The following is a 144,179-nucleotide window of genomic DNA, read 5'->3' on the forward strand; positions in this document are numbered from 1 at the left end:
ACCCAAAATTTTAAGTGATTTGGATTTATAGAAAAAAATTAAAATTCAAATATGACATGCAGTCGTAATCATTGGACTGGCCCAAATTGAATCTGGACCGTTGGATTCATATGTAGCTGTAGGCTCACTGGTGTATGTTTGCATTTCTCATGTGTGTGTGTGTGTGTTCTAAGAATAAGAATGGACCCTCCTCCCTAGCGAGGATTTAAGGCAGCTGACCTCTCAAAAAAATAGAGAGGTGAGAGACGGTCATATGATCCGAAGGGGGTGGTGGAGACAGAGACCTCATATTTAGGGGTCGAGTGTGAGAGAGGAAGACACTTAATCTTTAGACAATGTATATATGATTTTCGAAAATTGAAAGAGAGAAAGTAAGATATTGAGAGATGAAAAAAGAGAGATGCTGCTGAGAGAAAAATAGGATGAACATCGTCTTTTCCATATCTCTCAATATTTTAGGATTATCTTTCAACTCCAATTTAAAAAATAAAGATTTTAGGATCATCTTTTAACTCAAATTTAAAAAATAAAGATCTAAGAATATAGGTGAGAGATTTGAAGGGGGAGAGAAAGACATAGATAACAGAGGGGTAAAGCCTTTAAAAAATGACTTTAGAAGGGGAGAATACCATATAAATTTCTTCTACTTCCCTAATATTACAACCATAGAAAAATCTCTAAACTTGAAAACCATCTCTTTTGGAAAGTTCTGTGCCCCTAAAAAATAAAATGCCCGTAAGCCCCTAAAAAATTTCTTTGTTAAGGATTAAAAAATACAAAACCCTTACCAACCGTTTCCAAATGTGTCAAAAACAAATAATATCATCCTTTTGCATATTCTCTTTCTCTAATCTTTCATCTTCCTCTCTTTCTACTCTATATTTTTTCTCATCATCTCTTTTTATGCTAATTACTCTCTCCAAGATCCTCTATTCACTCTATCTCTGCAAAACCTAACGAGAACCAAGAATGTGTTAAAGAAATGGTGGAATTTCATTACTACAAAATCTATTTTCAAATCCCCAAAAAATGGTACGAGTACAAAGGCCATTAATTTTAATTTTTTTAATAAAAAGCCACTTTTCTTTTATATTTTGAAGTATTGTTTATGTTTTTCCTTTTTAGTATGATTGGGCAGTGTATTAGATTAATTTATTTGTTGCGTTTTGTACCATATGTATTAGTCTCGTTTGGCATTAAACGTAATAGCACTTTTATTCATTGAATTCTAAATTAATTCAGAAAAATATGCAAGCAAAAAGACCATTCAAGAAAGAGCAAGTGCACGCACACATATATAGAAGTCATAAGAGTATAGAAGTAATTGGACCTGGATACAATAAAACACGACCAATTGGGGTACAAATGGATCTAGATGATATGAGTATATTGCAGTCATCCGTTCACCTCGATCTATGACTATTGTGTCTGCCGCATGCGGGTTGTTGTATATCAATGACATTGCCCGTTCTCATGAAGCTGGGTTCTTAATGAGTTATTTTCATATGACTGGGTGAGTCGAAGCTTTGAGAATTCTTCAATAATTTTCCAAGCTGTGCTCCTATCTGCTTTTGGATGGCCATAATTTTACTAAAGGTTATTTTCCCCGAGGGTACTCCAACAGTCTCGTTGCAACCAAATTATACATCCCCTGGGAAAGCCATTGATCACCGCCCCATATTTCCCCTTAGGCAACATTCTTAGGCCTACTCAACAGAGAAACTCTATCCTAGAAGGGGAAGAAGTCTTCTACGGACGAAGGTCATATAAAGCAGGATAAACCCCTGACCACTTCCAATTATGATTCTTGGTGGGAGGATGCTCGTCCCCTTCCCCTTTGTCCCCAAACTTCGATGTTTCGAGGTGAACTATATGCCCATGGAGGGGGTTCTTTATCTTCTCAAAATGCTGAGGCATCGTCTTCAAGCAAGTGGGCTAAATCTTGTGAAGAATCCAGTGAAATCAGTCTGAAGGAGGCATATGCTTAGTTGGCTCGGTGGGCTACCCAGGTTGTTCCTTAAAGAAAAGGAAGGGAAGCCAAAGACTAAGAAAAATAATCCCCTTTTCTTTTTTCCTGCTTTGACGACAAATAAAATGTAGACGGTCTTTCGACCAATTTTGATTGATGATTTTTTCTTTTTTCTTTTTTTTTTCTCCTCTCTTTGGTTTATTGGGATAAAAGGAGTGACGGTCTCATGACCTAATTTAAGAGTGTTAATGTATGTAATGAATAAAGTTTTTTTTTTTTTAGTTTTATTTTTCGATACCGACTTCTTAAAAATTGGAGGGTTCGAGGGGTTTTCCTAAATTGTCCCCGAATTTCCTGGGGTCCTCATGTTAGACGACATGATTTAGGTCGTTTTTTCCTAAATCTATAGACAACACGTGTCGTGTCATTTTTAAACTATTTACCCCATTCTAACACTACAAACTAGTTAACTACAATAGGTAGAGAAGTCATGGAGGCCAGTCAAATTATGATCTAGGGGCTGATGACTCAGATGGGTAGATCTTCCCTTAGATCATAGGCAGGGCCGGCATGATCTTTAATCTAAAGTACTTCAGAGAATGCAATTGAAATTAAGATCTAACTAAACTAAGTGAAAGTAAGGAAAATAGAGACTTACTTGCCTGGGGCAGTTGGCCTAGGATGCCCAAAGCTTGAAGCGTCGCCCGTATCACGACCGCGGCTTCACTTTGCACTATTTATCCTCTTCTTTCTCTTTAGTAATGACCAAGCCTTACCTTTGGTTGAAATAAGACTCTTAGGTTTCCAAGTTAGGGTTTTCCTAGATTTAATAGTTAGAGAGAAAAATATGGGTCTTGCTAATGGGATTCATGGTTCTTCTCTCTCCTACATTTCTAAGTATCTCACTTTACTCATTTAATGCGCTTTAGTGATTTTTGTGACCAACCCTCAAGAGATTAGACTTCAATCCTTTTATAGACAGACCTCTGAGTGGTTGGGAAGAGATTTGGAATACTTATCCAGCTGGTTCAACTCCAAATTTGAAATTCTGGAGGTCAAAGATTTGGACAACACGAGACGTGTTATCTGGGTCATCGGGGTTTAGATGACATTAATTGTGTCCTCTAAGCTCAGTGTTGATTAAACACAAAAACTTAACACCAAATGGCCTAGGTGACACAAGCACGTACTGTGACCAGACACAAAAACTTGGCTCCAAATGGTGTTTGTCAAGTCTATCCAGACACAAATGGTGTTTGTCAAGTCTATCCAGACACAATACTTGTCATTTGTATCAAAGACAGCCAAATAGCGAGATTTTTTATTTTCGCTATCTGTCACACATTTTTTTAGATGATTGTTATCTCATTTAAACGTGATATTTATCCCATATTTTGATTATTCTTGGATAAGGGATCATGAAATAGGGACCATAGACCTGTTAGCGTATGGATATCTATATTTGATATACATCATTATGCATACATATTGAATACATATCAATATGGATATGTATATGTATGGGTATATATCTCTTGATAAGATTAGATGTCTAGGACTATGATAAGATTAGTTAGTAATTATCAATAATTGTTAGTGTCTATCCAAAACTGTTACTAGCAGTAGATTTATACGGGGTCTTGTATATTCTTTATTAATTAAAAAAGAGAGTTCTTTGTAATATTCTGAGTTTCTAACAGGGTATCAGAGCCGTGGGCTCCTCAACCTTAGATCTGAGGTTAGGTTGCCGGATCTGAGCTCGTCTTCAGATTCGTTCCGACTCTCTATCAAACAGTTGCACCTTCTCTGATATTGTCTCTCTCTCTTTGTGCGCAAAATAAGATTCCTCATTCGCTTTACCTGTTATTAATATGGGCTTCACACTGCATCCCATCTTTTGATCCCTTTACAACCCATCAATCCTCTCTCTAAATTACTCGGCTTCGATTTCTTGCGATTTTCCTTACCTTTGCATCCATGGTGTGCAATTCAAATTCAATCCAATCCAATTGAGGGCCTCTGTCTCCTTTTTTGATCCCTTCCCCCTATGCACAAAAACCGCAGCTCTCCTTTTCGTCCATAAACTTCAGCTCTCTCCTTCTTCCATGGTTAAATCAATCAACACTCTCAGTTTCGTGAGAGAAACTCATAGATCACAGAAGCACTTCCAAAGGCCTCCAAGTCGTGTTTCTACTATCTGTCGAGTCGTGTTTTGACTCTTTACAAAACAGCTTTTATCTTTGTTCTGGACTGCGAGTTACTGAATTTGTCTCGGACTGCGAGTTGTTGAATCTGTCTCGGATCCACACTGAGTTCTATTGGTTCTTCCAAGTGTCATTTTGCGCTTGTTATTCAAGCAATCTGAGCATGGAAACGACTGTTTCTATTGGTCCTGCCTGCATGTGAAGGCTTAAAAATCCAAATCGTTCATTTATGCAACTTATGGTTCAAACTCCAACGGCTTTATGTAAAAACATCTTCAGTTTGAGGGGGAGTGTTAGCGTATGGTTATCTATATTAATATACATCATTATGAATACATATTGAATACATATCAATATAGATATGTATATGTATGGATATATATCTTTTAATAAGATTAGGTGTCTAGGATTATAATAAGATTAGTTAGTAATTATCAATAACTGTTGGTGTATATACAAAATTGTTACTAATTGTATATTTATACGGAGCCTTATATATTCTTTATTAATTAAAAAAAGAAGTTCTCAGCAGTATTCTGAGTTTCTAACAAGACCATGGTGTCTTGTGATCTACGATGTTATTGGATAGTGTGGTCCTAAGGATATTCTAATTATTTTTAAGGTTAGGGAAAAAAAAAAAAAATTAAAAAATAGGCCAGATTCTAAATCTATTATTAGGAATTACATAGATGTATCCAAGGCCCCATAGAAGTCACATAATGAAACCTACATGTTGCTCTCTAATCAAAAGGTAAGGAAGCCAAATTTAAGCATGCGTTAAGAGAGAGTAATCACGCTAGAAATGCATTGGTGAAGGCAGCGATTTTAAGGACGTTATACTTCTCTCCCCCGATGTTGCACTATTTCCAAGGGTACTAGAAAATTGACGGTATCAGAAATCATTTTCAAAATTGACTTTTTTTTTTGTATAGTACATTTTTAGATATCAAAATGGATGCTTTTCAAAATGGATTTCGAAATCTTGATCATCGTATCAAAATTGACGTTTTCAAGGTAATTGCACTATTTCCAAGGGTATTACTTTCAAAATATTGATCATTTTCAAAATCTTAGAACATCTCTCAGGTATACTACTAAAAATCATTTTTGCACTAAAAAAAAACTTTAAAATTTTAAAAATTGTCCAAAAATAGGTGCACTATTTTCAAAATTTAATGCATCTTGATGTTAAAATGATTAAGTTATGAATTATGAGCATCAAAACAATCTCTTCTTATGAAATTTTTGAGATGAGTTCTAATTTGATTGTTTAACGCCCCTACATTATATAAACGTTTTCCTTGTTTTATTCTTGCTTTAGCTAGTACATGATACTCACTGGATCCGTCTATCTTATTAATGAAGTTGAGTAACAATAACAATAAAAAATAATAATACATCAGTCTATCTTATTAATGAAGTTGAGTACCAATATCAACAAAAAAAAAAAAGGGGGCCTTGAACTTGTGGCAAGCATGATTAAGAGGCCTAAGTATAAATTGACAAAGTCTCTAACAACCAAAATTTGAATGCATTTTGTTGGAAACTAAATTTGGTGAATCCCTACCAAGCACTATTAAAGTTTTAAAAAAGGGAAAACCATGTAAACCCCCTTACTAAAGGGAAAGGTTTCTCTACGGTATAGAAGTTCTATCTCCCCCTACCATCCAGCCGTTCAATTTTGATCAAGAGAGCCATTCATCGTTTGATCTTAGATCGGACGTCTCAAAGTATTTTATTTTTAGTCTTTTTTGTACAAATTGTATGAATATGAAATTTACTATGTGCCATCTTCTCATTGGGACATACCTATAAAAAATATTAACAAATAATTTTTCGATAAAAAATAATGACCAAACTACCTTTTAAAACTTTCTGAAATATTTTGATCATTTTATTTTTATTGAATTTTATATTTTTCGCTAGTGCAAGTTTAACAAAAGAATGGACGTCCAAAATTTGATGTCAACATATTTTACAAATAAAATAAAATAAAATAAAATAGTGTAAAACATCATATTGTGATTGGGATAATTTTAACCCTCCATTCCAAATGGATGATTGGATAAAAAAGAAGATAGAACTTATATGCTCTAGAAGAAGCATAAAAAGCTTACCCCTCTCTACGTACTCTCTTAATAATATAGTGAGAGGAACATCTCTATGTACTCTCTCTTGACGTATAGAGAGAGGTTTGTTTATAAGTACTCTTGACATATAGGGAGAGGTATAGTAGATAGATAGAGGTGTGCTTTTGGTTTTTGTTTGGACGAAAAATTGATCAGTTCGAGTAAATTGAGTCCAAGTGTTAAAAAATAATTTTTTAGAAAACCTATGCTTTTTAAAAGCATAGAACTATAAAGAAATGCTACTTTGGATCTATGAAAAATGGTACACCAAAACAGAATATACAAAGATATTTTTCCTAAAAACTAATAAAAATCTATCAAAATACCTGTGAGAGATGAATTAATTGATAATGCACCCATTTGCTATTCGATATTGTACCCATTTGCACCCGTTCCAAACTATTATTTTTTTTGGTGCAGTTTGTATGGAGCCTAGGCTCTAAACAATCAAATTAGAGCTATCTTCAAATAGTATCGAGAAATGTGGCTTCAATATTGGAAATCGCTTTGATAGCCTTAAAATATATTTTTAATTTTATTTATAAAGTTTAAAAGTTAGAAAATAATGTAGATCGAGAGAGATGAAAACTTGAAAATCTTGAAAATTGACGGTCAAAAACTGCATGACAAAATATGCTATTTTCAAAACTTGAAATCCATCTTTTTCTCATGTTAATGCATCTTGATGTCCGCATGATCAATTTGATGATATTTGGGCATCAAAACACCTTCTTCTAGTGAAATTGGCCCTAATTTGATTGTTTAAAAGGCTCGGCTCTATATAAACTTTTCCCTTATTTTTTTTCATATATACTTTGAAATTAAAAAACAAATACAGGTAAAATACTTAATTTGTTCCTATGGGTATTATGATGAATTTTCCGAACTAATATAACGGGAGAAATTAGAAATTGAATTAACCAATATTCATTTAACCAAGAAAAAATAATTTGCCCTTTAACTATGTTGATGCTTGGCTTACTAATTCATTTATACTCCAATATACCTTTGAAAGAGAGTGGGGGCATCAACTCTAGAATAGAATTCATGTGGTTAATTTGGTGGTAAGAATTGAATAACAATTCTTTGAAAACAGTCAACCACTTGCATTGGCCAAAAAAAAAAAAAAGCCAATAAAATACGGACTCCGCAAATGGCCAATACTTTTGCAGGTCACAAGTTTCACAGAAAATGAGCTCTAAGATCTTCCATGCCCTTTTCTAAGCTTCTCTTCCTTCTCTGCATTCATCAAAACAAAAAAAGGAGCCCATAATATCGGAAGTTTTCGCCCATTTTTCATTCATTGAGAAAAACATGCCCCACCAATTGAATTTTAGAGAGAGAGAGAGAGTATACCCTGTCTCCTTTTGGCTTCTGATTTAGCAAAGAACTCCATCCATTCATCGGTCATAACAAACACAGGCTCTTCCTCCTCCTCCTCTCCATCTTCCAATTCCTCTCTGCAATTCCACCAAAACAAAACCCTAATTCCTGAAAATCAAAGGAACCACAAAACCCCATTTATGAAAAACCCTAATTTCACAAAACCCGGATTCATGGGTCCAATTCTTACCGTGAAGGTTCTGCATCAGCTAGGGTCTCAGAGTGTGCAAGTGGAGTTGCAGAGGGTGGTGGGTAAGGGGTAGGCCATGGGGGAGGTAATACCCTAGGAATGGGGTAAGGAAGAGAATTAGGGCAAAACGGAGGGGCGAGATGGAAGAATGAATGGAAACGGTTTCGGTGACAGATGTGAAGGTGAAGGTGGTGGTGGTGGTGGTGGTGGTGGTGGTGAGGACAAGTGCGATGGGTTAGGGTTTGAATTGGAATTGGACGGTGATGAGAAAACTCCTCTGGCATGGAGTTACAATCAGAATTAGCCATGTTTCTATTGGCGAAGTGGAGAGGGTATGCATATATAACGTAGTGAGAAGGGTTTGAATCCCGCAAGTTAGAGAAAGAGAGAGAGAAGGGTAGGGGTGGCAATGAACCTCACCCGATGAGTATTACCCGGCCTCAGGTCCAGTAGCTGTCTAAATTTTGGACCTAAATACTATTCAGGTCCGGGTTTACGGTTTGGGTCTGGGTCTGGGTATATGATGACAATCATGTGTCTTTAGACACGTATTGGGTATTCATATTATCACAATATTAGCAATATTTCTAATATTACTGGCAAAGTAGAGGCTCATAGTTATGGGGTGGCAACAGACCAAATCCGGGACCTGACAAGTTTGGTTATGGGTCCATATTTTGGACATAAATACTATTCAAATCCGGATCAGTTACCGTTGCCATCCTACATCAGGGCATGCTTTGTTGGTGGCTCCACCTCGTCGGATCGGATTTTGGCCAGGCCACGGCTGTATAAAGTTGGTAAGGTTGTGCTTTGACCATTAGAAACGGACATGGTTTTTTTGAATGACCGGCTTCTATGTAGCGGCCAAGCCTACATATGGAGAAATGCTCGCCTCTTAATCTATTTTTGAGATGGATTTTAAGACTTAAATTTTAAAGAAATGTTATCTCTAACATGGAGATCATGAATATGAAAAAATAAATAAATTTTAAAAGCTAGAAATTCTAATTCCAGTAAGAAAACATTTGGATGGTTAGTTTTCATTGTTTTTAGATAGTCCATATTTAAGATGGATGCTTGGATGGCATGGGTAGAAATGCAAACCAGTCCGCATGAAACGATTTTCCTTCTTTAAATTGAAAATGACTCCTCTCTCCAAAATCTACTTTTGAGATAAATTTTGCGTTCTAAATTTTAGGGAATGAAAATATCTACTATGATGTTTAGAAATCACAAAAATAAAATAAAATTAACGAATACAAATTTTCAGCCTAATTTGAAACCGTTGATTTTAAAGTTTTGTGGTATGACCATTTTTAAACGTCCATTTACAAGATGGATGTTTAGTAAGTCCCAGGCAGCTATTACAGAAGTGTGTCCCCTGCTGCACGTACCACTTTTTTATTAGAAAAGTGGGTCTAGCGCTAAAAAAACATGTGCTCTAGATCTTTGAAGTGGTTTGTATAGAAAACAATTGTACGATTTGACTCTTATCTTTTTTTTTTTTTTTACGATCTTCAAATTGGAGATGATTGATTTTCAAGTTTTCATTCTTTTTTTTTAATTATTTGAAAAGAATCACATGACCTTCATTAATAAAGGTTGTTTACAAAGAGACAAAAAAAGCAAAGGTTGTTTACAAAGAGATAAAAAAAGCAAAAAGAACTGATTACAAAGCAAGTTAGAAATAATCAATTGAAAACAAACTAACTCCCGCCATAGCTAGTGCATCTACCAAATTATTAGCTTCCCAACAAATATGTGAAAATGAGGTTGATAATTGGCCACTAAGGTCCATAATTTGCAACTACATTGATCTCAAATTCTCTGAAATTATTTGGTCATTGTTTATTCAATACAACCTGATTTGCTTATAACTCATGGAGTAGTTTCAAACTTTGCAGCACGGCTGTCAATTCGGCGAAGTTTGTCGTAGCATGTTCACACATACCAGAATATGATCAAAGGACTTTACCAAAATAATCCCTTATCGTTCCACCCACCCTCGCCGGTCCAAGATTTCTGACCTAGCCTCTATCAAAGTTAACTTTTATTTATATTGGAAACAAAATTCTTAAGTCCTCAAAATAATGAATGTTGTAACAAGTTAAATGGACAATTTATTTTCAAGATTTTCAAATGATTATAGATATGTTCTATCTGCATGGTTTTTGAAATTTTAAATTCACAATTCGGATTAAACATAGATTTTCAAGCCATCCTAAGGTTTCTAACATCAGAATTACATCTTTTAGCAAAATTTAGATGCCCACCTTAAATATATAATATAAAGTGGGTACCTTATACAAACCTCACCCTTATATAAAGCATCATCTTTGTACATTACAAATAAGGCGCATCTTTAAATTTTCCTTGGATATGTAGCTCCAGTGATAGCTTGAGATTTCTTTTTCAATCCTATTTCACAAAATATGTAATTCTAAAAATGGTATAAATTGAGTAGATCTATAAATACTTGATAAAATTTGAAAATAGATAGACTATGGAACACTTTTTTAGGACTTTAATTTTTTCTTTTTGTTCATATCCATACATCTCGAGGTCGGGAATTGGGATGATCAATTTGATGCAGGGAGCAAAATAATAAATTAAAAAATAAAATTAAAATTAAAGGGTTGAGAGAAGATACCTCATTTTAATGTCTAACCCAAAGATCTCTTTCACAATATCAACAAACAAACTCTTTTCTCTTCACTATGTTTTTTCTGACCTAACAGTTACATATATTTGTAGAAGAAAGAAACTAAACATAGCTTACTCTTTAAGAAATCTTAATTAATATTAAATCTTTCAATTTTGGAAAGAAGCTGTATTGATCGCATGTTATATCTTTAATCAGACTCCCACAAAAACTAGCCTACTTACTTACGAAATATTCACCGGTCGTGCTCATTCCCTTAACCATCTAAGAGTATGGGGATGCTATGCTCAAGTCCTTATCCCATACCAAAATAGGACAAAACTTGAACCCAAAACCGTGAAAACCATAGTCATTGGTTACCGAAACCATAACAAGGGATATCGATTCTACAACCTTGAAAATGGAGCGATCATTGAAGCCACCATACTCACTTATTCGAGGAAGAGTTCATTGAAGCACGAGTGAGTCACAAACAAGCCGGCCTCTTTGAGAGGCAAGAGACAAGGTTATGTTTCTAGAGCCCAAACCTGAACCCTCAAACTGTATTGAACCCGAACCTGAATCCTCAAACCGACTTGAGCCAGAACCCAAACCAAGAAAGATCAACTGAATTAGTAGACCGCCTCAATATTTTGAACACTTTATCTACCTGGGAGAACACTATGATAGGGTTGGAGATTAACCAGATGTTGAGCCTATAACTTACCATGAAGTGTTAACCTGTCTCGAAAAAAGACTATTAGGTAGAAGCCATGAAAGATGAATATGCTACCATAAACCAAAATCATATTTGGGAATTAGTACCTCTACCTTAGAACCATAAGGCAATAAGATGTAAGTGGATCTTCAAAAAGAAGTTAAACTCAGAGGGGAAAATAAAAAAATACAAAGGCAAACTTGTAACCAAGGTATTCACCCTAAAGGAAGGGATAGACAATGATGAAACCTTTTCTCCAGTTGTCAAGTTTCCATCTGTCTGAATCCTAATAGCCATAGCTGCCAATTTTGATTTTGAGGTCCATCAAATGGATATGAAAATAGCCTTCTTAAATGGAGATTTAGAAGAAAAAATCTATATGAAACAACCCAATAGATTTTAGGAAAAAAAAAAAGAGAAACTTAATATGCAAACTTAGCAAATCCTTCTATAGCCTAAAATAAGCATCACGACAGTGGTACATTAAATTTCAAGGTACCCTAGTTCTTGCAGGGTTTTCTTCAAATAAGGAAGACCACTGTATCTATAAACGGGTCAGTGGGAGTGATGTGGTATTCTTCTCCTTGTATGTGGATTATATATTAATCGTTAGTAGCTCGATTGCCCTAGTAGTAGTAATAAAAAAAATTTCTTGCATAATACTTTGATATGAAGGATATTGGCGAAGCTTCATATGTGTTGGGCAACAAAATAAGAAGAAATAGAAAAGAGAGAACAATCAAACTTTTCCAAGCAACCTATTACAAGGAGATACTGAAAAAGTTTGAGATTGATAAATGTAAACCTATGTCTACCTCGATAGACAACAAAACGATGCTCGGCAATAAAATGTGTCCTACTGAAGATAAAGATAAGAGAGCCATGGAGAGAGTGCCATATAAAAGTGTAGTGAGATCCCTCATATATATCATAACAGGGACAAGGCCTGACTTGTCTTTAGTCATGAGCATTATTAGCCAATTTCAATACAACCCTAGAGTTGACCATTGGAAGGTGGTTAAGGGAGTCCTCAGATATTTGAATGAGATTGAAAATTTTGCACTTACATATGGAAGATGATCTGAAATTGCAATTCAATGTTACACGGATGCAAGCTATCAAGGGGATCCAGGTGATACGAAGTCCACATCTGAATATGTGTTATGTTGGTACGTGTGTACGTGGTCGTGGGGCCTTTAAACGTATCATCTTTCTCTCTCTTATAATTTAATGTTGATCACTAAAATAGGGAGGCTTTTTAGAGAGAGGGAGTGTCATTATTTAACAGGCAGAAAATAATCACCCACCTCCCAGGATTACAAGGCCACGTTTCTCAGATATTTCCGGAGGAAAGCCAAATGTTGGAGAACGACCTCATTCCATTCCTCTTTAAAAAGGGTTTCATGCCCATGGAGACGTAGACCACAAAATCAATTTTGAGTTCTCATTGTTCTGGGAAAGGGCATGATCTCTGCGATCCCAAGTCTCGCGACATCGCCAGTAATCTTGGGAGAGGTGTCAATCTCTTCCCTTAAGATTTCAACATTGGTATCAGAGCAATACTGCTGTAAATTATCTATTCTTAATTTTGGCTCTCTACTGTTGTTGCTTGAGCTGTGAGTCACAATTGCTTGAGTCATAATTTTTTCCATTGTGAGTCACAATTACTTGAGTCGTAATTTTTTCATTGTTGACAATTTTTGGTGCACGGTATTTTACTGCCCCTATCTTGACGCTCATACATATTGGATGATAATGTTATTGATAATTTAACAATATTTATGCTCTTATTGATAAAGTTATAGATTCATTGTTCTTTATTCATATATATATTATTGATAAAAATTATTGACACTCATACATATATAGCCATCGTATCTGATTCATTGTTCCCATATGTATCAAGTCGGTGACTGATAGGTAGGAGATCTCGTATATATTTGGATAGATACCTACCTATTGCAGTGAATTAATATTTACCCAAGAAGAAGTTTAGTGTTTTTTTTTGCCAAGCCTTTTTGAACATTTTTTTTTTTCCATTGAATATCACAATGAAACTCTTTGCGTTTCAGTAACTTTCAGTAAATTTCAGGGTTTTTCTTTTCTATTGTTTAACTTATTGTCCAAAATAGTTCAGTCCAATTTTTGCCTAAAAACCTCGTGCACTTACCAGGCACACACCTTAACCACTCGGCCAAAGTGAAGCGGTAATTCTCTCTCTAATTTTGACGGTCATAAATAAATAAATAAAAATTGCTACTGTAATTTTATATTGATGAAATTTTAGAGACAGAGATATAACTGCCACTGAAAATCAGTGTCTTAAATAAATAATTCTGAACTAGCAACTAGGTTCGTGCTTTTGCAATATAAACAAGGGACTCTTTGAATTTTTAGTATTACTGTAATTTGAAAGATAACTATAGAGTTATTGCTAGAAATTTTAGAAAGTCAAAACTCATGGTATTTTTAAAGGCACATGATTTTTGCTGGAATTTTAGAGAGAGAGACAAAGACACATGTAACTGCAGCCAATAATTTATTTTTATTTCTGCTACTACATTTTATTTTATTTTATATGCTTCAACTATTTAAGAATATTTCTACATATTCTATTTGCATAATAATTGTCATAGTTTAGCATAATTATCATATGCTTTGATCTCTTTTAGTGAGAAAATTTTATGATCTTGATTTAGTGAACACAAATTTTTTGTGATTATGTTATGACATATTTTTGTTGAAAAATATTAAATATTATTGTAGACTCTCTCTCTAGAGCTAACAGATATTTTATGAAAATTAGTATTATGCAAGATTTGAGATAAAGTAATTGTTGCCTTACTTTATTGATTTTTTATTGCATCACAGCAGTGCGAACATAAACTGTTCAACAAAATTTTTCTTGGAGGTTGCAGCTCACTGAGAGTCGGCAAACTTATTGATTTAGCTAGCAGACAACCCTTCCTTAAACATAATTAAATATTTAAACTTTTAGGTATTGTCTAAAAATTCAAAGTGGCATCTAGGCTAGTCATGTTAGAACTATCCAAACTTGAAAAACTCAATAGGACAAATATTTCTATGTGGAAAAGAAACATTAGATATATTCTTTTCCAAGATAGGGTAGATTATGTCCTAGAAACAGAACCACTAGTTCTAGAACCTAATGCCAATGGTTAAGCCAGAAGATGACTTGAAAAATTGTTAGAAGATGACAAAGTAGCCAGGACTACTATGTTGAGCTTTATGGAAGATGATTTGATTAGAGTCTTTGAGGATCACACCACAGCTCAAAGCATGATGGGTGCTCTATCTGAAAAATATGGGGCCACTTATGAGATTCATGTACAATTGTTGTTAAAAAATTACAATTCTTACATAATGAAAGAATCGGACTCAGTAACTGAGTATGTCAATAAAATGACAGTGCTCGCAAGCTATAGCCGGGAATCCAGTTCCCGATCACATGCAAGTGTCCATTGTCCTCAACAGTCTCCTTCTATATTGGGAGTTTGTTGTAATTACATTGAACCATTCTGCACAAGGGACAACCACGTTAAATCTTCTCATGCATCTTAGTATTGAAGTTGAGAGAAGAATGAGGAAGAAGTCAAATGGCTCCACTTTGCCCAAAGTTCACATTCTCAGATCCCCAATAAATCTTACAATAATCAGAAAAAATATTAGATATAAGGGAAATGGTAGAAATTTTAAAAATCAAAAGAAAAAGGTTGAGAATGCCTGTTTTTATTGTAAAAAAATTGAGCACATCAAATTTAATTGTTCTAAGCTAAAAAACAAAAATAAGAACCAGAATAACAACTATGCTCGAAATAATCAAAATAATAGAAATGACTTGATCTGCGTAGTCCTAGAATCAATAGTTGCCGATCATGACCTGAGAAATTGGTGGGTCGACTCAGCCTCCACCCGACATTCTTGAGGACTAAGGATGGATTCACATAATAGAAAGAGATTGCAGCCGGTAACCAGCGGATTTACATGGGAAATGACACCTACTGCGATGTACTAGATGTCGGTACTTTCAAGTTGTGTTTACCAGAAGGAACAAATCTCTTATTGACTGATACATTATATGCGCCCAATCTAAGGCGCAATTTGATTTCTATCCCTAGGCTAGACGACAAGGGTTATGAAATAAGATTCAGGTATGGTACGATTACCATTGGAAAGCATTCTAGAGCATTGATGTACGATACTAAAGTTGACAATTTGTATCGATTGAATATTAATGAAAGTTCATCTCTTTCTAGTTATTTTGATACCTCTTTTTATGCTTATGTATGTATGGATGATCCATATTTATGGTACTTAAGATTAAAACATATAAATAAAGACAAAATGAATCAAATGGTTAGAATATGCTTGCTCCCCAATTTAAGAGAAATTGTATTCAAAACATGCAAGCCATGTATTTCTGGTAAATTAACTAAGAAGTTTTTCCCTAAAGGGAAAAAGTCTAGTGAACTACTTAGTATTGTTCACTTTGATATATGTGGCCCATTAAATGTGAAAACACATAGAGGGATATAATATTTCATATCATTTATAGACGATTATTCATGTTATGGATATGTACACTTAATTAGTAAAAAATCATACGCATTATAAACATTTAAAGAATATAAAGCTGAGGTAAAAAATCAGTTAGGCAGACATATTAAAAATTTTCAAACAGATAGGGGAGGTAAATATTACTCCGCCTTATTTAACGAATTTTGTACAGAGCGTGATATAATTCACCAAACAACTATGCCATATACACCATAACAAAATGGTGTAACTAAAAAAAGAAATATAACTTTAATGGACATGGTTAGGTCTATGATGAGCCATTCAAATTTATCACCTCATTTTTGGAGTGAAGTTCTCAACACTGCAATGTATATTATTAATCGTGTTCCAACTAAATCTATAAACTTGACCCCATATGAATTATGGACAGGTAGGAAACCTGACCTTAATATCTTGAAAGTTTAGGGTTCTTGGGCACATGTGCTTATACCAATATAAAATAGAGATAAATCACAAAGTAAAACTATAAAATAATTTTTTATAGGCTATTCAGAAAATTCTAAAGGATATAGATTCTATAACCATGATACTATATCATTAGTAGAGAGTTGTAATGCTCATTTCTTAGAAAATATAGATGATGAAAATATTTTAAATAAGTCTGTTGACTTACATAAAATTGATAAAGATAAGGGTTTGAAAATCCTGTTTCTCATACTCCCTCTACATTTAGCGAGATAATGATTCAATTGAATCAAGTATACCAGGCAAACCTAAAAGAACTAGCCACCTACGACTTTAGAAGAATTTTATGTATTTATGAATGAAGATAATTATTATTCAATGAGTTAGGATACAATAGATGAACCTCGAAGCTACAGTGAAGTTATTAGCTCACATGACTCGGCTGAGTGGACTCAAGTCATGGATGATGAACTTGATTCTGTTGAAAGAAATCAAGTTTGGGAGTTGGTTGACCTCCCGAAAGATAGGAAAGTCATTGGTAGCAAATGAGTCCTAAAGAAAAAATTTAATACAAATGGATCTATTAATAAATATAAAACTAAGTTGGTAGCCAAAGGATTTACCCAAAGGGAGGGCATAGATTATGTAGAAAATTATTCTCTAGTAGCCAAATTTTCATCTATTAGGATCATCCTTGCATTAGTTGCATATTATGATCTAGAATTATTTCAGATGGATGTCAAAATAGCTTTCTTAAATGGAGAATTAAAAGAAGATATATACATAAAAAAACTAGAAAGATATGTAATTAAAGGCCAAAAAGACAAAGTATATAAATTTAAAAAATCTTTATATGATCTAAAACAGTCTTCTAGGCAATGACACTTTACTTTTCATAATGCAATAACTAAAATTGGTTATATAGTCAATAGGTTAGACCATTGTGTATAAGTTTGGAATAGTGAGAGTAATTTTATTATATTGTTACTATATGTTGATGATATTTTGATAACCGGTAATGATATTGGCATGATTAACGATACCAAGCTAAGTTCCCAATTTGAGATGAAAGATATGGGAGAAGCCTCATATGTATTGGGCATTAAGATAATAAGAGATAGAAGTTTAAAACTTTTACGTTTATTTCAAAAAATTATTTAGAAAGTATTTTAAAGAGATTTAAGATGAAAAATTGTAAGCCCATAGATACAACCGTTTGTAAAGGCTTGAAATTATCAAAGAAAATATGTCCATTAAATGATAGTGATAAAGCTGAAATGGAAAGAATTATATATGCTCAAGCTGTAGGATGCATAAATTATGTCATGTTGTGTATAATACCTGATTTGAGTTATGTATATGGTCTTATAAGTAGATTTCAAAGTAATCCTGGGATGGCTCATTGGCAAGCCGTAAAAAGGATACTCATATATATTTAAAAAAATAAAAATTACAAGTTGTGCTTCCAAGCTGACAATTTAGAGGTTACTGGGTACTCTGATGCAGATTTTGCAGAAGACTCAGATGATAGAAAATCAACCTCAGAAATTGTATTCATCTTTGGAGGTGGATGCATTTCTTGGTCTAGCAAGAAACAAGGTTGTGCAGCTCAGTATATTATGGAATCCAAGTATATTGCTTGTAGCTTTGCTACAACTTATGCCGTCTAGATTAAACGCTTCATAAATGATTTGAAGCTGGGTATAGCCGATAGACCTGTTAAATTTTTTTGTGATAATCAAACTGATATTTCATCAATTAGAAATGGAGCTTATAGTTTCAAGGGTAAGTACATTAAAATTGATTATCATTATATTTATAATATTATTGGAAAGAATGAAATAACTGTAAGTTATTTGCCATCGTTAGATATGATTGCAGACCCTTTGACAAAAGGGTTAGGTATAGAAATACTATCAAAACATGTAGCTTTGATGAGACTAGGAATATTTAACTCTAGAACTCACAAATTGGATATTTTTCTTTGATGCCTTGGTCATGTGAAGAAAAGCCGCATTAGCATGAGAAACCTCATAATATGACTTTGGATGTTTTTTGTTATGAGATGTATAACCGCACTAGAATGAAAAGCCTTATGAAAAAAATATGTTCATAAATGTTAAACTCATTAAGTGGTAAAAACTTTATGATATTTCAATATATCTAGCTCTCATGACCAAGTGAGAGATGTTGGTATGTATATGTGTGGCCAAGGGGCCTTTAAACGTGTCATATTTATCTCTCTTATAATTTAATGCGTATCACTAAAATAGGGAGGCTTCTTATATAGAGAAAGTGTCGTTATCTAACAGGTATAAAATAATCACCCACTTCCCTAGATTACAGGACCATGTTTCTCAGAGATTTCAAGAGGAAAGTCTAACGTTGGAGAATGACCCCCTTCTATCCCTCTTTAAGAAGGGTTTCATGACCATGAAGAGATAGACCACAAAATCATATTTGAATTCTCATTATTTTGGGAAAGGGCATGATCTCTGCGATCTCAAATCTCACGACACCATCAGTAATCTTAAGAGAGTGGTCCATCTCTTCCCTCAAGATTTCAACATGTTCTTGCTTAAAAGAGGGACTGTTTCTTGGAAGTCAAAGAAACAAGAAGCAGTGGCGTTGTCCACTATGGAGACTGAGTACGTAGAATGATGTTTGGCAGCCAAGGAGGTCGTATGAATTAATAAATTTTTTAATCGCCTTGATTTTGACCCCGTGCGTTATGAGGCAATGAGGATTTTCTGTGACAATACAATTGCGATTTGTATATCAAAAGAGCTATGTTTCCACAAGAACTCCAAGCACATGAATCCTTGCTTCTACCACTTGCGAAATGAGGTGAGATTATGATGGATTGAGATTAGCTATATACCTACAGAAGTAATGATAGTAGAACCTCTTACAAAGGGGCTTGCACCTAATGTATTTGTGAGACATGTGCGAGAGATAGGTATGAGAGAAAGTGAGGAAGAAATAATGTAAGGTCTTCAAAAGCCAAGTGGGAGATGTTGGGGTGTGTGTATGGTCATTAAAGGCCTTATAAGTGCTTATAATTAAACATTTTATTTAATGGAACTTGAACTCAATGGGAGTGTGGTCATGTGTGGATCATACTAAGCAAATGATATTTGTTGATACCAAATTGAGCTTGATGTACTAGTCAGTCTGTTGGAGAAAACACATGTTACTTGTGCATAGAGATTAAGTCGATAAATGTTATAATGGGTAATCCCTTGATGAGATCGGAGTATGCCTGGATGAATAAGCCGACGGTCTATGTAGCCCTTGTAAGTGATGGTGGCCCTCAAAGACGGGGACTAAAGCCTCATCCGTATACAATCACACGGCATGCACATATGATAGTCGTATAAAAGAAGCGAACCACCTTTCAATGTGAAGCATGTACATGTGCAAGAGATTACTCCTATGCACTATAGAGTTGTGGTTGTATCAGGTCTATGTGACGTTGGTTCGTCTCTAAAAGAGAACATGAAATCCACATACTGAGATTACATCCCATTATACATTGACTGACTTTGGTGGCCCAATCATGAGCCTTTACGATAGGTTATTGATCATGGGAATCACTTGGTCATTTTGAGAAAGCAATAGTAGATCGTGATCCACAATAGAAGGTGGAGTGCTCTAGTGTTGTGATTATTCCTAGATTATATGGATCAAATTCCCATCAAAAGTATTTAATTATAATTGTTTTAATGATATTTGATTTTTAGAATTGTTATTTGAATTTTTCTGATTCTCTGAGTATTTTATTTATGTAATTTGAATTTATAAAACCAGATATATTGAATTATCATTGTTTTAAATATTCAAGTAAAATTTATAATTCTTAAAAATTATGTATTTACTTTTTAAATATATATTATTGCATGGGGGCCCATTAGCGCACTTGAGCTCACCATAGCAATTTGGTAGGGGCCATGGGAATCCACCTTGGGTGGCATGCCCCACTGCTTTCTACTTTCTAAATTTTATACTCAAGCCAAGATGACTCGAGGCTTAAGGAATTATGTTTTGGAAATATTTGATTTTATAGAGGTTTTGAAATCAAAGAAGGAAAGTATGAAGAGGCTTATGCATGAGTACAGAAAGTACATTATTTTAATTGATATTTTAATATTTAATTTAATTGATGGAAAATTAGTTTAGGAAATGAAGGATAAAGGTTCTAACATCTTCCATTCGATCTTACTGGTTAATCTATAGAATAAAGGGCTTACATCTCTCACCACAAGTCACCCAAGATCAATGATGAAAATTCAATCTTACTAAAGTGGCGGATCATATGGAAACCCTAAGAAACTCTAATTCTCATTGAAGTACTATAAAAAGAGGTTCCCTCCACCCATTCTCTTACACACATCTCTCTTCTCTCTCCCACATCTCTTAGAGGGGCACACCCCACCTAGAATATCTCTCTCTCTCATCTCCTACAAGGGTTAGAGAGATAATATATGCTAGATAAAAATTTGTGCCCTTGTTTGCGATAAATTTGTGCCCTTATTTTAGAGAGAGAAAATTCCTTTCAGCACTTTTGTACCTTAGTTTTGGTTAGAGAAAAACCCTTAGAACTAGATTTTAGAGAGAGAAAAGGCATTCCACTACTCGTATGCCCCTAGTCCTGGTTGGAGAAAACCCACCATTGGAACTAGATTTTAGAGTACAGAAAAAACCTTTCATTACTCTTGTGCTTGTCTTTAGAGAGGTGGACTCCTTTTCCATTCTCTTGCCCGTGAGGGAGATATTGAAGAGATTTACATTTTATTTGGTTTTAGAGAGAGATGAGAGATTCAATGAGAGTATATTTAGAGAGAGAGAAGAGAGGATGAGGTTTTAAGACGAGAGAGGCATTGACCTTTTACCTTCTCTACAGGTTAGTTGGTCACACCTTAATCTTGTGTTCAGATTAAAGATTAATCCAACAGCTTAGATTAGGGATCTTATGCCATTAAATATGGCAGGGTCTCACAATGTCATTTCCATATATATATGTATATATATAAATAAAGACCTTAAAAACATCTAAATACTAAGGTAAAAATAATAATAATAAATTAAATAGAATAAAAGATATCACTTGAAATCTGGAGTTTCAGATTCAAATCAAGCCACTCTTCTCGTGCCACCATATCTTTTTTGAATACTTTTTGCTTGCTGGATTTTGGTAGATCTTGAGTTATTTTACCTAGATCTAATGATTCTAAGGCTTAAGGAGCTCGTGTATGAATTTCCTTAATTATTTCTAAGGTTGGGAGATAGTTTGTTATATTTTCCTAAGGAATTTGGAGTCTCTTAAGGTTTACTACAAATTTGGGATTTTCAAGGATTTTTTTTCTAATTTTTCTTGAATTTTTAGGATTTATCTAAAGTTTTTCTTAATTTTGAGAAATTTTTTCTGAGGTTTAACCAGTAATTTCTAGGGATTTTTCTAACTAATTTTTGGGCTTTTTTTAGTGTCATTTTTCTGGGATTTTAGATGGGATATTTATAGGCTTTGTCTAATGTTATAATAGAAAATAGTTAATTTGATCCAAAGGCCCATATGTAATCAAGAGTATAACATTTTTTAATTTTTTAGGATATTTGGTTTTAAACCGCCTAAAAAATGCTTATAAAAATGAAATAGAGCAAGCAAATCATGGCCGATGAGGTCGCACGACTCATGGCGAGGCATGCAGCCCTTGCACGACACACAACGCCATTATAATTGTTTTCCCAAGGCTTTAATTTGTTCATAATGGGGTATTATAATAATTTTCTAGAGGCACTAATTTGTTAATTAAAATGGGTTTGATTCGAGTGATTCTCGAAACACATTGAAAAACCACAACTCAGGATAAGCTTGGGACATTTTTTTGTATCAGACTTAGATTTGTACTTTCGTTATTAAGGTTTTTACAAATTCTCTTACACCAAAATTTCGAGAGGGGGTGTTTACGGCGTACTTTCATCCACTGAATTTCACAATGGCGAAAAGCGTAGAATAGAATCCGTACTTATGTGTTCTCCCTAGAGGAGAGGAGAGGAGACAACATTTACACCGCAAAAGATATATAAGCAATGTACGAGGTTTTCATCGTACCTTAACGTAGCAGTGAATATCCAAAGGTTGCGCACAAAGACACCAAGATCATCTCACCCAAATTATGGGCCACAACCTTCACGCTGGACGACTTTAGAGAGAGAAAAAGAGACGAGAGTTTCCACAAAACAAACAACAGACAAATTTTAGAGTGAGACGAAAGGGATAGGCTTTGAGCTGGAATTCTGAAAACTTTGTAGAAGAAAATTAGGAAGATAAATACGGATCGGTGGAGAGATAGAGAGAGAAAAATAGTGATATGATGGAATTCAGTTTACTTTAGAAAGAGAGAGAGTTAAATTTTACATTATAATTTATGGTTATTCAGGGACCTGGACAATTTGGATCCGATAATTGGGGTGGTAAATCTGCCAACAAAACCCACCTCCTACCACCTCTCGTTAAGGATTGAAGTTTTTTTAGAGAGAAAATGGCAACCACCTCTCGTCAAGGATTGAAGTTTTGAAGTTTTTAGAGAGAGAAAATTGCAACCCACCAAATTGTAGAGAGAAAGACGTTCATTCCTTGGATTGGGTAAGAAATCTATTTCATAGAAAAAGTGGGATAGGAGTAGGCCCCTCATCCTACCCAAAACAAAGCATTCAAGTACACACGCCTCCCAAAGCGTTTGCAGCCTTCCATTTTCCCAACTCTCTCTCTCCCTCCCTCCAATTGTTTATTCAAAGTTGAGAGTTGCGACCTCTCTCTCTCTAGGAAATCATCGTTCAAAGTTGAGAGTTGGGACCTCTCTCTATCTAGGAAATCATCATTCAAAGTTGGTTGAGACCTTCTTTCTTCAGTCTTCTACTTGTTTAAGTAGGCTTTGTGGTCCTGTTTCTCTCTCACATATATCTGTTTTTGGGATCTGGGTTTGAGGGTTAGGATTGGGTTCGTGTGCTCTTTCAATGGGTGCTTTGGATGAGGGGCGCTTTACAGGGGAGTTTGAGAATGAGATGAAATTAGGGTTTGGGTGTGGTTTTTGTGGGTTGCTTGAGGTGGAAGTGGAGGACTCTGAGACTTCTGTTATTGAGGGCGCTGTTAAGGTTTTGTTACAGGGTTTGGGTGAAGATTTTAATAGAGATGGTCTCAAGAAAACCCCTTTACGTGTTGCCAAGGCTCTTATTGATGGAACAAGAGGTACATCTTTTTTGTTTTTTTTGCCTTTGTTTCCCCATACTTTTTCTTCCTTTCAATTCGTAAATTCCTTTTTGAATTCAGTGCTTATCTTTTCTTTTTTTTGTTGATTGTTTGATTTCCTTTTTTGGTTTCCTGTTGTGAATCCTGATCTGGTTGGTATTTGGTTGAAATAATGCTGTTTGTTATGGGATCTTATAACGGAGATGGCTCATCTATTTCATGGTCAATCTCTTGTTTTATCGTTTTCTTTTTCCTTCTGAATTCTATAAGTAAGAATTAAGCTGGGTGATAGCTTGGCTTTTTCTTTTTCCTTTTTGAATTGGGTAGTTCCTTTTTTTTTTTTTTTTATGACTCAATATTAGAAGGATGGAGGTTCTATAGGGCCTACGCTTTATGAAACAAAATAAAGCCTCACCTCAAATCCTCGTCTAGAAAGCACCTTTGACAACAGAAATCTCCATGATGGATCTAAATCAATTGCCAACTCTGATGATGAACTTTGATACTCAATAGATATACAGATCTTGCGGATCTACAAGCTTTTAATTTAGTATGAAATGAATGGTCTAGATAATTTGGTATAATATACACAATTTTTTGTGCTTAAAATCCTTTTTTTTTTTCACAACTAATATTTTCAAGCCGAGATGATCGATGTAAAGGTTTTCCAATGTTTGCATTGTAATTTTTGATGAATTATGAGGTGAAGATTTACTTAATTTGATAGGGTTGCAGCCCTGTCAAACCATTTTCCATATTAGAATCCTATGAAATTGATCTTTGGGCTTCAAAAGCTATAGCGTTGTGGAATGAACGATTGTGTTCCCGTAAATCATATTTTTGTGACTTGTAGTTACAATTTTTGTATTCTGTCTTTTATGCTGATGATGTACTCTTTTCTGAACTTCTAGACTTGGAGTGTCTTGCTATTTTCTGTGTTATATATGTTTATGTCCTGCTTGGTTGGTTTCTTTGGAGTGGTGATTCTCTGACTCTCTAGCCTCTTATGTAGTTATTTTATAGGGGCTTTGTCAACCTGTTATTAACAAGCACATATGTGATTGTCAGTTTGTTACTTGTAAGTAGAGGGCTTTGTACACAGTTACAACTCTCTATGGGTCACAAATATCAAACATGATTATCTGTCTGATCATTTCAGGTCATGAGATTCTTCCATACTGGTGATCTCCAAAAGCAGCATATTTTCTAGGGAATTTTCCATGAGTAGCATACCGATCTACTAAAGAGAAATTTTGTAATTCATGCATTGTAGTACTTCCAAAGTCGTTCAATTGTCGAAATTTAGCAATCTTTCTAACCCCTATCTCCTTCAATGTTATTTCTGTTGCTTATGTTTTGTTCCTTTTTGTTAGAGGAAAATAGGAAAGGAGAGAGGGGGGGGGGGGGGGGGGAGAGAGATAGTAGTTCAGTGGGGAAGGGGTCTACATAGGAATAAAACTGAAGACCTCATGTTGTGGCGCCACAACACCCTTGACCACCAAGTCCTGAGTCCATTCTTGTTATTTCTCTTGCAGATTATTCATTTTGTTTACTGAAGGAGTGTAGCAAGAAATCGAGTTAATGAATCTATGGAACTGCATGGACTGACAATAGTTCTTGTCGTTCCATGTTCTCTCCTCTTGAGATCTTGATATACAACCAATGAGAGGCATTAAATTTTCCTTTTAGCATACGGTGTTTCTTCTTCATGCATCATATGATAAAAATTAGGCGAATGCTTGATCAGATTATAATATTTGTCACCTTATCTTGAGGTTGAGTCATGTCCTCATAGAGAAGTAGTTGCTGTTTTGAGAGAGTGGAAATATTTTTTGGGAACTTGCTGGCCGGTCATTGGGGCTGGCCGATGTCCAGCTTCATTCACCATCCGCACCCAATAATGTTTTGTTGACTCATCCTGATTTCTGCAGATATTGCTCCTGTAGGTAACATAGTTTCTCATATATCTATCATGATTAAGACTTGAGAGAATGAGCTGTGTGTCATTGAAAATTGTGCCAATGAGAGAATCAGCCTACATGAACTTAATGTTCTCTTAGACTTAATAATTGAAGTTACGAGGTTTCAAAATTGTGATAACCCTTAAGTTCAACTTTCTTTAACAACAATTAACTTTTAGGATGAAATAAAATTTGAAAGAGTCATCACTATTTTATCATTAAATTTATAGCTATCAGAAGGAATCATATATTTGGGCCCGGGAAGTAAAAGGAATGAGTTCAGCTTCTTCTCCTCCACACTTCTTTTTCTCTGTGCCCGTTTCGCATGCGCTTCGCACGCCATTGGTGCTTTGCTCGCCTCTTATTCATTGGACGGTTCGGATGGACTTCGCTGTTCTTCCCAACTAAAAGAGAAAGGGTTGTATCAAATTGAGATGTCAATTCGCTTTCCTCCACCAATGAGATGGGGAATTAGTTTCCTCTGTCCCTTCATCTTTCTGAATCAAGGCTTGGCTCGTGTCGTTCCAACAACTGGCAGTTCCACAGAAAGAGGAGAGATTAATATAAAATACAATCAAATTCCTAATTTAAATAAAAAATACATTAAGGAAGTGTACTACTTATTTTATTTAAAAATAAAAGCCTACAGAAATCGAATATTTTAGTCCCATGTAATACAAGGGAACGTATTATAATGAGAGAGAAAACAACCTACTATATTAGGAGAAAAAAAGATCTCCCAGAACACCTTATTTATCAGGACTCTAGTGTGCAAACAGAGTTTCCTACTTCGTGAGCAGAGAGGAATGATCTAAAGGCTATCATTAAATCAAACAACATTGATGGGCTTCTTGCATGATGATGACTCACACCGATATGCATCCTAAGAAACTTAGTATATGTAGTAGAAATAATCTGAAAGTTTCTTAAAATCATGCACCTAGAGTACATTGCTGGCCAGTAAATTTAGAAAATACATAGAGTTTTCCCTCTTAGATCTGAAATGGAATTATCCAGAAATTCATAAAACACACTTGGAGTGATTCTCAATATTTTCCAATATATTGATCGAATTAAGGAACATAATTCCTTGAGGAAATGGATTAGGAGGTTAAAAGTGATCCTGCCTCAAACTATTGTCCATTATGCCCGCTCCTTTGGCTGCCTTACATGTACAAATTCCTTCTGGGTAAGTTAGAAAACATAAGTGTTTGAAATTCCTAGGCTCCACCCAATGTCCGCAAGGTCGTGGAAACTCCATTTGACCACTACTATAGATTCTCCTTCAAACAGTTGGTTCTTCAAAAACTTATCAGAAACTGCATGAGCAAGAACCAACTGTATGGCTTTGCAATTTTAAGGTCCTTGTTTATGCACTTCTCATAATCAATGACCTTAAAAAGAAGTATGCATTTCTTATTTTTTAAGGTAATTGATTATGCATTTCTTATTGGGAAAAGGCTATGATGATGATGATGATGCATTTTCATAATTCTCCCAAAGCCTGCAGGGCCGTTCTACCTTTAACCTGATGGATGTTTGGGTGGCATTTTTCAGTCTACTAGTGTCTAAGGATCTTGTATTTGATCCCTTTTTTTGGCTCTCCTTTCTGTGCAGCAGTCATGTATGTTACCCCTTGCATTTCAATTCCTTTAGATGTTTTCCCTAACCACATATTTGTCCTGATCTTTTTTCGAAAGCCTCTAGCTGCCTTCTTTCTCCATATCCACTATATACTAGCCTAAAGGCCACCCACCGTAGGAAATGCCCAGCTCATTCCGGCATACTATACTCCAGATGTATCAGGCATTACCCAATCAATACGAAATGATCAAAACATACCTGTTTAAAACTTCCTCTTCTAGACTTGAATTTGCATTGTACCAACACTTTCCTGCAGTTCCCTGCACAAAGGGTGTGCTATTGGAGATCATCTCCCTATTCTGCTTGTGGTTAATGCTAAGAATTTTATTTCGAAAGACAGCCAATGAAAAATATGTCTTTCAAATTTAACCAATGGGAAATACAAACCCAATCATGGGCCTTCTTCCTCTAAATACAAATACTTGACACTGAAAATCTCAAACACTTACTAGTTTCCCACATAACAGATGCCCCCCACCCCTGAAACCTTAGGGGCGCCTGGTTGCCTAAGCAGCCAGGACCCCTGGCTGTCTAGGCGGCCGCCTCTGTCTTTTTTACCACTGGGTCCCAGAATAAGTGTATTGTGTCGTTTGCTTCAGGACCCTGGTGAGTCGAGTGGCCTCAATTTGGACTAACAGTTTAGACAGCAATTGTTTGCTTTCATTCTAAATATGAGATGTTGTTCCTTCACATGTTGACACACTCTGGATGTTTCAACTTGATGTGCATACTCTATTTGTCAGATATCTCAATGTTGTGGCTCGAAAGGAAGTGATCCTCCTCACTCCCTCATATCCATTAATTTGTCACTTTATTTTTATGTCTGTATGTTTTGGTTGATCAAGGGTTATTCAGGGACATCATAGTTTGCAGATAATGTGCCTGAGAGCTTGTCTATGTGTGTGTATGGACAGATCTAGAATATAAACTATTTGAAGCTATGAAATTTGAGATTAGTTAAAAACTGAATTTTTTAAAAAAACAATCTGATGATCTAAGGGCTTTTCTAGGCTTCTAGAAGTTCACAGATCGCTGTTTAACTTCACCCTTCTGGTATGAACCATCACGCTTCACTTAAATATTCAAGAACTACAATGATGAAGACTAATTAAACTTTGTTTTCCTAATAACTGCTAAGATTTTTATGAGTCGTGGTTCTGAATTTTACCAACCAAGAAACAAGTTACTCCCTTCTGTTTGACTCATGCTTACCTAAAAGAAAAGTTGGAAGTGGAAAAGACAAATACAAACATGATGGAGTCAGAAAGTCTGTTGTTTCAAACCATTCATAGTAGCATCCGTATTAGCCAAATTATCATCCGCCTTGCTTGCTTTCCTTGCACATAAGGTGATATTACCAGGAATGGTAACAACAAGTCAATATTCCCTCCCCAGCAAACTCCATGGTGTTGGGCACTCCTATTTAAGCCACCATGTACATTCAGCATCAACCCCATCAATCAGTACTAGTTTTAAGAACCCTCTAGTGAAAATCTGTGCTCCAACCAAGATTCCCTATGCTTCCACACATATCAAATTACAAATGTGATTCAGCCCCACATGCGTCCAGTGAGCTGACCAGTAAAGAACCCATACGAAAGCATTATTACAAAATCTTTCCAAAACTATTAAATGAGGCCAATTTGAAACTCTATACCAATTTGCAGTTGCCATCAACTTTTCAGTTTTAGAACATCCAAGACTAACATGGCTCTTTTGGGCAAGTGGTGGTGGCACCATGCCACTGAACCCAACCATCTTTGGAAGTCGGTGTTGCAACAGAAATACAACCTGCAACCTTCCTCCTGGCTCCCCCGTTTGAGGCCATACAGCAGGGCCTCTGGTTTCTGGAGCACTCTGCAAAATACCCTTAAGTCCTTCAAACTGAATTCTCGGATTCTTGCTCGCGATGGATGCTGTACCAAATTCTGGTTGGACTTGTGGATAGGTCCCTCAACCCTGTGTGATCACTTCCCATCCCTATTCCTTCTCTCGGTGAACCAGCAGGAGTTAGTGGCTGAGGTGTTCCAAACTCTCGGCCACAGATGGATATGGAGCCCCATATTCAGGAGGTCCCTTTGTGATGCTGAAATGGACAAATTTATTAACCTATCCACGCTTCTGGATGAGCACTTCATTCCCTTGCGAGGCCACGATAGGCTCATTTGGTGTCCCTCCTCCTTCCTTAGCTACTCGGGCTTGGTTCTCCTTGGTGCCACGCAAAATTCAGTTCTTCACTTGGTTGGCCTTGCACCAAAGAGCTCTAACGGTCGACCTCCTTCAGAGAAGAAGCATCCCCATTCCAAATCGGTGCACTTTGTGTCTCGAGGCGGAGCAGACAAATGCACACCTCTTTCTCCACTGTCCTTTGTCCTACTCCTTGTGGGGCTTCTCCTCAACCTTTTCAACTGGCAGTGGGTAACACCCCAATCTATTCCTTGTCCCTTTTCCTCTATGCAGCCTCACCCTTGGGTGGAATCGGGACGTTCACTTTGGAAGGCCTCTATCTTTGCTCTCCTCTGGACCATCTGGATTGAGCGAAACAGTCGGATCTTCCAATGCATATACAAGTCCCCTGAAGTGCTTTTCGATCAGATCAAGTCCCGTGTCTCATTTTGGGCATCCAACCACAAAGTCTTAAAAGATGTTAATCGATCAGCATTCCAGCTCAATTGGCAGCCCCTCTTCCACCTTTCGTAACCCAGGGTTTCCTGGTCGCCCCCCACCTCGGGATCCATCAAAGTTCAACTTGGATGGGTGTTCCCTGGGTAATCCCGGCCAGGCAGGCATAGGTGGTCTCTTCCAGAACAATGAGGGCCACATTCTTGCTTCCTTCTCCAAATTGATCAGTCACTCCGATGCCCAATCAGAGGAAGCCCTCGGGCTTCTAGAAGGTCTGTGATTATACGCCTTGCAATGGACTTGTCCTCTCATTGCATAAGAAGATTCCATCTATGTCATCTGATGGGCCTTGGCTGTAGCTCCCTATGCATGGGCCTTGGCTCTTATTTTCGAAGAAATTACCCATGTTTGTTCGGGGATTTCGATCTCATGGAGTCACGTTTGGCACTAGGGTAATTCTCAGGCGGACTCCCTTGCCAAAGAAGGTTCCTGTAATGCCTTGACTGTGGAAGATTACGATCGCATCTTAAAGGACCTGCCAGCTCTTCTTAGGAGTCTTAGATTTTACAATGTTCTTTCTGGGTTCCCTGTGGGGTTACCCGCCCTAGTTGGTTTTTTATCTAGCGCCACCTTGGGGGTCTCTCTATTGTACCTTTGCATTTATATTAGGAAAATGTTAGCACTTTCAAAAAAACAAAAAAAAGCATTCAAGACTAGGCTATCAATATGTTCTTGCTATGGCTTTGGGTCGGAAGTTCCTAACCAAACCAATCTTTTAACCCACCCCTCTTAATCAAGCCTATATGTATCATCTAAGTGATGATTCCAGTGGTGTTTGATTATCTCAACATTAGTGAGCTAGGTTCGAAATGTCAACCTCAAGTGAGTCACTGATCCACAAATTGTTTTCGTTGTAGTGAACAGACCAGTTCAAGGCTCCAAGCTAAGTGAAGAAAGAAAAGATTCTTGTCTAAAGATTCTTGTCTCTTTCTGGAATGCAGCTTTTCTATAATTATTCATTCCAAATGCTCCAAGCCTGACTGGACACTTCAACACACCAATGCAGCAGGCACTTCAAGATCCACCTGACCTACGATCACTTCTTCATAAATGACGAAAACATGGTTGCCAAAAACCTCTTCATTTTGCTCAGTCAAAAACATTGGATGGGCCACTATTTGTGCTTAGGCAACATAAAGGAAAATAAGTATGCTTTGGACCCCAATTTGGTTCATACGTGGCTACTTATGATTAGCTCCCCATTTCACAACACTGTTTCTTCAGAAAACACCTAAAAACAGTGAAAACATTTGTGGGGTTCACAAAAGAAATTCCTTGATGGTTTTACACTAAAAATGGATAAGACTTGCTGGTGAATATGCAGTACATCCAAATGGGGCCTGAAAGTCTTGGAACAACCCCCTTGACCTCCACGTGTAGTTGCGCTGATAGCGCAAAATGGTCCCCTAATTCCTTCTCTCTTTGTAAGATGAACATAGCAACTTGAAGCCGTAGCAAATTGAATGCTCAACAGCTAAAAGTTGATTCTTACAGACCAAGGCAAGATAAGATAGAGCCTCTGATGTGATATCAACTACCAACTTTCTTTCATTAATACAAGAAAAAGAAAAGAAGAAAGGAATAGATACTGACCCTCCTTTCCTCTCAAGTGCTTAAGTGAACTCCATTGAACTCCCTGAAGAATTTTCCTGGGTAACCCTTTAAACTCTCCCAAAATATTTTGGTTAAAACATCCTAAAGTGGCCTTAAGATTTCTACCTCTCACTTTCTTTCCATTCAAATCCCACTCCCGCAGAGGGTGGCTGAAAAGATCCCAAATTCATCTATTCGGAACACTTGTCTGCTTTATGGTAAAAAACATTCTTCGAACAACTGCATTATTGGGATCTTTTTCCTTCTGCTTCTTCTTTTGCTGATACACTCATTGTTGATCATGCAGTCATGATAACACTGCATGATCAACAGGACATTGTTGTTATAAGACGTCACCATGTACTGCTAGTCTGTCCTGGTTTGATATTTCTATACTCTTACAAGAAACACATGCATATGTATGACGTTTCTTTCCTGTGTCTTTCCAAGCCCTATTTAAGTTGCCGCATGACCTCTGTCATTGTAGTTCAGATTAGTAGCAAATATATTTCATTTTGCGTTTGCTATTCGTTTCTTTTACCATATAAGAGGAGATTTATAACTTGCCATTTTTTTTCATGATGAACAATATGATAGCAGTTTATAGCTAGAGAGCCTTAATAACAACTTCCTCGCTTCTATCAATAAAATTTTTTCCTAGCCTAACACCAGTTGACGGAGAGCACCGGAATCGCGGTTTTCAGGTTACAGACAGCAGGTGAATGACATAGTGCAAGGTGCCTTGTTTCCCGAAGCTGGTGTGGGCAGTGGGATAGGTCACGCTGGAGGAGTCGGTGGGCTGGTGGTGGTTCGAGGCATTGATCTCTTCTCATATTGTGAGTCCTGTTTGCTTCCATTTAAGGTCCAGTGCCATGTTGGTTACATCCCATCAAAACAACAAGTTGTGGGGTTGAGCAAGCTCTCTAGAGTGGCAGATGTTTTCGCTAAGAGGCTCCAAAACCCTCAAAGACTTGCCGATGAGGTGTGCTCCGCATTGTATGAGAGCATCAGGCCATCAGGGGTTGCTGTTGCCCTTCAGTGCTGGCATATCCAGTTCCCCTCTGATCTTGAAACAAGTGATTCAAACCATATTGCTCAAGATATGGATGGTTGGGCATCTACCTCTGTCTTTTCAGGTTTGGGATTGTTCAAGGATAAGGCATGTGATGTTTGGTCTGATTTCTTAGCCCTTGTGAAATTCAAAGGTGCCATCGCTCTGGACAGGAAAAGGGCCTCTTCTTGGTGTCCATCTCAAGCTGTGGTGATGCCTGAATGCAATGGGCATGGCCTAACAAGCTTGCCCAATCCCATTACTGAATCGAACCTACGGATCTTGGCCAAGTTGGGTGCCACCCATTCGACTATGATTGCAGCTGTGACCTTGATACTTCGAGCTCTGGGTGAAGACCCATTGAGGAAAGAACTTGTAAACACACCCCGCCATTTTGTGAAGTGGCTGATGAAGTTTAAAAGATCGACTCTAGAGATGAAAGGAAATGGTTTTCACTATGGTTCAGAGGTGCCAAACCCAAATTGTATTATCAAGGAATCAGGTGAAAGTGAGAGAGTGAGGATGCGTTCTGAGCTAAATTTGCCATTCTGGTCTCAATGTGAGCACCATCTACTGCCGTTCCATGGGGTGGTGCATGTGAGTTACTATATGGTAGAGGAGGCAGAAGCATTAGATAGGTCAAGTTTGCAAACAATCGTTCATTTCCATGCATGCAAGCTCCAAGTGCAAGAGAGACTTACAAAGCAGATTGCTGAGAGTGTTAACACTGTTTCGGGTGGAGGAGGTGTTATGGTTGTTGTAGAAGCTAGCCACATTTGTATGATATCTAGGGGTATCGAGAAGATTGGTAGCAGCACAGCCACTATTGCGGTGCTAGGTCAATTTGCATCTAATCCTTTGGCAAAGGCAATGTTTCTTCAGATGATTTCAATCAGGACTTCTTGAAAAGGGGGGGGTAAATCATTGCCTCAATGTTTGATCATTTCATTTTTTCTTAAAATTATTTCCCTTTCTTTCTACTGCAAAGAAAGCAGCTGTAAAAGGAATAATGTTTGACCGGGGCTTGCTTTCTATACATGGCAAGTTGGTATATGGTTTGATTTTTTCAGCCCCCTATGATGGATCAGTTTACTGTTGGAGAAATTGTGAAAGGCAAATGGCTTCAACATCCATCTTTTAACTTTTCTCTCATTCTTGAACCCCACCTATATGCTTATCTCACATGAGACGACTCCTTGTTTATCATAGTCATTTCAGTTTAATTTTTCGTGTCTTTCGGTTTTACTAATGCCATTAGTCAAATTTGATATAGTTTTATCTCGCTAAAACTTAGAATATGTACGTTCTTGTGACCGCAATTTTTTTTTAATTTCTTAGCTTTTATTAATGACTAAGAAAAAGAAATTACATTAGGAGACAAGAGAAGGCAGGGAAACACCCCTTTTAGCCAAGGAATTAGTCAAAGAATTAGCTTCACGATAAGCGTGGGAGAAAGAGACTCTCAAAGGTTCCACCAAATCCATGACCTGCAACCATAGGGAGCGAAACTCTCAAGGAACTTTCTACTCCTTTTTGCAGCATCTAATGACATTCAAAGAGTCCCCTTCAATCGAGCAATTTCTACAAAGATTCCTATCAACCATAATTTTCACCCCACTCAATAGAGCACTCAATTCATCAAAATTTACAGTTTTAATCCCTATCAGACGGGCATAGAAAAAGAGAATATTACCCAAATAGTCTCTCAACACAACCAATCCCAGTTACACCCGGGTTACCTAAAGAATTACCATCAAAGTTAAGCTTCAAGCTTCCATTAGAAGGTGCGGTCCAAAAACTGTGGTCTACTTCCAACACACCCGAGAAGAAAAAGATTTCTGAGATTAGCTATAACATCAACCTTGGAGATACTCCAACCCTCTTTTGTCATAGACAATCAGGACCAAATCGATTGTTTGATAGTAATTAATAGTCCCTCAAAAGGCAAAGAACTACCCTCAAAGACCCTTCTATTTCTTTCCTTCCAAACTTCTTATAGAAAGACACATTTCGATATTTTCCAAATAGTTTTGCCAATCTCAGGCATATGGGAGATAGAAAATTGTGAGACTATCCCTTCAATAGATTGAAGAAGCACCAAACTAATCCCTAGAACCCCAAAAAGCCAATACCAAATTCTTACAGTAAAAGAGCAATGAATGAGAAGGTGCACACAAGATTCCCCATCTACTTTACATAGTAAACAAACTTTGGCAAAATTTTCCTCCTTTTGATCAGATTATTAATGGTCAATATCTTATTCAATGATGCTAGCCAAATAAAGGCTTGAACTTTGTGTTGAATGAGCCATTTCCAAATTTAGGCAATCTGAGGACATGACCATCTCCACCAATCATGAAAGAGGAGATTGTAACACGATTTAATAGAGAATACCCCATCACTATCGATCTCCCAAATAATTTCATCCACTGCATTCATTGAGATATAAGCTTTATCTAGTAGCTTCATCAAAGCACACCATTGGGATAAACGGATATTGCTCAAATGACCATATGCCAGAAAAATGTTCTATGACGTAAGACGACCCCTTCTTTCTAAATCTTCATTAACTTTCAGATTAGGTCGGGTCACTAACCCATATAAGTCTGGAAAAACCGATTTCAATGAGTAATCCCCCAACCATTTATGGTGCCAAAAAGAGACTTGGCTACCACAACCTATATTCCATCTGCAGTAGCCCAACACCATCGGCCTACAGTTGTAAATAGCTTTCCATACCTGAGATACCTCTTTACCTCGTCCACTTCCAAGCCAAACATTAAATCTATCAATCACATACTTAGCCAAAAGAACTTCGAACTAAAGGTGATTTTTCAAATGCAAACTATGCCGCCACCATTTGCACATAACCAACTGGTTAACCATTCTAATCCTTATTATGTTCAAACCACCTTCTTTCTTCAGGGTACAAACTCTATCACATCTTAGCAAATGACTGCAATTGTATATTTGGATATGGTTCCTATGCCGCCCTGAACACATGTAAAAATGTGGCTCCCTTTAATAACTCATTTTTGGAATAAATTTTGACCTGACTTTTAAGGATTGTATAATCTCTAAAATGGAGGTTTTAGAGGTCATTAATGTGTAAAACAAAAATTAAAAACAAAAAAAGATCTTTTTTAGAAGGAAATATTAAAGCAATTGATCTGACCTTTTTCTTGGAGGGACCATCACTTCTTTTTTTTTGGTAAGGGGGACCATCACTTGCTTACGTCCATCTCTAGATGGTTTGTCTCAGGAGAACATAAATGTATGGGGCAATGATTTCATGCAACGGCTGTATAGTAATATGATGCAAGAACCTTCAAAAATTATGTTATGGTCATTTGTTTGATCCAAAATTTGAAATATACACTCTTTTCATTCTGATGAACAATCACAAAAAATAACAATTTGAAAACACAACTTAGAAAGTACTTTTTTAGCCCAATTAACACAGGCCATTCATTTTGGTGAGATGCTTAGATATAGGCCTTATAAAGAATTTTTCATTTCCAATTTTTTTATATGGCTTTATTATCATTAGATGAACAATGATAAAAAAATAAAAAAATGATTTTGAGTTTATAAAGGCTAAGATATTGAAATTCACCAAATAAATGGTCTCGATTCGTTTTTAGAGGGAACTCATTTTGACCATATCTAGGGCTCAAATTGACCGTTTTTTTGGGGGTGGGTTGATTATTGAGATGAAGCGAGTGTGTGTGCAAAATTTTGGGTCATACAAATACTACAAAAATATTTTTCTAGAAGTGTCATTGCATTATACTATGATACAACCGTTGCACAAATATATGAAATATATCGTGTCCTGCATAACCTACTTTTCCTTGTATATTCTCACATCTATCTAGGAGGTTTTCCTTGTGCCTGGAAAGGCACATCTTGTAATTTTTAATATATTTATCATATGAACAATTGTTTCATGTGGGCTGGACCGCGTTTCTACAATATGCGATCCAAAGGAACAAAGCATCCATTTTAAAGATGGATGCAAATAGGTGGTCTATCTAAAAACAATGGTAACTAACGGTTCAAATGTTTTCTTAATATATTATTATTTCTAGTTTTCAAAATTTACCTAGATGGTTTATGCCCCTGCCTAAAGCATAAATGTATGAAATACATCCTACCTGCATAAACTACTTTTCCTTGTATATTTTCACATCTATCTAGGAGGTTTTCCTTGTACCTAGAAAGACACTTCTTGTATTTTTTTAATATATTTATCAGAAGAATAATTCTTTCATTCGAGTTGGATTGTATTTCTATAATATGCAGTCCAGAGTTATAAAGCATCCATCTTAAATATGGATGCAAATAGGTAGTCCATCTAAAAATAATTGTAATTAATGGTCTAAATGTTTTCTTAATATAATTATTATTTCTAATTTTTAAAATTTATTTTTTTCCATATTCGTGATCTCCATGCTAAAGATTATATGTACTATATATTTATTGCCAAGCCTGTATTTCACCAATATGCGGCTTAGCCGCATGCTAACCGGCGTCCTTATCCAAATGACGGGGAGGCCTTGTCTAGCGACTCTAGCCTGTAATTTCCTAGGTATGCTTTTAGTGGGCACGACTAGTGCGAGACCGTTTCAGGTAATTGAAGTGTGTGCAGCGGTACATTTAAACTCTCACCAATGGCTCGTTTTTTTTTAATAGATTGGAAGTCACATTTTGAAGGTGTTAAATTGGGGTTTTAGCCATAAAAATGATACCATAATGTAGTAACTGAGTCTGAAGATACTACCGTCACAACTCCAGCCCTTTTCTTAGATACCATCTACTATTAATACAAGCATACTGCAACCTTTTTTTAGCTATTAAATAAAAAACACGTCGTTAAGGAAAGGGGTGGGAAATGGGTGGGGTCCACCTGTGGACCCGATGGGTTCGGTCCGGGTCCCCTTGACCATGACCTAAACCAGGTCTGCTCCAGTCCATGCCAGCTTAAATCATGTCGAGTCGGTCCAAGATATAGCTATACCTAGTCAAGTTGGGTCTCACGCATTCGCACCCCTAGTTAAGGATATTTGTTGATTGTGCTCGATGTTAAAAAAAAGCTTTCCTCAATTTTGTTATACCTGCTTATTGGATTGTTTTTGCATTTGACAACCAGGACTAAGTGTGACCTTATTTGAATGATTATCGGATTCTGTATTATATAGTGTACAGTCCCTGTTATAGAGCTTCTTACTACAATTTCCATTGAATCGCATGAATGATATATATCAGAAATAAATGCCTCCATGGAATTCTTAATTTCCCGTCATGTACGCGGACTAACATGCCACGAATATGTGTTTAAACTTTAATGAAAATTGTTTTTGCCAATAATATTGAAACTTTGTTAGTAACATAGTTTATGTAATTTGTATGTATAGACACCCCATATATATTATGGCTAAAGGAATTTCAAAAACCCTAATTCTGGGTCCAAAGGGCCACACCCTAGTGAACCATAGTCAACTTAGACCCAATAGAATTGTCCCTGAATCTTCCAAAACCTAATCCTAAGTCGTAGTAGACCCGTGGTAGACCCCTAGAATGTTCCATTGATACAATAATCACTCGAATCGGACATACTGTTGAAAAGTTAGGACCATGGGGGTGTTATTGTTCAAAATTACCAAGTTACCCCTGGGCATGACTCTCCCTATGTCGCCCGCGCAATGCGTCCGATGGGACCGAGGCGGTTCATTTTTCTCGAAATCCTATTTTTATCAAGATTATTAAGGCTTTACTAGAATATTTCAAAAAAAAAAAAAAAATACCCTATTTCTAATCAAATTGGGACTAGAAGATTAGATTAATTATTTTCAAGCCTACCTACACTACAACCTATTAATACCCGCTCCTAAATTTCCTGGAAAATAAATACAAAAATAGTCCAAAAATCCTTAGGAAAATATTTATAAATGTTTAATTTCCAAAAACTTCTAGAAACTTAAGAAAATACTTAGAAAATTAAGAAAAGGCCTAGAAAAATAGGAAATTCGTCCAAAAATCCCAAGAAAAATAGAAAAAATCGTAAAACCCCTAGAAAATTTAAAAACGTCTCTCGAAATTAAAGAAAAATCCCTATAAAACCTTAAGCTAGAGACGCTAAACCCGATTCTCTTAAAATTTATTTAAAAATCAAAATCCTAAGAATGAATCCTAGATCTAAATCCTTAGAGTCATGCTTCAAGAAAATGAGAAAATGCATCTAAAAGTGTAAATCAACCCACGGTCCTAATACGGATTCGAACTTTGGGTTCCTCAAGTAAGCAATATCTCTCTCTCCTCTCTCTCTCTCTCTCTCTCTCTCTCTCTTATTTACTTTTATTTTTTTATTTTTTATTTTATTCTTATTTTTTGGTTATTTTCTAAGAAATTTACTTTTATTTTTTGTTTTATTTTTATTTTTTGGTTATTTCCTTATTTCTTAGATTTAGTTAGATTTTAGAAGCTTTTAGGGTCCAGTAAATAGATCCTAGAATTGACACTGCGAATAGACATATAAGAGAACTGGATCTTTAAGAACTGCGATGCTTCTCAGTCTATAATTTGAGTGACCCTACTCTCTCTACTGACATTAAAAGTTAACTTGTTTTGCATTAATTTAAGCCGATCTCTCATCAAAGATTGGTGCAAATTCGCACGTAAACCGTTTGATGCCCACTGTGGGTCTTCGAGCTCCAAATCCACTTATTTAGACCATAAAAGGCTTGCTGTAAATTTCCTATAATATGTTTTAGAGAGAAAAAAATAGAAGCAAACAATCACAAAAAAACTTGCAGGAAAGGACACCGGAACTTGATCCAGGGCCTACAGACTATGCGAGCCAAATCAACACGTACAAATCGATTCGAGTCGCGACGTACAAAACTGACGAAAAAAATTTTGGGAGTCTTGATTTTAGCCCTGTGTTTTTTATTCCCTGTTTTAGTAGCTTGGGAATTCTAGAAAAATTTTAAAAATTAATAATAATAATAATAAATAAGCGAGATATGTTAGGTTAGATTTTGATTTTGCCGGATCTTATCTGTTTCAAATTAAGAGGGTTTTTATATCTTCATCTGATTAGATTAGTTTAGATCTTTATCTTTATTTTATTAGATTTAGAATTTTCATCCTTATTTTCCCTGATCTATCATTATCTTGCAATAACATATTAGATTGATTGCATCTTGCCTGCATGATCACACCACTTGCACACACCACTAGTGTGTTGGCTTTCCACACATTTATTACACATATTCATACTTATCCAACAAAGTTTTCAAACAATTTTATAAAACCCCCTATACCGGCACTTAAGTTGTACGGGCACGTAGTTTTGTTGCAGGACAGTTGGGAGTACGCTAGCGATGGAGCTGATGGGGTTATGTGGCCATTTAAAGACATTATGAGAGCATATAAAACTATAACTATAGTGATGTAATAGCTCTAATATGAGCATAGTCCAGATGAACTGTGTGGCATGGTCCAGAGTGGATAGTGAGGCATCGTTGATGTTGTGACTTAACTGAGTTTTGACGATCTATGGCTCATGTTGATGTCAAAAAACCCGTAGCCTTGGGCATTTGTGTACAACTAATAAGAGTTTTAATGTAGGGTCATCCCTTGATGAGGTCGGAGTTGTGCCCACGGTGGTTGGCCAGGGAATTGGGTGTACCTGTATTCGGTGGTTCGCAATGTCAAAAGACCTGTAGCCCTAGGCATTTGTGCACAACCAATATCGAGCAATCGAGAGCTCTAATTAGCTTCTCATAATCATGATGCATTATCCAATTGAGCATATGTATGTTGTAATGGAGATCATGTTATGATGAGTTTTATGAGGTCTATTGATGTATAATTTTTCAATGTAAGTTTGAGTGGGGCTGAATTTTTAAAAGACCAATATACATATGTAGTTTAATGATCTCCACTCATTGCTTGTTTTGTTTATATGTAAGAGACTCTAATTGAGTTGTATCCTCTCTTTTGAGTATATTTGGAAGTCAATAGCTCATTGTTATAATAGTAACCTTGCTGTAATTAGAATTTTCAAGTGATAATTGCAGGCGTATTGTAAGATTTTTAAGTGTATTCACTTGTATTTTATCTATATTGTGATTCAAGTCAAGAGTATTAGTTTCAATACACTCCTAATGACAAAGGCCAAATCCTCATCATTACCACTGCATGGCATGTACACTAAATAGCTGTCTGGAGAGCGGGAGCAACCCTTTGGGTGAGGGTGTGTACCGTGTAAATGTGTTGAAAAGATATCTCCCTGCAACACTAGAATATGTTAGAATGACCCACAAGGTATTGTGCTAGAATGTAATCTAGGCTTGTCCTTAGGGAAGAACCTGTAATCCATAGGGCTAACATTGTGTATCCTTCATTTATTAGCCGACTTTGATAATCTACGCATGAATCCCTACGAAAGACTGTGGGTCATGGGAACTGTTGGTTCAATGTGATAAGATGATAATGAAATGCAGCTTCTAGAAAGGATGGAGTCCTCAATATATTTGTGATATACCTAACTTTTTTAATCCAATTCCCATCAAATATTTTTAAATCTATTTAATTATATTTTAATTATTAAAATGAATGTTTAGAACTATTCGGATATTTTATTTTAGTGAAAAATGATTTTTAAATATGAAAAAAATAGTTTCTAGATTTATTTAATTCAAAGAGAAAAAATATATTTACTAGTTTTTTAAAATTCTTTTTATTTATCTAAAATTCTTTTTGGGGTGTAGGGGCCCATTGGACTTTGGGCCCACCACATTTTAGCTCATTACATGGGGGCGTAGGACCCACATAGCCCACTATGTGTGGTACGCCGCACATTCCATTCTTTCTTTTCAATGTGTGGCTTGTGATGGAAGCCACCTACTTGTTCTGGAAAAAAAAAAAAAGAAGGTTTTATGAAATAAGGTTGATTGATTTAAAATAGAAAGGTGTAAAGATTGATTGAAATTAGATTTGTAAATACATAATATTCTCTGTATACAAATATTTGATAGGAATAGAGTTATACAAATTTAGGGACAATGATTTTAGCTCATTCCTTTAATCATGATGGATGATCTAAAGAATAAAGGGATGAGATTTTTTCAACCCACAAGCCCCCAAGATCTACAGTCAAGATTAAAGCTCATAATGATACTAAAACCCTAGATCCTAAAACTCTAGCCTCCTCTCGATAAACATTCTCTATGAGGGTGTATTATCTACCCTAATAAAATTAGATTAGCCTTTCTCTCTTTCTTTGGCTGGTATCCCCCCCCCCCCCCCCCCCCCCTCTCTCTCTCTCTCTCTCTCTCTCTCTCTCAATTAGGGTTTTGTGTAACTTTGAGCCTAGAGTAAACCTAATAGGCACATCCAAACCATTGGAGGGTGGCACGCCCTAGACTAGATGGTCATGTGTTATTGTCTGTTGCGAAGAGATTTTTTCGATCCCATATCACACTCTCAAGAGGATTTGCTTAGGCTTCCCGAATTATAAGACAAGGTTAGGACCAAGATCTCATGTGCCATTGGTGGAACAGACCCGATGTGGGTTGTACAAAGTCCTTGGGGGTAACCTAAGACAAGGTATTCAGTAAATCTAATGGCTCCATGTTTCTTGATTATTCATGCATTGTATTTTTTTTTATTGTAAAGAATTGTAATGGTATGCAAATGAAGATCCGAGATTGTATTACGGTATAATTTATAAATAAATTAACTGTATATACTTGACTAGATCACATTGTCCTATTTTCATAAGCAAGTACCCTTTTGTGGAATTCCTGACCACAATACAAACCCCCAATAATAAAGCTCAGCCTCCGCAATTAAATTGATGTGAGCCTTACATGGGCACCCAATCAAATAACAGAGTTTTCAACTTGTTCTTTAGTTAGGAACCTTTGACCAGACCTAGCCTACCCACAGTTCACTAGGTCAAATTGTATTCAAGCCATATTTGTGTGTCTTGATTTGCTCTAGATTTAAGTCTAGGACTAAGCTAGGTTCGAGTCTAGGTCTAGTCAGACCCAAGTTTAGGTCTAACCTAGTCTAGTCTTGATCCATCCAGGCACGAATCTAGGTCTACCTAAGTTTGAGTCCAAGTTTAACCAAGTCCAAGTCTGGGTCTTGCTAGGTTCAAACCTAAGGCTAGTCAGGTTGGAGTCCAGCTTGGTTCAGATCTAAGCTTAGTTAAGTCCAAGTCTTAGTTTAGGTCTAGGTCTGTAGACCTAGAGACCTAAGTCTGAGTCAGAGCCCAATTCCAAAAAGTATGAACTCGGACCTACACTTGAGTCCACATTTAAGACTCAAGCCCAGGCCTACTCTAGGTCAAGGCCTAAGTTCTAGACCCAGGTCGATGTCCAGCTATAGGTCTAGGTTCAATCCAAGTCCACGTCCAGTTCAAGTTAACTCGAACCTTTTGATCTGGGAATCATGGCTCAAGACTAGACCAAGATATGGTCTAAACCCTTAGTCAAGCCTAGGTCTAGGGAGCCAGGTTAGTATTTGGGGCTTCACCAAGGTGAACCATCAAACCATAAGGCCCATGAGGGTAAGTCCAATCATAACCCACATGGAACCCCAGCTAGACCCCTAGGTCTCCAGACCACTAGTGGCCAGCAAGTGAGTAAAGCCCATAGCAATTCGAATGATGAACTTATCAAGAACGTTGATGAACTTGTCAGGAAGGTTAACCTGCGAGATCTAGAGTATTGTCAAAGATTAATTTGATATGACGAGGCAAGTCAATCATCCAAAATCCCGAAGCCCTTAGGTCAGCCGTCCCAAACCAGGTACTATGGTGCTCAATCCCCCTCTCACCATCCTAACCTTGATAACCAGTCAGTCTGGGATCAACCAAGCTGGGGTACACACAAGGATAGCAACCAAAAGAAACCAGAGAGTTAAGCATCATCCGCCAAGCCCAAGCGTTCGTCAACTGTGGCCTCCACGCACCAAAACACTATTAGTCGCTTTGAGCTTGATCCCACTATATTCCAAGGGCTAAGCCATAGTCAGCTCAGGAAGTTCTATGCGGTCTTGTCTTTCCTAAAAGCCACAGGTCCAGAGGATGCTTAGGAGAAACCACCTTTGGTCCCAACACAACGTATGGTTAGGGTCCTCTTGAATCTCATGGTCAACCCAGTCAATTGAGTTAGCCTACGAGAGTCCATAACCCACAAGGCAATAAGCCCTTACCGGCTAGGGCACCTGCTCAATTCCAAAGCCAACCAATTTCAGCACAAACTTACCCATGTTAGGCTTAGTCGGTCCAACCGGCCCAAGCCCATTGTTTGTTAACTCGGCCAATTCAAGCTACACCATTAGTTCAGACCTACTATGTATCAACTCAACCAACCCTAGTCACACCACTCGTGCAAACACATTACCCACCAATCCAGTCACTTCCGACTATGCAACAAGTCCAGGTTAAGCCAACCCAAGTTGCACCACATACCTAGGTATGTCTTGTCCATCAACCAATCTAGTATTACCCAGTTCCATCCGTATCACCGGTTCAAGCCAGTCTATCAGTGTCAGGCAACAAGCCAGTTGAGGCAATCCCAGCTACCCAATCAAGTGAGTTAGCTGACATGAAAAGTGAACTAAGAACCTTTCAGCATACCTTGGCCAAGATTGGGGTTCAAGATATCCTCTCACCAATATCTTACATCAATGACATTCTTGGAGACATCGACCCTCTCCACCGGGGTTTGAATTCCCCAACTCTGAAAACAAGTTTAGTGGGAAAGGTGACCTAAAAAACCATGTCACTACTTACCCTTTTATTTATTCCTGCACTTGAAGATAGACCTTACTGACTCAAGACAATGTTCTGATACACTCTCTCTAGATAGCCCCTGACATGGTTCCAAGAGGTGGTTATTATATACCCTGACCAATCTCCCGACGAACTATTTTGGAGATTCATTGAGCAGTATCGTGTGACTAAACAACAACCCATGACCCTTGGCAAGCTGGTCACCAGCAAGTAAAATCCTAACGAATCGTTCACGAACTTTACCAATAGATTTAGAGACACTGCATCAAAAGTCATTGATTGCACACTCTCTGAAGCCTCTCATATCAACATGACCATAGAAAATGTGTACTGCGAGTAATAGTAAAATGTTATCCGAGTATAAGCTTCACTATCGCAAAAGCACTCGGCCTTTCTCTTTTGACTCAATGCTCGAAATGGTTTCAAGCTATGAGAGAGCAAAGGAAAGAGCCCAAGATCAGTCACCGATCATACTGGAACAAAAGATAGATGAAGTCATAATGGTGCAAGAACTTTATCACGATGGAGATTCATACGACACCGACTCTAATGAGATAATAATTGATGAGTGTGAAGCCAATCCCAAGTGCTTCAAAATAGCTTAGGAATACATAGAGCACCACATCATAAGTAGAGCTTAGTCAAGACAAAGCTTCAATTAGTGGTGAAATCAATGAATTGACAATCAATCAGCCAAAATGTCATCTCAAATCTAAATCATCTTTAGAATGGCTTAGGGATGCAGATGGGGCTCATTTTTATACATATCAAATTCAAGGTACTACACCCCGAAAGTTTACTCATTTTAAATATTCTATGAATAATATTCTAAAATTGCCGATCGAAGACAAACACCTCATATTGCCTCCAACTTAAATTCCTCATTTACAAGTTGGAGATAAGTCACAATCGTATGAATGGTATCAAAACCATACCCATGACACTGAAGAATGCCTTGTTCTTAAGCACATCATCCAAGATTTCATTGATAAGGGTATCCTAATTGTTACAGAGGAAGTTAGAGAAAAAGTCACACCTATCCCGATTTCTACCAAGGAAAAAGATGTCTCTCTCAATTCAAACCTAGATGACACCACCACATCACCTCAATAGTAAATATCCATAATAAAGACTAACGAGTTAGGATCCCTGGACGAAAAAATTCTGTTAATGAAGATCAGAACGATAAGCTTACCCAATCCCATTCAAGTTATTGTATACAATAAAAAGTTTATAAATATCTCTCATTGATTCCAAAACTCGTAGTTCAAAAATATTACTATTCAAAGAAGTGAGTTTATAGATGCCGATACTGATGAAAAGCAAGAGCTTTGATAAATGTTCCAACTTTCCTGCTTAAATCTAAAACACGGTTTGCCAGAGAAACAGTACAAATGTCGCCGACACAGGGACAATTGAATTTGCAAAACAAAAGTTATCTTTTCATGGTTAAAATTGTTTCTTTAAAAAATCATTAACGCAGCAAAAGCAAAAACATCGGACACATCAAATGGAAAATCAGACCACTTATCCTATTTTATCTTTTTAAAAAGTGACTAAAATAAAATTTCCAGAAACACTTTAAAAACCACAAATAAAAAATGAGGCCACTGATCCTATTTTATCTTTTTCAAAAGTGACTGAAACAAAATTTCCAGAAACACTTTAAAAAACCCCAAGGCTTACCTGTAGTTATGATATAATAAACAAAACATTCCCTGAAACTGGACCCAACAACAGTTAAATCATGGTTTTGCTAGACACAATGAGCATAGGAGTAACGATACTATGAACAAATGCCGTCACCTCTTCATTTCCCTTTTTCTTTTTTGATTGTTTGCTAATGTACATTTCATAACATCGTCACTAAGATTCTATGATACAAATCAAAATTGTGTGGTTCTGCAACAAAGACCACTTCAGCCTACTCTGAGAAGCCTAGGTTTCAACTCAAAGCATAAACCCCTACAAGACTCATTTTGAACCAACCCAATGGCTCAAACCTCCAACTTTTCTTTTCTTTTTCTTTTTTCTATTTTTTTCCCCAATTTGTAGTATATAAGCTCCTCATAATTAGAATGGAGGAATCCTGTAAAATCCCAGCCCTGCAAGATTCACCAACCTAAAACAGGGCATGCAATGAAATGGTGGTAACAATTTCCAAACCAATGCTCCTTGATAATTGATGAGGGACTATGAAATTATAAATACCTTTTGAACCAGGTTGGAAACCAACCACCTAATAAGAAAAGGTAATATGAAGAAAACAACAAAAAAAAGGGAAAAAAAAATGGCGCCGTACCTTTTGATAGATAACTCTTTTGTGATTGAATCAGCACTAGGATAGGAGGGAGAAAAAACACTCAATTTTCATATCAGTAAGGAATGACATATGGCAAAGCATGGACATCTGCAGACTCTATATGCACTGATTCTGCCCATACTTGTGGAGCCTCTGCTACAATCTTAGGCTTTGTTTGAAGGTCATCACTGCTAAAAAGCCACTCTTGGTTGTCAAATTTGGACCACTCTGCCATTTCTGGTACAGTATAAATCAGGTTTAAAAACTGGGTATCAGGGTGAGGAGGCCTCCTACTCGCTTCTTCAACCTCAACCTTCTTCCCACTCTTCTCAGGCCTTAAATGATCAGTCAAAGGTGGCCGGGCTTCCATTTCAACCTCAACCTTCTTCCCACTCTTCTCAGGCCTTGAATGATCAGTCAAAGGTGGCCGGGCTTCCATTTCAACCTCAACCTTGTTCCCACCCTTCTCAGGCCTTGAATGATCAGCCAAAGGTGGCCGGGCTTCCATTTCAACCTCAACCTTCTTCCCACTCTTCTCGGGCCGTGAATGATTGACCAAAGGCAGCTGAGCTTCTATTTTACCATTAATCCTGTGATTCTGGTCCTTATTGCTTTGTGGGGTCAAGCAAACCGTGCCACCGAAGGTGGTTCTCTCAAGCTTCTTGTTGCTATTATCTACTGTGATTCCTTGTTTATCGTAAAAACATGGATTAGCAATATGGCACTGCTCTGCTTTCCTTCCATTCTCCATGTGCAAATGGGTGGAAGAAGCCAGTCTGGGCAGCTTATTAGGCCGTATGTCATTGTCTGTGAGCATAGGAAAGACAGCATAAAGAATGTAATCTCAATATATTCATAGACAAAACTGGGGAAAGGGGTAGGGAGGGAGGTAAACATATTCTCAACCTTTTCATAAGCCGAGCCAAAGAGAGAGAGAGAGAGAGACAGAGACAGAGAGACAGAGACAGAAACAGACAGAGGAGAGAGAGAGAGATCATACAATAAATTATTCTCGAGCTAGACGCTACGGATTTCCATCCAAGCAAAATGTTTTTTAGTTACGAGAACAAAGTAGGTTACTAACCATGTAGGACACCATTTGTCTCTGAGTCCTTTCTCTTTCTGAGGTTTTCCTGAGGATGCACCGAGTAAATGCCACAGGAATCGATATGCTCACTTTTGTGGGTTTCCGCCACCTGTTGTTTATGCTTATGCACACCTTTGTGGGACTCTCTCTCCTGGTCCCTATGCTTATGTTCAGATCTCTCCTTCACTTTGTCCTTCTCTTTTTCCTTCTCTTTAGCCTTGTCGGCATCCTTGCTCCTCTTCTCATCTCGATCCCTATCTTTTCGCCTCTCTTTTTTCCTATCATCATTCTCCTTATCACGAGTTTTCTCTTTCCCGTCAAACTTCTTTTCAACATCTGATGCCACTCTTCCTGTATCCTGAATTCCTCTTTGAAGTATAGTTCCATTGAATTTCTCAGGGATCCGGTTCTTGGCATCCCCTGCCTCAGCACTGATCCTTCGAATGAACTCCTGCTCAAAGTCCTTATTCTTAAGTGCCTGCTTATCTCTCTCCCTGCTGCTCTCTCCAACACAAAATAAGTGACCTTCATCACTTCCCTTTTCATCAGTTGTCTTGGTTTTATCCTTCTCTCGATCTTTGTCCTTCTTCTTATCTTTGTGCTTTTCCTTTTTCTTATCTTTATGCTTCTCCTTGTTTTTGTCTTTATCTTTTCTCTCTTTACCCTCTCTCTTTTCTTTGTCCCTCTTCTCTTTCTTATGCTTTTTCTCTTTGTGCTTTTCCTGTCAACCATACAACAGTCTCAGAACACAGAAGAAAGCCTACACAATACAATCACATACTCATGAATCAATTCCAAATAAAGTGTACAGTTTTACATTTCAAAAAGAGGAAACTGTACAGTTTTCATCTTTAGTTCGAAAAGCAACTTTCAACAAACAATACACCATGACATGGATGACCATCGTATCAACCAACTCCAAAGTAATGCCAACAAAAAGCCACCAACTTTCCACTCAAGCAGTCAAGTACTCGTGAATCAATTCCAAAGACAGTGTACAGTTTTACATTTCAAAAGAAGGAAATTGTACGGTTTTTATCTTTAGTTCGAAAAGCAACTTTCAACAAACAATACACCATGACATGGATGACCATCATATCGAAAAAAGCCACCAAGTTTCCATTGAAGCAGCAGAAAATAATGATGGCCGACCTAAAACTAATATATACCACTCATATATTAAAATTTCCAAAAAGGCAACAGAGCACAATGGTCACAATCTCTTTAAATAATGCTCGCATAGGAAGCACAATTTGCAATGCACCAGCTGAAGGTGATAAAGTGAAAACATTCACCTCTATATTCCAAAAGCTGCATTTCTTTAAGCATGCAAATGACAAAGTCAGCAGAGCAACATACATATCTCCTAATTTCTGTGACAAGCATTTCTGTTTCTTTGAGGTCAAAAAGTGATGTGCATATACATCCATCTGAGCATTGGATTGATAGAGCAAAAGATAGAAGTATTCACACTCTAGCCCATGCAGAGGAACTTCCATCAGAGAAAAAGAAATGCCTTCAGAATTTGGAGTCTTTTGGGTGGAACAAAAATAACAAAAGAAAGGTTTTAATGTCCAGGAGAAATTCCAAATTAAGAAATACTGATTAAGGGCAAGTATTGATGCATTCTACCGTGAACAAATGTCTAATTAAGGAATGACCCAACAAGAAAGAGGACAGTCTGCTGTTCTAAATGTCCCTAAATTGTGGTATTTCCACAATCTTGAGACAGCAAGGACTGTTAGATTTTGTTCTGATTTCACTAGCGATTTTGGCACATATGGTAGATCCTGCAGGATGCCAGCCCACACATAAAACATTCATTATTCACAGGTCACCTGGAACTAGAAACAATCTAAATTCCAAGCAGCTTCCTTTTGTGAACCACCCCACTTGTCTCTTGTCTCTTGTCTCTTATCTCTCTTTCACCATCATCCATGAAGGCCAAATTGGCTCAGCAGCATTGGGTCAAGTTTGAGGGAACCCCAGATTGTTATTCCAGATTGCATGCTGCTCCAATTGTACAGCGAGACAGACCCTAGGATCCATAACTCAGCTGCATACCAGCAAACCTTTCACATATGGGTCCACACCAATGTTTCAAAAAACGGTCCGCCAGTGCCTAGGCGCCTGTTTAGGCACCCAAGACCCTATGCACCGCACGCCACCCGTTCTGGGTGGATGTACCTAGGCGAGCTGGTGAGATGGGCGAGCAGGGATGTGGTTTTTTTTTTTTTTCAAGATACCAAAAATGGCAAAAGGGGTAATTTTGACCCCCAAAAATAGTTCAAATATGTAATGGGAGTTATTTTCAACCCCCAAAGTTAAAAAAGTAATTCCATAAACCCTCATAGCTATACCTATTTCTAAGAATCAAAAGCATTTTTTGTGGTATGAAGAAGCTTCCCAAACTTTTCTACCTATTTCTAAGAATCAAAAGTATTTTTGTGGTTTGAAAAGCTTCCCGAACTTTTCTACATATTATGTAATAGGCCTATTTTTGAGAATCAAAAGTATTTTTGGTGGTTTGAAGAAGCTTCCTAAACTTTTCTACTTATTATGGAATATAGAGAGCTGGAGACTATTAGTAATACATATCCTATTAGACTTTCTAAATTTTGTATGGTTTGAATTTTGAAATTTTGAACAAGTATATTCCCAACATGCGATACGTCACATGTTTGTATAAAGCATGTTACAATATTTTCAAATGCAATAAATTACAAAATTGGCACAAATATATGTATTACTATATATCTATAAAATTTGTACTACAGGGCACCCAAGGTTCAGGGTGCCAGCCTGGGCACTAGGTGCCAAGCCAGCCGCCTCAAGGCCACATAGCGTTTTTTGAAACCTTGGTCCACACATTTGAAAAAGGTGGCCGCAAGTGCTGGTATAACCTACATTGAGTGTGCACATTGGGGCACATATCTTTAGGAGGAGGTTAGAGACAGTAAAACACTCTCTCTCTCTCTCTCTCTCTCTCTCTCTCTCTCTCTCTCACACACACACACACACACACACACACACACACACACACACACATGCACGTGCATGCACACAAAGAGCCTCTGCGTCCATATAGCAAAAGGATCAAGACCAATGTTTGTGTCATGCTCGCAGTCCAAGTAATGGGTAACAAACCAAACTAGTAAGAACAGACGGACCACAGATTCTATCCTAGATGGGCCAGATCACATCAGCTTTCCAGGTTGAACATACAGCTCACCTGTCTTCAGAACCAAAGACTGCTCTGGATACTTATTTCTGAAGAAACTTATTGGTTCATTGGTTGTTATCTGCATAGTGGCATCTAACAGGCTAAGGTAGTTTTTCCCATTGAAAGGTTCCTCCACAACTTATGTTTTACTCAATTAATCCAATGAAAGCATGCAAAGGTTTTCTGCCCGACCCCACAAATCAAGAATCCAATATCTTGGCATTGTAATCAGATCCAACAATCCAACATTGTAAGATATCCTGATATAATTCCTTGCTCCCAAGTCCCAACACAACAGTAAGTTCTTAGAAGCACAAGGATTGGACCCCAACCAAAGGTGATTTCACAGAAGACATGAGATCAAACTGAAAGTCCCACAATTCATAGAGAAATATGCCAAAAAATTTGCCAGGTAACTCCACCAACAAATCCACAAAAAGATCGGACCTATTAATAATGTCAGATTGAGGATCTTTCATTTATCTCTTTCCCTGTTTAATTTTCCCCAAGCTCCTCTGTTCCTTGAAAAAATTTATATCAGCATGAAAATTAGGAAAATAAGTAAAAGAGAGAGAGAGAGCGGGAGAGAGAGAGAGAGATGAAGATTAGGAAAATAAGTGCATGAGGGAAGAGAGTGAGAGAATGTATCTCCCATTAGTCCTTTAATTCTGTCAATCAGTGGAATTGTTCCTTTAGTTCTAAGTTGGTGCCACAAGTTGTTTTTGTTTTTGTTTTTTTTCCTTTTAAGGTAGCTTTGGTTAATGTAAAATTTCCAATATTGTGGCACTTTGAGCAACTGTACGCTTCCTTACAAAAATGTGTACAATATGGTCTAAACAAAATGTGCAGTAATTGATCCTCCAAAAATATGCACTATGTAGTAAAGTTATTAGATTCGCTTCAGAGGCCTCATCATTTTAGCTCAAAATAGGTAGTGCTTTGGCACTTCGGCCATTTCGAGGAAGTCTTCAGATATATTGAAGTTTAAAAAATTTAAAACTATAAAATATTTTTGTAATATTAAAATAATATTAAAAATTACAAGATTTAAAGCAAATTATGACTTTAATAATAATAATAATAATAGTCCTTGTCATCATCACCATCATCCGAGCCTATCCCAACTATTTGGGGTCGAGTATACAAACCATGTTCCGCCATTCCACTCTAACAAAAGTCATACCCTCAATTAGACCATAAATTACAATATATTTTCTCACTACTTCCATCCATGTCCTTTGGGGGCTTCCCCTTGCTTTTCAGAGCCTTCCACTTGAACCAAATTTTTTCATGATTAATTTTTCAATACAATTAACATATTTATATCCTTAGAAGATCTTATCTTAAATGAGTATAATTTCAGTCATTTTAGGACGACAGAGTACACAGCTTTAGTTTCTATCCCTAAAAATGCCTTATAGTACCCCTGTGTACACGTTGCTGTTGCATCCAATGCAAAACCTTTTTCTGTACCAAACTTCCTCAAGCTATATTGGAATTTTATAATTTAAAGTAGTGAATCAATGTTTAAAGATTTCAGTTGCTTTATTCATATGTAGGCATGGTAGTCATACAAAATCGTTTTGGTACAACTTTAAAGGTAAGCCATAAAATTCAAAAATACGCTGTTATTCCATTCAGTTCATAGTTGTCGGGTGCAGGTGCGAGTGCGTTCCCGGGAGCGGGGGCAGGCTCGGGTCTGCAAAGCCGTGGATTGTTGGAAGCTCCATGTGGTTGGGATCGTCGTCCATACAATCCTATATCAAGAGAGTGCGATCCTTGTCACAGGGACGTGCGATTCCATGGGGAAGGAATCGCAACAGTATGTTTTAAGGGATCAAGAATAATGTGTGGGTTCACATGAATCATTGCATATGAATCAGTGCCAAATAGAGAAAAAATCATATGCACTGTGTCATACACTTGAGAACCGCTGCTCGAACCTGCTGGGAACGCGAATCACAATATAGGGGTCTATGTTCCATCCAAGAATCCTAACTGGAACCGCGGAATCGAGGTTCCGGAGCAGGTCCGTGACCTTTCCTACAAGGTTCCAGCAACTATGGTTTAGTTTGGGAAACCAACCAGACCCAAAGATTTCAGGTGATTTGCCCAATGCTAAAAGAACTTTATGACATTACTGGGTGGTATCATTACTAATCACAACAGTAGAGTTTCTAGTTATGCCTTCCCTAGCAAGAGAGTTCACAAGTTGGTTATTCTTGGCTTAAATGGGAGAAGGATGGAGAAACTCCCTCTAGGTGACCAAAAATATCAGAAAAAATATTGTTGAGGCACCGAGAGCATCAAGCTCTCCATGTTGCCCATTGAACATATTTGTTTCATTCCTTTCAATCATCAGCGACCCCCAATCAGGAGAGATTCAAGACTGTAGATCCAACCCGATTGAGTAGTGATGAAGCTTCAGCTGTCGTTGCATTGCAAACGCCAGCTTATTCTGAGCATGAAAATGGGAGTAGACCCCAGCGGTCTCTAAATGCACCCCCAAATCAAGCTGGACATGGATCACCAAACGAACTTCCATCAAAGTTACACTTAAATCTCGCACCCTTCCAAAACCCGAGCCCCAATGCATAACAAGTTGCACCACAATTACAACATCTTATTTTGACACAAGGAGAATTTAACTCCAGTTTTAGGCCAATGAGTCCATCATGCTCACTCAGGGATTATTCTCCTCGTTCTTGCGAAAGTCCAATACTTCTACGTTATGCACATAGATCCACGAGTTCGAGAATTCATGGCAACCAAATTCCAACAATTCAGGGTACCTAAGTAACTTACAAGCTATTGAAAAGATTCCCACATAACTAGCACGCAATATCATTTCAAATAAAAAGTCAAACTTGGATGCATTAAGGTACAAACATGGACACCATTGTTTCCTAGTTTATACAATCAGAAGAATAGGTTTTGGCAATGGAGAAAGTGCACGAGGGAATTTGTTTCTGGTGTACATTTCTGGGTCCAGACAACTGCTGTACCAAAGGCTTCTTACAAATTTTTACCGGATTGATGCAATACAGTCCTCTATTCCACTTCTCATACACTCTCATCTAAGAAGCCTTTCGCCCTCTGATGTCAAGGCAACCAGCTTGAGTTTAATAGAGGGCGTTCACACAGGGAGAGGAGAATGGGTAAGTTCACATAAAAAGTTTATAGATGAAAGTCCTTGTGCACAAGCACTGAGAATGCTGAGAACATAAGGATGGTGCTCGACTACTATTATGCAGTGTCAGGCTAAAGAACTATCCTGAGTAAAAAGTCTAACATGAGCAAGAGCTTGTTGCTGAACTGTGCAGCGCTTCCTAGAAGTAATCTCAGTATAGCATTATGCATATGAGTAAGGACTTACCCTTATAATTGGTCTTGGACCTACGGCTAAAGTTGCCCAACTCAACATGAACTGAAATTAACTGCTTCCTAGGCCTAATTTTAGGGGACAAACACATTTTAGACCACAACCCCGTACAACTCCAAATTGACCAAACTATTTATTAGGGGCCGAAGCCTTTCAATTTTTTCAATATGTGATTACTTCACAAAGGCTATGAGGGAATTGTCAAAAATATTGGGAGGGAAAAAATTAAAGGCTGTGCAATGGCAAGAGTCCCAACAAAGCTCAAAAACATTAAAAAAAACTCTCTAAGAGTGGAATTTCAATGTATCTGGTTTGGTTCATCTGGTAGCCAGGCAATTTGGGTACAAAATGGAAATGCTGCAGGAACAGCTTGGGTCACAACCAACAAACCTTGAAATATAGAATGAAGAAAAAAAATTCAATAGTGAGCTTTCCATAGCGCTAAAAAATGAGGCTTCTTTTGGCATAAAAAATTCGAGGCAAAATTGGTTGACCCAAGGTTAAAAACTATGAACTGGAGCAGCCAAACAACCATCTCAAAGCTCAAGAGAAAGGATAGACCCATTACTAAAAACAGAGAGGAAATCATCAAGGAAGCCATTGATTTACAATAACCTCCTAGGTCCGTGCAGCCCATATCTATTAAATCTAATACTCATTATGATTCACAATGTTTTTTTTTTTTAAAGCTGAATTAGGATCACAATTATTAGACGAGGAAAATATCTTTCTTCAAAAACATGTCTCTTATGAAGAAATTACAAATACCCAACATACCATTATATCTCCTTGACCCAATCTCCCCCCCCACCAAAAATAAATAAATAAATAAAATAAAATAAAAAAGAAAAGAATAAAAAAATTTCTTTCAAAACTAATGGCACATTATGGGTCCAAAGATCACTCGAGCCATCAGGGACAGCTCTAAGAGACAATCAAGGATGCAATCCATAAACTGAACCTTCATCAACCTTAGCTAAGAAAAAAGGTACCATCTTAATGACCGAATTTTGGCCTATTACTTTTGTTTATCCAGAACAAAAGTATCTTCGAACAAGCCTTAGTCGCCCATGAGCTTCTACATAGCATAGCTAACAATAAAAAGGGAGACATTCTATCTCAAAATTGGCCTACACAATCAATTGGGAAATCCTAACCAATGAACAGTTAATACTCTCCTCAAAAACAAATCCTAAGCAATGAACTTCAACAATATGGATTCGCAAGAAAGTTATTAACTGGATTAAAATGTACATCACTACCCCTAAATATTCTGTGGTTCTCAATGGTACACCTTTTGGATATTTCAAGTGAAAAAAGAGGCTCAACAAAGAGACCCCCTCTCGCCTTAAATCTACCAGTGGCCATGGAATGTTTTAGCCAACTAATTAAAAAAGAGAAGTTTGAAGGAAGATTTCAACCACCTAGGATTCCTAGAGTTCCAACTATATTATACATTTCCCTCTACTTCATGCCGATGACTTCCTCATTTTTTCTAAAAAAGAAATTCTCAGTCCTAGCATTCCCTCAACCACACCCTTTGTTGTTTCAAGACCAGCATTCACCTCAATGTTTTAAAAGACGGTCCGCCCGGCGCATAGGTGCCTAGACCATATTCACCGCACGCCTAGACCCAGGCGGCCCTACACGGGCGGATGTACCTGGGCGGGCGCCCAAGGCCATAGGCCCTTTTTCGGTTTTTAAATTGGCCCAAGATAGTATAAATAATGATGTGGGTTATTTTTAACCCCCAAAGTGAAAAAAACACCATCAATATCTATGCTAAACGTATTTCTGCAAATCTAAAGTAATTTCTGAGAATCGAAAGTATTTTTTGTGGATTGAAAAAGTTTCATTTTCTCATTGAAATTATTTTTAGGGTGTTATTGGACGTATAAGAAGACTTTTGAGTTGATTAGTAGCTCGATAGAGGTAACAAACATCAAAGACCAGAGATTGGGTAGAAAGGTCAGTTTGTAATCTTTATTTGAGTTTTATTTTTCCAATTTAATATGTCTTCTGCAGGGTCTACTAGAGGTGGCGATCCGGGATGGAAGTATTGTGTCAATCCAGATAAAAATGATAGGAATAAAATTATGTAAAATTTTTGTGGACATGTTTCTAATGCCAGCATAAATAGATTTAACAAGCATCTTGCTGGTATTAGGTGATGTGTAAGAAAGTCCCAGAGCTTGTAAGGAAAGAAAGCTCTGAGTATATTGAAAGTGAAAATAATAAAAAAAATAAAAAAAAAAGGATATAGCAGAATTAAAGGCAGGGTCCATGTTTTTTATGATGATATTGACACTAAAGGGATGAAGAGGGGGAAGAGGAGGTAGCCAGGGTTGGTCTGCAAGAGCTCTAAGGGTAAGAGGGCATTTGGGTTCTAAGAAGCCTCGTATGAGATGGCCTATTGATAGTTTTTTTACACCTAGTCCTGAGACAGTAATTGAGAATGAGAAGGGAAAGGGGAAAAAATAGGTGACACTTAAAAATAGATTTAAGAAAGAAGACAGAGGCTGGGTGATTCAGTATATTGCTTGGTGATTTTACCATGCGGACATTTCTTTTAACACCGCTCACTTGAGTAGCTCCCATACAATGTTGGAAGCAATTGGGCAATTTGGGCCTGGTTTGAAATGCCCAACTCCATAAGAGATTGGTGAGCCACTACTGAAGAAAGAAGTTGAGGTTACTAAGGAATATCTCAAGACCCATAAGGAGGGGTGGGCTAATAAATTTGGGGTTACTTTAATGACTGATATGTGGAGTGATAGGAGGAGGAGTACCATAAATTTGTTGGTAAATTGTCCTTTGGGTACAGTTTTTTCGATCTGTTTATGCCTCAATTGATATTCATGATGCTCATTATATTTTCTCTTTCATTGATAAGCGCATTGAGGAGGTTGGGAGGAACTTGTAATTCAAGCAGTCATAGATAATACTGCTCCCAATCTAGCTGCAGGTCATTTGCTTCGACAGAATAAGCCTCGCATATTTTGGACTCCTTGCGCTGCACATTGCGTAGATCTTATGCTTGAGGCTATTGGTGAGTTGGCTACTATTAAAGGAGTTCTAAGGCCAAGAAGGTTACAATTTTTATATACATTCACGTAATTACCCTTAGCATGATGCGCAAGTTTACAAAGAAGAGAAAGTTAGTGAAGCCTGGGGTCACTAGATTTGCCATTGTTTACCTTAGTCTAAAGAGCATGCATAGCAGGAGGATCCCATTGAGGCCTATGTTTGCTTCAAAGGAGTGGAGTAGGTGTAAGTGGTCTAGAAATGTCAAGGGCAAGAAGGCACAGGATATTGTTATCTCTAAATATTTTTGGCATGGGGTAAAGCATGCCATAGTAGTATTTCTTCCCTTGGTGAAGGTCTTGTGCTTGGCTGATACTGATAAGCCCTCCATGGGTATGATCCGCAAGTTTACAAAGAAGAGAGAGTTAGTGAAGCCCGGGGTCACTAGATTTGCCATTGCTTACCTTAGTCTAAAGAGCAAGCATAGCAGGAGGATCCCATTGATATCTATGTTTGCTTCAGAGGAGTGGGGTAGGTGTAAGTTGTCTAGAGATGCCAAGGGCAAAAAGGCACAAGATATTGTTCTCTCTAAATATTTTCGGCATGGGGGTAAAGCATGCCATAGTAGTATTTCTTCCCTTGGTGAAGGTCTTGTGCTTGGCTGATACCCTCCATGGGCTTTATATATGATGCACTTGAAAGGGCTAAGAATGAGATTGCAGAGCCAAGTACGGCCTAATTTGGGAGATTATTGATGCCAAGTGGGATAGGCAGGTCCATAGACCATTGCATGCATTGAGGTACTACTTGAACTCCAAATTCTTTTATGCAAATGTAGATATTGAGGCAAAAGGTACAATTATGGATGTTTTTAATAAGTGCCTTGAGAGATAAGTTCCCGATCCACATATCCAATAAAAGATATAAACAGAAGAGCTCATTTTGTACAAGTGTGCTTCATGTCATTCGAGAAAGATATGGCACTAAGAAAGAGAAACAAAGATAAACCAGGTAATATGTTTTGTACTTTTGTTTCATTGTTTCTATTTTTCTTTATAAATACTTAAATTAGTTATAAAGGTTGTCCACATATTGCAGCCCACAACATGGGAGTAGCGCTCCACATCTCCAGAAGATGGCTATTCGGATCTTGAGTTTGACAACTACCTCTTGTGGTTGTGAGCGCAATTGGAGTTCGTTTGAGATGGTATTTTTCTATTTTACATGTTTTTCTTGTTTAGTAGTTCATCTTTCTAATATACATTCATAGAATATAAGAAGATCATAGTAGACTAGTACTCATGCATTTTTCCTTATAGGTGCATACAAAGAGAAGAAATAGGCTTGAGCAAAAGAAGCTCAATGACTTGGTTTATGTTAGAGAGAATCAGAGGCTCAAGGAGAAGAAAAACAACCAAGAAGGATCCCGTCGCTTCGAAAGACATGGAGAATGCTTCAAATTGGCCAGTTGGGGACCCTGGTACTGAGGAGGTCTTCCCCAGAGAGGGTTTGGCAAATGGTCGAGGAGGCTTCGGGACGAGCTTCTGATCCTAAGAGGGCTACTCGAGCAACGACTTTTGCTGGTACTTCAAACTCACAGAGGGATATAGAGGAGAGGAGGTAGATTCAGGAGAATCCATTGTTCAAAAAAACGGTGACGACGACTGAAGACTCTTGTCTCTTGGTGCTGAGTGTTGAGTCTGTCGACTGTTGTGTTGAGTCATGAGTATTAACTTTCGTTAAACTGTATATTTTCTAAATTTTTGTATATTTTTGTTGTGTTGAGTGTTGACTTTTATATCCTACACTTGTATGGTTTTACAGCTTACTGTTTTAACAATATGGATTATCAAAATTCCCTTCTAACGTCTATCTTTTTTTTTTCAACTTGGAATATGGTATATTGGTAATTTGGCATGTTTTTTACTTTTTTTTCAACTGGGCAGTCGCTCAGGTTCTGGGCGCCCGCCTAGGCGCTGGGCGGCTTGGACCCCCCAGGCCGCCTAGGACCCGCCTAGCGCTTTTTGATACATTGAGAGAATCTATGGAAGAAGAGGAATATGTTGAGGAGGGCGATGATTATGATGATGACGGCCTCGATTCCGATGCAAATGCAAGCAATAACTATGATGATTTGGATTCTTGTTGATGTCATCTCTCTTCTTTTGTAGTATCTTTATTGCACCATCTTGGTTTGAGCTTTAGACATTGGATTTCGGATGTTAGACATACTTGTTTTTGCCTTTTTGGACTATTTTGTTGTGTGGTTTTATACTTTGGAAAGTCAGTTTGTTGAAGACTTGAAGAGTTGGAGACCTGAATGTTATAATAGTTTACTTTATGGATATTGAATATGGAGAATTAGAGAGTCAATTTATTATGGTTTGAATTTTGAAATTTTGAACAAGCTTATTCTCAACAATCAACATGCGATATGCCGATATATCATATGTTTGTTATAAAAACGTGTGTTACAATATTTTCAAATGCAATAAATTACAAAATTGACACAAATATATGCATATATGTTGCATTTAGACAGCAAATATGTGTATATATCATAAAAATTGTAATACAGGGCGCACGAGGTTCTGGGAGCCCACCTAGGTGTTGGGCGCTGAGTGTTAAGCTGACCGCCTAGAGTTTTTTGAAACCTTGGCTGGCTTGCAAAACAACTCCACCGAAACAAACATTTTTCTTATTCAATTCCTCAAAATTCGAACAAATCCCAAATTGGCCAATTCATAAAATGCAACCCCATCGGAACTACTATCAACTTCACTGTATTTGCCCCTACACTATGCCAACCTTAAATTGAGAGAACCATGTCAAAACTCAAAAGTTGGAACATACAAACCTTATCTCATCCAGTTAGACTAACCCTTAACTCATGCCTCTCCCCACTCACACTTTAACATTCCAACTACCTTCAACCATCCTCAACACCCTAGAGAAGCTCCATAAAAACTTTCTTTGGGGTAACCATCAAAATCAAAGCCACCCAAACCTTGTCAAATAGAGCACCATTTGCAAAACTAAGAATGATGGTGGACTTGGCATCAAAAGAATTAAGAATATCAACAAGTCCTTACTTGCACAATTTGGGTTGGATTTAATTGGGAAAGATATTTTTGGAGGTATCATATAGGAACCTTTAAAGTCACAAGAGGATATTATTGGGCTTGCAGAGGCATATGCGAACCTCTCCCATTGGCTCCATGTCATGGTGAATGGGCCTTAGATGATGATGGACTTGTTGAAAGACTCACATGGATTCCCAATAATAGCGGTGACCTTAACTCCCATTGTGCACATCAAATGATTATAGATCAAGGGGAAAAAACCAATATATCCATCCTAATGCCTCTTGAGACTGAGATGAATGCATGGTTGTAGATCTCAGATACAATGTTTTTCTTGTATCCACATCCCAGATCCACAACCACGTATTCATCTGACTCTGAGATCCACAACCACATATTCATCTCATGCAATTTTGTGAGTGACATTATAAAAATCCATAGCGTGGAGATTCAACCCTAATGGAATAGGCAATCAAACTACCCCCAGTCTCCAAATTGGTTCAAAAAGAAAATCACAAATAAATATCTTGCTAAAATTTGGAATGTCTTGTTCCCTATGACTCTATGGGTCATTTGGCAAGAAAGAAATCAGATGTCGAAAGAAGATTGCAAGCAATCATTCCAAAGGGTTATAAGAGAGATATGTTGGGTAATCAAAAGTGGCATCCCAGATACAATTCTTTTCCCCCGAACCATGAAAACATAACCTAAGGATGAAGACAAAAGAATCATTTATAGAAGATGGGGATTGAATTCCCCAACAAACTGAGTGCATTGAGTGTATGTAGTGACAAGTTTATTTACAGAGAGCTTGCAAGAGCTCATTATGTGCCTTACATTGTAATTATTACACCATATACATTCTTCACCATCAATAGGAGCGCGGGTTATCTACTCAGACCCCTCACTATCTTGGCGTGTGCACACATGATTCAATGTATGGAACTATTGTAGATATAGGTAACATACGTAGTGCAAGGCAGCCTATAAATTTTCTGAAATGTAGTAGTTCCATCAGGTAAAATATGCACTAATTTCCATCTTCTGACTTCAATTTACTCATGTTTGGCCTTGCTTTAACATTATGTTTGTGTTTCGCCCTTTTATCAAGGTCTTTCATTTGATTTGCTACCTAACCATTCTTTTTCAACTTTTCTATACTCCGAAAGGAAACAAAATTACTAAAGAACCAAATATTCTATGTAAGGCATTGGATAGCTTTTGTAGATTTGACACCTTGTTTTATGACTACATCCATGATTTGATTGACTTAAGCAATGGTTGAGTACAGGAAATCAAAGTATGCCATTATATTTGCTTTGATCTTTCCCCTTCATTTGGAATGTTTCTAACTTTATTTGTTCTAACAGCTAGCAGCCTAGCAGAAGAGGTCCCTTAGACTGGCCCATCCCAGTTTGGGTGAGGGAGGTCAAGCACTCAAGTCCTTAAAGCTACTCCCATAAAAACCAAACAAGTTGAATAACCCTGTTTTAGCATGTATAGGTAACCTATGGAAAAAACTCATCAGAGCAACTAAGGATGGTTGCTTCTTTGTTTCTTTTTTTATTAGTGAGTACGATCTCATGCATTCATTTCTCAACACTTTGGGTGCACTGATTATTTGGTTAAGAAAATATTTTAATTCTAATGATGAGGCAATCATTTCAGGATATGACAATACAATGATGAACCAACTAGTTAATATTAGCCACTTCCGGTTGAATAGTTATTTTTTCTTATTTTCCTGTTCACAGGTGAGACCTCAACATAGAGCGAAGGAAAAACTTTCAAGCCCAATAATGTTAAGGTAATCCACTTCCCAAAGAAATAGGAAAGGCAAAAAGAATCGTGAAGGAAAATATGAACCCAAACCATGATACAGTTGAGAATGAGTCTCAAGAGTACAACATGCAATATATTCACTAACAAGAGCTTCTTCACATGATTTTTGACAGGTTATAGGGGACATATGGTCGTCCATGGGATATGTTGTTATTGTGTCTGATTGACCAATAACTCCTAAAATGGCCACTTTGCAATTGGACCCCTCATGTAATATATTTAAAGAAGAGTTTTAGCCTGAATTTAGCTAAACCCTTCAATTCCCTATCCAGTATAACTCTAGTTGAGTGAAGATGTGGACACATAGCAGCCCCCTCTTCCCCGCATAAAGATTGAGGCTTCTTCATTCTTATCATAGAGGTGTCGATACGGTGATTTTCTGCCAAAATTGTGCATTATTCTCTATTCAACTATTTATGTATTGCACGGTCACTAGACTTAATCCGTTCCTTGTATATACTGGTTTTTCTTTGTAGAACAGATATCTCACCGACAGCTACCATTTCAGTATTTCGCAATGGTTTAACATTGAGTTAGGAAGTTACACCTAATGTGGCACAAATACCAATTGTTTTGGATTCCCTACCAGCACCACAAAAAGGTTAAAGAGAAGAAAAACAAAGAGTGAGGATTGAAATTCATTCAAGCTACCAGCAATGCTCGAAAGGAGTGACAAGATGAAACATTATGCAAAGGACAGAAACAAAAGTAGTAGACAGCATCATGTAACATAACCAAGGAGTTCCAACTAAGAGGATGCAAATCTATATGCTTATTATCTGTATTCATAATCAGAAAATAGTATTCATTTTCACAAGCTTACACTTCCGAAGCTCTAATGGATTATCCTATATAGTAATGAAAATATCAAATGTTATTTTCTGTATGGTTTTTCTAATATTATATTTAAAAATAAAACAAAACATTAAAAGCCCTATCAGATAATAAAACGACCTGGTTGAGTAACTAAAAGCAGAAAAGACGCTAAACATGAACATCACATGAAAGAAATAAGTGACACTAGGGAATTGAAAACTTATGAAAGAGAATAGACCTTCGTCAATAACTCAACATCATCGCCCCTAGCCTTCTTTTCATATCCTGGTGGTGGAAATGGGAAGCACCGAGACATGGCACAAAACCCCTGTGATGGAAATGCAGGCTTTTTCCACCGAGAAAATAATGCCTATACCCAACTTCCAGTGGCTGAACTGTTCCAATAAAGAAACCAACAGAGAATTGAACTCCCTCTCATGCACCATGTCACCACACTCATTTCCAGCCTTCAGCACGCCACACCCAATGCACCACCAACTGCTTTGAGAGAGCAGTTGCAATGACAACCACAAGAAGGCTCCCAAAGACCAATACAATTCAGCACTTTTGCCCAGGAAAGTGATAATTAGTGGGTGCCATTCCAGATACTTAAAACTTGAGAATGGGAGCAGATTCAAGGAAAAACTTAGGCCAGTGATCAAAAGTTCAAAGAGAGAGTAGATTCATGGAAACTTTCAGACCAATGGCCATGCACAGTTATTTCTATAGATAGAGAAGCCTCTATGAGAGTTCAAATAAATAAAAAATCAAAAACAAAACATGTGTGAGATGGGTTTTTCAGGTATATGTCAATCCAAATGGGATCTTGGAAAACAGAGGTCCAGGGCAAGTAAATAAGGCAGTTCTTGGCGTGAAATGAGAGAGAATTATTGCCCAATTCCTTTTAATGGACACCTGCCTCTGAATCTGCAGTAGAAGCATTCCCAAGATCAGCAAAAGCCAGAGACAAGAACCCCTAAATTATTATCAAAGTTTCAGTTATATAAAACCTAATTTGAGAACCCTCAAGCCTAGAAACCCTACTTAAAAACTTGAAGGGAGAATAACGTGGAATTTGGGAGCTTTATTCTATAATCCCAAGAGAACAATCACAATTCATCTGCAGATAAGGAACAAGCAAATTAAACCCCCATGAATTTGAAAGTGCAATCTTCTTCCATGTCCAGTATAAGATTTACCATTTGTCTAACAGATTTAAGTAGCAGTCACTTAGTGTGAAAGAAAATCACAAAACAAACCCTTGAAACTATAGCAACTGCAACTAGGGCTCTCTTGATAAACCGAATTGGGGCCCATGAATCCCCTTGAGATCTCCAAACCACTCAGTGGAACATCAAGTGCTCACTATCTGTTTGCCCAATCAATACCTTAAAAATACAGTCTTCCCACGTCAATTCTCTCTCCAAACCACCAGAAAACGATCTTGAACCCTAAAAATTTCACACCACACAAGAGACAAAGAAAGACCTCTGTCATACCAGTGAGTGATCCTATCAAAACCCTAGAAAACCCACCAACCAAACCCGAGTAAATTCCAGATCAATGGCGAGAATCTTCTTTCCTGATTCCAAGAAAGCTTAGAAACCCCCAACCCCAAGAGGAAGAAACACAAAAAAGCACCATCACCCTCGGGTCCAATCCGTACTATTAACCGCAAAAACCTAGATATCGTGTAAGCAGAGGGGATTAATGGGGCAAAAGACCCAGTTGATGTTTCAAAATAATCAGTTTCTTCTTATCCGATGAAGAAACAACCAGATCGTTTACCTTGTCCTCTACAAAGCAAGCATTGTAGGGGGACAAGAGCTTGGTGCCATGCCATGAACAAGAAGAATTCTCAATTTTCAGATTGTGGAGCACTTGCTGGGATCAGCCGTGCCCTCTCAAGAGAAAGGGTTTCACGCCTCATGACCAAATTCGTGGGCTATATGGAGAGAGAGAGAGAGTGTTGAAATCCTATAAAGGGTTGTTCGGAAGTTACACGCAAATCCACTGCCCCCATCTCTCTCTCTCCTCTCTCCTCTCTCTCAATTTTCTCTCTCCCCCTCCACTACGTACTCTCTCCCCACTCCCCCAAAAGTAAACAAAATGAGGGAGAATTTAGGACACTCGGGTGAGTATAAAATTTAGGGAAAATATCATATTATTTTTAATTTTTAAATTTTATATCTCATTAAATCTAAATAAAAATATTATTTGTAAGCAAATAAATTTCATCTTTTCTACCTTTCAACCCCTAAACCTTTTTGACCATGTATTATTGATACCAACAACTTATGAAATGATTCTATCTCTCTCTCATCATCAGCTGCACCTCTCGAAACTCCATCTCTCTCATCATCATCTTTATCTCTCAAAACTCCATCCCTCTTTTTAAAACATCATCTCTCTTTCACACATAAGAAGGTGTGCTCATGTTCGAGCTCAAGCTAAACCCCTTGACGGGTAAACTCACCAAGAAGCAAAGAGAGAGATGGAGTTTTAAAGAGACAGATGGAGTTTGAATAAGATGTCATTTTAGTGTTTATTTGGGTGATGGTCAAAGGGATCCAGGGGTTGTAAAGTAAAAAAAATGAAGATCGTTTACTTACAAGTAATATTTTCAATTATCGGGTCTCTTGAGATATGAAAGTTAAAAATAGGGGATAAGGTGATATTTTTTGGTGCACTTTGTATATAGATGTATCCGTAGATGTAGAGGTAAGATGCACTTTCAAATTTATCATGGTATACAGTTTTTGATGCAAAATATTCTTAGGATTATCTTAAAATCTATTTTTATATCTGATTATATTTGATTACAATTATGTAATCGATGCTTTCTTTAATAAAAATACTTAATATTGTCCAAAAAAAAAAAAGTGGTTTACGTTAAAACATTAACAACAGGGAGAAAATGAAAAAGGAAAATAAGTAATAGCTTTTTAGATATTAGAGAGAGAAACCGCTAACTTATGGGTGTGGTTTCTATAAGGTTGCAACCTTAAACATTTTAATTAAGACGCACCCCCAAATTTTATCATAATATGTGATTTTGGTTCAAAAAAATCTTAAGATTATTTGAAACTCTTTTTTCATATCTAATCATGAAATTTTAAATTCCAAAAATGGTTAGAAAATCTTGAAATTGGACAATCTAGATAATACGTTGCAAGATGTATTATTTTTAGGACTCAATTCATCTCGATTTCGTGATGATCAATTAAAAGTTTTTCAACATTAAAACCACCTTTTTTTTATGGATTTTTGAAATGCGTCCGTAATTCTACATTTTAAGATTGCAATTCCTTAACTTCTAAGGGAAAGAGAGTAGAGGGGACAATCTTTCTTGGACTTATAGAAAGAGTATACAACAGGCCCGGCTTTTAGAGAGAGAGAGGAGGCCATAAAACACACTCACTAGAGAGGAGAGAGAATGAGAGATTTTTAGAGAGAGACACACTTCGAAGCACATGGGTTGGGTTGGGCTCCCGTCCCTCTTCTGACCTCTGTGTGGACACGTGGCAACATCACAAGTATTTTTTCCTATTGACACTCACATCCGACCCTACACTTGTCATCCTAGGATAAAGTCACGTAGGATTGGATAGCAGTCCTTATTGGGGTCTCAGGTCAATTGGAATTATAAACGTTTTGAAGCTCTTACTAAGAAGAGGAAGATTGGGTTTGTTTACCCCAAAAGGAAATTAATGAAATGATGTTTCAATTCTAATGAAGTTTACTGGTTCTTTTTGTTAAGGACACCTAGAGGTAAATGAGAAATAATTTGTTGCATTTGTCATTTAATTTTGTATTGGTTGTTTGATTCCATTTTATGGTTTTATGTTTTGGACAACATAGTTCTTTGTAAGGTTTTAAAAAAAGGCAAGCTTTTTATGTTTTTCTGCAACATAGAAGTTCTATCCTCCCCCTTATCCAACCATCTATTTTGAATAGATGGTTAAGATTGCCTCCATCACAATGTCACATCTCTAGACTATTTTATTTTAAATTTTTTTTATAAACTATTTTGACACCAAATTTTTGACGTTCATTCCTCTATTAAACTCACACTAGCGAAAAATATAAAAATATATTTCCAATAAAATAATAAAATACTTTTGAAAGTTTCAAAAGATATTTTGGTCATTATATTTTATCAAAAAATTATTTTTAATATTTTTTATAGGTGCGCCCCAATGAGTAGATAGCACGTACCAAATTTCATATTCATACAATTTGTGCAAAAAAAACTAAAAATAAAATACTTTGAGACGTCAGATCTAAGATCAAACAGAGAGTGGCTCTCTTGATCAAACTTGGACGGCTGGATAGTAGGGGGAGTATAGAACTTCTATGCTAGAACCTTTCCCTTTAAAAAATAGATCAATGACCCTGGTAAGCCATTCGGAAACCCAGTTTGGATCGGACGATTGGCTGTCTATATTGGAGAATCGGCTAGATCCGGCCTTTAAAAATTTTCAAAAAATCATTTTAAATGATGTTTTGTGAGTTTTCAATATAAACTGGGGGTTTGTACATTATGAATTTTCATTATATTCTAAAATATGTGAATATTGAGATGTCATTCCTTATTTGAATGTCACTTTGACCATTACATTACGATTTGCATCTTTGATATGAATACATAATCCACAATGGAGTATACAGTGATAAAAAAATAACCTCATACCAAAATAGTAGTTTTTGTGTATTAAAAAATACAAATTTTTTTGGAAAAGATAATGTAACTTTTTAAAATATAATTATAATTGACACTTTTTGAAAAAATATGTAAGAATTTTCATTTACAAATTATTAATTTGTATTAAATATGATAATAACATAGTTTATATAAGAATTCAATTTAACATAATTTATAACAACAACAATTCAAATATTTTTATAAGTCAAACAAGGAATTGGGATGACAATTTAAAAGGATTTGACAGTTGAAATGCTTTTATTTGGATAGAGGGGTGGGGTCTTGCTTTTATTTGGATAAGAGAGTGCTTTTATTTCATGGGGTATTCGTGTTAGGATTCGGAAATCGCTAGAAGAAGGGGCTTAATGGATCAAGCAAATGGAGGTCCGTGGACTGTGAGTGTGAAGGTGAAGAGGCTAGCCGAGGATGTAGCCATGGATTATGAAACCCAAGTTGTTGGGGACCTAAGCACGGGTGGCAATGGACACGGACCCGATCCAGGCCCAAGGAGTAGAGCCCATCTTGGACCCAAAAACACTATATGGGTCCGGGTTCAAATCTTGGACCCAAGAACACTATATGGGTCCGAGTTCGGGTCCAAATCTTGGAACCAATAACACTATACGGGTCCGGGTTTGGGTCCAAGGTTGGGGTCCAATAATCTTTTGAGGGTCCCAGTATATTAAACATATTTAAATACAGTTAAATACATAGATATTTTAATTTTTGGGTCGGATCTGATCAAGTCCGGGTCCCATATCAATTTTTTGGATCAGGGTCTAGATCTAGCTGGACATGATCCAACCCGTTGTCACCCCAAGGTCTAAAGTATAAGGCTCCCTCGTGTCTCTTTATTTCTCTTGGTCGAATTTGCTGATCGACGTTGTTCAATTTGCAAACAGATGACAATGACGAAATTCTCATTAGTTGATGTCATGGAGCTTTAATTTTTTTTTATTTTTATTTTTTTGATATTTTTGCCATGTGATGGCAACGATTTCGGGTGAGTTTGGATTATGATGAACCCTAGCATGGCCCTACATAGAGGTGGCAAATTAGGTTAAAGTCCAAATTGAGATTTATATAGTTTGGTCATCGGGCTTATCATATTCCTGAAGCAAATTCATACTCAAAAGTGGTTTTGATGTTTAATCCCACGTTGGTGATATGCAATAGACAGGGGGACCAAATCCGTTTAAAAGGGAAGTCGTGCTTAAGGGAATCGTTAAGCATGGCTTTTTTGCACTCGTATTGGTAGTCGTGGGCCATAAATAAATAAAAACTTAAATTATAATAAATAAATATATTATAGGAATTTAGTGATCTAGCCTGGTTCACTAATAGAAAAAGCAATTTTTGTGGCTAGAATCGGCCGGTTCCTAGTGGGAACTAACTGGATTCAAATATTATTGGGGAACTGGAATGACTCCCCCCGATTGCGAATCCGGATCGAGTGATTCCAATCAAGATTAGTGGTTTCTAAAACCTCAGGTCTATGGATTTTTTTTGTTGTAGAATGTATAGTGTGCTCTTTCTTGATTGCAGTCTCACGATAGATATTCTGGTGATAAGGGCTGATGTTATAGTAAATGTTTGTATTTTATATAAAATTGAGGACGAAACTGGTGACCATCTATTTCTTAGCTCTCCTTTTACTTATGAGATTTGGATGTAGGCTTTCAAATTGATGGGCATTCAACTTGCAACTCCGATAGCAACTAGTCATGTCTTGGATCATTTGAACTTACCTAAGCTTCCTAAAGTGGGGAAATGTACACTGAAAATTCTTTGGCTACTATTCTATGGGAGGTTTGGAAAATTAAGAAAGTTAAAAATAAGCTTCAAAATTTTGGTTACAAGAATAAAGCAAAAATACTTATTTGTACGAACTATTGAGGGATCAAACTTATGAATTATGCTGTGAAGCTCTATGAGCTAGTGATTAAGCAACGGCTAAGACATTAAACGAGTGTATCAAAAAACCAATTTGGTTTTATACCAGGAAAGTTAACATTTGAGGTTATTTTCCTACTTAGGCAACTGATTGAGAAGTTTAGGGCAAAGGGAAAATACTTCTATATGGTTTTTATTTATCTAGTGAAAGCTTATGATAGTGTACAAATGAGTGGTGGGTGTTGGAAAACAAATGAGTCTCCAAACACTACATCTACTCGGTGAGAGATATGTACGATAGAGCGTTAATTAGTATATGAATAACTACTAGAGCGATGCATGAGTTTTCAATGACAATAGGTCTACATTAGGGGTCAGTATTGAGCTTAGACCTATTTGTCTTAATTATGGACGACTTAACTAGGCACCCACAAGATGAGGTACCATGGTGCAAATTGTTCGCAAATGACATAGTTTTGATCAATAAAACATGAAATGATGTCAACATAAATAGAGCTTTGGAGGGATGCTCTAGAATCTAAAGGTTTTAAAATTAGGCAGACTGAGACATAGTTGATGGAATACAAGTTTAGTAATAATAGGAATAGAGACGAGGAAATAGTAAATATTAATGGCAAGGAAATACCAAAAAGAACTCACTTTCAATATATTGGATCGATAATCTAAAAAAATGGAGAGATTGAAAAAGATGTCATACATAGAATTAGAGTTGAATGGACAAAGTAGAGATGTGCAATCGGAATTATGTGTGATCATTGTACATCAATGAAGCTGAAGGGCAATACGACCAACTTTGCTCTATGGGGCAGAATGCTCAGTGGTTAAAAAATAATTTACCTATAGAATGAGTGTAGAGGAGATGATGATATTGAGATAGATGAGTGGAAGACAAGAAGGGATAGAATTTGAAATGAATATATTCAGGAAAATTTAGGTAAGACAGCAATAAGCGATAAGATGAGAGAGAATAGATTTAGGTGGACTGGCCATGTTTGGCGCAGACACAATATAATACTTGTTATGAGGAGCGAGTTAGTTCAAGTGGAAAGCCAAAAAAATGTAAGGAATAGGCCCAAAAGGACATGATTGGAAGTGTAGAGAAATGTAGTATTTTTGTATATTCAAACTGCACACGGACACCGTCAATTTATAGGGTTCTAAAGCAATATAGAATAAATAACCTTCTTAATATGAATACACAGAAAATGAATAGAAATAATGTATAGAGGCAAAATTACTATAATTTCACACTCCCCTTCAAACTTGAAATGGTTTGATAGAAATCATGGAGAGTTTGACAAAAAACATAAAGAATTGAAATGCAATATGTAAGTTGCTCAGAGGAGGCAATTTATAGAAGAGAAATTGTGTCTACCAAAAAATTGTTGTTGAACAAGGTGACAATCAACTTCACTATGAATGATACATTCATGAGACTATGGATTTTTAAAAATGTAGATGGCTCTCTTATTGTCATAGTAAAGTGGTGTGGGAGTAGTAATAATAATGGTCATATCAACAAGCACTATCGAAGCCAAACAATTTCAGTTGTGATTTGGGTATTATGTTTTTGCTTCTTTCTTTTCCATGATAAAAGAGAGTCACCAAGAAAAATATAGAATCATATAGTTGATTTATGGTCACTTGGGTTTCTTGCAAAATCTGAGCCTATGTATGCCCAAAGTTCAAGAGAGGAAGAAGAGAAAAACAAAGCCTGGTGTCGAGTATATCTGATATGACGAATCATGTGTAAGACTGCAACTAAGTGAACAAACTGAGGAGCACTCAAGAATTGGCTAACAAGATGCACAACATAAACAATATCTAAGCGAGAAATAGTCAGGTATATCAATTTCCCAGCTATTTGACGATAAAATGTTGGATCTGGGAGTAGTTCACCATATGTTGCATAGAGTTTGATATTAAATTTAATTGTAGTATCAACTCTCTTAGTGTCATCCATGAGGTGAGCTTGGGAGACAATTTTTGAGGTACACTTGTGTTAAAATAACAAATAGTCTCGAGGATAATAAGCAACTTTTATGCCAAGAAAATAGGGCAAGAACCCCAAGTTCTTCATTTCAAATATTTGATTGAGTTTTTGTTTAATCTTATGAATGGTGCCCTTATTGTTACCAGATATTATCATGTCATCCACATAAAATAACATAAGTGCTCGACCAGTAGAAGCATCAGATATAAATAGAGCTGGATCATGACGGCTTTGTCGAAATCCTGTTGACACCACTACATTACGAAAATTTTCAAACTAAGCAGGAGGTGCTTGTTTGAGTCCATATAGGGTGCAGCGAAGCTGATAGGGAAATAAAGGGATTTAAGAATATGTAACCCTAAGAGGAAGCTTCATGTATATTTCCTCGTCAATATCACCATTAAGAAATGCATTTTTGACATCTAGCTGATATAATGGCCATTGTCGGATAGATGAAACATAAATAAGTGTTCGAACAATTGTCATATGAGCTACTGGGGCAAAGCTTTCGGCAAAGTCAATCGTATATTGTTATTGTATCCTTGTGCGATTAGACAAGCTTTATATCGTCCAAGGCTACCATATGCTTTTGTTTTAATTTTATAGATTAATCGAGAACCAATGGCATTCTTTCCTTTTGGAAGAGGGACCAAGTCTTAAGCACCCAACCGATCAAGGGCATTCAATTCTTTTGTCATTGCCTGCTACCACTCCGCGTAGTTGGCAGCTTCTTATAGGTTTGTAGCTCATAATAAGAATGAATAAAGGCAAGAAAGACTTGATGCTAAGGTAAGTAGGACTCATAATCCACAAATCAGGAAGGCAGAACATTAACATGTGTATTATGCCACACAACAGGTGTATGTGCACAATTAGTAGGTGCAGGTACTTGATTGGGATCTGTAGCAGCAATTGAATGAGCTTCCTCTTGGCAATTTGTTTCAAAGATAGAATTTGATTACTGAGGTGTAGAAGGTGATGAATCATTATCAGAAAAAGGGATAAGAAAAGCAAAATCAGAATAAGATTTGGTAATAGCGGATGTCTAGTAAAAATGGGTGTGTTTATAGAATACAACATGTCTAGATACTCGAACTCTCTTACTTACCGGATCATAGCACCTATATCATTTTTTATAATCAGGACTGTCCCATAAGATGACATTTCACGACTTTGGTAGATAATTTATCTTGCTCAGATGTAGGCAATAAAAACAAAGCAAATACAACAAAAAACACGAAGAGTTGAGTAATAAAAGGGGTGAGAAAAAAATTCGCTCAAAAGGTGAGTACTCAAATAAAACAAAAGAAGGCACAATGTTTATTAGGTGGGCATCAGTGCGAATTTCTTCAGCCGAAAATGACTTTGGAACAAAGCTAGACAAAAGAAGAGCACTTGTGGTCTCTAAAAGATGATGATTTTTACATTCAACAATACTGCTATATTTAAGAGTATAAGGGCAAGATTTTTATGTCGAATATTTCTATCTGAAAGGAACTTTTGAAGCATCTCACTAATGTACTCCCCACTAAAATATGAGCGCAAAGTTTTAATTTTGGTAGAAAATTGAGTTTTAACATAGGAGTAAAATTTGATAAAAATATCAAAAGGTTCAGTGCGATTATTTTATAAAAAATGCCCATGTATATCAAGGGTGATCATCGATAAAGGTAATAAAATATCGTGAAGCCCCTTTTGAAGAAATAGGAGCAGGCTCACATACATCAGTATGCACAAGATTAAATTTAAAAGTGGAAATTGTACTATTGCGGTTAAATGGCAAAACATGAGACTTTGCAAGCTTACACAGTTCACAATGTTTGACATCAACATACACTTTAGTAGTGGTGGAACCAAGAACACCACAATACAATAGAAATTCTAACCTAGAAGCAGAAACATTACATAGATATTGATGCCAAAAAGTAATAGCACCATGAGCAGACATGGCACTAACAGACGAGGGTGTTGCCAAATAAAGGTAGTACATGTCGCCTATTTTATGCACAGTCCTAATCAATTTCCATTGCCACCAATCCTACACAACCAAAGGGAGAAAAGATATCATCATAATTGGAGCACATAATTTGACCAACAGAAAGTAGATTCATAGTGATAGATGGAACATGCTAAACACCAGAAATGTGTAGTTTACCAGAGGGATCAGAAGCAATGGTAATATAGCAAATCTTAGAGACTTTCATAATGTTCTAATCAACAGTTGGAATAGTGTCAAAAAAAGGTTTACAATCAACTAAGATAGACTCATTATCATTCATGTGTCGTGAAGCACTTGAGTCTATCAACCAAGAAGCAGAAATATTGTTATCTGCAGTAGATGGGATGGATTTAGCAGGAAGTTGGGATTGAGAGAGAATAGACTGTAATTGCTCAACTGTAAGAGTTATTGAAGACAAAGCAACTACAATAGACATGGCAGATTGATCATGATGCATCTTTCAGAGGGCTGGCATGACTCTATAAGAGCTGCAATAACATGTTTCTTCTTTTTTCTTTGGGCACATGAATTTCATATACCCAACTTTCTTATAGTAATTACATTTAACATATGACATGTCCTTGTGAGGTATATAAGAAGAACTCTGTTTAGGGTATTTGTATTTAAAAATTCAAGATGCAACAAAAGTTTGATGAATGAGAGTAGGAAGAGTGACTCTGTGCAGCATGGCATCCTTGACACTCTCAAATTCAAGCCGAAGTGCCGTTAAGAACTCAATAACTCTGAACTCATTTCTTGATGTTTCGACAATCTTTATGCTGGGTTCATTATTGATTTCAGGTTGCATAAGGGCTAGGGTGTCCCAAAGCACCTTCATGGTAAAATAAAAGTCCTGAATGGACTGGTCACCTTAGCAGAGTGAACAAAGTTCATGTACTAACTGATACTTCCTGACCCAGTTAGTTTGATGATATATTTCTTCTACGAAAATGACTCTTTAGTATTATAAAAAGTACTTAAATTGGCCCCACTATTAGTCTCTACAAACCCCATTAACAAGGCTATTATTCTAGTATTATTGACTCCCCATTCAGCTAGCTTTTTTGGATCATGTGGTTTCTATCTAGTTCCACATTTTCCATGTATCACATTTTTCATAAAGGGAGAATCACATTTTTCATAAAGGGAGCCCAAAAAGTGTAGTTATTTTCATTTAGTTTACTAGGCACAAGCTGATATGAGTTTCACCTTTTCGTTATAACAAGGACTGGTACAGTCAACAAGAGAGATTCAAAATTATGTGAAAAAGCCTAGGTGGTAAGGGGAAATAATATGTTTCGTCACTTATAAAGTGATGAAGGTAGTTCCTTTTACTTTTGTAATAAAAGGAACTTTTGTGTAGAGTACAAAATTACTTTTGTATAAAGTAACTTTGCATAAAAGCCTATTGCCTTTGGATCGTGGAAAGAAAAGAAAGCGCATAAAGAGAAACAGAGCCAGTTGCGTTTAGATGGTGAGGAGGAGAAAACAAAAAAGGTGCTGAGAGAAAAAGAGAGCCTGTTGCCTTTAGGCGGTAAGGAAAAAAACAAGGCGCAAAGAGAGACCCAAAAAGAGACATTCTTGTCGTAGAGAGAGAAAGAGAGACTCGTTGAGAGACAACAGGATGGTCGGAAAGAAAAAAACAAGTGAAAAACTCCATATTTGATCGACAGATCTTTAATGAATCTCATTCGAGTTTGAGGCAATCACATATCCAGATTGCTTTTAAATGACTATTTCTTGGTTTAGAAATATGGAAATAGGTGATTTCAGATGGCGGTGTCAAACCCCAAGCTTTAGATAGCAGTTTCCCAAAGTTTAGATGGTTGTTTTGGTAGTTTTCATATGACGGTTTCAAATCTAGTGATTTGAGTGGTTTTTGGGTTTGTAATGTGGTTTTTATTGTTGGAGGGTGGTTTCGCAGCAATTGCAGGGCAATTTTGGTATTCTAAGATGGTTTTAAGGTGGTTTTCGAATTGTAGGTTGGTTTCAATGTTGCACGGAGGCTTAAAATGGTGGTATCAATAGAGCGGTTTTTGGTAAGGTGGTATAGCAGGCGGTATTCAGATGTTGGTTTCAGAAGAGTCGTATTGCAGGACTGTTAATCCTTGCTCTAATACCATGTAGAGAAATTTAACATTTTTGTATTCAACTTGTTTATAAACACCCTCAATTTATAGGGTTACAAAGCAGTATACAGAAACTTTAAAGAAATGTTGTATAAAGACAATATTTACAGTTACTATAATTTCACAGTAAGTAGTGAGAAAGGATATGTGGATCTATGTCCTCACTGAGGGAATGCTCTTAACATAATAGAATGGCAGACCATGATTCATGTAGCCGACCCAATTAATTGGGAAAAGGCTTTGACGATGATGATGATTAACATAATTATGGTTGCTAATTAGAGATGAGTGTTGGAGTGTATTTAGGCACAACTTGTAGTTTAATCTTTAAAAACATAATTAATATGAAGAAGTCTAAGAACTTGGTGCTAAGTATGTGAGAGTTCCACCTAATGGAGTTATTAAATTGAATTTTAATGTGAGCTCTCTTGGTGGCTAGGGACATGCAAGGGTGGGAGAATTAAATAAAGACTGTAATGATATTGTTTTGGTGAGTCTTCTGGGCATTGCGGAGTGGTTACAGCTAATTGAGGATGAAGTGTGTGCTTTACTCAGATTGAATATTATCGAGAAGAACTTGGGGGAGATTATAGGAGTAGAAAGTGATTTTATGAATGTTATTAATTATGCAAATTCAAGTAGAAGAGTCCATGACATTAAGAAATTAGGTTTAGATATTTGTGAGAGGCTAAATATTCCGTTTGGGCATGTTTGTTGAGAACTTAATAAAGAGGCAGATGTTATGGCAAAGCAAAGTGGGGTTCGTTGGTGTTGAATAGTTGAGGTTGGGTTTTATTTAGTTATATGTTGCTTTGACATCACTTTTGTTGGGTTTATGTGGCCTTTAAAGATCTTATGAGTGCTTGTAAAATGAAATGATATAATGAAACATGAACTCAGTGGGAGTGTGGTCTCTCGTGGACCATACTAAGCAAACGATGTTTGCTAATACCGATATGTACTTGACGATCTAGGCTAGTCGGTTAGGAAAAAACCCATGTTACTTGTGCATAAAGAACATATCGAGAATAGTTCTAATGGGTTAGCCCCTGATGAGGTTGGAGCATATGCTCGGATGAGTGAGCCGAAGGATTGTGTGACCCTTGTGTGTGATGGTGGCCTACAGAGACGGGAGCCAAAGCCCTATCCATATGCTATCACATGACATACATATCGATAGATCGTTCGAAAAAACTAGAAATCTATCTTTTAGAGTGAAGCGTATGCATGTGCAAGAGATACCCCTATGCGTCATAAAGTTGTGGTCGCGTTAGATCTAAGTGACATTGACTCGTCTCTAGGGGAGGACCTGTAACCCACAAACTGGGATTGCGACCCTTTGGCTCATCGACCAGACTTTGGTGACCCACTAATGAGCCCCTGCTTGGGCTGTAAGTCATGAGAAACACTGGGTCGGTCTGATAAAGCAAGTGTGATATGTAGTCCACAGTTGAAAGGTGAAATGCCTCATGATTGTTGATTCAATTCCTAAACCATATGAATCATTTTCCCATCAAATTAATTTAATTGTATTTATTTTATAATATTCATTATTTTAAAATTATTACTTGAATTTTTATAAACCACTAGATATTGTATTTATAATTTTTGGATTTATAAACTTAAATATATTGATTTTACAATAGTTTAACTATTCAAATAATATTATAAAATTCTTTTATTTATTTTTAAAATATAAAAATACCATGGGGGCCTATTGTGCACATGGGCCTACCATATTTCTAGAAAGTGGGGCCCATGAGTGCCTCCCTTGGGTGGCATGCCCCACCCTTATTTTCTTTCCTATTTTTGTGGTGATATGGCATGTGGCCATATGGTTGGAAGATATTGACTAAATATTGACTTGATATATCTTTGAAAGATTTTATAAAATGATTGAGTAGACTTGTGTGGTTTTATAATATGCACAATATTTTGATTAAATTTATTTTATCTATTTTTTATTGATGGGAAAATTGTTTAAGACAGGGGTATAAGGGTTCACGTACCTTCCATAATGTTGATGGCCCATTTATGGAATTGATGTCTCAGATCTCCCGCCCCACAAGTCACCATTGATTGATGGTCCATGTTCAATATCACAAGAAGAGGAAAACCAAAGAGAACAAACCCTAATCTTGTTCAATCCTATAAAAAAAAAAAGATTGTCTCTACCCAAAATTTCTACACCTTATCTTTTTTTCTCTCTCTCTTAAAAAAAGTTTCTCTCTTAAGAAAGTTTCTCTCTCTCATATTTGATCTCTCTCTCACACATTGTGAAAAGGGGCTACGGGTTTATGCTATGGAGTTCTTCTCTCTCCCATATCTCAACTATGGATATAGGGTTAGCAAAAAGAGAATTCATCTCTCTCAAACTAGGTTGCTAAAGGAATTCACCTAGGGTTTGAGTTTATAATCAAAGGGGTTCATGTTCTATTCGTGTGGCTTGACTTAAACTTGCTTTTCAGGTTTGAGATTGAAGCAAGATCGTCGATCCCGTGCCATCGGATGGTGGTGACTCGGTGTAGGGTGTAATAAGCCCGGTTGAAGTAATCTCTGACACTCTTCTCTTTTATTTATTGTAATCTTATTTTTTATTCTCAAGCATAGTGCATAGTTATTTCAATGGCATCAAGTTTTAAGATCTTGATTTTATTGTTATGTTGATTTTATTTTGAAGTATATGTTTTTGTAATAAGACCACCTGTAAGTGATCTTTTGCCTAAACAAAAGGGGTGAAATTCAAAAAAATAAAAATTATTATTCCTCAATAAAAGATCACATAGGTCTTTATTTAAACTTTGTTGTCTTTTTTTTCCCAATAATAAAGTTTAGTAATTGTTATATAAAAAAGCAATTTCAATTTGTATGTATGGAAATTTAAGTAGGGCGCTACGAAGAAAATGAATTTTTTTGCATTCCTCTATTTACTCAAAGTATATTACATTGAGGGTTTTGATAACTGGAAGGTAAACGTGCCTTGGAAATTGGAAGTCCTTCTTTGCTGGGAAGAAAGAAGTTACTGAAAGGAAGTTCTAGGTGTCTGTGTTTGATAATATGTTGCAATGTTAAAAATGTTCTAGGTACCTGTGTTTGACAACATGTGGGTCAATTAGTAAGTTTTGGATATTTGTGTTTGATTAGTTATTGGAGTTTTGAAGAAATTCTAGGTAATTGTGATTGATTAACTAGAGAGACTTATAACAATATTAATTTTATTTATAATTTTTTTAGTTTTTCCTCTTTAGGGACAAAACATTAATTGAAGCTAAACTATATTATATCAAGAGAGAGAGAGAGAGAGTTTGATCGATAGAGAAGCCTTAGATTTCTGGTGGGGGATAATGGGTCAGAGAGAGAGAGAGAGAAATTTGGTAGCAGTGAGATATGAAGAAAATAACCTAAATTGTAAAAGATGGGTCTAGAATGTTGCATGATAAACTTCAATGTCCTTTAAAATCCAAGCACTCCTTGGACAATGTTAACCACAACCTGAATTAAGGATAAAAAACTAGATCTTAGAGGTTCTCGAGATGTTCTTTTACGATGTAATTATGAAAATGAAAAAGACAAGTACAATAATAAGAACATTAGTTACACATAGAAAATAAAAAATATGCCTCAAGTGTCCCAGGTTAATAATGTCGGAATGTTGGACTGGTATTAGTTCTTAAATTTGTAGGTCGTGTTCATGTGATTCTTGTGGGCGATTCTATTGTGGTGCATTTCGATGCCTCAAATTTGCGATGCAATTGACATTTTCTATATACTCTCACACCATTAAAAGAATTTTCACTTTCCTTCCTGATATGTATGACATTTAGTACATATACATCAATAGAATAGTCTATTTTAGTTGCCTCTGGTAGTTGATGTATATATATTACAATCAACATCATAGTGAGGGCAAAGATGGGATTGAAAGCCCCTACTATTTGTATATGCTATCGATATTTTTGTTGTAATCACAAATAAAAAACACTGAATGTTCATGCCACAGACATGAATAATCATAAATGACAATTTCTTGAAATGGTATAACTTGTATGCATGTGTGACATAATCCAAAAAGAACTAAAAAAAGATGCAACCTTTCTTCAAATGATATCTGATATATAAACACCAAATGCTAGTTGCAAATGAAAATGACGGGTATTATTATAGCACCATGCTTGTATAGACTGCAAACTAAGTAGAGAGCAACCTCTGAATTTTTTGGTGCTAACAGCAATGTGGGTAGGTGTATCATTACTTGGTGGCTGCAGGAACAAGGGTTCCAAATGTAAGATTGCTCGTAAAACTCTGAAGAAGAAACTTATGATTTTCCTTGACTATTGGAACCATTTTTGGACTGCCGTATTCTGCTGATCGTATATGCTGGTGCTTAAAAATATGGCAACTTGTTCTGAGGTTAGCTTGCTTGCGCAACCATTGAGCTGCACCCAACGGTCGTGATCAAAAAATTCGAAATCAATGGTCAGGATGGCTTAGCTGCCCGCTCTCTTTTTTTAATGGGGCACTGACACACTATTAATGTTAGCCCCTCTCTCCTATTCTTTCTCTTCACGGACCTCAACCTCTCTCCTATGCTCTCTCTTCGCGGACCTCCCTCTCTCTCTTCGCGGACCTCCCTCTCTCTATGTTCAGCAGTAGCGATGGACACGATGGCAGCGATGCAGCAACCATTGAAGCCCCTAGGCTTGGGCATCGCCTCTCCTCTTTATCAGCCATTGAAGCCCTCTCAGCCCACACAGAGGGATGGATACCTCTCTTTGTAGCTGCAGCAGCAGCAGCGCATCCCTCTCTCTCTGTCTATATGCGGCCATTGAAGCCCCTGAGCTTGGGCATCTCTCTCTTTTTAGTAACTATTGAAGCCCTTTGAGCCTACACAGACATAGAAGCCCTCTCGTTCCTCACCATTAGCAACTATTGAAGCCCTCTCATTGGCTCAAAAATCCCTGGCTGGCCTCGCAAATGTAACCCACCCCATCTCTAAAAGTACTCTCTCTCTCTCTCTCTCTCTGTATTTGACTCAGTCAAATACAATCTGTTGTCTACAATTTCCATTGATTTGGGGTTTATTGGGGTTTTTAGACAAAACCATGAGGACCATAGGCATCTCTGTATTGGATGAAATACAAATGCGTCAGATGCTTTTGCATCTCTGTTTTGGATGAGAGTTTCTCATTTGGATCTATATTTCTTGTGAACAATAAAGAGGGAGAGTGGTTACTGTTGTTTTTTGAGGTTGAGGTGGGTTTCTGGACAAGTCTTCCTAAAATTGAATGCGAAATCAAAAAATTGGATCATATAGATTAGAGAGAGAAATAGTGAATTCATTGAAGCTGCATGTTATACATTTTGGAATGTGGGTTTTTTGTTTGTTTGCTTGAAACATTTTATTTGATATGATATAAGATTAATTCATTAGTTTTGAGAGAGAGTTTTTTGTTGTGTTATGATAATTTGGTGAAATGTTAATAATTCCTTATTTACATGTTTAAGACAAAATTAGGTCCATTACACTTGAGCAGCAGATATTATTACAGCACACCATGCCACTTACTCATTTAGTGTTAAAACAAATAAAAAAAGAATGCCAAATTGGTTTTCTACGCAATTTTGCAAGAACCCATGTACTCTCGCATAATACTTTTTTTTCATTGGATAAATTATTTTACTCATTGATTGTTGAGTAAGTTATCTATCATTTGATATATGATAAGATAAATCTCAAGGCAAAAAAAAATAAAAATAAAATACTTTGGTTCAAATAGGTATACAGACATAAAACTGAAACAGTTGAGGGTTGAACCCCAAATGTCAGATCCTAGACTGTGATCTTGCAAAATTTAGTTAAAGATAAGGCTTGGAGAAATGACCCAAGAAAAGAGACTTTTGTTCAAATGGGTCTGCTGCCTGTGAAACTGAAACAATTTTCAGCTGAGGGTTGAACCTCTCCCCCCCCCCCCCACCCCAAAGTATTGGATCTTGGACTATGGTCTTGCAAAATTTAGCCAAATTTGTAGTGTTTTGGTTTGGATACAATGTTAGGGAAGCAGGAAGCATTGCCCATAATTTTTCTTATAATAAATAAAAGAACTCAAAAAAGCATTTCATTGCTAGTGTAGGTACACAACACACTCCAATCCTAGGAGTGACCCACCTTAGTATGGTTCTTGTACATGGAAGCTTAATTTTGGGGTAAGCTAAATATTTTTGGGAGAATTTAAAACCTTCTCACAGAGCGAGTGTGGTGGCGCATGTGCTTCCCCATGAGATCCAAAACTCTTCTTATACATGCATGCTTAAGTTTACAATTTCAGAGAAAGAGAGAGGCTTTTTGGTTGATTAATACTGAAATTACTCATACCAATGTTTAACCACTTTCCATGTTGCTGATTGATTACATTCTAGGCAAGAACCCGCGAAAGATGAGCTATATTGTGGGTTTCGAAAACCACAACCCAAAACATGAGCACCATAGAGCAGCTTCAATCCCTAAGAACAAGATCAAGTACTCTTGCAAGGGTGGGTGGAAATGGGGAGGGACACACCCAAGCCTAACCCAAACACACTTGTGGGGGCAATAGTGGCAGGACCCGACAAGCATGATGGTTTCAAAGATGTAAGAGGGAAACTACAATTACACTGACCCCACTCGCTTTGGTCTGCTTTGGTTACTCTCTCCAGTGAGTCACATTCCATCGACAAGAATACCATCTTCTCTACGGTGCCACCCATGTTCCCTACTCCTCCGCCACCTTTGGCTCCTTGGAAACCTTGAGACAGAGAGAGAGAGATATATAGAGGAACAGAGCCACCACCATCCTTTTTAGGGTGGGGGTGTTTACTTGCTCTTAAGCTAGAAAGAGAGGGGGGCTAGAGAATGACGAGAGGTTACATGGGTTCTCTGATGTTGGGGGTTTGCTTGTTCTTAATCTTTATTGTGTTCATAGTTTTAGGTGCAATATTCTTTATTGTTTCTCACTCTCTATGTGCTCTGTGTGACATATAGAGTGATATTGTATATTTGCTACTACTTTTTGACTCCCCAAAGAGGGATGCTAATGATAAAAGATTTATGAAATCTGTGCTCCTCCTTTTGTGCTTCTGGTTTCAATATTTGCGAACTCTTTTTAAGTCATGGGATTCTCATTTGAGCAAGATTTCTACAAAGATCCAAAAAGGATGCTTAAACTAGAAGATATTAGATTTGATTTGATTTGTAAGCCATTCCAAAGCCGAGCATTTGGAGTCTTTTATCACCTTGATTCTTATGAGAAACTTGTGATCTTGTGCAGTTTAGGCCACTTCGGAAATTTTGTTGTTGTTTTACTATTGCCAGCAGCGATTGCTTGAGATGCACAAGTGCGCTATACATTTGGTATAAAATCTCCTTGGGAGTATTTGTTTTGATCTAAAATTTTAGGATCCGATACAGAATCACTAGAATGTTCTCAGCAAAGAAAACTGGACATTATAAGCACTTAGATTTCACTGTCTAAATATGGGTTGCTTTCCATTCGATCTTGGGACATTGTATTTTTAGGCACTTTACAGAATGCTTGTGAATCCTTTTTTTTTTTTTTTCTGATGAGGATGGTAGTCTGATCAAAAGGAGGATCCAGGCATTCCACCTTTGAGGGATATGTGGGTGATCTCAATGAAATGAGAATAAAAATTTGCTAAAAAATGCATCTAAAACTCCTTGCTCATTTTTGCCAAAGAAATTCATGTAGCTTGGGCTTATAGTTTAGCAGCCAAGAGCAGGAAAAAGTTTATATAAGGTGCCAACCTTATATTGTAGACGTAAGGCGCACTCGAAAAATCTATCTGAAAGGTTGTTCAGATATCAAAACCCTATAGTTAATCATCTTGACCTTGAGATTGTACATTTAACAAATTGAAAGACTCACAATTAGCTAGACGGGCTCTAGTGATAATATATAGCATCTAATAACAATTTGAAATACATTCAACTCATCTAAAAACGTTTCAAGAAACAGGTTGACAAATTATTGCCATAGTGATAATACATTGCATTTGATAACTATAATATTACATACAAATTCATCAACTACCTGCCAAATGGGGTAGTCCATTCAATTAAAAAATTGTTCATATAAAGTTCAGTAGTCCTGCCCATTATCAAATAATGTTTCGTTCCTTGTACCCAATCACCTTACATATCACCTAACAACCCAAAAAGAAGTGAAAAGAGTACAATGGCATACAACCTATATCTTTTTTTTGAGTGAATAACATAAAACCTACATCAATAATGCCAATAGTTTAACAACAAACTTTTCAAAAAAAAAAAAAAAAAAGCAACAGAGCCCCTCCTTTGAAGTTGTTCCATATGAATTTGTTCTCTCTGCCTGAGACATAAAACACATTTTGATGAGTGACAATAGTATTCCAAATGAAATTACAAATATGAACTTACATGCATTTACAAATGTTTCAAAATGAACATGCAAACATGACTTATAAACAATTGCTTCTTACCATCAACTCACATATGCTGCCTTCTTATGGGCCTGAAGCTTATAAAGTATTTTGTCCTTAGCGTTGTAAGAGGAAGATAAAATTGTAACAAATAGATACTACATACTTATGATATAAACTCAATGCAACAGGGGTGAAAAAACCCAATGGCCAAAAACAAAACTGCAACAAAAAAGCAAAAAGGGAAAGAAAATTGGAGAGAAAGACAATTGAAAAAATAAATAAATGTTTGCAACAGATGTATTCTAATTTCCAAGAGTAAGGGATTCATTATATGGTGCATCAGATGCCACATGAAGATATTGAACAGAAATAAGAAACTCAATTTATTTCAATTTTAATAATACCAATCATGCATTCATCAGGGCACAAGTAACATGTTAGTTTGTAATTTTGTAGCGTGCACTAGCAGCATGCATTCATCAAGCCGCAAGTAACATTTTCCGCAATTGTAGTTCGATACAAATTTAAACATCAGCCATCCTGTCCTGAAAAAGGAGTACTGATGATAATTACAAATATTATACAAGTATCCTGATACTCATTCCCCTTCAATGGTATCCATTTTTGTTTCCATTGTTACTATGAAAGAATTGGTAAGCCATTAAACAGTCCTGCCTTGTGTTCCCAAATAAGCACATTTCTAACAAAATTCAGCCAATATTTTATACCACATTCATGTAATATTCATTTAGGGAATAAGGTAGCTATGGACGGGGAAGAGTATATACAAAGACATATATATTCACAGATATTTGCATCTACAAGATATCTTTATTGGGTATCTTTATCACCAATTACATTTTAGAAAACTGGAAGTGCATGACCATCCATTCACCACAATGGAGTCAAGAACCCATGATGCTCTCAATTTTTAATACCCGTAAAGATACATGAGAAAAAAGAAGAAGAAAGGTATATGGAAGTAAGGAAGCCAAGAGACTTCTCCAATGGAAAACCTCAGCCAAACAACTCGAGTCATCTGATTTCAACTAGTCACACCAGAGCTTGTTCTCAATTGAATTTTTTCACAGAATTGATCTTAGATCAGTTCTTTAGAACCAATTTGACATTCTTTTTTATTTGTTTTTAACACTAAAAGAGTAAGTGACATAGTGTGCTGTAACAATATCTGCTGCTCGCATGTAATGGACCTAATTTTGTCTTAAACATGTAAATAAGGAATTATCAATATTTCACCAAATTATCATAACACAACAAAAAAAACTCTCCCAAATCTAATGAATTAATCTTATATCATATCAGATAAAATATTTCAAGCAAACAAACGAAAAACCCACATTCCATAATATACAACATGCAACTTTGATGAATTCACTATTTGTCTCTCTAGTCTATATGATCCAATTTTTCGATTTCGCATTCAATCTTAGGAAGACTAGTCTAGAAACCCACCTCAACCTCAAAAAACAACAGCAACCACTCTCCCTCTCTATTGTTCACAAGAAACACAGATCCAAACGAGAAGCTATCTCATCCAAAACAGAGATGCGAAAGCATCTGACGCATTTGTATCTCATCTAATACAGAGATGCCTGTGGTCCTCATGGTTTTGTCTAAAAACCCCAATAAACCCCAAATTGATGGAAATTGTAGACAACAGATTGTATTTGACTGAGTCAAATACAGAGAGAGAGAGAGAGTACCTTTAGAGATGGGATGGGCTACAGTTGCGAGGTAATAGTTGCTAATGGTGAGGGACGATAGGGCTTCTATTTCTGTGTGGGCTCAGAGGGCTTCAATAGTTACTAAAAAGAGAGAGATGCCCAAGCTCAGGGGCTTCAATGGCTGCATATAGACAGAGAGAGAGGGATGCGCTGCTGCTGCTGCAGTTACAAAGAGAGGTGTCCATCCCTCTGTGTGGGCTGAGAGGGCTGCAATGGTTGATAAAGAGGAAAGGCGATGCCCAAGCCCAGGGGGCTTCAATGGCTGTTGCATCGCTGCTATCGCATCCATCGCTACTGCTGAACATAGAGAGAGGGAGGATCCGTGAAGAGAGAGAGGGAGGTCCGGGAAGAGAGAGAGAATAGGAGAGAGGTCCGTGAAGAGAGAGAGGGAGGTCCATGAAGAGAGAGAGAATAGGAGAGAGAGGCTAACATTAATAATGTGTTAGTGGATGTGCTAGCGCCCCATTAAAAAAAGAGTGCAAGCGGCTAAGCCATCCTGACCATCGATTTCGAATTTTTTGATCACGACCGTTGGACGCAGCTCAATGGGGTGCGAGAGAGGGCTAACCTCAGTTTTTCCCATATATATATATATATATATATATATATATATATATATATATATATATATATATATATATATATATATATATATATATATATATATTGTGCATGTAATTAGCACCCTCTCCTATAGTAAATTACATAGATCGATGATTGCGGTCTTTGCCATTCATAACTTGTCAATGCACTTGCGAGGGTGCTCTATTAGCAAGTATTCAACATACTTAGTCCCCGTCATAATTGAAGTATTAGCACGTTCCCTTCTTTTTAGGTAGTGATAGACCAATATGCTACACAACACATTTCATATGCAGCATTAATTATTACCAACAATCGACGACATTGGGGATCCATAGCTATAGATAAAAAAGGTTAATAGTCATCATCCATAATAAAAAAAACATCATCCATATAGTACCATTCCATCAACGGCATTGACATAATAAAACCATACAACCATGAGCATCAACCATAACAAAACTATACTATCGAATGCATCATCCATTCCACGGAAGACATCATCCATTCCATGGAAGACATCATCCATAAAGCAAAAAAACATCATCGATATAGTACCTTTTCCATCAAAGACAATAACCATAATAAAACCATAAAAGCAAAGAAACGTCATTCGTATAGTATCTTAGAGAAATATCCATACCGTAAAAGAAAATCACAAGAAACTCAATAATACCAAAATACAAAATCACTGGCCATACAAACAACAGTTTTATAAAGTAATACAAAAATAATCCAAGATCCACTGGAGGCACCACATATCAATATCCAAGAAAGCCTTTTGATGCCTTCGCTTCATCAGGTTTAATAACATCTCTACCTTTGCAACATCCTGTAAGTATCCTAGTTGCCTTTAAGAGCACTGCATTACCAAATTCTCCTTCTCTCTACATAGCTTCAACAAGCTGAATGCAATCCTTCCTAACCTTGAAAGCAGCTTCCACAACAGGAGTATTGCTGCTGGGTGTGATGCCACTCACTAACACCTTCATGCCTTCGACCATCTTTGTCAAAGCGACAACCATCGCCTCAGTGGGGGTGGGTTGCTTTGTTATGTGATGTTGAGTTGTCGGAGTCTGGGAGCGTCGCCTCTTTGTCCCAGATGTCAATGTTCCATCAGAAGAGGACTAGTTGGATACATCTTAGACTTCCATGGGAGGGACATCAGTGGACAAAGTGTTGACCCCTTGTGTGTCACTTTTGAGGTCACCCCCACTTGATATATGGTGCCATATGCCATTCCACTTGCGAATATCTTATCTGATTGCGTAAAGTCAGGCAAGCTCTAGTTCTAATTTCTCTTTGCTCATTCATTCTCCTGCATCTAGTACATATATGTTAGACGAGTGATATTTGACTTGGATGGCCCATGTATCGATTGAGTAATTACATACCGATAGATAATCATCCCATACAACAGCCTCAGCACTAACCAACTTCCTTGACTCATCCCATTTGAAACCGGATACAGCCATAAGCCTTTTAATCTCACCAAACATGGTCCTAAAGAATTTATACTTGCATTTTAGCCTCATTTCAATGTTAATATGTATGACTTGGCTCTCATGGCTTTAGGCATCTGTGGGCATGCACCCTTCTTAAACCCCTCAGGTCTTATTCTCGTTGGCCATAAGATCGACAAAGAAGTTCTCCTCATATGGGATCCATTGGAGACTTCTTTTACCATCGCCCTTGCTTGCCATGTTCAAAGCAATTGTACTTGTAGACGATGAGTGGGGGTCCATCCCTTTAGAGGAAAACAACCGATTTATTAGTATTATGTGGTGATGACTAGGGCTCCATCCCTTCATCATGTATGTTATGTTTGTATGGCCTCATACATACATATTCGCACTCACACATATATATGTACCCAAAGTCCTCTAAAATCACAAGGCAATCCTCCAATATATTTTATACAATTCATCCAACTCCTCACAATATAACATACATCATCTTAGGCTTTCTCAAAACCTTTGAAACTTGATTAAATAAGCTAAGGATTGATTAATAACAAAATAAAACAATCCTAAATCAGTTAATGATTGATACAAACTTGAATACTCAAAAGATGAAAATTTGAGTGAAATTACAAAAAAGAAAAGAAAGAAAAACAATCCAAGATCCAGTCATGTATATTTATATTTACTAGTACGTTCATTGCATAGATAAATTAACTCACATGAGATCGAGAAGAAAAATCACTGCTAAGAGAGAATAAAAACATATTATGTCATTCTTATTAAATAAGTGTTCATATATTCTTGTTCATGCACAAACTATTTTGACACAAACTTCACCGTATTTAAAAACTAAAAAACTGATTAAAATTGCAGCTCTTTTGCACTTTCCTAGTGAACAAGCAAGCTCATATTTAAGCATTAATCAAATCACACTTTAAGTGTTGGAAAGGGCCACTAGACAATTGACAGTTCCTAAGGTCTCACTCAACCCCTTGCTTCAAGCAACCAAAAAATCATTCTCCTTGAATACGAAAAGGGATTATTTGTTAGAGAGAGAGATATATATATATAGGCAGTTGAAAGGAGGCAGAGGTTTAGTAAGAAGAGAGGTGCAGAGGGTGGAGAGAAGGCAAGCAAAGGGTTTAGGGCATTGAAGGTCTTTTTTATCAGGCATAAGTCCCAGCATCATTGGGTAAACATTATATTTTAAACGTTCATGGTTTTCCACAGAAGCAAATCTCACTTAAAATGAGGAAGTTGTACATTATATATGATGTTTTAATCAACCTTCCACGTGTTAAGAACATAACTTGTACAATATAGATGACAGTTTCTCTTCCTCCCCACAACTTCCCTTTATCAAACGTGCCTTGGCAGTAGTATTGCTGAGCCTCATCGTGAGGTCTCTAACTCCATTCTCATCACAGGATAGGGGCCTAAATCCCCACAGACTTACCATTTTTTTCGGAATGCGGTTGAGGTCGTGGTGGTGGCACCACTTGAACCTTAGCTACCAGTCAAGGTTTCCATTCCCACTGATGCATTCGAAAACTGTTAATTATTTTTAAAAATGAGTAGGGGCCAGTATTCCCCACCGATCTACCTAAAAAAAATGCACCATTAGAGAGGGGTATACCGCTAACTTCATGGCTAGAGTAAGTCTTTGGCCAAGACGTTCATGAGTCAATCAATGAGTTGTACGGTGATGGAAAGTGAATGATCATGCAACCTTAAGGGCGTGTTTTCCAACTAGAAGTTGTTGTTAGTCTAGAACTCGGAAGCACCTTCTCCCTAGAAAGCAGGTTGATCTAACTCTTTGTACTAGAAAATAATATTTGGTAGCATTTCTCACTCATGTCCAACAGCTGAAAGGCATCACTACTCATCTTTGCCTCAAACAAGCCCATATTTGACATAGCAGCCGCCACTTGAGCCAAAGACCACCAATCAACATTCCAACCTTTGTAAAAATAGTCATCACTCAATTCATTCATTGCCACATTCAAAGCACCCTTATACACTCAAAATAAATAAATACATAAATAAATAACAATAAAAAAGAATAAAAAATGAAAAAAGTAAGGAGTAAACCGTTGTGAAACCCAGATGTACCGATAAGATCCAAGCTCCTTTCTATTATTTAAACTTTTTCTCAAAAATATTGAAAGTGCAAGCTGTCTTTTAAAAAAATCACGCTTATAGATTTTTACACCCAAAAATCAAAAGAAAAATACTTATCTTCGATTATTAAATTTAAGAATTGAAACATTCTCTAGGACTTGGGATTTAACAAGGTATGCACTGTGCAATAGCAAAGGTACTTGAAGGTACTGAAAGATTCGTTTTCCAACACAAATGAGCACAAGCATAAGCCAATTGATCACAAACACCCAAGCTCTCGAAGATATGATCTCTTTCAAAAAGAAAAATTAATAAAGAAATAAACAGAATAAAACAATGTCATAGGTTCAACCTTGTTACTTTTGCAAATGTTTTGCATGGAGGGGAAAGAAAATAAAGGAGCCTAATTTAAATATGGGAGAGAGAGAGAAAAGAATTGCATGTTTTAGTTTCAGGCCAAAACCCTAAAAATTTCTCCCAACATACAAAAACCAGGTACTGACATTTAATTTCACGAAAAAGCCTTAAAAAGTCTTCACGCAACAATAAAATTAGCTACTAACCTCCAATTTCAGGCCAAAACTCTAGAGATCTTAACCCAAAAAACACAAAACCAAGCTACCAATCCTCAACTTCTAGTGAAAAACAAAGAAATTTCAGCTATAGACTAGCCAAAATTTGGCTTGAAATGGGGAAGCCCTCAAGAGCATGTTACAAGAAGAGCTCATGCACCTTGTTGTAGCTCGCCTTTCTCCGCAAAGCTATTTAAACCTAGGCTAACTTGTAAATGTTTTTTCAATCTCAATGGTGACTATACAATTCCTAGTGGGATGGGTGGTTCCATCAGTCTTTTCATACCTAGTGAGCTCATCTCTCTCTCTCTCTCTCTCTCAAACTCTCACCCTCCCAGTGGGAGGAGGAGAGAGCCTGTTACAGTGGTGGTTTAATGGCAAAACAAAACGAGTTAAAATGAAAAATAAAAGCTATGTTTCACGTATATTATACGTCATTTTTTGCGTACTTGTATCCCCGGGACGTATAAAGAGAGATCTAGTTGCAAGCTGGTCCCGTCAGCACCAAAAACGCCGCTAATCTAAAAAGAAGTGTCAAATCAGCCTCAAAATGCATGAGAGCGTAGTTTTGGATTCCCTAAGGATACTCGTAAATTTTCGTCGCATTCCAATAAGTTTTGATCCAATCTAGACGAAACTCAGTTTTCAAATTCAGTTCCATCATGCTGAAAATGGATCATATAACTGCAGCCCCATTTTCGGGGTCTCAGATAAATATCAGACCACCGTTGTTAGATCCAGAATGTCGAAAAACCTTAAAATACCAAATTTTGGCTCAATTGGACCTTTCGAGACCATTCTAGGCTTAACTTACCAAAGAATGGTGGGTTTACACTATTGCGGTGCAACCTCGGTGAACCAGTTTCCATTTGTGGAAACTTTGTTTTCTCATTTCAAGATGAATTTTAAGTGCTCATCACTTTCTCATTTCGACTCGAATTACTCTTAAAATTCGGATACGAGTTAGATCGCGTCAATACGCTCGTTTTTAACATATGGCATGCATCATGACATGACCCGAAACGAGAGAATTCTTATAGAGAAGATGACCTCAAAACTTGAAATTTCAGATTTGAAAAGTGAAACATCTCCATATTCAAGGGGCAATATCTTGAGATCCCGATGTCGGATAGTAGCAAGTATGAGTCCATTGCAACCGTGCTTCGAAGAACTTCAATTTGATATAATTTTTTAGTGTGATCGGAGGACAAACAACATTGGATTTTGAGGTTAAATAAGGTATAGTTTTCGGTCGCTAGAATCCCATTTTTCAACGACCTCCCAAATTTGAAATGCACTCAAACGAAAACCAAAACAGACGAATTTTATCACAAATGATCACGACAGAGTTCTCTTCAATTTGTGATAAAAAAGAATATTCAAAACATCACGGATCGTGATACATTGGTGGTCCAAGAATCAAAAGTTTATGGACTTGGATAGATTTTTGAGTTTTTCCTTAAAACTATGTTTCAAGACTATCAATGGGTATCAAAACGTGCATAATAATGCAAGCAACAATTCTATAATGTTTGATCACCCGAATTATCATCAGAAGTCTCCGAAAAAGCTCTTGAGGCTTAGCAATGGCAAAAGGCCGCTCAAAGAGGGATGATTTTGTCATTTCATGAAAAGTGCTTAGGGACAATTTGGTTATTATTTTAAAAAATGGGATTTTTATTTTATTCCATTAAATGTGTTAAGTCATTTGTAATAGAGGCCTCTTGAGAATTTTGGACTATAATAGAATTCAGAGAGATGTTGAGCTTCTTCTCTTGCTTCAAATCCATTTCTTAACTCAAAAAGGGAGGAGAGATAAATAATTGTTATAGAGAGAAACTACCCTTGGTATCCCTCACTTCCTAGAACTCCAAACTTTTGATTTCCTATAACCTTTAGCTCCCTACTCCCATACCCTACTCCATACTATACACCCTAGCCTGCCATACACCCTAGCATACTATACTCCTTAGCATACCATACACCCTACACCACTCAAGCCCACCTAGGTCACCCAATTATAGCCTAGACCCTAACCCTAGCCCTAAAGACAAAGCCCCCTCTCTTTAAGAAGCGCTCAAATAGACCGTTGAAGGCGCACTAAACTCGAGCCGCCTAGGTCCACTTCTCCTCTTCCCTCTCTCCTACTCGGACCCAAGGGCAGGTTCGAGCACTCTCCCTCTCTTTCTCTCTCCTACCTCTCTTACCCAGACCCACAACAGGTCCGAGCCCTCTCCCTTCCTCTCTCTCTCTCTCATCTCATTACTCCTTGATATTCTTTATTCTCTTTATTCACTCCCTATTTTCTTGCACTCAATCATTTGAGTTGAGGTCTTCCTGAGACAACTCCCTTAAAGAGATTTTAAACTCTAGGACTGCTCTAACCACCAGTTTGCATGGTGATTGGCCTGTGAGAGTGTTTGGGTTGTGAGAGGGATTTCTATCTCTTTCATTTTCTCTTCTCTTATCTCGCTCTGAATTACTTTAAGGAAGCTCTATGGGTTAGTGACATAATCACGAGCTAAGTCTCGCGACTCCACTTCCCGAACCCTCTAGATATTAGGGCTTTGAGCCTAATACCTTTTCCTTGTCTCCAGTAATATCTCTTGGGGGAGGTTACGCCGAGAGGTTGCCCAATTCTTGGGTCATTCTCTCTTCTTCTATCTCACCTCCTTATTATTCTTCGTCTTTGTAAACTAAACCCCCACCAATTCATCCCCATTCTTATCTTTTTCCTCTGTATTCTTCTATATTTTCTTTTTCTCTATCACTCTCACTCTCAAAACTAGAATCCCTATCCCACATATTTACTAGGAGGAGGTTATCATAAGTGAACTTTAAAAAGCCATTTTTTGGTAAGATTCTAAGTGAGATATTGATTTTTGAGGTAGCTGAATTCAAATTGTGTAGCTAGATAGCTGGTGGGCTTTTGAAATGTTCTAAGAGGGCTAAGGCCCGGATGTATCCCATGAACTCAAATGGTGAGATAGGTGTTTGAGTCCACCTCATTACCACTTTAAAATCCTCTTATTGTTGGAAACCTATCTGCACGCAGCACACGAACATACATGCATACGCGGGTCGAGCGGTCGTTCGAGCCCCGGTCCCCGAGGGAGCCCGAACGACGGTAAATCCAAGCCCGACCAACATGTAAAGTGCCGCTCTTTATGGGGTGGGGTGGAGGACAACACTTTACATTTTTAGCTGACAGGGATTTCCCGCTCCAAACTTAGTTGGCTTTCGGGCAGGAACTTTAGTTATCTAGCAACGCAAGTTTCAATCGGCAAACACGCCCTATGTGATTTTCATGGTTGTCACCCATCACCGTCCAACCTTAGTATTGGGCGGTGATGAACGTCGTGATGACAGATTTCTGTGGTCATGCCATACGCATAAAATGCTGAGTTTGATCAACGGCGCAAAAATATCTTGGGCGGTCGGGTTCACTCCACAGTTTGAAACCCTTTATATATCCCAATCTCTGCTAAACCCTAACTCCGACCTTTCTGTGGGCCTGCTCCTTCTGTAGGTTTGCGCCTCTCCCACTCTCTCTCTGTTTCTCTCTGAAACTGTGTTTTTCTCTGGGCATTTTTCTCTGTTTCTCTCTCAAACTGTGTTTCTCTCTCTAACTGTGTATGAGATGTGTTTGTCTGATAAGTAAACGACATTTGTTTGCCGAGAGTGTCGATATCGCCGTTGTGCCATCATTCTCTTTCTCTCTCTTCTCTATATTTTTCATTTTTTAGTAGTTTTTAGCTGATTATTGAATGAGATGCATTTGCTGAGATTGTTGTGCTCTCTCTCTCTTCCATCGACACTAAAGCTTAACAATATCATTTGGTGATTGGAGGGGAATTATCTTTTGTGGAGAGATAGCTTGAGTTGCTTTGTTCTTGCATTTTCTTTCTTATGGAAGTTGTTTTTGTTGATTGATTGTGCGCCTTTATACATTTAATCTGTTTTATATGGAGTTTTAAAGCTGGATGCTTCTGGTTTGGGTTTGCTTGGGAGAATCTTGCATGGTTGTTGCATTCATGTAAATATATCTTGACTTCTTTGGTCTCTCTTCTGAGTTCACACCTTTTTCTTGAACACTTGTTCATTTTTTTAATTTTTTTATCTTTCTACAGTTGTTTTATTTTGAAGGCTTTGCTTACTTTTGGACTTTTAGGGTTTTCCTCTTTGTATAATTCTTATGCATATCTTTGATGATTTTCAAAATAAGCTGATCTCTATAAGGAAAACAGTCATGATTTTTCATTCAATTTATTGTTATTTATCTTATTTCTAGGCATATGGCTATGCTGGGAATGTATAGCTAAGTTTCTCTAATTGTTGATTTTGATAACTGATCTCAAGGGAGTGAGCTTATCTCCAAGCCTTTGGCCAATCTACCTGCGCTTTGAATTCCACAAGTTGGCAAGTCAGGGAAACACTTAGCACACAGCCATTTCTGTTTTGATAAAGTTTCTTATTTATTTTACCTTGCATTATGATAATTTTTTTAGTTTTTTTTTGTTATGATTACCATATGCAGTTTATAGGTGGTTTCCTGTGTTGTGACAGTTTCTGCACATTTTAATGCATTTCGCTCCTACATGTCATTGTTGGAAATTAGAATATCTTGTTAGGCGTTGGGAGAGAGCACTTTTATTATGAGTTTCATCACCATGTTAAGGCTCTGGGATCAGCACTAGTAATTATGTGTGCACAATATCCTTCCCAGGAAATAAGTTATTTTAAAGCTATGCATCTTCATTTTGGACAAACCATATGCTTTTATTTAAAATTATGAATGCCATGACCGCATTTTGGCTGTCACCAATTGAACAATGGTTTATGTAGTGCCAAAATATTCAATGAATATATTACCTTTGGTACAAAAAGGTAACAAATATCATAAGCCATAGATTTGAAATCTGACGGCGAGGATCAATCATTGACCACCCTTAAAGGCTGTGATGATAATTTTTCCTTGGACTTTGTGTGTCCACCAGCCCATCAGATTTCACATGACAGCACAGGATGTTTTATTACCTTTTTGTACCTAATGTAGCAGTCTCATTGGAGTTCATCCGGATTCATGAGAAGTTTTGGCGATGTTTTGTTATCTTTTTGTACCTAATGTAACAGTCTCATTGGAGTTAATCCGGATTCATGAGAAGTTTTGGCAAAGTTTTACGTTAGTTGCCTATCAGACACAACCCACCCCTTTTACCCAGGCTAGGGACGGGTTAAGGGAAAGTTGAAAAGGTCCTCACCCTTCTTAGACCATCATTGTAGTTAATCCCTTTAGTGGTAAATCAAACATCTTAAGTTCACCTATAAGTGATTGGAATTATCCTATTTGAACTCTCATAAGGAATCTCCTGATTGTTTATTTAGCCTCCTTTTGTTTCCACAACATGCCAAAGTTAGATTGTCATCTCCCTAGGGTTTTTTCTGTACTAAGCTACTAAGAAAACAGAGAGATATGATAAAATTTGTTATTTATTTATTTATTTAATTTTTGACACAGACACTCACTCATCGTTCTTGACAAGTTCCATTCACAGCACAAGTTCCTAAATTCCTATCTCCTTACCTGAACATTAGTTTTTACCAAAATTCCAGCCAAGTCAAAGTCACTTTAGTTTGTTGGGACCCAACTTGACTCAGTGTTTCAATGGTTCCTCCACCAGCCAGCTGGGATCGAGCCTTTCATTTATTTTGTTTTGGTAGGTGCTCCACAAGAATTTAACTCTTAGAGGGATTCCATAGGATATGGAACAAGATCCTTTATACTAGGCATTTGATCACTTGGAGTCCTTTGATCATGTAGCAAAGATGAAGTTGATGCATACTTACTATATACCTGGATTGAATTTAGATAGCCGTTGTTGTAGATTAAATCATCTTGTATGGTCATTCATTCACGAATGAAATATATTACAGAGGAGCTCTAGCGACGTTAGGCATTGAATCTTTTGTATTTGCATATGCATTTGTTCTTTAAGGTTATGATTTGTCATTGTTTGCAGTTCAACTTGTTCTTTACATCATTTGGTGCACTTTGAAATACTTATTATTCAACTTTACCATTTCATCTTGAGGATTGGTTTGAGAGACGATAAGGGTATCATTCAAGTGTATATATGTAAAACACTAAAGCATTTTGATGTGCATTATAAATTTATTTGTGCACAAAGAAGTTAGCGATCACTGATTTGTCTTTTTGATAGTTCTTGCAAACTTTTGTTTAAGATACTTTTTCACTGGCGACAAAACATAACCTGTCAATATGTAGACTATGATTTATTCATTGTTGGAACACATTAGTACCAATCTTATTCTTTCTAGTGGATGAGTTTGTGGTAATTATATGTAGAAGAATATGTACATTATCGGAGGTCTCTTCTTTATGTATTTTAATTTTTGTTACTCTCACCTAAATGTGTTGGGTCATGTACATGCATGATCTGTCTGACATACAATGCTTATTTTAATCTTGCCTTTCATGCTCATCCAAATCACTTTTGGTCATCTGAAGAAAACACATTGTTTAGTCATTTGAATTCTTCATGTACTGAGATGAATTTTTTTTTATTTAGTAAATAAACACTTCGCTGAGATATAATCAACTTCTGGGTTTGGTTTGACCTTGGCCGGGTATCAAATAACCTTTTAATTACTGGACCTCCTGATCTTCCTGATGCACTTTTGTGGCTGACTTATTGCAATGTGCTATAGAAAGGACCCTTTTAGTTATCTGCACTTGTTTAGATCTCTAGGACCTTTTAGTTATCTTGCATCAAATTTTGTCGTAAGGTACAGTATAATCAAGAGGGCTGGGGAAAACCATGGTTTTTTATTCATCACTGTTCAACGAAATGGTTAACAGTGACAGAGGGTGAGGCACTGCAAAGCAGGTTTGCGGTGCCTCACCCCAATGGTGGATCCCACTCTCTTTTCATCAGAATCTGTCATTTCATTTGACAGCAATAACACCTAAATTTCTATGGTTTCCAAAGGCAATTGGATTATAGTGGATTTCTCTTATATTTCTACTCCATCTTAATGAATGTACATAGATTTTTTAAGTATAAGATAACAAGATTTACTGAATTCTATTGGCCAGGTGGTGTATGCATTTTCTTGTTGATAGGAGGCTTTTTATCCACTATATTCTTTGTAGTGTTGGTCAATGTTTTCTTGTTTCCTTTACAGGATTGCAGTGCTTGATTTGATGAATTTAGACTAGGCACACAACAAAATGTGGCAATTCATATCTTATTTTTTTTTTGAGTTTTTCAGAGGTGGAACAGGAGAAGAGAGAAAAAAAATCTATATCAGACCCTGAGATGGCATTCTACAATAGAATTGGAAACCTTGTCAGGCAGAACCTGACCAACTCTGCACTCTCCAATGGCCGAGTGGAATCAATATCCATGCTAAATGCTGTCCGCTTCATGTCTACAAAGTTATTTGTCGGAGGTAAAAATTGTATGAAGGCTCAAGTCTACATGTATTGATTGTAAAGCAAGTTTAAGTTTTATTGAGTTTGGTAATCTCTTGTTGAACGGTATTATGCTAAATTATTTTATACCATATGGTAATCTAAAGTGTTGTGAATCTTTTAATGTTTTCTGTTGAAGGGCTTTCCTTTGGAACTGATGACCAATCACTGAGAGATGCCTTTGCCAGTTTTGGTGATGTTGTTGAAGGTGAGTTTTAAGGGATCTTCTCATGCTCTCCATATATATACATTTGCGATGCAGCTGAACTCTTAGTGGTCTCACAGGACTCGTTCCATATATTAAACGAGTTTTTAGTCTCATTATGCTAAATGACTGAACTCTTAGTTCCGTGCTTTTATTGACGAGGTCACTAATTTCATTTCACTGGTGGTTGCGATGCAGCGAGGGTTATCACAGACAGAGACACTGGGAGGTCCCGAGGCTTTGGGTTTGTGAACTTTGATAATGATGAAGCTGCTAGCACTGCTTTATCCAGCATGGATGGTCAGGTATGCTCCCCCTCCCCCTGCCCTGCCCCCCGTTTTGGTGTCCACCTGCCCTCTCCCTCCCTCTCTCTCCGCTGTGTATGCATGTCCCCTTTTTCTCTCTCTCTCTCATGTTGGTCCTATGTGTGCATCAGCGTTTCAAAAAAATGCTAGGTGGTTCTTAGGCGGTCGGGGGGGTCCAGGCCGCCCAGTGCCTAGGCGGGCACCCTGAACTTGGCGGTTTCTAGGCGGTTGGGGTGGCCTAGTAGAAATATTTTTTTTTGGGTTCTCTCTCTTTTTAGGTTTCAAATGAACTTAAAATCCACAATTTTAAAAAAAATATGACCCCCAAAAATACCGTATATGACCCAAAAATACCGTCGCCAAAAATACCATATATGACCCAAAAATACTGTTGCCCCAGTGCAGGCCCTGGGTGGGGTGCAGGCCCTGGGTGCTCTCTCTCTAACCTCTTTTGTTTTCTCTCCCTCTCGCACCTCTCATGTTGGTAAATTTGCTCTCTCTCTCTCTGTTTGTTTCTTGTCTTGGTGTGAATCTACTCACTCTCTCTCAGAGTATCCACCTGTTTGGGTGTGAATCTGCTCGCTCTCTCATGTTGGTGTCCATATTTTCTTGCTTTTTATGAAAGACTTGTGGTGATTTACAGGAGCTGCAGGGACGTAGCATTCGGGTGAGCTATGCTAATGACAGACCAAGTGTGGGATTTCGGGGTGGCTTTGGTGGTGGTGGTTATCGTGGTAATGATGGGGGAGATGGTTACTGAGCTTAATTTTCATGCCATCTCTGGATTCTGCTATCTCTTCTCTCAGGCTTTTTGTCTCGTGGATTTTTTTACTTGGTATGTTTCTTGTGAAACATAACTTTTCATAGTCGTGCCTCAGGCTTTTTGTCTCGTGGATTTTTTTACTTGGTATGTTACTTGTGAAACATAACTTTTCATAGTCGTGCCTTATATATAGGAACAGACTGTTAAGTTCTTCTTCATGCTAGTTAAAATTTTAAAGGCAACCACTTTCCACTGGAGAGTGCTCGCTTCTAACTGGATACCGGCCTGGAATACATACTTCGCCAATAAAATACATTACACAGTTTTGGTATTCGAAATTATTGATGCTATTGCAACTGTAACTAACCCTTTCCATTATGTATTTGTAGTCTGGACCCTTCTTTCTTTTTTGGGACTAAGTAGTTTATTCTTTTGTCTGTGTGAGAAACGTAGAATGATCTTGATTTTCAAAAAAAAAAAAAAATTATTTGATGACTGTGTCCATCTCTTTCTTCATTTTGGGTGTTGTCCTTGTGAAGAAACCTTCAAACAAGCTGAGGTTGCTGGCTGTGTGTGTTTTTGCTTGGCCTCTCTCCCTCTCTTTTGAAAATTAATGCATTACTTTATCAAATCGAAATCAGTGTACAACTAAGGCAGTTTTCTTGGCAGTATTTTTTTAGTCAAATTCTCTATAAACACGAGTAAAGGTGATTTTCTTCCTTAACATGGATTTCATCTTTTATCTCGTGGAGAGTGAGTGCTCCTCTGCTCCACCATTTAAAGGCATCTAGGGGTACCCTTCCACGATCATCACCTCTTGATGAAAATCTCAGAAAATTCTCAATCCTTACAAAATGGCCCTCATTCATGCTCATTAGCTGTCGTCTCTCCAGGTCTTGAGAATATGATTAAAAGTATTCTCAAATTAGCCCACAAATCAAGCTTGTTCCAAGTTTCCCAACGAGCTCTGAATCAAAATTCAATTTGAAAGTCCTACTCGGAGGTGCATCCAATACTGTTTCAGACTTTCATCTTAGCTACTACATTTGATTGAATTAGTCCTTTTGTTCTTGTCATCGTCTTTACCATCTCTTGGTGATCTCTAGTAATCTCAAGAAAGAATGGCACCTGGTTTACAGCATCGGTAAAGGTTCTAGGGGCCCTTCCTCTAGATAAATGGTACAGATAGCCTTGTCTTGAGCTTGGGCATTCTACGCTCGATTGTATCATGGCCTCTCACTGCAAACCTTAATCTTTCTCTCAAAGTAAACAAAAACATAAGATTGTCCACTCGTATAAGAAGGGATTTCTCTGTGCAACTCTTTGTATCTTGTTTGCTGGAAGCTAAAAAACTGTGCGTTCAGTTTATGATTTATAGGAATTTAATCGCCATCAGTTTTTCTTCTTTCTAAATAGAAGAGATAGGACGAGTTTAACATTTTATTATCATAAGATTATACTTTAATCGCCATCAGTTTTTCTTGTTTCTAAATAGAAGAGATAGGACCAGTTTAACATATTATTATCATAAGATTATACATATGCAACCATGGTGTGTTGTTACATTTGGAGTTATTTGTAGTAATTGCTTTCCTTGTAAACTTTCTTGCTAAAAGATTTTGTGGTCTTGTGTGAGCTTCCTGTCTAATCGAATGGTATTTTGAAGGCCATAAATTTTGGAATTTATCATTTTCAATGTAGGCAAAAAAGGAATTGAAAGACGCCCCATATGTGCCTGGAAAGAAAGTCCCAATAGCATTTAACATTTAATGGAGGATTTAAGTTCTTTTATTTTTTTTCCTTTTGAAAATAATTATTTGGTGATTTCATTTGGAACCCAAAAAGTAAAACCCCTCCAAATAATTTTTTTGGCCTTGGAAAAAAAATAAAAAACCCCCTTAGTAGCTTGTTTGCCCAAGGGAGTAAGTGTACAATTACTCTTGTGGGAGTATAGCACATGCACTTGATTTTCTTTACCATTATCCATATTTGTATTTAGCATTCTTCAAAAGAAATTTATGGGAGTATAGGAAATGCACTTGATTTTCTTTATCATTATCCATATTTGTATTTAGCATTCTTCAAAAGAAATTTAAGTTAAATCCAGGGTTCGCAAAATCGGCCGATTAGATCGCTACTGGTGGAGTGGCAACTCCGGTTAGGGCCGGTATTGGTGGTCTAGTCAGTAGCCAGTGAGCTCCAAAACAATTGGGTACAAAAACCTGCCTGTTAGTCCCTGAACCGGCTGTTTTTTAGTAAAACCGGCCGGTGTAGGACTGAAGGCTATTTATTGATTCATGGTCATGATAATTTAGGGGAATGATTTATCAATGGCCAATTTTGCTTTTCTTTTTCATGGATGATTAGTAGTGCTTCATTATTTTTCTCTAACTTCTTTTTTTTTTTGTTCGTATAATGATGTTGATTTGCTCCTTAATTTTCATCGATTCAAGGTCTCATTACTCCTCATTCCTATAATCATGCATCATTTTTTTGCTCCTCAATCCTATAATTGTTCATGTATTGCTGGTTTATGGGATTGTTGTGGATTTTTTTGTTTTGATGAAAAATTTGATAGCAGACCATGGGTGTCTGTTACTGATGTCTATATTCTCAACTTCTAGTTTGTTTGTGACATTTTCTTCTAATTTATTTTTTTATTTTGTTACAAGTTATCTATCATTTTGCTTCAGCTCTACATTCAGCTTTTAATGCTTTTACATCTCATCTAGATTGGGTGAGGTTGTAATTTCGTATTTACCTTGTGCAATCCTTCATGATTTTCCTCATAAAATTTCAGTTGGTTATAATTGTACTTGAGTTATAAATATGGAATTAATCGCACATCCTGGTTTTCAGAGCACATCTCTTATTCTCATGGAATCAATGCCTGTATCATTTTTTTTTTCTTTTATAAATTTAATTTGATAGATAGTCGAAATGCAATCAATAGTCTAAAAGTTTAAATCCCCAATGGGTTTGAGGCTTGAAATTTTTTTTTTACCTTGAGTTGCATTATGCAAAGAGCGATGGATCAATTTGTAAGGCTTTACTTAGTTTTTTGGTTATTGAAAATGCAAATAGCCTCTTGCTTGGGTAAAATATTGAGGCAAAAATGTCCCAAATAAATAAATTTTTAATGAACTTTTATGTTCAGGAAAATTTACAAGAAAATAATAGATGAGGAGGGAAAATGTGACGTGACAGTATGGTATAAAAGTGAATGATAAGGGAAGAGTTCGATGTAATTTTTGTAACTAGGAAATAGGTGGTGTTGTTTATCGCCTAAAAGAACACCTTGCTTGACTAAATGATAATGTCACCGGTTGTAAATAAGTGCCACCAACAATAAAACAACAAATGTTAAAAATAATTACTGATGGAAAAGGAAAAAATGTTTAAAGAGAAAGGGACGCGGAAGAGGTAGGGAGGGGTACAAAAGTTCAATAGATGAGGATGGTGACCAAGAAGCGGAGTTTGATGCACAAATGGAACGAGTTAGGACTGCCATCCTCCAAGAGTTGAATTATAGACAAATGGAAATTCAAGAGATGTATAAGAGAAGGGATGATGCATCCACCAGCCGTCAGTCTGAACAACTTGTAGTATTGGGTAGGGGAGGATGCAAGCATTCATTGTTTAGTTCTACATCTAGTAGATTGAGTCGTGGTTTCTATAGTCGCCCATCCTCCTATAGTCGGCCACCTACTATGCACCGACATGAACCGATAGATGTGCCACCAACGACCCGCGAACACTCTGGACTTGATCCCCACAAGCCACAATATCATAAATTTTTTTTTTTTTCCATTAGCAGGTATATTAATAGAAAATGCAGAAAAGATGATTAGCATGTTATGGTATGCTAATACGTTGCCATTTAATTCTACGAGCTCGGACTTCTACCCACAAATGCTATATTCTGTAGCTGAGGCAGAGCCAGGTGTTAGAGGCCCAACTGCGAAGGAGCTTGCAGGGCTATGTTTAGAAGTTGCTGTTCAGAATGTCGATAAGCATATTGAGCAGTTCAAGATCTATTGGCCAGGTACAGAAGTGACCATCATAACAGACTGTTGGAAGGACAAGTCTCACAAGTATATTTTCAATTTTTTAATAAGTTGCCTTAGGGGCATTGTTTATCACTCGAGCATTGACGTATTAAGAAAAAAACATACTGGAAGATTGATATGCACACACTTGGACAAGATTGTAGATGAGGTTGGGTCTGAAAATGTGGTCCAATTATGACTAACAATGCTGCAAACTATAGAAATGCAGGTTTGTTGCTAATGGAAAGAAAACCCAATTTTTATTGGACTCCCTGTACTGTCATTGTATCAATTTGATGCTTTAAGGAAATAGGAAAGCTGAAGAGAGTTAAAACTTGTATTTTGAAGTGCAAGCTGTTTACAAGATTCATATACAATCATACATACCTCCATGCTTTAATGAGGGAGCATTGCATGCGATTGTCAGGCAGTCCACTACTAGGTTCGCCACAACATTTCTTATACTATATAATCAATGTTGGGCAACGAGGCAAGATTGAGGTAAATAATACGCCAATGATACACTCTAACGAGTAGCAGATTGATAGGGCAGCAACGAGTCAACATGGAAGGCAGGTTGAAACCATCATTGTCGATCAGAAGTTCTGGGCTCGATGGAACAATGTTATTTCTGTAACTGAACCTCTAGTGCGGGTGTTGAGGTTAGTTGACTTTGATGATAAACCCGCAATGGGGTTTCTGTTCAATGCAATGAGACGTGCAAGTGAAGCTATATTTCATAATAACATATAGACTAAAGAGATATTGTAGATCATTGATCATAGGTGGAGAGACCAACTTCATCGAGATATCCACGAGGCAGGTAATTTATGATTCATCGTCACAATTCATTATTCTTTATCAACTCCGAGTAAATTTACCATAATTAATAATATAACAAACCATGTCTATAGTTCTTTCTTAATCCACAAAACTTGTACTCCAATGACATCTTAGATGATGCAAATATCATGGAGGGGGTGAGAACCTGCATCTACAGGGTCTTGAAACTCAGATGGAGTGTATGCAGCACGTAAACCTTAATCAAAACATGTATGTAATAAAATTTCAATTCAGAATAATGAATTGTATTTTTATATTGTACTAATTTCTTGTATACGCATTTTGTTATTTCTAGCTTATAATGTACATGGAAAAAAATGGGGAACTTGTATACAACAATGCCAAAAAAGCAGCTGGAAAATTGCACCCAGGTTAGTTTTAAGTTAAAGTACAATACTATTTGTGGTTTTTTTAAATCAATTTATTTTCTATTGTTAAGTATTTTTATGCTTGTTTGTGTCCGCACAATGGTGGACGATAAACGGGGTTCGAACAAAGTAATAACAAAAGCTTGCAGTTAGAGTTTTGAGTCAAACCTATGATTCCTCGGGCTGTGAGAGAAACTGGAGTACATTTCAGTGGATACACGCCTCGAGGCAGAATAGGTTAAAGACTCAGACACTGCACAACTTGTTGTACGTTCGTTACAACTTGAAATTGATAGAGAGATATATAAGGAGGACCCGCCACAGACTACATGTTGATCAACCTTGATTACATCTTCTGAAGGGACTTCGTCGATGAGTGAGTATCACAAAAGACCCCACTACTAAACCAAGATTTTCTTAGTGGGGCAGTTGTCTATATGGATGATAATGCGGATGTTGTAGCATCAAATGAAGGAGACATTACAGTGGACATGGATGACGATTATACACAGGATACGATGAGGCGCAAGATGACGAGGAGACAAATGGGACAATGGAAAATGACTGGCAAAGTTCAGTTGTTCAGGAATGTGAAGGGGCGCAACATGATGCGGTGCTCGATAATCAGGAATATTCAATGAAATTGGCTTAGGAGGAAGTCCAGGCATCGAGGAGTAGCAATTACTCGACTAGAGAGACAAAGTTGTAGCTGTAGCCGTCACTGTAACCTGGTTATTTATGATGATGACACTATTGAAGCTACTGAGGGCTATAACATAGAACAGAGTGGGGGTAACACATAACAGAGTGGAGGAGAGCATGCAGACTGGACGAATCTAGGAGATTTTGGCCAAAGGGGTACCATGGGAAATGTTCCTAACTGGTGAAAGGGCACAACTGCTGCATTATAGACTCCACTACGCCTTAGTCAGATTTTGGCCCCGTAAACCTTGATAGTGAAACACAATAGTACTATGATCCCCCTTGCTACTCTCATTACTACTAGCCATTGTTAGTTGGACTTTGTAACTTCATCAATTGAATTAATGTCAAATTATAAATTGTCTTGCATATCTTCATAGTATTCAAATATTAATTTATATGAAAAGTTGTTTCGATTTTATTTATTTTTGTGAGATAAATGTATGTAATTTGATAGTATACATTTAATCTAAGTTTTTCTATTTTTTTTTTAAATTTTTCTTAGGGGTTTTTGACCCATTTTTTTTTTAAATATCTACTTGACGGGTTAGTTCGGTTAACCGCTCCGGTTAGTCTGGTTTCGGTTCAAACCGCTCCCAACCCCTTGACCGGTTAACCGTTCCGGTTCAATTTTACAAGCACTTCTTAAATCATTTATAATCTCATGAGAATGTGTTATTTGCCAATAATCGAGATTTTAATAAGCATGTACAAGCTCCTAGTTAACGCCTTTAAATTGCTCATACATCCAATAATACCTTTAAAGGAAAGCATGCACGATAGCATATAAAGCTTACTTTTTTTTTTTTTGAAGAAATCGTATAGGATAAGACCATAAGACCATTTGTCTTTAGCATATGGAGATCACAATTTTCAGTGGTTGTTAGATTTAAAATCAAATAATTGAGAATGTGCCATAACCATGTTTAAAGTTTAAAAGAAAATTTCTGGATCCTTACATTATATCTTAATCTTAAGTAATTGTGATGTCCTTGCATCAAAGAAAAATGGCTTATGGCATATAAACCCTTGATGAAAAATTTCACCAGTTAGCAATGATTTGGGAGGAGAGTATATAGGTTGTTAATCTATGACCGCTTCTGATGGAATGAGAGAAGGCTACATAAATTTTGGAAGTCGTCTACTCGTCGCAAGGTTTCTTTGGATATTGCTACAAGGTAGAATTGTTAATATGGATAATTAGAGAAAATTACAAAATTACAGATAATCCCCCAGGTTGAGCTTTCTAGGCAACTTCTTCCCAAGCAAACTTTTTGTAACAATCCTAAAATTTCAAAAAAAAAAAAAAAAAAAAAAAAAAGAGAAAATATGCTTATAAATAGGTGATGTTCTGTTTGAGTATGATGGTCCTTGGGGACCATCACTGTTTTCAAAAACTTTTGCTTTGGATTAACTTTTGCTTTGCCTTTACTTTTTTTCCTTTGCCCGCTTTTGCCTCCTGCTGCTTGCAGCTGGCAGCGTCCTTTAGCGGACGTGGTTTTCGTACGATAAAAGTCTGCTTTTAACGCGACACCTCAGGTATAAGGTAGAGCGTAAGAAAACAATATAATAATACGTTATAAGAATTTAAATAGGGGATGTGAGCACTCCCACCCTAAAACAAAATTTTGAGATCTCTCTCTCTGGTCGAAACACAGTGAACTTCTCTCTCGAACCGAAATTTTTTATCGGAAGGTCCCTCTCAAATAATTGTGGGTAAGTGACATCGTCTTTCTGAAAAATAGTCTGTTTTTAATAAATAGTGATATTTCCGTCTAGGATCTTTATTTTATCAGTTTTATGTGTAAGTGACCTCATTGTCTCGAAAAATAATCCATTCTTTTTAAAAATAAAATGAAATAATTATTTCTGCTTATTATCATGAATTTTAGGCGCGATAAATTTTATGCGCACGTGACTTCATTATCTTCAAAAATAATCTTTTTAATAAAAATTGTGATATTTTATCTATGTTAGAAATTTTGAATGCTGTAAATTAGAAAAATAAATTTATTTATTTTTCTTGTCTATTGTTAGAAATAAATGTGATATTTCTGCTTTTAGTAAAATTGTGATATTTCTTTCTACTGTTTTGAATATTTAGACAATGTAAAATTCATGTGCAAATGACTGCCTTATTATTTAAAAATTGACATTTTTGCAATTGATTATAGTATTGTTGTGAAATGTTTATTTGTGAATTGATATTCCATAAATTGTGATAATTCCGTATTCTTGAATTTTTATAAGAGTTTTTCTATATATATTAAATTGGCAATTATGCTAGAATGCCTTTACAAACTGCTACCTTTCTAAATTTGAGCCCAAAATATTTGATTGGTTATTTTTGAAATATTATAGAGAGTGACTGTTATTAATGGTTTAAGTGAAATTCATATTAATGGTTTCAGTGATATGTTGAGTACATGATATTGCTGCTTTCGAATGTTTAAAGAGATTTAGAAATAATTTAAGTATGCAAGTGGACTCATCCGGTTCGCCGGTGAGGTATAAGTGGACTTATCCGGGACGCCGGTAGGGATTAAGTGGACTCATCCGGTACACCGGTGAAGTATAAGTGGACCTGCAGGGATTAAGTGGACCTATCTGGGACGCCGATTGGGATTAAGTGGACCTATCAGGACGCTGATGGGGTATATAGGTGACCTACTTGGGACGCCAGTAGGGTATTTTGTAAAATCCTTTGAATTATGTACTGCCGTTAAAAGTGTTATAAGCATTTCAATTACACGGATTATACTTAATTATGCATTTATTGAAAGTGAAACTTTTGATGCATTTCTGTTAATAGATCTCATTTTGGAAAATATTGATATCTTTCAATCATGATTATTTTTAGGATTATGATGATCACTTACTGAGTAGCCAAACTCATCGAACTATGGTAAACATTTTTTCAGGATAACTACGGATTCATTTTGAGTGCTAGCCAAGATCAACCTTGGAAGATACTGTTGTTGTGTTAGCTTTCTTTATTTACTATGTAAGACCTCGCCACTGTAAATTTGTCCTATCAATAGATGTATATATGTTTTGTCCGTCACTTCTCAGGAATAATAGTATTGTAAATTCTTGGGGTGTGACACTTTTCCTTGTAATATTTACCCCAAATTATACTTTTCTAGCAAACACCCCCTCAACTCAAAAAAAATAGAAAAAAAAACTAATATGCTCTCTATCAAACTAAAAGGCCTCTCTCCTCATTTCTACCCATGCTCTTTTTTTTTTTTTTTATGGAAAAGGTTTCTATACTTCCCCTACAACATAGAAGATCTATGTTTCCCTTACCATCCAGCCGTCTAATTTTGATCAAGAGAGCTACTCACCATTTGATCTTAGATCTGACGTCTCAAAGTATTTTATTTTTAGTTTTTTTTATACATATTATATGACTATGAAATTTGGTACGTGCCATCTTGTCATTGGAGTGCACCTATAAAAAATATTAAAAATTAAAATTTGATAATATATAATGATCAAAATACCCCTTGAAACTTTCAAGGGTATTTTGATCATTTTATTTTATTGAAATTTTTTTTTTTAATATTTTTCGCTAGTGCGAGTTTAATAGAGGATTGGACGTACAAATTTGATATCAAAATAGTCTATAGAAAATAAATTTTAAATAAAATAGTGTAAAGACGTGATATTATGATTGAGACAATCTTAACCCACCATTTAGAATGGACGGTTGGATAAGGAGAAGCATATAAGTTTTATGTTGTAGGGAAAGCACCCTTTTCTTATTACTCCTCTCTACCGTCTTCCCCACCTACACACTACCTAATTTTATTGACTTTCTTTCTCTCTCTAAGGACCCCACCAAGCAACCGCCTCCTCCTCACTATGGAGAACGCGGCCCTCTTACAGGCCTGAGCTCCCTTCCTCTCTATTGCTCGCCCCAAAGGCCCGAGCTCCCTTGCTCGCACCACAGGCCCGAGCTGCCTCTCTTGCTCTCTCACCCCAAAGCAGCTCTCTGAATCAGCCCGGCTCTCTCTTCAAACCAGCCCCCTCTAAGCCGAGCTCGATTTCTCAGCCTCATCGAAGCCAAATCCTATTCTCTCGTCATATGCGACATGCGGTCAGGCAAATATGTTTCTTGAGATTACTTGGGTCCGACATATGCGACATGCGGTCTAGCAAGAAGGTTTCTCGAAATTGTGGGTCTAGCCCTTGCGAAATGTAGTCCGTCAGTTTATGATAGTAGTCTGGCAGGTTGTTATAGCGGTCCGTTTCAACATTAGGTTGGGGGAAGCTGTCTAGAAAGTTCAACTTGGGGGGGTTATCTGCAATCTTCCCGTGAAACTTTGGTGAACATCTACTTGTTATGCAAAAATATGAAGAAAACGTGGATCGTTTGTTCCTTTTCTTTACACTAGTGGACCATGGAGGTAAGCCAACTAGTGGACTATGGAGGTGGGCCTTTCTTCTGGTAGGATGTCCATTGATTTTACCACAAGGGCATGAGCATATTTTGGAGCATATGCCTTCCAGGACTATCTAAGAGAGGGAAATCATGTGGAACATATTAGGGTTGCGTTGAGGGAAAGTCGTGTGGAACATATTTAGGGTTGCATTGCTACGAGAGGTATGGTTGGAGCGTAATAGGAGGACTTTTGAAGGAAAAATATCTTTATTGCAATAAGTTCGAGATATGGCTTTATATACAGTTTAGTCGTGGTTTTCGATCACAAAGGAGGGTGATGGAGTGTCAAAGGTGGATGTTGTCTTTAATTTGAGAGGAAAAGTATGGCCACCCACTTCCTTGTCTAGACCTAAGGGAAGATAGAGTCCACCAATACAGGGATGTGTGGAGTTTAATTTTGATGGGAGCTTTTTGAGGAATCCTAGATCAACGGTATTCGAAGGAGTGCTTAGGAATCATGAGGCTATTGTTCTTTGGTGCTATAATGGACCGTACGGTTATTCTATAACAAACAATGTTGAGTTGAGTGCTTTTCTTTACAGCCTTAAGTTGGTGAAAGAGAGGCGTAGGATTGTGTTGTGTCATTGAAGGAGACTCCCTTAATGTTGCCAATTGGTGTGACAAAATTTGGAAGCCCCCATGGACATTGAGATCTTTATGGCTACATGTGATGGATAAAGCTGTTAGTTTGCGATTAGAGTCTCACCATGTTTATAGGGAGGCGAATGCTATGGCTAATATTGTCTAAAAAAGGTGAGTGTTTTTAAATTTGTAATTGGTTTGTCGATGTAATTATAATGATCCATTGAATTATCAATAAAATTTAATAACCTTGTCAAAAAAAAAAATAGCAATAGGTTTGAGCATGTACCCTCATTGTATTATAGTGTGAAAAACATGTGGAGTAATAATTAATTGCACATGATATTTTCACTACATACACTCATGCGGTCAAGCATATCATATATTCTATGAATGTTTAGTTTGCTTTCATTCTTTTGTGGGACAAATGTTGTACTAGGGATACTATTCTTGATATTTCAAGTTATGCGCTTAGGGCATTGCGCTCTTCTTTCAAACCATCGATCTCTTTCTTGGTTTTTAACATATACCAAAAGATTATATGCTCCAAAAAAAGAGTAATATTAACATGAACGTTTGTTTAAGATGTCAGCTTTATAACGTTGAAGTAAGGTTTATCTAAAAAATCATCTAGAGAGAGTGTTATGATACTAGAAAATCCTTGAGTTAGTTATCTTGTCTTTGAGACGTATGGATATGAAGAAAAAAAAATATATTCAAGTTTTGAAACTAGTGCATTTAATATTAGTTATCTAAACAGTCTATTTTCAAGATTTTCAAGTTTTTGTGGATCTGCTCGATTTGTATAATTATTAAAATTTGAAATTTCATAACTAGAGATGAAAATAGATTTTCAAGCCATCATAAAGTTTCCATCATAAGGTTTCTGATACCAAAATTACATTTTCTAGGTAAATTTAGAGGTGGGCCCTTACTTTTAAAGTATATAAGGAGAGTGCATTATGCAAACCTCGCAAGAACAAATCATCCATTCACAGTATCAAATAAAATGTCATTTAGGAATATCTTTAGAACTCTAAATTATAATGGTGTAACCGTCTCAACCTAGCTAAGAACATATCGTTATGTATATGAAAGTATAATGTGCTAAGATTGAATAGAGGGTGTGAATTTTTTTTGAATAGTTTGATTTAGATGTTCAAGTACTTACAATTTATTTTTTAATAATCATTTGATGGCTAAGTGGATCCCAATATTGCACATAAAAAATTACTTCCTATATAGCTCATTTGTCCAAGGGATTAAGTGTATGGTGTGCTTGCACAAGAGTATTGTCTTATTTGCCCTAGGGAAAGTGTGTGGTGATGCTTGTGCAAGAGCATGATATATGCACTCCATACATACTAAGAAGACTACACATAGGGATTGGATTGGACCAGTAAGAAGACTACACATATGGATTGGATTGGACCAGTGGTTCTGATTTGTTGGAATGTTGATTAGTGTTTTGGTTGTTCTAGTTCAAAGTGAGAATTAGGTTTTATTATATCCTAATCAAAACTAATGTTTTGACTAGTTTTGGCATCTCAAATCAGTTAGTTCCAATTGGTTAAACAGTTAAATAATTTTGGGTTAACATTTTTGTAATATATTTGAAAATTTGAAAATATTATTATTATTTTTATTTATTTAAAAAAAATTAGTCCAACTGGTACTAAGATATGTTTTCACTGAACCAGACGCTTCGTTAGTTTAATCCAAACAACACTGCTAAAAACACACTTAATATTTCCATAACGGAAGTCTCTAGAAAGTTTGTCCCAAAGAGAAACCAAGCTGGTCAACGGTTTTTCTAGTTATAGACGAATTACCGTATCTAGGTAATTAACTCATGATGTTAGGTTTTGCACATGTACATGGACTAGTTTATGAGAATTTTTATTGAAGGGAATTTTTGTCTTAATTATAGAAAATGGCTTAAGTTATTTCAAGAATCCATTAAAATAAATAAATAAATTTTAGGCCTTTATGAACCTATCATATTTTTAACCTTGGATTGCAACCAAATAAAACAGATTCTAAATTTTAATAGTTTAGGGGGGCCTAAATTTCGTAATAGGATGCTTACGAGTGTTTCTTGAGGCCCCCACCTCTCCCCCCTCCTCCTTTGCCCTGAGTTATAGACTTTTGGGGACCTAAATTTGCTGCATTTATTCCCAATCTTATGGAACACACACTGTGTTCAACCATGAACAGGGATTTCTTCGGCCCAAATTCCAATCATTCTAAGTGTTAAATAAGAGTGGTGCTTTTAAGTGACCACCTCTATAGGGACATTAAAGATCGCTTAAACCTCCAAAACTTCTGTTTCATTACTTTGTTAAGAGTCCTGTTTTGACTAAAAGAAGATGAGGACTCTGTTTGCTGGTAGTTTCCTATAATTAACCTCTGCTCTCTGATTCTTTGAACACCGCTGTTGTATGGATGTAAAATCATCGCACGATGGAGAAAAGGAGCACACCAGAGAAGAATTAAGCACTTCTTTCTAACCCTTGACTGCTCCACACTCAACTTCCACTACTACCTCTCTTTCATTGATCAGATCATAATTGGCACATGGTTGGTTATGATTAATTCTAATTGGACTTAGGATTTAAATGAAAATATCAAAACTTATGCCCCTTCTAGATAACCCATTTACATGTGCATGTGGCAAAATGATTCATTTAAGTTCCATAATACAATTCTAAGTATAAGAATAATAACACAAACACCAACTAAACTATACTCCACCCTAGGAGGCCAACATTACCTACGTGTCATCATTGTGTGGCTGATGTGGCCACCACGTGGAGCCACTTCGACATGGTGGCGTGAGGCCCATTGGCCATTTATGTTTATACGTGTAGAATGTGATGTACTCATTTGACTAATCCAGGAACAAGTTATTTTCTTAACCCAACAAGACCCATGAGCCACTATTCCTTGCAGGGGCTTACGCTTGACTCATTAAAGTCAACTCAATAAATGACCAGATTATGAAATTACAATAGATTGCAGGCAGACCCTCAAGGACATACATTTTTATGGATGCGGGGCTTCTCTAGTACATGTGGATAACTCTTTCCAATGGATCATCCTATGAAAGAGTGTCTTCCCAATTGTGACTGTATATTGTTGATTTGATTGCTAAGTTGAAATGTGAAAAGAGCATAAAATAAACTCAAGAGAACTTCAACAATTACTCTATCAGGGTATATCAGTGAACAAATCTTTATTTTGTTTCCAAGGATCAAATAGTTCCAAAATATCTGTACATGCCTTATTAATTACATTCACTATGTCACACAACGGAGATGTGGAATACTTTTGTTTAATCAATGACATATGAATTCATCAGGAAGAGAAGTATAAAAAAGATAGAACTAGCAAGTAAGTTTTGTTGCTATGCGTGCTTTCTGTTAATACAAACATGTAATGTACACACATGAATATCCTGTGTGTATCCATTATCTATGTGACTTCTTTCTCTTTTCTGTCCTCATTGTTGTTTCCATCTTGCTTTGATAGGGCTTTTTATAGTCATCAAACACTCCGAGTAGTGGTTCTTAATTGTGTCCGGTAGTTGCGATGTAGTACGTATAGTGCTTATTATGTCTTGTTTTGGTAATGACACATAGTCTTGCACGATTGTTGTATTTCTAAAGCGTTCATCTCATCTAGGACATATGTTGTATCATTTCTTTTTCTGACACATTATGCTATAAGAGTGTAGTATAAGAGTGTAGTGTCTTTCGTTAAGAGTGACTTATAGGAAAGGGTTTTATATTTATATTTCAAGTTTTGGGTTTTGTTGTCATTTGGAATGTGCTTACAAATATTCGAACCTCAAGGTTTATAAAAATCAGGAGAAAACAGAGGGGTATACTTGTCAATGATATATTACGAGAAGTGAATAAGGTTTTATGTACCATGAAATATGGTATAAAGTAAGTAGCTAGATGCTATATGGGGTTATATTGCATCTACTGGTAGTAGCATAAGAAGTGGATTCACCAGAGATGATAGGCTTACAAGTTATTCAAATACATCGGAGAGTCTTGTAATGGACAAATTTAAGTTAATACACAATCAGAATCAAAGTCTATATTTAAAAAACTTGTCGATCCTATTTTTTGAAATCGGACGATTTGGATCGGGTATCGATGATATCACTCCAAATCCGGTAACGGTAAAACTGGGCGACTCGAACTTTCATTTTTTTAAAATCCGGAATGGCTTTTACATATATGCTGCCGTCCTGCACGCCACGTGCCGCTGCCACCCAAAAAGCTTCCCCCAACCCCCATGCACGGCCTAGCGTTAAATATCTGCCGCCGTCCTGCACGCCAAGTGGCGCTGCCACCAAAAACGCTTCCCTAAACCCATTCACTGCCGTCTTGTACACCAGGTGACGTTGGCACTTCAACTTCAACTTCAACTTCAGCATTCATGGCACATGCAACATTCGGGCAACCTTAAAAGTGGGTTTCTTTTATGACACTACGTCTTCCCACATCGCTTCGATGTGGGACATTTTTGTAGCCCGTCATGCAAGCTGGCAAATATTGATAGCTTGGAATAAATTACGCTGAGATGGTATACCTACGATGGTGTATGCGTGACTATGTATGTTCATCATGAATAAACAAGTTGTTTGTATAATTGTGAGAAATAAATTTGACGGTAAAAAAAGAAAAAAATTATTAAAAATAATAATTGGGTACCCATCACCCCTATCTTTTATCAAAAAATTTTAAATTTACTTACAAAAAAACATAAAACTCTATTAAGCTATAATATCATTGGATTATTTCAATATACGAATAATAATTAATTAAATAGTTAATTAGGATTAAAAAATTAGTACTAGCTCATAGAATAAATAAAAATAATAATACCAATTCTAGTCTGTTGGACATTAAAAAAAAAAAGTTTAAATTTGTATTTCTAAATTCTATATTTCTATCCACACTAATTGTTATATATTAGATTTCTTTATTTGTGAGGGTCATACCCTCGTTTTTTGAACCACATTTATTATAATATTGTAATTAATAATTATACTAATTACAATGACAACTAAGTCTTATATTTTATTTATTAATTTATTTATTTTAATTATACAGACATCCAGATAGAAAAACAACGTCTCAATAATCACCTATTTTTGCAAAGAAATGAAAATGTATAATGCACCACTCCTAAATTCTTTAACAAATTAAAATAAAATTATTTTTAGAGATTTATAGTGATTTTTTAAATATTTTTTTATACAAAAATTACCGATTCTGTCCGATTTCTGATCTGAAATGCCGATTCACCGATCTTGATGAGATTTTGGGGTGCCCAATCTAGGGTACCGATACGTTTTTTAAACCACTGCTTTAATGCTTTAAATTGTGTCAAAGTATAAAACTCCAGTTTTATGTGAGTTTAATACGCTAGTCCAAATATGTTTTTTATTATGCAGAATTGGTATAAGTAAGGCCTCTCAAGGATGTATCATGAAAAAGTAAAGATTAGGTCAAAATCATAAGTAAACATGTATTCACACGATGTGAGATAGTTCGAGGCTATGGATTTGGCTCACGTCCTCTCAAAGCTTAAGCGTCTCAGATACGACTCTTATAAATCCTCCCAATAATACTCAAGCTACAGTAATTAGCTTATCTAATATCACACATATAGAAATGAACAAAATATTCCCTATATTTTAAGATCATGTGGTATTGTTACAGTGTTCCTGACAAGGGATAGCCCTCAACCCTTTCAGTTTAATGCCCCTCACACTCAATCCTCATAACCGAGGGTTTTGGGACTCTACATACCCAACTTCAGATCTCCATTCGCAAAGATCCAGCAAGTCACAATTTTTTTATTCACTTCCACTGTGAACAAGAACCGTGAGAAAATAGTAGCGTCAAAGCCTTGAAAGGCTGCAACTCCAACAACTTTGGCCCTCTTATACATGTTACTTTGGCACGTCTTAAAGAGTTTGCCCACAACCTTCTCAAGAGGGGAAAGACGGATAAATAGGCAATACCTCATAAAGCACTATTAAGTTTAACTTTGATGGTAGCTCTAGAACCTTCTATTATAGTTGAGTCTTGGACCGTTAGGACGGGGGGCCTCATTACATATTGTAACGGGAAGACATTCACATGTTATGATGGCTTTTTTTTTTTGGTATATGTGGTTCTGTGACACAGTAGTAAGGTCTTTACCACCAGCAGTTGGATTGCTAGAAGGGACTGGTCAGCATACTTTTACATAATGAGATTCTTGTAATGTTACTATCAAATGGGCTGCTAGTTAAGAGACTTGATTGTGGCACCTTAAAATAGTATTCGACGTAACATAAGACAGAAATTTCCATTTAGATGTTCTTTTGTTCTCTCTTGTATAGAGAGACCAATGTAGAGGCAAATATGCCACCCAAAAAGAGGCTGATAAGTCCTCAATTTAAGTGTTATAACTTGCTATGCATTTTAGAGTTTGAGTAAATAGATTCAAGCTAAGGAAAAAGTTTGTATCTTGCATCAACCTTGTACAATAAAAGTAAGATTCACCTCCATAAGAAAAGGTTATTCTAATGTTAGAAGATCCTTATATTAATCATTTGATCTCCAAACACATTATTTAGACCATCCATTTTTAATATTTTAAAAAATTTATAGATTTACTCCATCAGCACTATTTGTGAGGCTTTAAATTCCGCTGGAAAGAGGCTTTAACACCGATGTTGGGATTTCTAGCAATCTTTCGACGAGATTTGAAAATGCATCTTTCTTTGATTGTTTTAAAGTCGATGCACCTTTTTATAAATGCACAAACACACACTGTGATTAAAATAAATCCAACGGTCCAAAATGAGGGCTTGCTTGGCACCACATCATGCATCATCATGATGTCGGTGTATGATACACCACATATTAGTGTACATCCAATAAAATAATCTAGAAGGGAAAAAATCAGGAGCATGTGGACCTTATATCATACAGGCAAAGTGCATAATTATTTTCCATTTATATGGATGGACCAAATTCTCCACCAAAAAAGCATTTGCTTTTCCTTTGACATGGCGTACTCTATACCCAAAGGTCTTGGTTATAGCAACGGTTTCCATCTCCTCATATCAACTTACCTTGTTACTTACTGGGTGATATTGATGTGGACTATAGGTGTAACTCAACCGGCTAAACATAAAGAAAATTACGGATTAGTTAATGTTTCTTCGAAGACATCCGATAAAATTGGCATGATACAAAGAAGATTAGCATTGTCCCTGCACAAGGATGACACATACATCGAGAAATGGTCCAAATTTTTGGTTTCAAAGAAGAATTATTAGTTAATAAACCCCCAAAACAGCCGTACATTCGCACGAGATCTAAGAAGGTTATATATATATATATATATCATTTGAATCTACTTAAAAATAAAATAGGTCATTTTTTTAAAAAAAATGTGATTTGATTTCATTAACACTTAGATATGATACAGCTCTCCAAAAATTGCATAGTTTACACTTGATTTTAAGACATTATTATTTTAGGGTTACAGAAGTGCGTGTTTGTTTTTCTCTTTTTCTTTTGTATTTTTTTCTTTATTTTTAACATTAAGCACCACGTTAAAGAGTACATATCCCAAAATTTAACGTCCTTAAAATACTCTTATATTGATATTGACCTGAGGGAGTAAATGAATAATATCCTTCAAAGCATGAAATGTATCGACTTTATATATTGCCTAAAGTAAGAAAACAAAGTTAAGCTAACAAAATAATGGTCAAGCTCCATTTCATAGCTATGGGGTTTGACACCGTAATATAACAACGTAAAACCGACAACGATGTTGGGCGATGAAATTTATAACGTTTAGATCTTAGATTCGAGTCCTACCAACGCCAAGATAAAAGGATCTTTCACACTGAGCTATCAAGGGATTACACTAAGCTATCATGGGGTTTGACATCGTAGTATTGCTTAACTAATGATGTTGCATTTGGTTTTGCTATGAATCACTCATGCATGGGCAATGGTTGTTGGGTAGATGTTCGAACCATGTGAGGTGCCACTTGTGGACGTGACAACACACCACTTTCGTTTGTCATTCTTCAACCACCATCTTCTAAAAAGCGAAGGAATAGTCTCTCTTGGCAATTCTCATCGCTCTTTACAAAGAACCCCCCCTCACTTCGAATAGTGATTCATGAGGACAGCAATGCATGATGGCTCGCGTCTCCTCCTTACTAAGATCCACGTGTTTCATAATTAGGGGTGCCAATGGGACGGGTGGCCCGGCTCAGCGTTACCTTAAAACAACTAGACGTCTAGGCCACGAAATGCGGCCCGAGGGCTGCCGAGGTAGAGCTAGGCCAAAGCCGGTTTAGTCCGGCCCGGCCTAGCCTCTTTTTTTTTTTCTATTTTATTTGGCCTAGACCCTAGTAGTGCAAGGGCCAGACTTGGACTAAGGCTGTTTTGGAGCAGTTAGGGCCTGGCCGGGTTTGTTCTAGCCCTATAGGGACTAGGGCCAGGGGTGGCCAGCCTACACTCGACATGTTGCCACCCCTACGTAATGCCTTTAGGAAAGCCTTAAGAAGTGCCTATAGAGGCTCACCACTTCCCATTTTTGTTTTACAGTAGGGATTTTTTACAGCCATGTGATGGTACTGCAACAGACATAAGAGCTTCGTTGCAAGGGTGAAATACAATTCATTCTCGCTTATAGGTGGTAGAAAGTGTATATGTATATGTAAGGAGACTCTGAGGTCAACACGCTAGCTGAAAAGCTACAGTAAACCCCAATGGCCCATATTGAATATCGGATGATCTAGTAGCCACGATTACATTTTTATTGGAATTTTTATATTTATTTTTATTTTTTTACAAATTCAAATCATTTGAAATTTGGAGTGTCTATTCTTAAAAAATAGGTGAATCTAATAAAAATATCAAAAAAATATTTCATAAAAATAAATAAACCAAAATACCCATAAATTTTTCAATGTTAATTTGACCAATTTATTTTCTGCTAATTATTTTTTTTTAGCATTTTTATTAGGTGTGCATTGATGAAAAGAGTGGACCCCTCAAATTTCATGTGATTTTAATTTGTTGAACAATTATTAAGATTCAAATACAAAATGCAGTCCTAACTTTTAGATCAGGCTAGATTCAATCTAGACCATTGGGCTTATAATATTCTATCAACCCCATGGGCTACCAGGATATATATATATATAGAAAAAGTTTATATAAGGTTGCAACCTTAAAATGTAGAATTACATATGCGCATAAAAAATCCTTCGGAAAAGATTGTTTTAATGTTGAAAAAGACTTTAATTGATCATCTTGACAGCGAGATTAATGAATATAAAAAAAAAAACATTCTTAGTTCCAGAAAATAGTGCATCTTGCAACATATTATCTAGACCGTTCATTTTCAATCATTTCATATGTTTATAGATCTACTTGATTTTAACCATTTTTGAAGTTTAAAATTTTATAATTAGATATAAAAATAGATTTTCAGATTATCCTAAAAATATTTTACACCAAAATTATATGTTATGATAAAATTTGGAAGTGCGTCTTAATTGGATTGTTTAAAGTTGCAACCTTGTAGAAACCACACCCTCTCTCTATATATATATATATATATATATATATATATATATATATATATATATATATATATATATATATAGGGGAAAGGTGCAAGGGTGCACAAACATCCTTCCAATGGTTGAGATATCCAACAGCCGACAATTAGTCTTGTATTATATATATATAGGATACTTATTGAAGTTTTATTGTGTAGCCGTATTTTTATACATACAACTAAATAAAATAAAAACATATTTTAAATAAAAAGTTACTAAAATACCTCGAAATTTATTTTGGTCAAGATTTTTTATTCAAAATATTGTTTTCTTAATTTTATTCAATCTTACTTATAAAAATAACCTAAAACCAAAATTTTAAATTAATCTCATTTTAAATAAAAAATAAAAAACAAGATGCATTACTACCCCTGAGCATGGTTCAATCTAAACCGTTAAAAGGTGCATGTTGAATACCGAGTCGATTATATATTTGAGTTTTTCAAGGTCGGAATCATTTTATCATACGACCATACATACCAACTAACCATACCATTTTTCCACCGTGCATTTTCTTCTCTTTATCATGTGCCTTTAGTTAGCCGTTACGTGCCAATGGTATGCCCTTTTTGGCCAATCACATGCCCTCATTAAATCCACACTTAAAATGTCCTCATTTTTAAGGGAAAAGTTTATATCGAGCTGATACTCTAAATAATCAAATTAGAACCTATATCAAAAATTTCAATAGAAGAGGTTGTTTTGATGTTCAAATATCCTCAAATTGATCATCTCCATATCGAGATACATGGATATTAGAGAAAAATGGATTTCAAGGTTTGAAAGAATGTATTTTGTAATGCATTTTTGGATCATCGATTTTCAAGTTTTCATAGATTCGTCGATCTACACTATTTTTGAAGCTTTAAGCTTTATAAATAAAGATGAAAATATATTTTAAAGCTATCACAAATATTTCTAGTAATGAAACCACATTTCTCGATGCCATTTGAAGGAAGTCTATAAGTGGATTGTTTAGAGCCTAGGCTCTATACAAACCGCACCCCATTTTTAATATCAAAGGAAAATGTTTATATAAGGTTGCAACTTTAAAATGTAGAATTAAAGATGCATCTCAAAAATATATAGGACAAGGTTGTTTTAATGTTGAAAAACCCTCTAATTGATCATCTCGACATTAAGATATATGAATATGAAAAAACGATTTTGAGTCCCATAGATAGTGCATCTTGTAACACATTATCTAGACTGTCTATTTTCAAGATTTTCATGTGTTTATAGATCTATTTTATTTTAACTATTTTTGGAGTTTAAAATTTTATAATTAGATATGAAATAGATTTTCAGATAAGGGTGTGGTTTCCATAAGGTTACAACCTTAAACAATCCATTTAAGGCGCACCTTCAAATTTTGTCATAATATATAATTTTGATGTTACATATTTTGAAGATTATCTCAAAATCTATTTTTAAATCTAATTATAAATTTTAAACTCCAAATATGATTAAAATCAAGTAAATCTATAAACATATGAAAATCTTGAAAATAGACGTTCTAGATAATATGTTGTAAGATTCACCATTTTTGGAACTCAAAATCTTTTTTTTTTTTTTTTTCCAAAGTCATACATCTCGATTTTGAGATGATCAATTAGAGGGGCTTTCAACATTAAAACAACTTTTACTGATGGATTTTTGAAGTGCACCCGTAGTTTTACATTTTAAGGTTGTAACCTTAGATAAACTTTTCCCTTCATATAATTCCTAAAAAAGGTTTATACCAAAATTATATGTAATGATAAAATTTGGAAGTGCGCCAAAATTGGATTGTTTAAGGTTGCAACCTTAAGAAACCACACCCAATATCAAAATACTATGTTTTTAGAAAAGTTTTTTTACCGAATCACGGCTACGACAAGCAAGAGAAGATTACGTATACAGCTTCAAGAGCAAATTAGATGCTTTACAGAGTATATTTTTGGAATTAGTGGCCAATCTTACAAAAGAAAAAGAAAAAAAAAAAAAAACAATTTTGTTCTGTATGTACTTGCAGAAAATAACATCCTAATGTTAAACTTAATGTTCAATTGAGATTGCCTTTTTTTTATTTTATTGTGGCACCGTGAAGATATTTAAAAGGAAATGTATACAATAAGACCATTTGGGAAATATATACAATAAGACCATTTGCTTTTGGTTTATGGAGGTTACAATCATTATTCATTGTTAGATACGAAATTGGGTGGTTGCGGGCGTGCCACTGACCGGGAACAAAGTCCAAAGTAGAACTTCTCAAACTATGTGACACGCTTTAAGATGGATTTCATATCTGATAGCTAAAGATGATTGTAACCCTTTGTACGAAAAGTGAATAATCTTATCATACACAATCCCGAAAAAAAAAAAGTTTTTAAAAAAAGACCAAAAACTTTTTTTATTTATGAAAATACTTGTTTGGTGATTTTAAAGTGGATTACAAAATAAATATGTATGAACTTTCGTTTAGTGGAGCAAGTGTAGGGGCAGTAGTGATGACTTTAGAGGGCTTCTCTAAACGTAGATTTTATGTAATTATGTGAATCACAATTAAATGGAAAAAGTTTATACAAGAATGATGCCCTAAACAATCAAACTAAGGCATCTACTAGAAGAATTGTTCCGATGCCAAGTAACCCTCAAATCCAATTATCCTGACCTTAAGATACATAGATATAAAAAAAAATGGACTTCATGTCTTGGAAATAGTACATCTTGTAATGCATTATCTAGATATTGATTTTTAAGATTTTTAAGTGTTCAAAGATCTGCTTGATCTACACTATTTTTGAAGCTTTTAATTTCATAATTAAATATAAAAATATACTTAAAACATTATAAGGATTTTCGTTGCTGAAACAACATCTTTCGAACTAAATGTGCAACTTACTTTGACTGTTTGGACTTCAGCCTTATACAAACCACACCCCAATTAGGTTACTCACTTATTTTTGTTGAATGATAAAATGTTTTTTCCTTTGAATACTAATTTTGATTACTCGATGTTCTTTTTAACTCAGAGCTGCAAACCCCAACCTTAAAGCTTATCGGATCAACCAAACAAGCAATTAACATATGTATAATGTGGTAAATTCCCACCGACAAAACCAAAAGGTAAAGGAAGAGAGAGAGAAATATTCAGAACTAAAAACAAAAGAAAGATCCCATCTCTCTCTCTAACGCAATCAATTGGTCACCCCACATGCCAGAAGCAATCACTCCCACACTGCAAAAAGAAAAGAAACAGAAATTTCCAAAGATAGGAAAGAAGCCCAAGAAATTCCAGTGAAGAAAACAGAAGGAAAAAGATCTCTCTGCATGACAAAACAGAGACAAGAAGAAGAGCGCAAGCAGAACAGAAAGGTACTCATCCTGATGTGTACAATGAGAGAGAAACAGAGCAAGGTTCACGTTCGATAATTTAAAAGGATTTTTTTTCTATTTTTAAAGGACGATGTCAGTTTGTTATTTGAAGAGAATATTTATCCTTTATTAATAAAAATTAATTTGAGTTAGTTGTTTAGTTAAAAATTGTTTTCTGGATACCTGAAAACATAAGATTGAATGATTATATCGCTAGTTAAGTGGAAAAAAGTACGAAAGAAATAAGAGATACTGCGTAAGTAAAAGGCTTGCTATTTTGAATGCGAAAATGAGCATCATTTATAGAGAAAGCTGTCCTTGCTTGTTTAGACTTGTGACTGTTGGCGGGATCTGCATACTCGCAACCAATGGTTTAAAAAACGGATCGGGCTTCCAGAAAACCGATCCGGATCGGCGAATCGGCGATCAGGATAGGGAATCGAGTGAATCGGTCAGAATAAAGCTTAAAAAAAATTCCAAAAAATTATTAAAATTCATTATAAATATTGTTTTTTAGGAATTCAATAAAAAATGAGGGTACTCCATTAAGAATTTTCATGTTTTTGAATGAATATGCGAATATTGATATGTTCTTTCCCTGCATGAACCGCTACTCAGCATTTAATTTACAGTATTTCGTGCTCATCCCTACACTGTTGCTGTTGGGACTCGATATGTGAATAATATGGTTGGGATAGGGTGGCCTCAGAATCATCATCTCTCTCATTTTCTCTTTGAATAATATGGATTAAAAAAAAAATAACAAATTTTCAAAAAAATCGATCATGGATTAAAAAAAAAATCACAAATTTTCAAAAAATTCTATCATGGATTACAAAAAAAAATTCGATCATGGATTAAAAAAAAAAAATCACAAATTTTCAAAAAATTCAATCATGGATTACATAAAATTCGATCATGGATTACATAAAATTCGATCATGGATTACATAAAATTCGATCATGGATTACAAAAAAAAACAAACAAAAAAAAACAAACAAAAAATTCAATCGTGGATTACAAAAAAAGAAAAAAACAGTTCGATCATGGATTACAAAAATTCAATCATGGATTACAAAAAACTCTATCATGGGTTACAAAAAAAAGCAAAAAACAAAAAATTCAATCATGGATTACAAAAAAAAAAACAAACATTTCGATCATGGATTACAAAAAAAAAACAAACATTTCGATCATGTATTACAAAACATTCGATCATGGATTACAAAAAATTCTATCATGGGTTACAAAAAAAAAAAAAAAAACAAAAAAATCGATCATAGATTACAAGAAAAGAAAACAAACATTTCGATCATGGATTACAAAAAATTCTATTATGGGTTACAAAAAACCAAAAAATTCGATCATGGATTACAAAAAAACAAAAACAATTCGATCATGGATTACTAAAAAATCAATCAAGTATTACAAAAAAAATAAAAATAAAAAAAAAATAAAAAAAAAAAAAAAAATCCGTACGGGACTCGCCAATTCCGTACAATGAATCGGCGATTCACTGTACAGAATCGTCCGGTTCTCTCTAGAACCGGACGATTTCCGATTTTTTAGGCGATCTAGTCCCCTTTTCATAATTTCCGAGTCGAACCGGACTCGCCCGGTTCGACTCGACGTTTTTTAAAACACTGCTCGCAACAAATGTGAAGCGAGTTGGGAAACCGACTTGCACATGTGCATAGGGTAAGAGCCCTATTGCAATGTGCAAATATGTATTAGTCACATGCTTCGTGTGCTCTACATGAGCCTCATGTCACCAAGGAGCAAGTGCCACACGACTGGAAGTGCGGGGCTTCGAGCTAGGGCAGTGATACTCCTCTCCCTTGGTTTAAAGAACAACACGAGAATAGTCATATTTTAAGCATGGCTTCATTCCTCAACATTAGACTAAAATTCATTGTTGTTTCTCTCTACCTTAACAATTTTTTCAAAGACTATGGTTTGAAAAAATGTTATTCTAAAATACAAAATTTTAGAAGACAAGAGTTTGGAAAACCTTCAAATTGATCATCTCTACCTTGAGATTTATGGATATAAAGAAGAAGAAAAAAATTCTAGTCCTATAAAAGGTACATCTTGTAACAAATTATTTGGACTGTCTATTTTTAAGATTTTTAAGTGTTTATAGATCTAATCGATTTCCAGTATTTTTGAATTTTTAAATTTCATAATTGGGGTTGAACATAGATTTTTCAAGTCATTGTACGTCTTAGAACACTAGAACTACATCTTTCGGCAAACTTTTGAAGCGCGTATTCGTATAGTATCAAGTGGGCACCTTTAAAAAAAGTAATAACATTTTTCAAAAAAAAAATACTAACAGGTCCAAATAGGGAAAGAATAACATTAATTTAACTAGAGTAATCGTACACAATGGGATAATTTAAGTAAATCACATGCATGTATATAAGGAATCAAACAAGAGAGAAGGGAGACCAAAGGAGAGAGAGAAATAGAGAAAGGATTTGCCTCTTTTATGATTTAATTTATGTATCATATGACAATCAACCGGGCTTTCCCTCTTTTACAACTTATGGAGGAGAGCGGCTCCACACGCATTCTGTGAGGACTAGGCCGCCTGCATTTTTACATTTTCTTTCTATCTGCTTCTTTTTATCCACAGATTTTTATGGCACTACTCTGAACTTTGAACAACCAAGAACATTTAACAATCAAAATAATAAACAACCCCAAGAACAAAAGGACCCAATTGAAGGATAGAGAGGGGGAACTTTGCACCAATTATCAGAAAGACTAATCAACTGTAACCAATGAGAGAGAGAGAGAGAGAGAGAGATTGATTTCTCAACCGTGGTAGGATAAAAGCGAAGATGAGGTCATGAGAGAGAGAAACATTTCTCTAGTGTTGGACCAAATGGGTGGAGAAGAGAGAGAGAAAAGGGAAAACCCAACTGGGTTATAGAGAGAGAGAGGGGTCTTTCAGCTGTACGAAGAGGAGAACCAAAATTATAGAAGTGGAAGGCAAAAAAATGGAGGAAAGAGAGAGAGAGGAGATAGATTTCTCAGCTGCACAAATATGGAAAAGACCCAGTAAGAAAGAGAGGAGATAGATTTCTCAGCTACTATACCTAGAAGAAGAAGAAGAGGAGGCAGCATCTCCCTTGGTGATCTTAATGCCATAGTAATTGACATACCACTTCACAAACTTCCTCAGTCCTGTGGCCAAATCAGTGGTGGGTCTATACCCGAAATCCCTCACCGATGAGCTGACATTCGCGTGCGTGAACGGCACGTCGCCGTTTCCGGGCATCCTCACTACATTTTTCTTGGCCGTCAACCCCAAGAGTCCCTCCAAAATGCCCACCAATCCCTTCACTGTGACAGGGGATGTGTTGCCGAGATTGTAAACACGGAGCTGGGCGGGGCCTCGCTTGCGGCCACCGCTGCCAGTGCTGCGCTGGGCGGTGTCGAGGGCGCCGATGCATCCGCGGACTATATCATCAATGTACGTGAAGTCGCGGGCCACATCCTGCCCGTCGGCTCGCTCGAAGATGGTGATGGCCTTGCCCTACAGTAGATCTCAACCGGGTCAGGAAACATTGTTGATGTAATTACCGTTATATAACGGCTTCTATGAAGGGAGATGAATACTTGGCAAAACTGGAATAAGTATGATGCAAAGGAGGTGAAAATAGGAGAAATTGGGTTAATAGATCCTTTTGAAAATATGCCTCTAACCATTTTTGGTGCACTTTTTCACTCAATTTGAAATGAAGGAAAAAGAAAAGGAAATCAGAGAAAATAACAAAAATTGTATTAAAACGGAAATAAAAGAAAATTGGGTTTCACAAGAAAGGGCCGTTTTTTTTTTTTTTTTTTTTTGCGGAAATAAACATCAAGAACCGCATGCCCCCTTTACATAAAAATACGTTGTTTGATTAAAACGAACGGCCGTTATTTTACAAAGAAACTCCGGCTAACGCTAAGTATTGACATGGATGGCATCTTTCATGTCATACCTGTTACATAACTACCCAGCGTTACGACAATTAGATAACATAAGAACTGACGGGCTCTACCATTATATGCATCAGTAATAACACTCGGTAAAGAACTCAAAAGCATACCTGCAATATATCCTTGGTAAAGGAGAAATAGGCCATGTCGGGCCTCCCCCAAGGCCCATACACCGTGAAGAAGCGCAACGCAGTGAGAGAGAGGCCATAAATATGATTATAGGCGTGGGCGATGGCCTCCCCCGACTTCTTTGTCGCCGCGTACAGACTCGCCGGCCTGTCGGTCCGATCAACTTCAGAGAACGGTGCCTTCTCATTGAGCCCATAGACCGAAGACGAGGAGGCCCAAACGATGGCAGGCTGAGGAGAGGCTTGGCGTGAGGCCTCAAAGAGAGAGACGAGGCCGGCGACATTGGAGTGTACGTACGACGAGGGATTCTGGAGGGCATAGCGAACACCAGCCTGGGCCGCGAGGTGGAGGACGTGAGAGAAGGGCACGACGTCGAAGAGCTTTGCGAGGAGGTAGGCGTTGTTGATGTCGCCGTCCACAATGAAGATCGACTGCTTTGCTAACAATGCTTGACGGGCGCGCTTCAAGCTCGGATCTATGAAGGGATCAGTTCAGATTAACATTCTTTTTAGTGTTTGGTATGGCGGAATTTGAGCTCAGAATTTAGAGATAGAAATGGTGGAATTTGAGTTTAGAATTTAGAGAGAGAATTTGATAAATTTCTGATTCGGAGAGACAGAGACAATTGAACTTGTGAATTAAGACAATAATCGGAGAAATTCAAATATGTACAGAGAGAAGTTACTGTGTGTAGAGATCTTTAGAGAGAGAGAGTAGCTAATGTGTGTAGGGATTTTTAGAGAGAGAGAGAGAGGGACTAACCGTAGTAGTCATTGAAGTTATCGAGCCCAAGAACCCCATCCCCTCTCTTTTTTAGAGCGAGAGAAGAGTGAGATCCAACAAAACCAGCAGCCCCTGTAACCAAAACTGAGAACCCATTTGGGCGCCGAGGAGTCGAGGAATGGCGCACCTGCTTCTCCCACAACGGACCGCCCCATCGAGCAGAGGCGGCCCCAAAAGAAGAGGTGGAGGAAAGCCTTCTCCTCACCTCTGTCGGATAGGAAGTTAGAGTGAGGAAGAACACAAGGAAGAGTGCGATCAAAATCGAAGCTCTAAATAGCAGCTTCGATGAGGCAGCAAGCGCCTTGCTGCTGTTCATCTTTCTAATATACGAGTTGTATCTCTCTAGCTTCCCCTTCCCATCAGCCATCGCCATTGATCCTTGCTCTCCCTAACACTCTCTTTCTCTCTCTAACAACTCTCTTTCTCTCTCTACGATGCTGGGTGCATTGCAGGGATGTGGAAGGATATATAACAGACGATGCTGGGTGCATTGCAGGGATGTGGAAGGATATATAACAGAGGATTACTGTTTAGACAGAGAAAGTTGCTGGGCTGGCATGAGAGAGAGGATTACCTCGTGTTCGCTTTGCTTTTTCCCTCTTTCTCTCTCTAAAACTACTGGAATTGATTGACCCCGCGTTGTGGGCACACAATCTCTCTCTAGTTACAGTTGTGGGATCGGTAAGAGATTGGAGGATGTGAGCTTTGTGGACCCGAGAATAAGGACGAGTGATGGGAAAAGAGGGCTCTCTCCTTTCACAGTTCCTGTCAAAACCAATTATTACTGGTTTATGTTTTAGAGAGGGGAGCGATTTTCTCAAAATATAGAAAGATTTGAGGAGAAATTTAAGCGACCAACTCGTCCTCTTTGGAATTGGGTGTTAGAGCTGGCGATGGCTCTAAGAAGGCTCACAAATTCGGCCCACCCGACCTTCTATTTTATTTTATTTTATTAGATTTACTTATGGACTCTAAATTTTTTTCTAAAATACAAAATGCGATGTTTATGGGTAGAAATTACAAAGGTAAGTTAATTATTATTATTATTATTTTTTCTTCAACTCGGTCCAATTTTTTTTTGTTTTTAAATTTTCATTAGTAAGGCAGTGCCTTACTAATAACAGACAAATTTTAAGGTCCATGCATAAATCTTTTTTTTTTTTTTTGTTAGATTTACTTAAGTACTCTAATTTTTTTTCTAAAATATAAAATGTCCTGCTTATAGACAGAAATTACAAAAAAGGTTGGTCAATCACTTTTTTATGTTTCAAAATTGCCCCTCGATCTGAGCATGGAATCCTCGGGCCAAATTTTTTATTTTTTCGTTAGTAGAGCAGTACCCTACTAACGAAAAAACCAAAAAAAAAACATCGGTCCAATGATGTTCTTGGGTCGAGGGGAAATTTTGAAAATAAAAAGTTGGCCAACTTTCTCTGTAATTTCTACCCTTAAATAGATCATTTTGTATTTAAAAGAATTATTTATTCATTTATTTTTAACCTGACCCGGCTTGTTGCGACCCTGATTTTATGTATGCATAGTGGAAGAAAACTATGGGATGTCAAAGAATATTTGAGACAAAGTTTATGAAAAATGAAAGAGACATAAAAAGAAAACTAAATAGGCAAAATCACAATAGAGTGCGAAAAAGGAGAGAGATATGGAAATCACAGGTAATCGTTCCAAAAAAAAATACGATGAGGGATAACAGAAACTTAGAGGGAGAGTTAAAGAGTAAATAAATTGAGTGGGCAAGATGACGGCTGCCGACAATTGTTTCTCCATAATTAAATCTTCAACGCCCGCGATTTCAGATAACAAAACAAAAATAAGTGACCATGGATGGTATGGATATTAAATATATAATCAGGGGCACAATTAAATTGAACGATAGAGATTGTCACGGGGCCTCGGTCATTCAAAAGACACGGATTCAAGTCCGAAGAAGGAAAATGAAAGACTTTTCTATACTCTCTTTTCATTTTCCTAATACTAAATTCTGCCACATTGCCATTTTAACTACCTTGATTGATGGCCAAGGGAGGGCCGGCAACTATGCCCCTAAGGGTAAGGCCGGGCCATGGTCGGGCCGGTAAGGTTCGGCCAGGCCCTCCTTTTTTTTTTTTTTTAGCCCGGCCCAATCCTCATAGGGTTAGGGCTATGACTTCTTTAACCCCATCAGGGCTGATAGTCCCAAAGCTGGCCTGATAGGGCCTAGGATGAGGCTAGGGCCCAGCCCTTTGCCAGCCCTACTTGAGACCAATCTACAAAAATTACGCCAAGGCAACTCTGGATTGGGAAACTACGACTCACGCCAAGTTGGGTAGTTCAACTAGGAGATCTTAAAAAAATTTCAAAAAAATTAAAACATCCAAATAACAATTTATAATTTGTTTTATTATATTTTCTATCATTTTGATAAATATTGGAAAGTGTTTTGACCATGAATAATTTTTTTATATTTTTCTTTATTTTAGATTATATTCTCTGGGGGAATGATTTCATGCAACGGTTGTATAGTAGTATAATGCAACCATCTTCAAAAACTATGTTAGAGACATTTGTTTGACACGAATTTTTAAATGTACACTCTTTTCATTCCGAAGAACGATCATAATTTATTTTGTTTTGGAAAAAATTCTCTAGAAAGGTTTCATTCTAGCCCAATTAATATAAGCCGTCTATTTTATTGAGATGGTTGGATATAAGCCGTAGAAGGATTTTTTTATTTGCAAAATTTTTATATAGCATTATCATCATTAGATTAATAGTACTAAAAAATAAAAAGTGATTTTGAATTTGTTAAGGCCTAGATCTTGAAATTCACCAAATGGATGGTCGAGATTCATTGTTGGATGGGTACTATTTTTTACCATATTTAGAGTGAAAATTGAATATTTTTTTCTTAGGATTGATTATGAGGATGAAGAGAATGTGTGTACAAAATTTGGGATCATACAAATGTCAAAAATATAGTTTTCTAGAGATGTGGTTGCATTATACTACTATACAGCCGTTATACTACTATACAACCGTTGCATTAGATCATTTCCCTATTCCCTATCATATATTCTTCACTACTTTTTTTATCCTTGTTTAGATGTGCATTGTTATATTTTACTTTAAACTTATTTTTTCTAATTTTTTATAATCATTATATTTTTTATTTTTTTCTATTTTTGAGGAATATTTTTTGTATTTTTTAATTTTTCAACACTTTTCCCCGCATCTTGCTTTTGCACCCCGCTGAAAACCATGTCGGAAGTCGTAAAAAAATAAATGATCCAAATTTATTGGATTTCTATGCTCTAAGTGCCAGACAATTCGAGGAATCCCAACTAATGTGTTACAAATTACATATTTATAGACATAAATTATTTACTTTCAAGATCAATAATTATCGGGCAAGCTTCTATGTTTCCACTACAACATAAAACTTATATACTCCCCCTCATCTAACCGTCCATTCTGAATGGAGGGTTAAGATTGCCCCAATCACAATGTCATGTACTCTATATTATTATTATTATTATTATTTTTTCTATAAACTATTTTGAAACCAAGTTTTGAACATTCAATCCTCTATTAAACTCCCACTAGTGAAAAATATAAAACAAATATTTTCAATAAAAAAAAATTTACCAAAATACTCCTGAAAGTTTCAAGGGATATTTTGGTCATTATATTTTATCAAAAACTTACTTTTTAATATTTTTTATAGGTGCGCCCTTGTGAAAAGATGACACATATCAAATTTCATATTCATACAAGTTATATAAAAAAAATTAAAAATAAAATACTTTCAAATGTCAAATCTAAAATCAAATAATAAATAACTCTCTTGATCAAAATTGGCCGATCGGATGGTAAGAGAAGCATAGATCCTCTACGATGAAGAGGAAGTATAAAAACCTTTCCTATAATTGTCAAGGTCCAAATCCATCGATTTGATTCTTCTAATCTCCACAGCACTTTCAATCTCAATTTGAGGTGCGGCGTAACTTTTTGTTTGGTAAGGCCGAGGCCTTAAAGTTCGCTAGTTCATGATTGATCCCGGTCTCTTTTCACTGCGGCACTAATTAGTGGATAAATGAAGAGAGAGAGAGGCGCACTGACTGATGATGTTAGAGAGAGAAAGTGGACAGTGACCCACAAAGGAGAGAGATAGTGGGATGTGACCTACGCGGACAGACAGGTAAATGGCCAGTTATAGACAGAGAGAGGGTGAGGTCCAGAGTCTAGAGAGAGAAAGAGAGGAAGATGGAGTCTAGAGAGAGAAAGAGAGAACGTAGGACCCACTAAAAGAGGGGAGAGATGGGGAGTAGGACCCACGTGCGGTCCTTTCTTGCTGGTTCTGCTGACAAAGGGATGATGAGGAAGGTTCGTGGAGTGGAGAGAGAGACCCCTGTTTTACGCGGCCGTGTATTATTATTTTCCTCATCACATGGCTGAGGGTGCAATGTTCCGTCGTCTTTTCTTTTCGTTAATATTCGGTCATTTTTCTAATAAAATTTGCTTTTTCTAATAAAATTGGCCCTCAGATATTAGAGAAAAAATAGTATGCAAGGAATTAATGTTGTAGTGTAACTTAAAAAGACACTCCAACATACCGAATGCTTTGTTTTTTCTTCTTGGTAAGTTTTTAAAATATCAGAAATATTATTATAAAATCAACAGAAATACAAAAAAATTAAGAGATTACATCGTCAGAAACCACAGTGCCACATGAGATATGTCGTTCTTCGCGAGATAGACTGCCACAACATTGACTTCCCAATACACATGAACGAAAGACAATGAAATGGAATGTGAGAGATCCAAAATTTGAAACAAGAATGATCTTAACTCCCACGAAACCTTCTTTTCCCGATTGCACCAATTGATAACATTCAAAGAATCCTCTTCAACAATACAATTGGTGCCAATATTTTTAGTGCAGAAAAGCTCAAGACCCTGAAGAAGTGCAAAGAACTCCACGTAATTTGTTATATTTTCACCAAGAGGACCCACATAAGTGAATATAATTTTACCCTCCCAGTCTCTTATGAAACTTGAAAATCTTGAAATTTGACATTCTAAAAAATGCATTACTAGATGCACTATTTTCAAGACTAGAAATCCTTTTCTTTCTCATGTTTATACATCTTGAGAAGTCGAGGTAATTGATTTGAGGATTTTTAGGTATTAAAACAATACGTTATAGTGAATTTTTGCGGTGCACCTTAATTTGATTGTTTAGAGCCTCACCTTTATGTAATATTTATCCTTATATAAGGCATCAATATAAACTATCCAAGTATGTATTTTCAATGCTACAGGAGCCAGATATTTTATCCCTCATGTGATTAGATATAGGAGTTTTTCTTTCATCAATTGGCTGCCAAATGGAGTGAAACATATAAGGTGGCATCCTTTTTTTTTTTTTTGAGAGAAGTTCAGAAATATAATTATAAAATCAACAAAAATACAAGAAAATTAAGAGATTACATCGTTAGAAACCACCAATGCCACATGACAAATGCCGTTCTTCGCAAGAGAGTCAGCCACAACATTGGCTTCCTGATACACATGAACGAAGGACAATGAAATGAAACGTGAGAGATCCATAATTTAAAGCAAAACCGATCCCAGCTCCCACGAAACCTTATTCTCCCTATTGCACCAATTGATAACATTCAGAGAGTCCCCTTTAATAATACAATTGGTGCCAATATTTTTAGTGTAGAAAAGTTTAAGAACCTGTCGAAGTTCAAAGAATTTCGCATAATTTGATGTATTCTCATCCAGATGACCCACATAAGTGAACATAATTTTACCCTCCCAGTTTCTTATGAAACTTGAAAATCTTGAAATTTGACGGTCTAAAAAATGCATTGCTAGATGCACTATTTCTAAGACTTGAAATCCTTTTCTTCTCATGTTTATACATCTTGAGAGGTCGAGGTGATCGATTTGAGGATTTTCGGGCATCAAAACAATAAGTTCTAGTGAATTTTTGCGGTGCACCTTAATTTGATTGTTTAGAGCCTCACCCTTATATAACTTTTCTCCTTTATAAAGCATCAATATAAACTATCCAAGTATGTATTTTCAGTGATGCTTGCAACCTTACATTATATAACTATGGAGCACCTCAAAAACCCAATAAAAAAGAGTGTTCTAAAGTTGAAAAACCTTCCAGTTGATCATCTCGACCCCAAGGTCTATGGATATAAAGAAAAAAATCAAATTCTATTCCTAAAAGTAGTTCATCTTATAACAAGTTATCTACGCTTAGATTTTTCAAGTGTTTATAGATTAGCTGGATCTGTATCGATTTTGAAATCTAAAATTTCATAACTAAGGTTAAACATGAATTTTCAAGTTATCGTAAGGTTTTTGACACCGAAACTACATCTCCCAACGAAATTTAGAGGTATGCCTTACTTGTATAGTATAAAGGCATATTTAAAAATCTAAAAAATGCACTATCTAGATAATTATTACAAGATATACAAGCTTTGAACTTGAAATTCTTTTTTATTTTTACATCTCGTGGTTGCGATAGCATTTCTTAGCGTCAAAACAACATTTTCTAGTAAGATTTTGAGGTGTACGTTTACAATTGTGGTATAAAGTTGATGCCCTATATAAACTTTGACTAATTATTAATAAAAGAAAAAAGTTTATATAAGATGTGAACCTGTTTTTTTTGTTTTTTTGGCAAGGGTACATAACTTTTTATTCAAACAACATCTATTTCGTTACAAAGATAATGATGAAGCAACCAAACAACTAGCGTTTTCCCCTATAAACATGGATGAAATCAACCCGTTGAGATTTGCAGCAACCCATGACTTGCAACCAATGGCTTAAAAAACGGATCGGTGACTCGGATTGGGCTCCCAAAAAACCGATCCGGATCGAGAATAAGGTGAATCGGTCAGAATAAAGCTTAAAAAAAATCCGAAAAAATTATTAAAATTTATTATAAATATTGTTTTTAAGGAATTCAATAAGACATGAGGGTACTCCATTAAGAATTTTCATGTTTTTGAATGAATATGCGAATATTGATATGTTCTTTCCCTGCATGAACCGCCATTCAGCATTTAATTTACATCACACAAAAGGATAAACATAGAATTATCATGGAATAAGTATATCAACATACATGGACTACAATAAAGCATAAAATTAGTAACATATGATTTAAAAATAAAATGATAGACGACGTTATTGTTCTTCTTGGTCACGATGGTGCCATTGATTGAATTCGTTTAACAATTCATTGATGCGATCTAAAAACGAATCATCGATATTAGCAGGCGTCTGACTATTCCCAAATCCCTGAGTGTTAGTGTTTTGTTGTGTTCCCAATCTAAAATCCCAGAAGATTGTCCATCCTTCATGCTCACCTGCACTGTCGTGCTCATCCCTACACTGTTGCTGTTGAGACTCGATATGTGAATAATATGGCTGGGATAGGGTGGCCTCAGAATCATCATCTCTCTCATTTTCTCTTTGAATAATATGGATTAAAAAAAAATAACAAATTTTCAAAAAAATCGATCATGGATTAAAAAAAAAAATCACAAATTTTCAAAAAATTCTATCATGGATTACAAAAAAAAATTTGATCATGGATTAAAAAAAAAAATCACAAATTTTCAAAAAATTCTATCATGGATTACAAAAAAAAATTTGATCATGGATTAAAAAAAAAAATCACAAATTTTCAAAAAATTCAATCATGGATTACAAAAAATTCGATCATGGATTACATAAAATTCGATCATGGATTACATAAAATTCGATCATGGATTACAAAAAAAAACAAACAAAAAAAAACCAAAAAAAAAAACAAAAAATTCGATCATAGATTACAAAAAAGAAAAAAACAATTCGATCATGGATTACAAACAATTCAATCATGGATTACAAAAAACTCTATCATGGGTTACAAAAAAAACAAAAAAAAAAAAATTCGATAATGGATTACAAAAAAAAAAACAAACATTTCGATCATGGATTACAAAAAAAAAACAAACATTTCAATCATGGATTACAAAACATTCGATCATGGATTACAAAAAATTCTATCATGGGTTACAAAAAAAAAACAAAAAACAAAAAATTCGATCATGGATTACAAGAAAAAAAAACAAATATTTCGATCATGGATTACAAAAAATTCGATCATGGATTACAAAAAATTTTATCATGGGTTACAAAAAAAAAAAAAAAACAAAAAATTCGATCATGGATTACAAAAAAAAAAAAAAACAATTCGATCATGGATTACAAAAAACTCGATAAATTATTATAAAAAAATCTATCATGGATTACAAAAAAAAAAAAAAAAAAAAAAAAAAAAAAAAAAAAAAAAAAAAAAAAAAAAATCCGTGCGGGACTCGCCGATTCCGTACAGTGAATCGGCGAGTCACTATACAGATTCGTCCGGTTCTCTCTAGAACCGGACGATTCCCGTTTTTTTTGCCGATTCGATCCGTTTATGCCGATTCTCGAGTCGAACTGGACGAGTTCGGTTCGACTCGGCGTTTTTTTAAACACCGCCTGTAACCAATACTTCCTCAAATTCCCTTGAGGCTTACCCTTCTCTAAACACGTTGATGACATTCAATGAATCCCCTTCCACCACCCATACCATATTAAGATATAGTTCTTTCAATAATTTAATTCATTGTAGAACTGCTAAGATTTCAGCATATTGGTTGTCTCCACTCTACATGGACCATAGTAAAACAAAATCTCCATACCATTAGAATATGAAAGAACACCCCCCTATCCTGCTAGCCCAACCTTGTACTGTAGAAGTGAGGCATACCCCAAAAAATTCCAAAACATATGATTTTGACATTGCAAAACAGTATTTCGTGCTCATCCCTACATTGTTGCTGTTGGGACTCGATATGTGAATAATATGGCTGGGATAGGGTGGCCTCAGAATCATCATCTCTCTCGTTTTCTCTTTGAATAATATGGATTAAAAAAAAAAAAAAACAAATTTTCAAAAAAATCGATCATGGATTAAAAAAAAAATCACAAATTTTCAAAAAATTCTATCATGGATTACAAAAAAAAAATCGATCATGGATTAAACAAAAAAAATCACAAATTTTCAAAAAATTCAATCATGGATTACATAAAATTCGATCATGGATTACATAAAATGCGATCATGGATTACATAAAATTCGATCATGGATTACAAAAAAAAACAAACAAAAAAAAACAAAAAATTCAATCGTGAATTACAAAAAAAGAAAAAAATAGTTCGATCATGGATTACAAAAAATTCAATCATGAATTACAAAAAACTCTATCATGGGTTACAAAAAAAGCAAAAAACAAAAAATTCAATCATGGATTACAAAAAAAAAAACAAACATTTCGATCATGGATTACAAAAAAAAAACAAACATTTCGATCATGTATTACAAAACATTTGATCATGGATTACAAAAAATTCTATCATGGGTTACAAAAAAAAAAAAAAAAACAAAAAAATCAATCATGGATTACAAGAAAAGAAAACAAACATTTCGATCATGGATTACAAAAAATTCTATTATGGGTTACAAAAAACCAAAAAATTCGATCATGGATTACAAAAAAACAAAAACAATTTGATCATGGATTACAAAAAAATCGATCAAGTATTACAAAAAAATCTATCATGGATTACAAAAAAAAAAAAAAAAAAAAAAAAAACCGTACGGAATCGCCGATTCACTGTTCGGACTCGCCGATTCCGTACAGTGAATCGGCGATTCACTGTACAGAATCGTCCGGTTCTCTCTAGAACCGGACGATTTCCGATTTTTTGGGCGATCCGGTCCCTTTTCACGATTTCCGAGTCGAACCGGGCGCGTCCGGTTTGACTCGGCGTTTTTTAAAACGCTGGTTGAGATAATCAATGTGAGGGTATTTGGGCATCCTCTTCTAGTGAAATTTTTGAGGTGGGCTCTAATTTGATTGTTTAGAGTCTCGCTCTCTATAAACTTTTTCCTATTATAAATTGTAGAATAATTGGTTATGAAATAATTGATTATGAATATGGTTTCTATGAGTCGGTCGATTCATCCATTTAAATGATTCAACTCTCTAAAATCTATTTTAGAAATGAATTTTAGATCTAATTTAAAAAATCAGTGAACCGATTTGGAATCGGGCGATCTGGATCGGGTATCGACTGGACCGTTCCGAATCTGGCCATAAAATAGGATCCAGCCATGATGAACATGAATCTAAAAAAGAAACACGTTTTAAAAAATTTAAAACAAATTTTTTTATATATTAGGTGCGGTTTGTATAGAGCCAAATCTCTGAACAATTAAAGTAAAGCACACCTTCAAATAATGTCGATCAATGTTGTTTCAATACAAAAAATATTTGTGAAAGCCTTAAAATAAATTTTCATCTTTAATTATAAATTTTAAAGTTTCAAACATAGTGTAGATCGAGCAGTTCTATGAAAACTTGAAAATCTTGAAAATTTATATTCCAAACATGCATTACAAGATGCACTATTTCAAAATTTTGAAATCTATTTTTTTCTCACGTCCATGCATCTTGATGTTGAGATGATCAATTTGAGGATGTTTGGGCAACAAAACAACTTCTTCTAGTTAAATTTTTTGAGGTGAGCTCTAATTTGATTGTTTAGAGCCTAGTTAAATTTTTTGAGGTGAGCTCTAATTTGATTGTTTAGAGCCTCAGCTCTATATAAACTTTTTCCTATTTTTTAACTCCTCTAATCTAATATTTTGTTGGGATAGTGATTCTTTAACATCATTGCATGATGAGATGTTAAGGGCCTCAGGGGACACTATTGTAGAAGTGCATTCCCTGGCGCACAAATTCCTTTTCCATTAGTTATGGTGCATCTCTACAGGCTATGATTTCATGTAACCGTTGTATAGTAATATGATGTAATAACCTTAAAAATCATCTTATGGCGATTTGTTTGATCTAAATTTGAAATATACACTCTTTTAATTGTGCACAATCACAAAAAAAAGAAAATTTGAAGACACAACCTAAAAAGTATTTTTTTAGCCCAATTAACATAGGCCGTTCATTTTGGTGAGATGTTTAGATCTTGGCCTTAGAAAATTTTTTTCATTTTCAATTTTTTTGGATGGCTTTATTACCATTAGATGAACAATGTTAATAAAGAAAAAAATGATTTTGAGTTTATAAAGGCTAAGATCTTGAAATTCACAAAATGAATGGTCTAGATTCGTTTTTTATGGAGACTCATATTGACTATATCTAGGATTCAAATTGAACCCTTTTTTTTTTTTTGGATTGATCATTAAGATGAAGAGAGTGTGCATGTAAAATTTAAAATCATACAAATATCACAAACATAAATTTCTAAAAATGTCGTTTCATTGTACTATGATGCGACCCTTGCATTAGATCATTGCTCGCATCTCCACACTTGCTTACTCCTCGAGTACAAGTACTCGAAAAGATGTCAAATTTTTGGTCCGGTTAAAAATTTGAAAGAAAAGAAATCAATCTAAACTTCTTAAATACTTTGATGTGATCGTCCAAAAAGTTGGATGGTCTTTGATCAATATTATTTTTGTTCTATAGCAATACGTTATTTGTTTAGACCTGATTGGATGTACTTGTTATGTCTTTGATCAATATTATTTTTGTTCAATAACAATACGTTATTTGCTTAGACCTGATTGGATGTACTTGTTATCACTGCTAAAATGCTATTTTAATCAAACTAATGTTGTTAATGAGACGAGTTATATGAGATAAGTTTATAGGCATTTTGGCATGTAAGTTTATTTTTTTAAAAAAAACCTTTTTAACTTCATTCATAATAATTACTAAAAATCACATGTTTTCAAATAATTAATAATAAAAAGAGTAGACAATTGAGACCATTTTTCTTTAGTATAAGGTGATCACAATTAATAATGACCATTAGATGTAAAGTTGGGTAGATGTATTTATTCCACTAACCAAACTCAAAACTCAACAGAAATTTTTCTTGAACTTTGTGACATACCAAAATTATCAGATTTCACATCGAATGGTTGTAAGTAATTGTGAGTTTTTTGTACTAAAGATAGATAGTCTCATTGTATACGATCCCGTAATAATATTATACATAATACAAAATACATATCACACGATCAACAACATAATATTGTCTAGTATATCATTATAGTTAAAACAATATATTCTAAATAAAATTAAGTATCATCCAAATTGATTCAAGTATATCTATGAAGTTTGTTTTCACTGTTACTTGATAGGTCTCTCGATTACTTGATAGGTCTCTAGATTAAGGAGCATACTCCTTTGTCACTGTGGGAGTGAATTCGGAGGTATATCTATCACGCTATGGTTTGTATAAGTTTGCAACGTTAAACAATCAAATTAAGGCGTATAATGAGAATGACCTAGGGCTTTGGCGGTAGTATTGCCAAGCTTTATGGTGACGTATTTGACTCCATTCTCACCAAAGGGTAGGAGCTCAATTCCCCACTGATATACCACTTTTAAAATGATAATGAGGTTGGGGTCGTGGTGGTAGCATCACTTGTGCCTCAACTAAAGTCTAAGTTTCCATTATCACCTAGCGCATCAAAAAATCACTAACGATTTTAAAAAAGAGGTAGGGACTCATCATCCCCACTGAATTACCAAAAAAATAAAAAAATTTAAGACGCACATTCAAATTTGATTATAAATATAGTTTCAGGGTAAAAAATTCTTAAGATGGCGTGAGAATCTATTTTCATCTCTAAATATAAAATCTTAAACTCTAAAAATGGTTCAATCAAGTAAATCTACAAACACTTGAAAATCTTAAAAATGGACAGTTTAAATAATTTGTTGTAAGATAAATTATTTTTAATATTCAAAATCTTTTTTTTCTTTTCATATTCATACATCTCGATGTCAAGATGATAATTTTCCAACATCAAAACAACTATGATGGATTTTTGAGGTGCACTAAAGTCCAAGGCTAACTCCCAAGCGGCCCATTGACTTAAAATAAATGGGCGGCCTGTTTTGAAAATCTAGCGAAGTTTTAGGGTGTAATGATGGTATGGCACATTGAATATGCATACAAATAGTTGAAAATGAAAAATGGGATCAGTGATTGATATTTCTTCGACAAAGTCCCACTTACTCGTTTATTCGGGCAAGTGTCGGTGTCGGCAGCCTGGATTTTTCTCTTCCCCTTTTTTTGATTTTCTTCCCTTCATTTTTTCCAATTTTTTCTCAACAAACATGTGGAATTGGAAATTCGTTCTCCTTGATTTGACTAAATCACCCTTCGGTTGTGGTCGTGGTATATAGGGACTACATATGTGATTTAGTTAAATTTCGAAATTTATAGAAAAAGTTTATTTAAGGTTACATCGTTAAAGTGCAGAAAAAAAGGTCGTTTTGATGGTGAGAATCTCTCTAATTTATCATCGCAAGATTGCGATATATGGATTTGGGAGGGGGAGAGATTTTAAAGTACCAAAAATGGTACACCTTATAATACATTATCTAGACTATTTGTTTCTAAGATTTGCATACGTTATGTTTAATTTTTTTAGTTTTAAATTTCATAATTAGATGTGAAGTGGTTTTCCAGGTCGTCATTGAAATTTTTGATGCCAAAATTCAAGTATAACTCTTGTCTTAATTCCTTTTAGTGCAGCAAATTGGGATTAACAAGTTGTCACCACACTGTTAATCTTATGTAATGAACTAAACTTGTTGATAGTCTATTAATGACTCACATAATATGATGTCATCCATGAATCCCTACAATTTGATAAAAATATATTTGGAAATTAAATAAACTATATATATATATATATAACATACTAAAAATAATTTTTGTAAAGAATCTAAACATACAGCTGAGCTTTCCCTCTAGCCACACTAAGTTTTCCCTCTAGCGCTACATCCTACTAAAGCTCCAAAATGGATCCAAGTATATGGCATTATCTCATGTTAACCACATGAAATTTCACGTATACTATTATATGACTTTTGTACCATTATTGAAAAACAAATTCTTAAGAGAAAAACGCCTGATACGCCACATTTTGATCAAAATATGCATGTGTGGTATGGTATACATGCATGTGCATGTTTCTTAGTGCACGTGGCTATGAATGCACATATCCTAAGAGATGGTGAGAGAAATGTGCATGCATGTGACATGTGGTAATATATACATGCATGTGCATGTTTCTTGGTGCACGTGGCTATGAATGCACATATCCTAAGAGATGGTGAGAGAAATGTGCACGCATGTGTTATCACATGCATGACAGGATCTGAATTTGAATTTTCAAGCTTGTTATAAAACTTTAAGTTTTACAAGACACTTCAAACACCTTTGAAAAGCACTGTATTGCTTTTTTTGGAGTGTTTCCATCTTTAAAATAGGGATGTTGGGCATATTATGAAGGATAACCACTTGGCAATTGCATTATTGAGGGAAAAAGATGTTTGTTATTCCCTTGTCGGTGATGATGGCTACATTCGATACTAGTATCTTTTTTCTGAGTGAGTTACTAGGGAGAGGGTCCTACCATTAAGAATTGATCCCTACCATTAGGAATTGAGCTTAAGACGTAACATTGTAAATCGTCAAGTACTAACCATTTAAACCTCGGCTTGTTTTCTAATTCTATATTAGTATCCAATAAAAAATGTACTGCATGTATGAGCAGAGTCACCTCGCCTCCCGAGTCAAATGCCATTAGAGAAACTGAAAAAGATGAAGATTAGAAATTAGAAAAACAGAGAGATTATTTGGCTTCAAATAACACTATCAAGAATCAAACTCCCCTGGTTTCAGGCTTCAAATCCAGTATGTTACAAAAAAAAAAATTGAATTATTTCAATTTTAAAAAAGAACAAGTCGGTAAAGTTCAAATATGTTCTTGGAATTATAAAGGCAATATACAAACAAATTTAATGCTAAAAGACCTCTCCAAACTGAAACATATGGCAGACTAAAATCAACAAGAAGTACACTAAATGACTCTGCTGAGAATTGGCCCAGACCTAGCAATTAGCCAAGTCCGATCAAAAAATCAGCCGATTCACTAAAATGAGCCCGCGAAAACCTATAATTTCAATTAATTTCCCAATTTGAGAGTTTTCAGAGTGAGTAACCCAACGAGTCCAAACAACTCCAACCGATTTGGTGTTCCATACCAGGCCAAGAGTCAAAGGGAAATATGCCTAGTACTCGATGGTGTCTATGTCCTACCAAAACAGAATTTCTAACTTGCTCAGTATGATACAAATATCACATAAACAAAAGGACAAGATTTTTAATTATTGTCTTCCTTTCGCTTTGAGGGATATGTTTCTCCACTTGGGTAGTCAAAATGGTGTCATAATCAATGGATGCATATCCGTATTTTTCGATGTGAATGCGGAGAAGTCTTGGTCTCATATTGAAGACATGGCCCACACTAAATTTGGACTCATTTTCACTCACATGGCCTCAAAATAGAGATAGGTTTTGTATTATGAGGGTGGTGGTGGTAAGGAAAGCCTCTTTGTCGTTTATAGATATTTTTAAGTTGATGTCCTTTTTCTAGGGAATTTGTGGAGGAGACAGCCCAAACTATTAGATAAAGAATAAAGCAAAATAAATGTCAGTCGTTATACTTCTTTTTTAACATTACAAGAGTATCTTAGTCCCTAAACCCCTAAACCTTATTCTAATTATTAACATTTTATTCTTTTGAATATTCTAATATTTAATTGTTAGATATTGTAGATATTAGAAATTGAATAGAGGGTTCAGAGTTTAGGG

At 36.3% G+C, this 144,179-nt stretch overlaps 5 protein-coding genes, 2 long non-coding RNA genes and 1 other non-coding gene across 12 annotated transcripts; 4 read left to right on the top strand and 4 right to left on the bottom strand.

Moving 5' to 3' along the window:
* Window positions 1–7,323: 7,323 nt before the first annotated feature.
* On the bottom strand, window positions 7,324–8,317 carry LOC18438237 (uncharacterized). Of its 2 annotated transcripts, none has more exons than XM_006848425.4 (3): window positions 7,876–8,317; window positions 7,659–7,762; window positions 7,324–7,541 (listed from the first exon to the last, which is right to left on the bottom strand). In XM_006848425.4, the coding sequence occupies exons 1-3, from the start codon at window positions 8,181–8,183 to the stop codon at window positions 7,501–7,503; spliced, it is 453 nt and encodes a 150-aa protein (XP_006848488.3). In that variant the 5' UTR covers window positions 8,184–8,317; the 3' UTR covers window positions 7,324–7,500. The 2 variants fall into 2 exon arrangements, with proteins under 2 accessions (XP_006848488.3, XP_011624953.2); XM_011626651.3 differs by having other exon boundaries at window positions 7,659–7,786.
* Window positions 8,318–23,226: 14,909 nt separating this feature from the next.
* LOC18438238 (GTP cyclohydrolase I) lies at window positions 23,227–33,552 on the top strand. Of its 2 annotated transcripts, none has more exons than XM_088869854.1 (2): window positions 23,227–23,490; window positions 32,032–33,552. In XM_088869854.1, exon 2 carries the CDS (start codon window positions 32,473–32,475, stop codon window positions 33,325–33,327), a length of 855 nt encoding a protein of 284 aa, XP_088725980.1. In that variant the 5' UTR covers window positions 23,227–23,490; window positions 32,032–32,472; the 3' UTR covers window positions 33,328–33,552. The 2 variants fall into 2 exon arrangements, with proteins under 2 accessions (XP_088725980.1, XP_006848489.1); XM_006848426.4 differs by having other exon boundaries at window positions 32,075–33,552.
* A 12,470-nt stretch (window positions 33,553–46,022) lies between these two features.
* LOC18438240 (uncharacterized) lies at window positions 46,023–64,915 on the bottom strand. Of its 2 annotated transcripts, XR_002281645.2 has the most exons (4): window positions 63,231–64,915; window positions 47,620–48,343; window positions 46,536–47,342; window positions 46,023–46,355 (listed from the first exon to the last, which is right to left on the bottom strand). XR_002281645.2 is itself a non-coding variant. In XM_006848427.4 (3 exons), the coding sequence occupies exons 1-3, from the start codon at window positions 63,306–63,308 to the stop codon at window positions 46,609–46,611; spliced, it is 1,536 nt and encodes a 511-aa protein (XP_006848490.1). In that variant the 5' UTR covers window positions 63,309–64,915; the 3' UTR covers window positions 46,023–46,608. The 2 variants fall into 2 exon arrangements, 1 of the variants encoding a protein (XP_006848490.1); XM_006848427.4 differs by having other exon boundaries at window positions 46,023–47,342.
* Window positions 64,916–80,266: 15,351 nt separating this feature from the next.
* On the top strand, window positions 80,267–82,822 carry LOC148781623 (uncharacterized). The gene is made up of 2 exons (XR_016057860.1): window positions 80,267–80,730; window positions 82,150–82,822. It is a non-coding gene; the product is annotated as an uncharacterized LOC148781623 (long non-coding RNA).
* A 920-nt stretch (window positions 82,823–83,742) lies between these two features.
* On the bottom strand, window positions 83,743–86,375 carry LOC110007620 (uncharacterized). Its single transcript, XR_002281617.2, has 2 exons — window positions 85,911–86,375; window positions 83,743–84,113 (listed from the first exon to the last, which is right to left on the bottom strand). It is a non-coding gene; the product is annotated as an uncharacterized LOC110007620 (long non-coding RNA).
* A 7,793-nt stretch (window positions 86,376–94,168) lies between these two features.
* Window positions 94,169–99,775, top strand: LOC18438242 (glycine-rich RNA-binding protein 2, mitochondrial). Of its 2 annotated transcripts, none has more exons than XM_006848429.4 (5): window positions 94,169–94,198; window positions 97,963–98,142; window positions 98,304–98,372; window positions 98,568–98,674; window positions 99,318–99,775. In XM_006848429.4, exons 2-5 carry the CDS (start codon window positions 98,010–98,012, stop codon window positions 99,432–99,434), a joined length of 426 nt encoding a protein of 141 aa, XP_006848492.1. In that variant the 5' UTR covers window positions 94,169–94,198; window positions 97,963–98,009; the 3' UTR covers window positions 99,435–99,775. The 2 variants fall into 2 exon arrangements, with proteins under 2 accessions (XP_006848492.1, XP_011624954.1); XM_011626652.3 differs by having other exon boundaries at window positions 94,169–94,194.
* Window positions 99,776–117,659: 17,884 nt separating this feature from the next.
* Window positions 117,660–117,760, top strand: LOC148781624 (U6 spliceosomal RNA). Its single transcript, XR_016058717.1, has one exon. It is a non-coding gene; the product is annotated as a U6 spliceosomal RNA (small nuclear RNA).
* Window positions 117,761–125,923: 8,163 nt separating this feature from the next.
* GAE6 (UDP-D-glucuronate 4-epimerase 6) lies at window positions 125,924–128,843 on the bottom strand. Its single transcript, XM_006848431.4, has 3 exons — window positions 128,340–128,843; window positions 127,559–128,052; window positions 125,924–126,999 (listed from the first exon to the last, which is right to left on the bottom strand). Exons 1-3 carry the CDS (start codon window positions 128,731–128,733, stop codon window positions 126,547–126,549), a joined length of 1,341 nt encoding a protein of 446 aa, XP_006848494.1. The 5' UTR covers window positions 128,734–128,843; the 3' UTR covers window positions 125,924–126,546.
* Between the last annotated feature and the right edge of the window lie 15,336 nt (window positions 128,844–144,179).

The sequence above is a fragment of the Amborella trichopoda genome, chromosome 6, assembly GCF_054954075.1.
Source record: "Amborella trichopoda isolate Santa Cruz 75 chromosome 6, AtrichopodaSantaCruz75HAP2 v2.0, whole genome shotgun sequence".
Lineage (NCBI taxonomy): Eukaryota > Viridiplantae > Streptophyta > Magnoliopsida > Amborellales > Amborellaceae > Amborella > Amborella trichopoda.

Coding starts and splice junctions, on each gene's coding strand:
- GAE6 (XM_006848431.4), bottom strand. CDS start 128,733: ATGGCGATGGCTGATGGGAAGGGGAAGCTAGAGAGATACAACTCGTAT. Junction 128,053..128,339: donor TAACTTCAATGACTACTACG/GTTAGTCCCTCT, acceptor ATCCCTTCATAG/ATCCGAGCTTGAAGCGCGCC. Junction 127,000..127,558: donor TTACCAAGGATATATTGCAG/GTATGCTTTTGA, acceptor GATCTACTGTAG/GGCAAGGCCATCACCATCTT.
- LOC18438242 (XM_006848429.4), top strand. CDS start 98,010: ATGGCATTCTACAATAGAATTGGAAACCTTGTCAGGCAGAACCTGACC. Junction 98,373..98,567: donor TTTTGGTGATGTTGTTGAAG/GTGAGTTTTAAG, acceptor GTTGCGATGCAG/CGAGGGTTATCACAGACAGA. Junction 98,675..99,317: donor TATCCAGCATGGATGGTCAG/GTATGCTCCCCC, acceptor GGTGATTTACAG/GAGCTGCAGGGACGTAGCAT.
- LOC18438238 (XM_006848426.4), top strand. CDS start 23,259: ATGGGTGCTTTGGATGAGGGGCGCTTTACAGGGGAGTTTGAGAATGAG. Junction 23,491..32,074: donor TCTTATTGATGGAACAAGAG/GTACATCTTTTT, acceptor CGCGGTTTTCAG/GTTACAGACAGCAGGTGAAT.
- LOC18438237 (XM_011626651.3), bottom strand. CDS start 8,183: ATGGCTAATTCTGATTGTAACTCCATGCCAGAGGAGTTTTCTCATCAC. Junction 7,787..7,875: donor GCTGATGCAGAACCTTCACG/GTAAGAATTGGA, acceptor TTCAGGAATTAG/GGTTTTGTTTTGGTGGAATT. Junction 7,542..7,658: donor AGAAGCCAAAAGGAGACAGG/GTATACTCTCTC, acceptor TGATGAATGCAG/AGAAGGAAGAGAAGCTTAGA.
- LOC18438240 (XM_006848427.4), bottom strand. CDS start 63,308: ATGTCTCGGTGCTTCCCATTTCCACCACCAGGATATGAAAAGAAGGCT. Junction 48,344..63,230: donor ATGTTGAGTTATTGACGAAG/GTCTATTCTCTT, acceptor TATGGTTGACAG/GAAAAGCACAAAGAGAAAAA. Junction 47,343..47,619: donor GACAAATGGTGTCCTACATG/GTTAGTAACCTA, acceptor CTATGCTCACAG/ACAATGACATACGGCCTAAT.